General features: G+C 39.9%; 1 protein-coding gene across 1 annotated transcript; it reads right to left on the bottom strand.

Annotated features, from left to right (window-relative positions):
- Nucleotides 1-411: 411 nt before the first annotated feature.
- On the bottom strand, nucleotides 412-108925 carry LOC306846501 (pinopsin-like; the record flags this gene model as incomplete). The annotated part of the gene is made up of 4 exons (XM_079379935.1): nucleotides 412-657; nucleotides 20692-20925; nucleotides 104128-104456; nucleotides 108577-108925. The coding sequence occupies 4 exons, from the start codon at nucleotides 108923-108925 to the stop codon at nucleotides 412-414; spliced, it is 1158 nt and encodes a 385-aa protein (XP_079236061.1).
- Between the last annotated feature and the right edge of the window lie 12971 nt (nucleotides 108926-121896).

Below are 121896 nucleotides of genomic sequence, written 5' to 3'. Positions count from 1 at the left end.
CTGTTTCTCATCAGGTCTATTACAAAAAAGAGAGTTTTTCAAACACTTGACAGCTGTTGTTTATTGTACTGAGAATAGTATTTTTCTCTCAGCAGACCTTTTGGACAGGTCTACAAAAATAGTCATCTTAACATCAGCAGAATCTGAGAACATTTCTAAAAAAAATTAGGAACTGCTAGCTACAGATTATTGCAAGAATATAACACCCTGTTGTTGGATAGCAGACGCATATACAGTATAGCATAAAAATAAACTCCACAAAATCAGCCTCCCTTGGGATTCTTTAATTTTCCCGTTTGTTAAAGTACTTATACGCAATATTCTTGTGAAATCCTCCAAATCTCACACTGCATTTCCCTCATTTTGTGTGAAAAGTTTCAAGTGTCACCATTTTTTGAAGCAGAATAACTCTCAACCATTATAATGGGCCACGAGGCAGACCACTGCAGGTTTGGCATTATCTGTTGATAGAGGGGCGTCCTCTGCGAGGTTTGTCTGGTTGGGCAGCACTGTGGGTCCCAATGAAGCAACCACAAAAGTGAGGTTGTCTGTGCGCCGTCCAGGACGAACAGGTTTTGTTACTTTTGAAGAACTTTTCAGACTGAAACCTCGCTGGGGTTTGTCACAGTTGATAAGAGCTCTGAAACACCTGTAGAACTAACACAGATAAACCCAGACAAACAAGTAAAAGGCATTAGATGAACAACGCTAAAATATTCAACACATGCACTTATCAGTTTGCAGGAAATATGCATCTGGTGCTTTACGCTTTAATTTACTTTTTGACATGCATTCTACATTGTGATTGCACATCAAATGTGTCAAACTGAAGACAAAAAGTACTGTATATGCAGTAAGCCTCTATAGTGTTGCTGATATTATTATTTAAATTTAATACAAAGTTTTTCATTTTGCACTTTATAATAACTCAATACTTCAGAGAGCTAAGCATCATAGGTTTGAAAAATTGCATTAAATACTACAATAAGTTTGTGGTCTGTTAGTTTCTCTCAATGCTTTGATTTTATATGACCTTGCAAATGAAAACATCCACATTTCAGTACCTGCACTTCATAAGTGCTGCATGCCACTAATGAATCATTCCCCCCCTGCTAGCAACTACAAAATAAGCCCATCAGCCATGGCTGGGCAATTACAGCTCATTTAGGAATTCTGATTAGAAAAGGGCCCTTCTCTTATCCAAACATCCCCATTTTCAGTCCGTCCATTTGCAAAGAGACAGCTATCCTTTTCACATTCATCAACAGTGCCATTTCTAAACGGTATCAAATTCTCAGTTAATGACATTTTACTTTTACCTCTAAACAGAACAATTATGCAATTTGAAATTGAATAATTGCTGATAATGTACACTGGCGCAATATTTTCCATGGCTGTAATTAAATGTCTGAGAGTAATCTGAAGTAATTGTGCCCATTCCATTCAGAGTAGAGAAAAAAAAGAAGGGGGGGGGGGGGGGGGGGGGGGGTTCACTGGTAATGGTAACACAGGTAAGTGATGCAAATAAGCAGTGACATGACATAGTAATAAACAGGCATAAAAAAGCACAAAGACAGACTTGTCATTTAATGGTACTGTATCAATTAATGGGCCTGTTTTTATGTAACACAAAGTTGAAGACTGAGGACATTAAAACAAACATACAGTATAACATTTTAAGAAAGAACATTATAACAAAGACAATTCATTTATCAACTTTGCACAATGAAAAGGACCGAAGTTAAAAAATCTGAAAATTTGAAGTGTGGTACAAAAAGGGAAAAACAAAGCTTTAAATGTTCTCAATAAAACTGCTCCTCAGACAAGAGTGAAACATTATCATTTAAAAGATTAGGGGTTTTTCATGTAAAGATCCTGCACCTGCCACACTACAAACTTGTTATTAGTGGTTTTGACTACCATTGTGATTTTTCAAATGAACACAGCCAGGTTTGTGATGTCACTTCCCTTAAGAAAATGTAATGTACTTAGTATACGCATTCTGCTAAGTATACTTATAGTCAACTACATTTCCTCAAGAAAATGGAAAGATGCAACATTTACACAATGATACATGATACATGATAGGGGTATGGGAAGTTATAACCATCTAGAATTGCAATTCATTAGTAAGAAGAGCATGCGCTTCATTTCATGTACAAAAGCAAAACAGTGTAAAGTGCAAAAGTATATATATACACATATTTAAAAAAAAAAAAAATTCAAATGAAAATACTCTACACAAAAATTCAGAGAGCTTATATCACCTTTCCAGGATCTGACCCAGACATTTTTAAAGTGGAATGGGACATGACTGAACATCACGGATTCATAACCCTTCTGACTGTGTCATAGACTTTCACATTTATCTTGCTCTGGTCAGAAAAGCCTGAGGCCTTTTCACACCACATCCGTAAGCAACAGCAGGCCTGTGATGTCTTTTCACACTGACAATGTTCCTGCTGTGGAACAAAAGTATAGAAGCCCCTTTCTTCTAGAAATAAAAAAAGGTTAATTGTGATTTTATATCTCACAATTGCAAATTAGTTTCTTCCAATTGTGACTTTAAATATGGTAACAAATTAATTTCTTACATTATACTTCTCTCATTTTTTTCCTTTTTTTAACTTTGTGGCAGAGATGCTGTATACAGAGTCGAATTGGGATGTAGAAATTGCAATGTAGGGCGGGACCTGATTGTCTCCAAGAACTGATTAATTCATTGGATTATTGCTATTTGCTAATTGCTGCAATATGATATGAGTGACAGGTTGCTCATATCATATTGCACACATATATGTACATACACATATGTCTACACAAAATCAGAGAAGAGACAACATTGTGAGAGGGAGGAGAAGTTAATTATTTTGATTAAAGTCTTCAAGGGCATATGAATTTTGTAAGTGCAAATAAATACAAAATAAAGCTGTTATTGGAAATGTTACAAAGTTGATTGTTATCCAAATCATAACACAGAACAGAACACAAACACCAAACATGTAGCTATCAACTAAGTGCTTGACATTCAGTCAGATTAACTGAAAAGAAACTGATATTTGCTTCGGTCTAATGAAACTACTGCTAACACCGCTCAGCTTACACATACAATATAAATGGTGTAGCTTATTATGGTCAGTGAAATAAATATGCATAGTTTTTTGCTGCTTATTGAAGTGGTGTGAGATAGACTTATTTAATTACTTCCATTTTTCTTGACTGTGACTACTGAGAATTTGAGACAAAACTTAAAACCACAAAACAACTTATGGCGTGCTTTCTAATTCATGACATTTAAGAGTGGAGTAGATACATAAAGAGTACACTACATAACGAGTAGTTAACAGTCCCAAAGAAAATAAATATTGTTCACATAATACTACTTTTTTTCATCAGATTTATATGGCAAGAAAACATTCAGGTGGAAATAATATCATGCTTCAGTAGTAGTGGAAGTTTCAGAAAAAAAGATAATTTATACATGCAATTTTCTCTGTGTGCTCAGATGAGTTATTAAATCTTCAATTTGCAATTTAATATCACTTGCATTACTTCATAAAATGAGTTAAGAGGAAATAATTTAGCATTCCTCTCCAGCAACAGCTCTCGTCCACCATTTAATATGACAGCAATGCTATTTAATTTGGTCTAGTAAAATTTCAGTTAAGAACTATTTCAAAGCTGCGCTAAATTGATATTAAATATAGAATATTAAATATCTATATTAAATATCACTTCTAAGTGTCATAAATGGGGTGCAAATATTTTGTCAAGAGCAAAGTTTGGCTACATCAGACATTAACCCTTGTGCGACCTTTTGCCTATAAAGCAAATACTTGCTTTATTCTTGCTGTTTTCTGCTTCTGCATATTATAGAGCCAACTGGATAAATAATGCAGCTATAATTGTGTGGGTGTGTTGGTACAGATGTCAGAGTGTGGTTTTTATGGGAGTCATAAAAAAAAGTGTGTGTGTGTGTGCTTGTAATATTTGACAGAGAACTACTGTAAATCACAAATCCAACCACTGTGTGCACCAGCAGAGTTTTGCTGGCATCTAATGAGGACTATTTGGTACTGCGCCCAAACAAAATCTTACTGAAAGCTAATTTTTTTGAGATATCAACCTCAAATTTGGAACACAACTTGGTTAGGTTTATGGCTTTGATTTTCTAGCAGGTTTCGAGTTCAATGCATTTCATAAAATATATATTTTATATAAAATATTGTTCATAAACTTTTTTTTTGTTTCAGTTTTTAAACTTTTTTTTTTTTTTACTTCAACGATAATCTGCCATAGGTCTTCTTTAAAATGAGACCAAACTTAAGTCTGTACTCCCAAACCTCAAATGTTTATGACAGTTTTTTGACAGACATTTTTGTCCACTATGGACCTATGTGTAACTTTTTTTTATTGATGCACAAGGGTTAATATTTGTAATATGCATGTTTCATTATTAAAATGCATGGTCTTCACTGGTCTGATACTAAAGATTACAGTAATTCAACAGATGAAAACTATGAAACAGTGAAAACTATGTGAATTCCATAGCTTAAGTCATATCCATACATTCAATGGATCAAGTTTGATATCTAACAGATATTCAGGTCACAGATATCAAACACAGGGCCGGACTCACCGGAGATGTTCCTGGAATCTTTGAAGGATGTTGCTGGCCAGGAAATGTTACTTGTATCTGTACAGCATTTTTAGTCTTCAACTCGCCTCAACTCACAGTTTCCATAGTTACGGGCTGGGAGGAATTGAAGACTGAAAATGACATACAGGAGAATCTTTCTTCATCGACTGGAGTGTGATGAATATCCAGAAACGTCACTCAGTCCTTCATGCAGTATACTGATAGATTTGCACCAATCAGAATTTGAGTGGCATGGAACACTGTGCATGACTAACCTTACATGACAAAAAACAAACATTCTAATTATTCTGTGACCTGAAAAACAACTTGTGTGAATAAATAATTGCTGGATAAGGGAATGCTATTTATTGTATTTTATTCAACTGTTAGTTCCGGTCTATAACTTCCACTTAGCCACTGATTTAAATAAATTGAGTTACACTCTTAGCTTCCACCTTCCCATATGTGGACTGCCTGCGGAGAACTCACAAAATGTACAAAATGACTGACAGGCAGAAAGCATCCTGAAAGCCTTCTGATTGACTCAAATCTGGGTTTGTGAGGACACACAGGGGCTGATGAAAAACTAAAAATGGATTACATTTAAAATTAAATCATTTTCAAATAAAAACAAAACATCTTTAATTCTTTACCTGCATGTGAACATTGAACATTGGCTTCAGATTAGCATCAGAGAACCACAAATGTGAATATGCTTTTAAATTAATAAATAAAACCTCTGTGGAGCTCTTAGGATCATATTACTCCCAGTTCTTGGCTCATATTCAGTTGGACAAGAACGATTTAGTCAATTGAGACTGAGGCTCACTCTGGTTGAATCACTTAATTAGAGTTCCTATCCAGTGTCAAATTCACAACTGAACCATTCAGTGTTATTTAAACAAATCAAAACAATAAGTTTACAAATCGCCTCTGCGTCGCCTTTGATACTAGGGTCTGAGGTGGGTCAGACCCGGGGTATTTTAGGTCTGCTTTTATGTGGCATTGCGTCTTTACCTTGAATTCTGAGCAGACACAGACCTGCTTTAGAGCAGCCTGAAATCGGCTGTGTAAAGATGTTTGGAGACAGATGTGTGTTAGATGAATAAGTGAATAAAGGCATCTTTACACCGCTGATTTAAGGCTGCTCTAAAGCATCAAAAAAATATCAAAGGTGACGCAATGCTGTTTTGATTCAGTGTAAATGAAACGCTCTAAACAGCATTGTTGTTATGACAACCCAAAGGACGCCTGTCAGTTCGAGCCAAAAACATGTAGCCTACAGCAAGCTAACTCCGCTATAATGTTAAAAATCCTTCAATTTATTCCAAACGCAGCGTCTACTTTTTTTCTGGGCTATGAGCGATGCCCGTTCGCGAATGATTTATTCTTTTGAGTCAATTCTGTTTGAAGGCTTGATCAAACCAGTTGGCAAACCAGTGAATTGGTTCATGAATCAGATTGAATGATTCATTCAGTTTCCTGCCGCACGCGTTGAGTTGTCTGAAGCGGTTCTCAGAGTTGCAATCAAGAGCGCTGAAGACGTGGCTTTGGATCTACAGTCAGTTGAAAGCAAATCTGCAAAGGCTATGGTTTGCTCGCTATAAAAATCTTTATTAGATGAACACCATGTGTGCTGTCGGTTCCACAGGTATAGATTCGATTACAGTATCTATTTTCACTCTTCTCCGTGTAAGAGGTTCTATTAAACATATACAGGGGCGCATTAAGATAATCAGAGGCCCCTGGGCTACGGCATTATGATAGGCCCCCTACCCTAGAAAACTTTTAAGCTTCCTGACAATTATTTACGTATATGTATATATATATATTCTTTTCTTGTTAATATGCCAGTCAACATTCAATACTGTTCTGCATAAATGTGAATATAAATATGCAATTTCACTCTTTTGCCAGAAGGTGGCGCTTGTGGAACACCAGAATTATAGCCGTTACATAATGTGACGAGCGTCCCGAGGACTCATCAGCGTTGCCCTGGAGACGAAGGAGGAACACCTGCACCCGCTCATCACGGCAGGATCGGCCACACCTGAGGCTCATTCGCCCGCGGCCAGATAAGCCGTGCGAGGCTGAGAGACAGTGAGAGACATCTCCTAGAGAGCTGAGAACTAATGTGCGATCCTCTTCTCCTTTGCAGACCCCAGCGAGTGACCGATCCTGCCCGCCACGCACCGACGCACTGCCCTGGGAAGGAACTGCACCAAGAAGAGCACCACTGCACCTCAGCCACCTGCTTTCAGCCAACACCACACTTTGTTAATAAATCCACCATCCGGGGTATTTATTTTGAGCTCTCCTTGTTGCGTGATTCTTCCACAATAAAGTAAACATTAAGTTATAACAGGCATTAGGTAATATGAAAAGAAAATGCCTCCAAAACCTTTCTGGCCGAAATGTGAATTTACAGGTATGATTTAAACACCATAAATCACACTAAATATTAATTATTCATCATCAGTATATCCAAACAACACTTGGCATGTCGGCATAAATGTGGGCTATTTGGTGATTGCTAACTGCGTTTTTTTAAACATGCCATGCTCGCGTCAAATTATCATAGCCGCTTAAATTTTAATGATCACATTTAAGCAATAGGACAATTCCTTTTTTTTTTTTTTTTTTTTTTCACCCACGGATTTAAAATTGAGACTTTGAAGCACCCACAAGTTACTGAACTTGCACTTTAGGACGTTACAGAAAGTTATCTGGTCCAGTTCCTTTCACACGGCAGTGTTGTGTTTCTTGTTAATGCGCCCCTGTACATATTACATAATTAATATACTATAAAATATAATTTAGTGATGCAAATCAGAATTATCAGCTGTTACTCCAGTTTTCATAGTCATATGATCCTTGAGAAACCATTTAAATATATTGATTTATTACCAGTGTTGAAAAAAACAGCATATGCTGGTTAGGTATGTTTTGAAGCTGGGATGCTGGTTTATGCTGGTCCTTTGCTGGTTTAAGCTGGTCAGACCAGCACATGACCAGCTTAAACCAGCTAAGGACCAGCATAAACCAGCAAAGGACCATCTTAAATCAGCATCCCATGCTTCAAAACATACCCTCACACTGCATACCGAGGTAGGGAACACAATACGTTCTTTGATGGTTTCCCTGGTGATCACAGAGCGGGCAAACAATTCATAACCAGGTTCATAGACGGTCACTGGTCTGACAGATTGTTCGAAATCTGGTGCACCGACAGAAACTGACTCTGACAAAACAAACTATTCAAAGCAGACTCATTGAAGGAAACTGGACTGATAGATGTTTCAGTGACTGAACCTGGACTAGCAGACAGTTCAAAATCAGATACATTAGATGAGACTAGACAAATGGACAATTCAAAATCAGCCACCAAGGCTGATTCAGCACAGGACGAGAGTTCAGAGATGGCCTTCTCGGCTGGTTCAGAACAGGACAAACATTCATAAGTGGCCTCTGTAGCCACGACAAGACAGGACGAGAATTCAGGGACAGCCCTTTTGACTGCAACAAGACAGGCAAAGAGTTCACAGACAGCCTCCACAGCCTTGACAGGGCAGGACGCGGATTCACATATGGCCTCCATAGCCGTAACAGGGCAGGACGAGGATTCATAGGAGGGTACCACCGCCACCTCTGGAGAAGCTGCAGTGGGTGCCATCGCTTGGAGCAGTTCCGAGGTGGTGTACGCAGCCCAAACGCAACATAAAGCGATCCCCATCATGGGAAGTGCGTCGGACAGGGGAATTAGTGCAGGAACAGGAGGGTTAAAGTGAGCTGGTTTGGGGATACCAGCTGCACGTGCAGACACCAGTGGTGCATCCCACACACTGCATACCAGATTAAGATACTGAAGGACTGACCTTGAATATCTGGGTGTGACAGACAGGACGTGACAAGACTCTGGCTGCTCAGCTGTGATGTGACGTGGTTCTGGATGGTTAGCGGTGACGTGAAGAGACTCTGGCAGATCAGCGGAGACGTGGTGAGACTCTGGCAGATCAGCGAAGACGTGTTGAGACTCTGGCAGATCAGCGGAGACGTGGTGAGACTCTGGCAGATCAGCGGAGACGTAGCTTGATTCATGACGATCATCGGTGACTTGGCTTGACTCTTGTCCAAGAGAGGTGCAAACAGAGTCCGAATGGCAAGGCAAAGGGTTAATCCAGGAAACACGGGCAAGAATGAAAACACTAGAAAACACACAAGGCAAGACTATGACAACTAAGTGGGCTCCGTAGAGTAGCTATCGCTAGGAGAGTGATATATGCTATACAATACTCGGCAGAGAGGAAGAGGAAATCCATGGTTTATGTAGGGTGTGTTATCAGTGCAATCAGCTGTGTGTGTCATCAGTGCAATGGATAATGGGAATTGTAGTCTGAGGTGGCGTGCAACAGTTAGTGTGGTGCAAGAGTCCATGTGGTGAGCGAGTGACCTCTGGTGCTGAGTTAACGGAAGTTCATAGACCAGATTCATGTCACATACCAGCATATGCAGTTTTTTTCAACAGGGAGCAGTTTTGCTGCTTAATATTTTTTGGAACCTGTGACATTTTGTTCAGGATTCTTTTATGAATAGAAAGCTAAAAAAAGATCAGCATTAATAATAAAAAATGATAAACAAAATTGCTGATAAAAATTCAGATTTGCATCACCGAAATAAATTACATTTAAAAAATGTTTTAAAGTATTTTGATATTATATGTGTATATGTATGTATATATAAATTTTATCTAAATATCTATATATCTAAATAAAAATTATATTCAGTATATGATCCAAAGTAACTAGTAACTAACTACTTGAGTAGTTTTTTTTTTTATCCAATACTTTTTTACTCTTACTCAAATAACTATTCAGACTATTACTTTTACTTGAGTAAATATTTCTTCAAGTACTTTTACTTTTACTTAAGTACAGTTTTTGGGTACTCTACCCACCTCTGGTCTGTAATCATTTGGCTTCACCAGTTTGTAACCTGCTTTTGTAAAGCTGGTTTAAGTTCATAAGCCAAAGACTTAACAGTATGTTGACTCATCCTAAAATGCTTAACCCAGTTAGTGTCACTGTAATTTTGTACCGTTAAATTCCAAAAAACATCTTGCAGACGACATTTCATCCACACACGATGGTCTGGCAACATCTGCAGTCTCCCCTGGAAAGCTAACTCTAGAATCAATTTTTTGTTTTGTTGTGTCTGCGCCTGAGTGACGTCCTGGCTCTTTGAAACAAATTTCAGCCTCTTTTAATCAAGTGGCGATGTTCCCGATGTAGTAATTCATAATTTCTTTGAATTGTTTTTTGTCCAATTGGAACAATTTTAATAAAAATAAAAATAAAATAACTGTCAATACCACAGAAGCTAACATTGTGACAATTTTCCAGCGCAGGATACACTGTAGCACGTGCAGGAAATATACATTTGATCTCGTTACCTTTTAAAATGTCGTTTTTTTATTTATTCTGTGTTTTACATTATTTGTTCTTTTTATCTTTGTTATTTAATTGTATAGCATTTGTTTTTGTTAAAATGTTAATTTTGTTAAATGTTGTATTTTAAAAAGGTACGTTTCCCACAATTTTAATTCCTGTGTAAATGCATTTATGCCGCTTCAGAGCATCTTTGCACATGCCATAGGGAAGATCCATAGAGAAGTGTTTTGTGTTCCACAATTATTGTCAAGTGTTCATGAGATGGATTGTCTGAGGGAAGAAACTGGTTCTGTGTCTGGCCGTTCTGGTGCTCAGAGCTCTGTAGCGTCGACCAGATGGCAGCAGTTCAATGAGGGAGTGTGCTGGATGTGAGGGGTCCAGAGTGATTTTGCCAGCCCTTTTGCTCACTCTGAATAAGTACCAATGATTCACTCAGCAGTCCGGACTACCCTCTGTAGTTTTCTGAGGTCAGATTTGGTAGCTGAGCTGAACCAGACAGTTATTGAAGTGCAGATGACAGATTCAATGATAGAACAGTAAGGGTCCAGTAATGTCCTTCAGGTGGGCCAGCACCAGTTTTTCAAATTACTTCATGACCACAGATGTTAAAGCCTCAGGCCTGTAGTCATTTAGTCCTGTAATTTTGGATTTCTTTGGGATGGGGATGATGGTGGAGCGTTTGAAGCATGAAGGAACTTCACACAGCTCCAGTGATTTGTTCAAGATTCAAGATTCAAGAGTTTTATTTGTCACATACACAATTATACAGGGTATAACCAGCAGTGAAATGAAGGTCAGGTCCGCTCCAAGGACAGTGCAATTATAAAGAATACAAATATTAAGAAGAAGTACAAACATAAAATAAAAGATAAGATAAGATAAGATAAGATAAGATAAGATAAGATAAGATAAGATAAGATAGATAAGATAAAAAAAATATAAATATAAATGTGCAGGTCAGTATGTTGTTGACAAATAGTAATGAGAGGAATGTGCAAAAAGTTGTACAGGGTATTTGAATAGCAGCAATATGAGGTAGAGAATATTTATGAATAGCTTATTGATATATGATATTTACATGGAGAAAAATTATGAATAACGAATAACTTATTGATATGGTGATATTACATGGAGTCAGGTGATATTATGACACAGAGTTAGAGTTTAGGAGCCTGATGGCCTGGGGGAAGAAGCTCCTCCTAAGTCTCTCAGTTTTTGCCATCAGGCTACGGAAGCGCTTACCAGATGGAAGCAAAGTGAATAGACGGTTACCAGGGTGATCTCTGTGATTTGTTGAAGATCTCTGTGAAGATGGGGGCCAGCCGGTTAGCACAGGATTTCAGACAGGCTGGTGTAACACAATCTGGGCCTGGTGGTTTTTTCCTTTTATGCTTCCGGAAGACCTGGCGCACATCATCTTCGCTGATCTGAAGTGCAGGAGTGGGGGAGAGGGGGGTTGCAGGAGGTGATAATGGTTGTGTGGAGAGGTGTTCAGAGCAGGTGCCATGCCATCTGTCATCTTGTTAGTATACTACTTAAGAATATACTTAAGGTTACTGACAAAGTAAAATACTTTTTGTGTCCACTACTGCTCAGTATTAAATTGTTTAAGGAAATGGTGTATATTCAAGTGCTTATGGCCCTATCATTCTTATGTTCATTGCATCAGCACTCATTTTAAGTCAAATTGCTTAATAAACGCAGATGAGCCAATGGCAATTGAGTATCAACTGCACAGGGACCTGAACTCGGACATCTTGAGGTTTCTGCGCCATAGAGAAACATTGGAGGATCAGAAGCTTTCATCGGTTTGATGGTTTTTATGTTACAAAAATGGTAATAATGTGCCTGAGGTACTTGTAACACTGATTGTATGTATACTGAGAGGACGGGCAATGGAATTTATTTTATACTATTTCCTAAACCAAGCAAGATGAAGTTAGATAAACGTTCATTTTTCACATTTAGCATCTCTGTTTGTTTGTCCGAGTTAGCAACAGTACCTAGGGCGTCTGGCTTACCCATAGGTGATTTGCACACTGTTCTAGTCAGTTTTAAACCCACTACAAGCACACTGCTCAGTGAGACTAATCTATCAGAATATCCATTCCTTTAAACACCAGATAAAAGCTGCGCAACAAAGCAGGACAGAAGTTCTGATATGACATCACATCTGACAAGGGTGACTATGAACTGTCTTGAGAAATCTGTCTCAGTGACAGACATGACTTTACATGCTTCTCGGCAGTTTCTTTGCTGTTTGTGCCTTTGGTCCATCTATACGCATCTAGTATATGGCATCTTTTCTGAACTATTCTAAAGTTTGCTTAACTTGGATTAAAGCAGTTTGCAGTAGATCTGTACTTTCTACATAGACACATACAGCCAAAACACAAAACAAAGAGTTTTGTGTCCGCACTGGAGGAAACGTGCTGACAGTGTTGCATTATCATTTATTTAAAGCTGCAGTCCGTAACTTTTTTGTGTTCAAAATTTACAAAATGTATGTAATAAGTAAGTACACCATGAATCCATTTTCCAAACCGTGTTATTGGCTTGTCCTGAATCACTATGGTACACCAATAATAAGTGTTTATATCTGTGGAGATGATCGTGGACTTCAGACGAAACCCCCTTGCTCTCCCCCCACTCAACATCATGAAAAGCACTATGACTGCAGTGGAGTCATTCAGATTGCTGGGCACCACAATTTCTCAGGACCTGAAGTGGGATAATAACATTGAGTCTATTTTCAAAAAGGCGCAGCAGAGGTTATACTTCCTTCGCCAGATGGGGAAGTTGAACCTGCCACAGGACTTGCTGAAACAGTTCTACTCCGCCATCATTGAATCCATCCTCTGCACTTCAATAACTGTCTGGTTCAGCTCAGCTATCAAATCTGACCTCAAAAGACTACGGACGGTAGTCCGGACTGCTGAGCGAATTATTGGTACAACCCTCCCCACTCTCCAAGAACTGTACTTATCCAGAGTGAGCAAAAGGGCTGGTAAAATCACTCTGGACCCTTCACATCCAGCACACTCCCTCTTTGAACTGTTACCATCTGGTCGACGCTACAGAGCTCTGAGAAGTCAAGTCAAGTCACCTTTATTTATATAGCGCTTTTAACAATGTAAATTGTGTCAAAGCAACTGCACAATATCAAAAAAGGAAAATAGTGTGTCAATGTAAAATGAAAAGATTAAAAAAAGATTTTCAGTTAAAGGCATTTCATTATTGAATTCAGTGATGTCATCATCCAGCTCAGTTCAGTTTAAATAGTCTTTGCAATCAGGTCGACGATATCGCTGGAAATGAAGTGTCCCCAACTAAGCAAGCCAGAGGTGACAGCGGCAAGGAACCAAAGCTCCATCGGTGACAAAATGGAGAAAAAAAAACCTTGGGAGAAACCAGGCTCAGTCGGGGGGTCGGTTCTCCTCTAGCCAAACGAACCAGCAGTTCAATTCCAACTCCAGCAAAGTCAGATTGTAAGGGCTCAACTGGTTCCACTGGTCTTTCCCGATGGCTGTCTAAGTGGCGGGGTCCTCACTGGGGATCTGTCTCTGGCGCTCATCTCGGTGTCCTGGTCTGATCTGGATACGGACTGGATCTGGTGACTGGATTGACCATCTGGGCTGCATACGGACCGGATCGGGTGGCTACGGTGAACCAGAACGTCCAGACACATAAACAGTTTCTTCCCTCAGGCAATCCATCTCATGAACACTTGACAATAAATGCGGAACACACAACTCTATTATACATTATTTATTCACCACACAATTTTTTATTCATTTCAAATTTGCACATATCAGACCTGTACACACATAATTGTCTATATTATATATTGTGTTTTGGCTGTTTTGTACATTGCCTATTTGGATAATTATATATTATTCTTTTAATATCTGTGTCCTGTCCTGTTCCTGTCTTTCTGTTGCACTGTGGAGCTTCTGTCACTATAAAAAATTTCTCGTATGTGTAAACATACTTGGCCAATAAAGCTCATTCTGATTCTGACTCTGATTATATTCGGATTCTTTTAGACTGGTTTGGGTAGGTACCGCTGCAGAGTAGCCCTGTACCTGTGTGATTCATCATAGACATAAATAGAGAGAAGTATCTCCGGCTACAATGGTCTTCTGCAAGACACGCAGTTCTTCTGCAAGACCGCCAAAAGTTACTGACTGCAGCTTTAAATAACAACAGCACATTCAGATGTTGGATGAAGCATATCGAAACAAAGAGGTAATTTATCAAGCAGGATGAATCCTCTTGAAGCAGGGTGTTTCTCTTTTCCTCAGACATTGAAAGACTATAAAGAAGTGGGAGCAGGATGCTTAGAGCTGGACACATAATTAACTTCAGCTCAACAAAATGCACTGATATAGTGTCTAAACATAAGTCAAGGCATCTGCATTTTTGCTGATGACCATTTCAACAAGCATAAAGGATGGTTTTCTTGCTGATTCAGAATCTATATGAGACTTGTTAAAAGAAACTGTACAAAGAGACTGGGTCAAAACACAAACTACAATCAGTATATTCAAACCATTAGATTCAGGAGAGATAATAGTATGTTTTGAAGGGCATGGAGTTGTAGAGTTTAGAGTGGTGCTTGTCCATCCAAAATTCACACCTCCATGTTGGTTTGGTGGTGGCAACTGCCATGCAATTTCTAAGGTCTTATGATTATCATTTTAACATGTTGCTGTTGTGTGGTTTTCTAGGGTGTTTTGGATATTCACTAAACATTGCTAGGAGGTTGCTATATTCTGGATAGTGGTCAACATGTCCTTTGTTTCTTATATTTTATCTAAACACTCTCCTTTTCTAGGTTAATTCAGCTATTCAATGAAAGTGCTTAAACAGAGATCGGCATAAATACACGAAAAAAGAATTTAAAATACAAATACAAAATACTGTGTAGAAAAATATATTTAAATACAAATACAGTATTTTGTATTTTGAAAATACACAAAATAAATGTGAAATTGGCCATCCAGTGCAGGTATCCATATAGGCTGAAATTGATCTGGACCTTATTTAGAATCTTTAAAAGATTACTTTTTATATTTATTTCATGTAAAGTTTATTTTGTTGTTTTAAAAAAAAAATCAAATTAGAAAGTTTATCTTAAATGATAAAATTAGAATGAATTTAGATATTATTTACTCAAAGGCCAAAAGGTGATTAAAAAAAAAGAAGATTTTTTTGTGGTGTACCATTCATCAGTGTTTTAACAAATGCACACAATCAGTACAGTAAACTGATGGTGACAGACAATGATTAACCTTATTTTTTTGTCTCTAAATAAACATACATTTGAATAGATGGGTTGTAACGAACACAGGACAACTCAGGAAAACTTGGTCAAAAGACGTAACTAACTAACAGACACGTAACATGGGTGAACACAATCACCTGATTTTGTAAATGTGACTATTTTTTTCAGTAAGTACCAAGTTTCCACTTGTCTAAAATCTAAAATGCTTACATTTACAAAATGAGCCTGCAGTAGCAGAAATAATGAATAAATGGTCTGTATTTAATACTAACATTAATTAAAACAAAATGTTTAATGGCTTAAAAAAAGGTATGTAAGAGAGTACTATTCAATTTAGTGTTATACATGTGTTATCATATTCATGTTTTGCTCTAATGTCACAACATAATCTCATGTTTACTGGGTTTTACACAATTTTTTTATTCTTTTGTGTGGGTTTAAGAAGTGTCCTCAAAAACATTTTCACATGTTGTCCCCCAAAATGACCACAACCTAATTGGTTTATATGAGAAGAAATCCATTTATTCACAAACTTCTCACAAAATGATTGTTGAACAAGCTACTTGGCAAACTACTTCCTCTCACTGCTGTCAGCAGGTTCACAGCATAGAAGCAGGGTCAGAAAGCTCTCGGATTTCAGCAAAAATTTAAGTAAACAAGTATGTAATGGCACTCTAATATGATTATCTTAAGATATATCAAGTGTTATGTTGGGTTTGGACTCTACTACGGTTTACTAATGTTCTTGGCAGCGTTGGTCTTTACCTGAAACAGCTATGTTGTTGTATTCTGCTAGTTGAGACCTTTTCAACAAAACAAGAAGACTTATGTATAATCCTTACCGGTTCATACTTTCAAGTAAAGCAAAATTGTCTCGTATTTGGACTTTCTCTTTCAGCCAAAACCTGATAATGTCATTTTTAGATGTAGAAATTTGCATCCCTAATTGTATGGCATGTATTGTAAAGTTATGTAGTTTGAGAGTAGAAAATGAGGTGCAGCCTATTTTGCCAATGTCCACTCTAAAATTTCTGGCCTCGCCACTGACTGGATCTAAAATCTTCAGTTGAATCTACATTTCTGACTTGTGATGCAGCCTAGAATTAAGCCTGAGCCTGGTTTCGCCTAAGTTATTTTTTATTTTTATTTTTTTTGCCACAGTCACCTTTTGCCTTGCTTAGTTGGGGTTACTTTGGCAATATTATTAATATTTGTAAACATTATTGACTTGACTGCAAGAACGAGTGAACCCGTGATGAATCAAACATCAAATAAAGCAAAACAATGGGTCATAAAAATATTTACAGTAAGTAGTCCTCAGATTCCATGACAGCAGCATATTATGTTATGTAAGAAATTATGTTGTGGAGATAGCTGCTGACTAAACTGAATGTGATAGTCCAAATGATAGTCGGAAATTACATACTGAATGTAAGTAAATGGACATTCATTTCAATATTGAATTGATTAATTAGTGTGTGGTGGTGTAATTAACAACAGTCCTGTACTGTTAAACCAGTGTGGTCCCAATGCTGAAGGTGTGACCATGTAACTCTAGTTTTGGGGAAATAGTCGAGACTACTAGTTAATATCTCCAACAATGCATTGTCATATGGTTATGCAGTGGGTTAATTAGTAGTACAGGAAACACAGCCCAGTATTTTTGTGTGCAGCAGGAGTTCACAGAAACGAGTTGGTTAAGGAATACCTTAGCAACAGGGAGGTGCGGTCAGGGTAGGCAGGGTAGGCAGTGCCTCACCAATGTTGACATTACATTTATTAATTCCAAGAGCTTTATTAATTAACCTCAAACCACATTATTAATTGCATTTATTTTATTCCAAATATTATTTTTTGTAACAAAGTTTTTCAGGAATACACATAATATACTCATTTTGCCATTGTTTGCTCCTAAAAACCATTGTTTCATGCAGGAAATTCAAGGCCATGGCCATTGAGGCAGAGGTTAGCAGTGCCTCTTTGGTCCATAGAACGTAGTTTACGTAGATTTGCGCATGCGCAATCAGTTCTCATGCTGTCTTGAATTATCAACATTGAGGCAGAGACCGAGCTTGCTTCATGTCACGTGATCCACTCGCTCTCACTCAATCCGCGTTTCCCGATACTAGCATCTAGCGGCGCCTAGCGTTGGCTGTCAACTCATGAAATTGAGTAATACACCCAACAAAGAGGACTTTTACAACAAAGTAATTGACAGCTTTGTCCAGAGGGATAGACGTATGGACTTCGTCTACAAATAAAAGTAAGCACCCCCTTTAAAACGTAAACTATTCATTTATTTATATATTTTTTTAAAACCCGTATATTGGCTTTGTGTGTGTTGTCTGATGGTGGGCTATAGGCCTGCTGTGCGCTGACACCAAAATGTTCTCTCTTCCATCACCTCTGCCACATTTGTACTGTATGTCTATCTGTGCGATTATGGTGCATTTCGTAAGGGTTAAAATGCTGTTTTCTAGTTCTCTTTTTTTAATCCTGGTGCGCCGTCGCCAGATGCTCATTGCGTGTCGTTGTGTGCGCCTAGCGCGGTTTGTAGGAGCGAATAAGCTGTTTTTGTACTTTAAAGCTGTACTGCTGACACAATGTTTTCTGACTGTAGCCTATTCAAATCCTGGTGCGCCGTCACCAGACCAATAGCGTGTGTGGCTGTCTGTGCGCGTTTGCGCATTTTGAAGGAGTGACTAGGCTGCTTGTCGGTTCGCTGACACCGCGCCGCTTCCCTCTCTTACTGTGTCCCGCACAAAACATTTGTTTGTTGTATAAGTCATCATAAGATAGATGTGTCCATTAATTTGATTATTAGATTTTGATTGTGCATTAGCCTCACATATGACTGACTTTGCTGTATGCAGGCAGCGATGTGATGATGCCTGATATGAACTTGGGTTGCTACATTAACTGAATGAATATATGAACATATATGCCACATTGATAGGTCACAGCCTACCCATGACAAGATTTCACCGCACGTTACTGCTTAGCAAGAACCACTAATGAAAATAATGAGCATGTAAAGTTAGTCAGAATTATAATGGCTACACAAGAGATTTGAGGGAAGGAATCTTTTTGTCACAGTGTGGATGTACTAGCATCCCATTCTGTAGCTACATGGAATGTGAAACGTAATGTTGTGCTCTTTGGTTTGTAAATAACACTAGACAAGACAAATGACAAGCTCCATCAATCAAACCAGACACTGGTGCCTAGAGTGAAACATATCTGGGATTTAGAGTAAGTTAAGAATCTAACTTATATGGTTTTCAAACTGCAGGTCTGACAGGCCGTTTATGACCTTTTGCATGGTATTCCATCTTTCTCCAGTGAGACCTGCTTTCCTGCATCAAGGCAACACATTGGTACACTCTGCAAGAGGAAAAAAACACATTTGCCCTAAAAACCATCTCTTAGAGCCAAACAGAGTCAACTTTATTTGAGTTAGGGGATTGTTAACATAGTCTACGTCCTTCTCAGTTGCCAGAAGCTTGATTTGCCTGTATAAATAGTAGGTCCCTAATCACATGTGGAAGGGACAGGCTGCTATTTACCCTCTTCATCAGTGCCACATTGCACACAGCTGACACTTTGACGGATGGTGCAACAAGAACAATGAATTGGATTGTTTCACATGAGAGTACGCCAGTAAACCAGTCATATCACTTTTATCAAACTGACAGTGTAGACTGATTGGACCACAACATCTCTGGCACCCACTTTCTGGAGACTCGGAACATCACTGAATGGATCAGCACGCTCAGCTTTGATGGAGCTACTTTCTGTTCATGTGGTAAGCAAAACTAAGGCTACGTCTACACGAAGACGGGTTTCTCCGTATCCGATCTTTTTTTTGCCTCAAATTCCGTAATTCTCAGGAAATATCTGCATCCACACGGAATCACTGAAACCGACTGAAAACAATGTAGTACACATGCCAGACCAATATGTGGCGCTGTAATTCTGCCACAGAGATACACAAAAAACATAGAAGAAGACTTGGACCATGTGCGTAAACCTTGCGCGCTGAATACAAACTAACACACAAAGCAGAAGATTTTGCTTTAATAAAACTAATGAGCTCAGTAGGTTCTGCAGCACGAACACAGGCACGTAGTCTGACATTGTTGTTGTTGTTGTCGCTGTTATGTGACGTAGCGGTGTCTGATTAGGGGCGAGACGTGGGCTGATGACGTCATCGTTTCAGAAAATATACGGATTCGCCGTCCACACGAAAACATGAAACCGGCGTTTTCAAATGTATCCACCCTGGGACCTGGTTTCAAAAATGATCGGTTTCACTCTTCGAAAACGCCGGTTTCGTGTGGACGAAACGCCTATACGGTAAAAAAATTATGCGTATACAGAGAAACCCGTTTTCATGTGGACGGGGCCTAAGAGAATCAGTCAGTTTTGAGCAGGCCCACACGAAATGTGTACACCAAAAAAATTAATAAACACCAGATTCTACCAGAGCCTGGATTTTTATCTCTAGTGTTAAGTGCAACACATGCTTTTGCACAATTCATAAATGAATTGAGAAGGCTTTTTTCCTAAATTAGTAGCAAATAAGATGCTGAATTGTAAGTTGAATTAAATAAGCAGAATTGAAATTGAAGTAAATTTAAAGAAAGAAAGAAAGAAAGAAAGAAAGAAAGAAAGAAAGAAAGAAAGAAAGAAATATTTTTTTTTAATAACAAATCTTATTGGTAATGGGTGCATGGGGATACAAATGTATAGGGTCCACAGGTCCAGGTGGCTCACAACTATGCTGAAGATCATCTGTGTCTCCCATGTGCAACAGGAATCAGTCATGTACGCCAATATTTTATAGACATTTTGGCACCAATTTCTAGAACCTTGATGTCATTTTTCAAAAGTCTAAACTAGGACATAGCATCATTTTGAGCAGCTGTTTTAACTGATAAATCATTGTAATGAAATAAATAGACAGTCATCTAATTTTAGGTTTTATGATCTTGATACATGTCTATGCAATCATAAAAATTGTAAAAATTGGTGGTGTTTTGTGTCTAGAGAAGAAAAATTGCATCAAGTTTCTCAAATTGGTGCCAAATTGAACTGTAAAAACTGTTATGTGCTTTTTGAAAGCACATGATGTTCACCCATGCTACTTAATATAACTTGAAATGTCCTGTCTTAGTAGTAGATGTTGAAACTGAACATTGAACAGATGACATTTTGAGTGAAGAAACATGTTTAGATAAAAAATAAATTCAGTCTTCATCCATATCCTATAGCCAAGATTTGCCAAACCCTGGGACTACACCTTTCTTTATGCTCACCTGTTTATTCATGAAGATGTAGATGATGGGATTGATGACTGTGCTGGACTTCGCTAAGATGGAGGGCACTATGCTAGCCTCCACAGTCACCAGTCCTGGGGCTCCAAAAGTGGCCAGCAGAGCCATGATCCCATAAGGCAGCCAGCAAAGCAGATAGAAGATCACCATGGTGATCACCATGAGAAGAACCCGGTGCTCTCTTTTGCGGCTCATGGGCGTGTTCAGACCGCTGACCTTCATAGTCAAAGAATAGATGGAGATAATGGGATGGACCATCAGTAACACTGTTAAGTAATATTTGTAAAATCAGATTTAAAATGATCTACAGCATAACAGTATAGCATATTATACTGGCCAATAACTGTTAATATTACAGTGAATACCAAAACAGCATAAATTATTTAATCATCAAAATCATGTACAACAAGCATTGTGACTGAAAAGCATCTAGTAAGTTAAATAGACATGGTCAAGTGGTTAGGAGAATGTTAAGTCCATTAGCGTCTCGGTTATGTACATAGCCCTCGTTCCCTGATGGAGGAAACGGAGACGTTATGTTGTGATGACATTAGGGGATTCACTTGGGAGCCCCAATCACCTCTAACTTTAAGATAAAATGCCAATGAATATCGGCTAGTGGATTTTGCATACCTGTGCCACTCCCCGTGCTTACAGCTATAAATAGGCGACAGGTGCATCCACTCATCAGGTTTTCTGCTGAGGAGCCGAGAACATGTCCCTGGCACCCAGCAATGGTTTCAAGATTGTGGTATGGGGAGATAACGTCTCCGTTCCCTCCATTAGGGGACGAGGGTTATGTATGTAACTGAAACATTCCCTATCTGTCGCTCACTACGAGTTATGTCTTGATGACATTAGGGGACCATGGAAAGCTCCACAACCTGAACCCCGTCACAACCTTATGGCATTGCAAATGTTGACAAGCAAGCGTGTGACAGACAAATGCCATGTAAAGGTCGTAACCTTCCCATCGCCCTAGCGCAAATTCACTGACCTTGGTACTCGCAGGGAGCACAGGTGAGTACATAGCTGCTGGAAATAGCCAAGCCGCTGTTCCTTTCCCCACAGAAATGTCTTAACAGAAGGAATTTTGACCTTCAGAAAGATCTAGTCTTTCCTATTTGTTGTTAGAGCTTAGCTTTTTTTTTTTACAATGGGGAAGCGAGCCTTCTGAAGAAGGACGCTACGGAAGCCACATCCTACCTGAGGCAGGTCCTACCTGAGATTAGAGATGGAAAAACCACCAGTAGAGACTGACAGAATGGTCTGTAAAAGGGAAGACACAGGTTTGCCAAGAGGGAAACCTTACCATGGAAGAATACACATATGGGATTTCCCACAGGGAATCAAGCCATATGGACATCTAGCCCAGTACAGGGGCTGACTGGAGACCCAGGCAAGCTAACAACCAAAACTGGGCCTGGCATCAGACTACTCCGCCCAGTCTGACTGCTGGGGGTGCTGGATGAACTCCACCAGGGTTCGCTGCCCGGGGAACTGGAGGAGGAAAAAGGCGCTCGCATTCCCGGGTGAGGGGGAATGGCGCAGTAAGCGTGACACCGGCCAGCTCTTCCCGCCAATTACCTGTTACCCAACACATGGAAAGAAACTGGGGAGAAAATCTTGCGAAGGTGTTCAGTGTCGCCCAGCCCACAGCTCTACAGATTTCTGCCAGAGAGGCACCATGCTTCAACACATAGGTGGGGGCAGCATTCCATGTGGAGTGAGCCATCACCCCCAGGGGGCACGGCTCACCTTGAGATTGGTACGACAAAGCGATAGCATCCACTATCCAGTGGGCCAACCTCTGCTTGGAGACAGCCTTCCCTTTCTGATGACCTCCGTGGCAGACAAAGAGCTGCTCAGAGCTTCTAAAGCTCTGTGTGTGGTCCACGCATGTGCGCAGTGCTCTTACGGGACACAGCAACACCAAGGCTGGATCTGCCTTCTCCGAGGGCAGTGCTTGCAGGTTCACCATCTGATCGTGGAAGGGCGTGGTGAGAACCTTGGGGCGTGGTGAGAACCTTGGGGTCCTTGGGGGAACCTTGTCCTGAGACCTCCAAGCCGGGGTCTCAGGACAATGTGAGAGTAGGCTGGCCAGAATACAAGGCACTCTTTGCTCACCGAAAATGCTTGGAGGTCCCCGACCAACTGAGTCCAGCAGCTCAAAGGGACCCCTCTGAAGTACAGCCAGGCCACCAGGAGTGACCTAAGAGGATTTAACCCCCTGGCACCCCTCAGGAACCTCGCAATGAAATCTTGCTTTCCGAGGGACCGGCCGTCCACTGCATCGTGATGGGCCATGATAGCAGCCACATACACTTTCAAGGTGGAGGGTGACAGCCTACATTCCAACCTCTCTTGCATGAAAGAAAGCACTACTCCAATCGTGCATCTTCAGGGGTCTTCTCGATGAGCTCTGGAGGACTCAGGAGAGCACCCATGGTGATGAGCAGACTGAGGCCTGGCCCTCGGGGCAGCAGTGGCTGATGGAGCCAGTCACCGTGCGCAACTCCTGCATCAACCCCAGGTCGGTACTTCCCTTGTGCATTTGTTTTAGTGCCTTGGCTTGGTGTACCTGCAGGATAGCTATGGCATGCAAGGCAGAGGCGGCCTGGCCCGCAGCGCTGTAAGCTTTGGCCAAGAGAGCGGCCGTCACACACCAAATGAAATACTGGCAGCCCCGTGGGACGAACCAGAGAAATCACTCGGGAACCGGACAGGATGATCATTGCGCAAGGAGTAAAAGGTCCATGGGGACGTGCCCAGCAGAGAAGCTTACTGTCACCCTCAGATCTCCCAGAGCGCAAGCCGGCAGTCCTCTGCTCGAGCCAGAGAGACCGGGACGGGTGGCGGCAGAGGGTGCCAATCTTTTCAGAAAAGAAAGGAGAGATCGCAGCAACATCATGCTCATACGCCCCCAACAGGTGCATGAGTCATCCACGAATGCATCTTCAGCATGTTGGATGCCCAGACACTGAAGACAACGATTGTATCCATCATCTGCAGACAGATAAAGACTGCAACCAAGAGGACAAGGACGGAATGGCATCTTTAAAAAGACACAAGCCATCCGTGATTTGCTCTTTTAGGAAATTGCTCTTTCAGTTGAAGTGCCCAGGGGAATCACTGCTGAGAGGGACACCGCTGATTGCACCTTAACGCCAACCTGGAGCAATTGGAAGAAGTGAAAGGCTTTGTGGAGATCAGCACACTTCTCATCCACTCGGCTCCGCAGCAAAAATCTGATGAGTAGATGCACCTGTCGACTATTTATACCCGTATGCACGGGGAGTGGCTCAGGTATGCAAAATCCACTAGCCAATATTCATTGGCGTTTTCTCTTCAAGTCAGCTGTGATTGGAGCTCCCAAGAGAATCCCCTAATGTCGTCACGACATAACTCGTAGTGACTGACAGAACACTGCTTACTAAGAAATCTTCCTTTTTACTCATTTTTCCCAGGGGGATCAATAAAGTATTAATCAAGAGCAATTCAGTATCCTCCCATGAACTGCTCAACAACTGTAGATTGAATGCTAAAGATCCGGGGACTTTCAAGGCTATTCATGCACAAAGGCAATTACGAGTAATTTCAATATTCCATCTATAAATAATACACTTTTTAACGGAACAGTTGAACAATTTAACTTTTAGACAGTTTTATCACTATAGTATGACAGAAGAGTATGGAGCTCAAGGAGAAAAACAAAAAATTGTTTTTTTAGCAAAAATATGCGATTTGGTGTCAAACAGTAAGATGAAGTTCCGATCAATGAGATCTAGCAGACTACGTACATAAAATGCATATAAATATCAGCTGTCTCTCTGTGTCTTCCATGTCTTAGTAAGATGATATTTAAATATTTAGTTTTTATTTTTTTAATAATAAACATAAACATAATGTAATGTAACACGATGCTAATAAACATTCAAGTCTAATGTACTATATTTAATACATTTCAAGAAAACAGTCCAGTTTCAGTCCAGTAAGTGTTCTCTTGAAATAAATACTTATAATATGAAATTTATATTCAATATCAAAATGTATTCTTACATTTACTTTATAAAAATCTGTAAAGATTTCACAGAAAAAAAAAAAAGACACATGTACCATGACTTGAAGTGGGCGTTTTCACAATAACAGTAAAAGGCCTTTTACTTGCTAAAAAAGTATAAAATATCAATTAGATGACAGAAGGCATGTAGTAGATTATATACAAAATATTTTTTTAACAAAGTTTTTATCATGTTGATAAATTAGAGGCCTTTAAAATTTGTATATCAAATATGGTACTGGGAGAGTGAGGCACAACCTAAAAATTATTGACTTTCTCAGTTTGTGTAAATCCACTTGGGTTCAGAAGTATTTTTTTTTTCAATATTAATTTCACATGTCTTGTACAAATATGTGGTCTTGTTTCGTTAATACAGTGTATACATTTTCTTTATTTACCCTAAAAGAACGGAAATGAAATGTGACATCATACCCCATCGGTGGGGCACGTTGTAACATAACCAGCTTGTAACATTTGACAGCTTAAAATGTTATCAGATCTAATAATATTATATACATACACAAGCCAAACTAAAATGCTTTGTAAATAAAATAAAATATAAATTGACTATTTCATATAAAATAATGTTATTTTGTGATAATTCAAATATACTAATTTATTTTACAAAGATCACACCACAAAACACAGAACTGATCACAACCCCTCTCCTCCTCTCCCAGAACACAAGACAAATAGACAAGCCAGTACGAATGCTTTCAATTTCTTGAAATAATAATATCTAATTTCTAATTAAGACCTCTTTATGGAGGGTACTTACATTAATCACCATTTTTGTGATTGAGCACAAAAGGAAGGAAGGAAGGAAAGTACTGTAGACAGACTGACATGCAAATGAATGGAAGGAAGGCTAATTAGACATCTGAAGCACTGTGAGAAAGACATAAATTAATTGTATGCACCATAGGTCATGTATTGATCATTGTATCATAATTACCAACCCCCATGTGTTAATGAGTAGACAATAAAGAAATTTAAAATGTGCATGCCACCCCCTCCATTGTTAGTTTACACAAAGAAGAGCCACTTATAGTTCACTATTGTGATACACCCTCCTATCACTGTCCCAGATCCAGATGCACAACGGGAGTGGGGGATTTAGTAAAGGGGCGTGGCTTCAGTGTTTCTCTGGCAGCGTGTGATAAGATGTAACTACAGTATGTCATCATTGCTGCAATAAAGTTAATGAAAGCCCAACGCAGACCAACCCCCTTCTAGACTTCACTTCCCCAGCACTACAGCATGTGAGTAGAGTGGTAATATTTCTAACAGAACAGAAAGATTCCACTCTGCTCAGGGTCACTCACTCAACCCAGATTGCGCTTTGTAATGTGCTGGTTCGAGAATTTGTGAAATAAGAAATAGGTCTAAGGTTATTTAATTTCATTTATTTTATTTATAAAGCACAATAAAACAACAATGGTTGACCATTGTGCTGAACACTATAGTTTAAAACGAATCAAAATACATACTATTGTAAAAACAAGACAAACAAATAATAATCTGAAATAATAAACTCTTGGCTCATACACTAAAAGCCCTCTCAAAGAGGTAGGCTTTAAGCCTTATTTTAAAAAGTGATTCTGTTGCAATTGTTCTAAAAGAGAATGGAAGGCTGTTCCATAGTTTAGGGCCGGCTATGGCAAAAGCCTGGTCACCTTTTTTCTTCAGCCTAGATCTAGGGACCAATAAAAGTTTCTGATTCGATGACCTTAAACATCTAGCTGGACTGTGTAAGCTCAAAAGGTCAGAAAGACACAAAGGTGCCAGTCCATTAAAAACCTTAAAAACAAAAAGTAAAATTTTAAACTCTATTTTAAAATGGACTGGCAACCAGTGCAAAGAGAGTAGGACAGGGGTAATATGCTCATATTTGCGAGTGCCAGTCAAAAGTCTGGCAGCTGCATTTTGTACTGTTTGAAGACGATTCATATATGATTGGTTAATATCAATATACATTGAATTGCAGTAGTCTAGTCGAGATGAGATAAAAGCATGTATAGCTCTCTCGAACTCAGTACAAGTTAAAAAATCCTTCACCTTAGCAAGGAGTCTGAGCTGAAAAAAAATTGATTTAACTACTGCATTTACTTGCTTATCAAAAGTCAAAGCAGAATCAAACACAACACCCACTTTTTTTTACAGAGGGCTTGACATATGCAGCCAGATTACCCAGCACTTGCTGTATATTTCCTCTTCCGGCTTTGCTACTGTTCGGACGCTCTTGCTTATTGCTCTCCGCTTTGCTCCCTATTTTTGCATTTTTCTCATATCTCTCCAAGATTTTAACTTCAGCAGATCAGCACAGTGCTCAGACAACACATTTTTTTGGGGGGGGAAACTTAAGACTTTCTCCCAGCAGTTTACATTCCAAAGACGGAAAAATACAGCTGTCTACATTCAAACAGACTAGAGAAAATGCCTCTCGTGGAATCTACTTGCTGCATGAACTGCCACAAACTTCTGCAAAGGATTGCGGTTCTTGAAACAAAGTTACTTACTGGACATCCAAAACAAGTGGAACACACAGCAGACGGTCATCACGGACCCCCTCAGCATACAGCTGGTGAGTCCTCTGAATCTCAAAAGTTTATACAAAGTGTAGAGGAAAAAGCCGAAACAGATCGACAGACAAATCGATGGCACAAACAGGGAGTGAGACCCAAAGGCAATCGAGACATCAGATTATCACGAGTATCTTGTATTGCTGCCGTAGCATCCTCTACCCCAGATACGGCTATGACAAGACTTGTAAACACTGGCATTCTACCACCCCCAATACATCTTGAGAACAGATTTGAACCATTAATGAATGTGGGTGAGGAATCCGCAAATGTGACTAAACACGGATCGAATCAACCAGCAGCTAACATCGCTACTAACAGGCGCTCAAGGTCGAGCAGACAGCGGCTTTCAGCTCAGAGCGCAGCCGAGCCCAGGACTCTGATAGTGGGCGACTCTATTATCAGAAACATCAGTTGCAGGACTACAACTACATACTGCCGTCCTCAAGCAAATGTCTCTGATGTGAACAAAGAACTTCGGAACATTCTGATGAAGCACAAGACTGCAAATCGAGTCATCATCCATGTGGGGAAGAATGATATTCGGAAGGAGCAGTCAGAACTCCTTAAGAAGGATTTCAGTGAACTCTTTGAAACGCTTCAAAGTCTTGAAGTTCAGTCGTTCATCAGTGGACCACTCCCAGCAAGGGGAACTAACATGTTTTCACGGTTGCTTGGGCTGAATACATGGCTACAAAGAACCTGCAGTATAAAAGGAGTCAACTTCATCGACAACTTCAATCTTTTCTGGGGCCACAGACAACTGTTTAAACTAGATGGCCTCCACCCAAACAGACTCGGTGCAAGAGTGCTTAAGGACAATATCTATTTCTCCCTCCGTCATCCGTCAGCGGTGTGTGCCAATCTACTCGGCCTGAATGGCACACACACACCTGGACAGTATATGAGTGACCACAGGACTACATGTCAGCTTCTGAGTCAACATGTGGTTGACACATCCCACAAGGACACTGATAACACCACGCAGCCACAACAAGCACTGCTCATGGACATCCCAGCTGAGCCCTGCCCACAGAGCTCATCACATGCAGACTGTGACATACTACAACAGCTCCAAGACTCAGCACCCAAGGACGACTTTCTGGAAAACAGCCAGGGAAGCCAGAACGACATCTCACAGCCAGCGGAAACACCAGAGCCAGAGCCCTGCTCACCAGATACACTATCACTCTCCCCAGAATCTCCACTTCTAAGCTTCTCACAGAAAATGGAGGAACTGGTGTATGCTGGGACCAAACTCTCCCACTCTTTCGCTTCAAGTCCCCAGATATCAACTAAAAAACGGCGGGCCCCACAACCACCAAAGACTGCAGGCCCAGCTCACCCTCCTCCTCCTGCGAGAGCTCTCCGGCCGCTGCCACAACGTCAGGGCCCAAACCCCTCTCCATCTGGTGTAGGTGAACCAAAAACAACTGATAACAGCTCTCAGTGATGTGTGTCGGGTCCCCGCTATATTAGCAGCAACATTCACAAATGTTTACAGAACAAGCGGGAACCCAGTGTGCCTGTAGCCTCCTCTATTTCTGTTTTATTAAGCAATAGAAAGTCTAAGGCCTTCTCAAGCCGTACGGCTGACCCATCTAACCTGCGGCCTATAATGCATCAATCTAAGATTGCTGTAGAGACAAAATGTAATTCCATCAAGTTAGCATTTTTAAACATTCGCTCACTTAAAAATAAATCATTTCTGATCAACGATTTAATAACCACAAACAACCTGGATTTTATGTTTTTAAATGAAACATGGTTAGAAGACTGCTGCAGTTCAACAGTCCTCACTGAAACAGCCCCTCCTAACTTTAATTTTATAAGTGTCTGCAGGACTGTTAGGAGAGGTGTAGCTGCTCTGTTTAAAGATGTTTATCAGTGCAAGCAAATGTCATTTGGTCAATATTCATCTTTTGAATACCTAGGTATTGTGCTGAAAGGTGCTCCACACACCCTGTTTATCATTATTTACAGGCCTCCAAAATATTCTCCAGCCTTTGTTGATGATTTCACTGAACTGTTATCAATGATTTCCTCAGAGTTTGACTGTTTTGCTATTGCAGGGGATTTTAATATTCACATAGATAATGCAGAAATCAAAACTACAAAAGAAATTATAACTGTTTTAAACACTTTTGACCTGAGTCAGCATGTGCACGGACCAACACACAATCGTGGACACACTCTAGATTTACTCATCAGTAGAGGTCTAAACATCTCATCCATTGTAATTAAGGATGTAGCACTATCTGATCACTTCTGTATTTTCTTTGATATATTGATCTCGGTCACCACTGAATCTAGATCTGTCTCTATCAGAAAGAGATGCATTAACGACAGCACTAGTGCGCTATTTATGAAGGCAATATCATTAACACCAAGCATTTCTGCAGACTCTGTTGATCTTCTCCTGGAGTCTTTTAACTCAAAAATTAAGAATGTTATTGATGATATTGCCCCGATAAAGGTCAGCAAGAAGACGGGGAAACAGAAATCAATTTGGAGAAAATCAACAGCAGTTCAGAGCATGAAAAGACAATGCAGAAAAGCTGAGCGGATGTGGCGGAAGACGAAACTCGAAATTCACTATAGCATCTATAAAGACAGCCTTCATGCTTTCAATGTGGAACTAGCCACAGCTAGACAGACTTTCTTTTCAAACCTTATAAACAGTAACTTAAACAACACCCGCACTCTTTTTGCGACTGTTGAGAGACTGACAAACCCCCCAAGTCAGATTCCCAGTGAAATGCTCTCCGACAGCAAATGCAATGAGTTTGCTTCCTTCTTTTCTGAGAAGATCAATAATATCAGAAAGGAGATTGGCACATCCTCAAGTTATGCAGAGGTCACACAGATTCGACCGCAATTTCAAAAAGAAGTGACTATGTGTGTTTTTAAAGAAATTGATAACAAAATTTTGGAAGAAATAGTACAGCACCTTAAATCTTCAACCTGCTATCTTGACACACTTCCCACATCCTTTTTCAAAAATGTGCTTAACTGTTTAGAAGCTGATCTCTTAGAAGTGGTGAACGCCTCACTTCTTTCTGGGACTTTTCCAAACTCCTTTAAAACTGCAGTTGTTAAGCCCCTTCTGAAAAAGCGCAATCTTGATAACACCATGTTGAGCAACTATAGACCCATATCAAATCTTCCTTTCATAGGTAAGATAATTGAAAAGGTAGTTTCTAATCAGCTGAACAACTACTTAAAGTCAAATGGATACCTGGACAATTTTCAATCTGGTTTCCGAGCACATCACAGCACAGAGACAGCACTCGTTAAGATAATAAATGATATTCGCGTCAATTCTGATTCTGGCAAAATATCAGTGCTGGTACTACTAGATTTTAGTGCTGCGTTTGACACTGTCGATCATAACATACTTTTAGAGAGACTGGAAAACTGGGTCGGGCTTTCTGGGATGGCACTCAAATGGTTCAGATCATACTTAGAAGGGAGAGGTTATTATGTGAGTATAGGAGAGCATAAGTCTAAGTGGACGGCCATGACATGTGGAGTCCCACAAGGCTCAATTCTTGCACCGCTCTTGTTTAACCTGTATATGCTCCCACTAAGTCAGATAATGAGGAAGAACCAAATTGCCTATCACAGCTATGCTGATGATACCCAGATTTACCTAGCCTTATCTCCAAATGACTACAGCCCCATTGACTCCCTCTGCCAATGCATTGATGAAATTAACAGTTGGATGTGCCAGAACTTTCTTCAGTTAAACAAGGAGAAAACTGAAATCATTGCATTTGGAAACAAAGATGAAGTTGAATGCATACCTTGACTCTAGGGGTCAAACAACTAAAAATCAAGTCAGAAATCTTGGGGTGATTCTGGAGACAGACCTTAGTTTCAGTAGTCATGTCAAAGCAGTAACTAAATCAGCATACTATCACCTCAAAAATATTGCACGAATTAGATGTTTTGTTTCCAATCAAGACTTGGAGAAACTTGTTCATGCCTTTATCACCAGCAGGGTGGATTACTGTAATGGTCTCCTCACCGGCCTTCCCAAGAAGACCATTAGACAACTGCAGCTCATCCAGAACGCTGCTGCCAGGATTCTGACTAGAACCAGAAAATCTGAGCATATCACACCAGTCCTCAAGTCCTTACACTGGCTTCCAGTTACATTTAGGATTGATTTTAAAGTACTTTTACTCGTTTATAAGTCACTCAATGGCCTAGGACCTAAATATATTGCTGATATGCTCACTGAATATAAACCAAATAGACCACTCAGATCATTAGGATCGAGTCAGTTAGAAATACCAAGGGTTCACACAAAACAAGGGGAGTCTGCTTTTAGCTATTATGCGGCCCGCAGTTGGAACCAGCTTCCAGAAGAGATCAGATGTGCTAAAACATTAGCCACATTTAAATCAAGACTCAAAACTCATCTGTTTAACTGTGCATTTGTTGAATGAGCACTGTGCTATATGTCCGAACTGACTGCAATACATTTTATGTATAATCATTTTCTTTAAATTTATTTTAAATCATTTTCTATATCATTTTAAAATTCTTTGTTTTTATTATTTTTATTTCCATGTTTTTATTGATTTTAATGTCTATTTCACTTTCTTTTATGTAAAGCACTTTGAATTACCACTGTGTATGAAATGTGCTATATAAATAAACTTGCCTTGCCTTGCCTTGCCTATATTGTAGCACGGCCACATAAGAGGGAGAGATTTATAAGCTGTTGACAATATGGTAAATTGATTATTGATGCATCACAGCTGTTATCGTTGTCCCTTTGTTTGTATTGCCCTGTCGAGTGTTGTGTACTCTGTTTTCTTCTCGCGAGAGTTCGCTCGTGACGTGCTGGGGGAATCCCGTGACGTCATCCTAATCAGATGGCTTTGCACTTCCAATAAAAGAAGCCGGTTTAGTGTCGTTCGAGAGCAACGTTCTTCATGCTCAAGGTGAATTATAGCGATCGATCGTCTCTGCATCCTGCTGTTGTTGACTGTGACTCTGAATTTCGTCCTTGTGGAAATAATCGATTTTGTGGGATTGTTTTGCCTCGGACGTCTTCACAGAACAGCGCTGTTCCTTAACTGGAAACCAACAATAAATATTTTTTTTCTACCTATTAGATTGTGTTTTATTAACGTCTACACCTACCCCAACCCTAAACCTACCCCTTACAGTAATGCAGAGGCATTAAATATTGTTGTTCAGCGTGAGAAAAAGAACGAAATATTGATGATCTCAGTCTTACTCTCATTGAGATTAAAAAAATTAAGAGACATCCAAGCCTTAATATCAGACAGACAAGCCATTAACGCACTCAAATTCTGCCAATGGTCAATAGTAGAGGATGAATTAGGACCCAGCTCTCCTTCTCTGTACTTTTGTATTTGGTGTTGTTTGACAGACATCTGTAGGGACTCCTAAAATATACCTTGTTTAATATGCTTTGTGTCAAATTATTCAAAGTATTAAAATGTATTTTATTTTATTTTTCTTTATTTTGAAATATGATGCAACAACTATATGTTTGCTTATATCCAATGAGAAAGTGTGTTCAATACAGGTGTACTATTGCAAGCCAGTGACTGTTGAGCTTGAGGTTGCATCATAACGTGAGTCACGTAATGAGGAAAAAGGGGGAGGAGCATCGCACATGGCGAACCGAAGCTGCATGTGAATTCGGTGTGTGTAAAAATCTGAGTCGTCATCATTTTGGAGACCGTGTATATTTTGTAATATAAGGCCCAAAGTGAAAGGGAACACCCCTTGTTTATTTTGGTTTATTTGCTTGGAGAGTTTTTGTTTTTTCTATTGTTTTATTCGCCATCGTTTGAGTCACCCGTGTGAGCTGAAAGCTAGAGACATTCGCCTTCGTGAAAAGTAACTTGAAGTTCGTGGTGGACTTGTGCTGAGTTCGTTCGGGACTGGACGCATCCTGTTTCTCCAGGGGACTTCGCTGGACTGGACTTGTTGTGTGCGAGGGACTCTTCGAGACTAGAAGTGGTGAGGTTGTGCCGTGAGTGATTTCAATATTGCCTCATTATCATCGGAAGACCGTAAGTGGATTCATTTTCGTGACTCGTTGACTGTCAGCGATTACTTTTACTTCATCATCTGATTAATGTGCACCAACGAACTGGGCCCCAACGATAACGACTCTCGAACAATTGAACTGTTTGACTGACTCACCTATATTTGAGCTATGTGCGTACAGTACTGAAAGACCGTGTATGATGTGAACTTCAAGTTTTTGTCTAGTGTATAACTGAGCTGGAAAGAGGGATTGTTGTTTTTTTTCATTGTATTACGTGGTTCTAGAAGAAATTGAGTGTTTTACCAGAACGGGGTTCTAAATTTACAATGTATATCTTAATTGAGTTATAATATTCTAAAAATAGGAACAAAGCTAAGGTTAACAATGAGAGTGTAATAAGTGTGAAAGAAAAAGAACCATTCTGACACTGTAAAAGAGGTTTATTTATTTTACTTAAGAAAAGAAGCAACTTGCATATCATCAGGGGGAATTGTTTACTTGTTTTTCTTTAAAAAGAAGGTTGTTATTGATTTCTTCATTTACTGTTTTATTTAAGAAAAAAGGAGTTATTACATTAATGTAAAAATAAATATTTATTCTTTTTCTCCTTTAACATTTGTGCTATGGTATTTCATTGAGTTTGGTAAGTTAAATCATTTACAAATTTACTGAATTCCTGTGAATAGCGAATAAGAATTGTTTAATTGATCTTTAGTAAAGGGATTGGGTAAAATTGGTACAGGAGAAAATATTCATCTACAATTTAGTTTTTTTTTGTAAACACTAAAAGAAAAATACCAGCCTAATTCACCATCTAACTGCCGGGGATCCAGGATTTTTGTTCGAGAAATAAATTAACCCCTAGGGTTAAGAAAAGGGTTACATTTTTGGAGGCACCGCTGGGATCGTTTTTTCTTTTCCCCTGTTTACCAGCGTTTTCTTTATCTTTGTATTTATAATTTAGTATAGCGGTGATAGTTGATTTTGAAAACCCCAAATTCTATTTCACCCCAGTACTAGTTACTTGCCTTGAGTTTAAAAATTATGGAGCTGGCAAAGACTGTTGAGTGGAGCAGAGAAGAGAATGCAAATCTCTCACGTGCCATTGTATTGAGCAATGTTCCTTTAGACACTAGTGATGACACTATTGAAAAAGTGTTAAACACAGTGAAAGTTTTTGGCCGCACTAAAATACGTGGTCGCCGAGGTGACATGACTGGCAGATGGTTGTTTATTTTAGTGGAGGCCAGTGCTGATTTAGAACCTGATGTTATACCTCCCGAGATAGGTATAGAAAATGAAGCTGGACCTTGGAGTGTCAACTTAGTAGGCAGTCTAGTAGCTCCTAGTCCTGCCTCTGAGGGTGATACTTTCCAGCTCAAGCTGCAAGCATTGTTGCAGCAGGAGGGTAAGTCTATGGATGAAGTGAAGGCCCTGATTATGGGAAAGCAGTCTCCCAAATCTGATGTCAGTGTGGACCTTGTTGATGCCATAGGCAAATTAGTAGATCGGTGCAACCAAGTTTCCAGTGATAGTCCTGGCTACAGGAAGTTGAGGTTGTTTTCAGGGCTGAAACCTGTCCCTCCAGGTGAAGAAGAGTATGAAATCTGGATGGAGCAGGCCGCTCAAATGATAAGTGAATGGCAGTGCACCGAAGCTGCAAAGAAACAACGCATCGTCGAGAGTTTGCGAGGTCCTGCTGCTGATATTGTCAGGTTTTTAAAAGTGAGTAGTCCATCTGCGACTGCAAATGAGTATTTAGCTGCCCTTGAGACTGCATATGGAACTACTGAGAGTGGGCCTGACCTCATGGCTAGATTTCGTCACACCTACCAGGAAAGTGGAGAGAAACTTTCAGCTTTCTTGTACCGCCTAGACAAACTTCTCCACAGAGCCTTGTTGAAGGGTGGGATTGATGCAGTCGGCATAAATAGAGCCAGAATGGAGCAGCTAATTAAGGGAGCACTCACCAATGATATGGTTGCTTTGAGAATCAGAATGACTCACACTTTGCAGAGCCCTCCATCTTTTTCACAGTTAATGAAGGAAATACGTGAAGAAGAACACTGGGTAGCTGCAAGAGAAAATGTTAAAGCTTCTGTTGCCACTGTTGCCTCTCCCCAGGCATCTGTGCCATCTGAATTACAAAACCTGAAGAAGGAGGTTAAAGAGCTATCTACCCAAGTGAGTCAATTGTTGAACGTGGCTACTGTGCCTTGTGCTTTTGATTGTGCTCCTCAGAAAACACCCAGTAAAAACTCTGAGAGTGTAAACCAAGATAACTCCCATAAAGCTAAACCTACTCAGCCACCAGTGCCTGTGATTTTCTGCTACAAATGCGGTGAAGACGGACATAAGAAATGGGAGTGCAAAGCACCTGAGGACCTCAGAAAAGTGAATCAGAAGCTGATAAAGATGCAGCGCCTGCAGGGAAACTGGGCAGGAGTTCAGTGAAGGAAAGGCACAGAGCTCCTGAGATAACACGTTCCACTTGTGGTTCATTCATGTTTGATGCCGATAAGCCAAAATTGCCTGAGGGGTTAGTAGGACCTGTCTCCGAAGTGCCTGTCCAGATAGAAGGTATCTACGCCAAAGCTCTTCTTGACAGCGGTTCGCAGGTTACTCTATTATATCGCAGTTTTTATGACACTTATCTGAAACATTTGGATCTTCAGCCTGTGGAAAACCTTGAGATATGGGGTCTAAGCTCTCATAAATACCCCTATGATGGATACTTGCCCCTTAGACTTGAGTTTACGGAAAGTGTAGCTGGAGTGCATCAAGTGATTGACACGCTTGCCATTGTATGCCCTGACCCTGTGAAACGGGAAGGAATAGCTTTTTTGCTTGGGACCAACACTAGCTTAGTGAAGAAGCTGCTTGAGACTTGTCGTGAACAAGCTGGTGAGAAATTCTTGAATGTGCTGACCATACATCCTGTAATCAGAGAGGTGTATGAGACTATTCAACAAACAGATGTTTCACAGGATGACCCAGACAAGTATGGAACAGTTTGGTTCGTAAAGTCTAATCCTGTTGTCCTGACACCAAATCAAGTTCTGCAACTTCCCGGTCTGCTTAAGTTTCCTGGTCAAATGACTGAATCTCTAGTGTTAGTAGACAGAGCAGCAGTTGGTGATACAAGCTCTGATGATCTAGAGGTGAGGCCTGAACTTCATTCAGCGTCCGTTGTATCCAGTCGCCGGGTCACAGTGACCATCAGGAACATGTCTACAAAAGAAGTATGGGTGAAGCGAGGAACTCCTCTTGCCCATGTTTTTCCAGTATCTTTGGTGCCACAACTTACCGCTAAACAGCCACCGGAGCAAAATACTTTGACACCTGCATCTTTTGATTTTGGAGATTCTCCAATGCCTGAGGAAGCAAAACAAAGATTGTGTGAGAAAATGATGCAGAGAAAGGAAGTTTTTTCTCTACATGAGTGGGATGTGGGATGTTCAAAAAGCACCACTCATGAGATAAGACTGAATGATTCACGCCCTTTCAGAGAAAGATCTCGCCGTCTTGCCCCCGCTGACTTCGAAGATGTGCGACTGCACCTACAAGAACTGCAGAGTAGTGGCATTATATCAGAGTCCCGCAGCCCCTATGCTTCGCCAATTGTCGTGGTGCGGAAAAAGTCTGGGAAGGTTAGAATGTGTGTGGACTATCGGACCCTCAACCAACGGACTATACCAGACCAGTATACTGTGCCCCGCATTGAGGATGCCCTCCATAGCCTTTCAGGAAGTAGATGGTTCACTGTTCTCGACTTGAGGAGTGGGTATGAGAAGACTGCGTTCATCTGCCCGGTGGGGTTCTATGAATTTGAGCGTATGCCTCAGGGCATCTGTGGAGCACCTGCCACTTTCCAAAGAATTATGGAACGCACTGTGGGGGATATGAACTTTTTGGAAGTGCTAGTATACTTGGATGATTTAATAATTTTTGGACGAACCATTGACGAGCACGAAGAGCGCCTTTTGAAAGTCCTTGATAGGTTGAGGGATGAGGGATTAAAGATCTCCCTTGACAAGTGTCAATTCGGCAGGACTTCTGTGAACTACGTAGGGCATATTGTGTCAGAGGATGGAATATCCACTGATCCTTCCAAAATCGAGGCTGTAGTATCCTGGCCTCAGCCCCAGACAGTGACAGAGCTCAGATCTTTTCTAGGGTTCTGTGGATATTACCGGCGTTTCGTGAAAGATTTCTCAAAGTTGTGCCGACCTCTAAATGAACTGCTGCAGGGGTATTCTTCTGCTGGTACTGCAAAGAAGAGAAACAAAAATTCACCTGAGAGTAACACCAAACCCTGCTACAAGTCGTCTGAACCATTCGGATCCCGATGGACTGCTCAGTGTGATATAGCCTTCCAAACACTGAAAAACTGTCTAACTCAAGCTCCAGTGCTAGCCTTTGCAGACGCACAAAAGCCATATGTTTTGCACGTGGACGCGAGCATGGATGGACTTGGAGGAGTTCTGTATCAAGAACATGAGGAAGGATTACGCCCAGTCGCTTTCATCAGTCGCAGCCTTTCTCCTTCAGAGAGAAACTATCCAGCCCATAAACTGGAATTTTTAGCTCTGAAGTGGGGTGTTGTGGATAGACTGCACGATTATCTTTACGGTGTTCCATTTGAGGTTAGAACTGACAATAATCCTCTAACCTATATAATGAAGTCAGCGAAACTCGATGCGACAGGTCACCGTTGGTTGTCTGCATTGACCACCTACAATTTTAGCTTGAAATACAGACCAGGCCGCAAGAATGTCGATGCAGATGCATTATCTAGGCGTCCACATACTCACTCAAGTGATGATGACGAGTGGCAGGAAATTCCAGCTGCAGGCGTAAGGGCTCTTTGTCAGGCTTTGTCTGCAGAGAGGAGAACGGGGAACGTCTCTTGTCTCTGCGTGGTGCAACAGGCAGGGGCACATATGTCTGCTGTTCCCAAAGCTTACTCTCATGCTACTGACATGGATGCAGATCACTTACCCGTGCTTAGTCCAAGTGAGCTTCAAACAGCCCAGAGAAATGATTCGTTCCTCGGAGAAGTATGGAGGGCAGTTTGTGATAAAAAACGTGCCAGTAACATCCAGAGCAGCCACCCTAAGATGAAGATTCTGAAGCGAGAGTGGGAAAAGTTGTCAGTAGACAAGGGATTGCTTTACAGAACAGTTCGACAGAGTAATCACAGGGTGAAACGACAGCTTGTACTGCCAAAACAATTCCACAACAGAGTGTTAAAGTCATTGCATGATGAGATTGGACATTTAGGTTTCGAAAAGTCCTATGGCCTAGTTCGTGACCGATTTTACTGGCCACAAATGAAGCGTGATGTAGAGACTTACTGTAAGACATGTGAACGCTGCATTAAAAGGAAGACGTTACCTCAAAGAGCTGCTCCATTGTCTCACATGCAGAGTTCAGGACCTATGGACCTTGTATGTATCGATTTTCTTTCCATCGAAGCTGATTCCCGGAATGTGTGTAATGTTTTGGTGGTCACTGACCATTACACGCGTTACGCTCAAGCTTTTCCCACGAGGGACCAAAAAGCTTCTACAGTGGCAAAGACTTTGTGGGAAAAGTATTTCATACATTATGGTCTTCCTACTCGAATACACTCGGACCAAGGCAGGGATTTTGAGAGCCAGTTGTTGGCTGACATGCTAACTATGCTAGGGGTGAAGAAGTCTAGAACCTCCCCTTATCACCCACAAGGTGATCCCCAGCCTGAAAGATTTAACAGGACCTTGTTGAATATGCTGGGTACCCTTGAGCCTAGTCAGAAAAGTAAATGGAGTCAGCACATAGCGCATTTGGTGCATGCATATAACTGTACCTCCAACGAGGCTACTGGTTTTCCCCCCTATTTCTTGATGTTCGGCAGAGAGGCTAGGTTAGGTTGCCTGTCGATATTTGCTTTGGCGTCTCGGCTGATAATACATCACCTGTGTCATACTCCAAGTATGTGTCCAAAATGAAGCAGGAATTACAGGCAGCCTATCAGTTAGCTCAAGCTACCTCTGAGAAGATGAATCAGAGTAATAAAGCAAGGTATGATCAGAAAGTTCGCTATCATAGCTTGAATGTGGGTGACAGAGTTCTGATTCGAAACCTTGGCCTCAAGGGAAAACAAAAGCTTGCAGATAGGTGGAGCGCTAATCCCTATGTGGTGGAGAGTCAATTGTCAAGTATTCCAGTGTATCGTTTGAAGCCTGTTGATGGTAATGGACCAGTCAAAGTCATGCACCGCAATCATCTCTTGCCTTTAGGACAGGAAGTGAGGTTAAGTCCTCAGGTTGATCTTAATCCTACTCCTTCACCTAGAGCTTTGAGGCGTAGGAAAGCAAAAGAGAAGCGTAAAACTGCTGAGTCAGAAAACTCACCACTTGTAGTTGATGCCTTTTCAAGAGAATGTAATTCTTCAGATTCAGGGTCTGAGTTTGGGTTTTATGCTGAGGATGTGGTAAACATTCCTTCTCACGTGACAGATGAGATTCAGAGTGAAAACCCTGTACAAGATTTAGAAGGCTCAGAGTCTAGTGATGCTCACAATGTTTCAGAAATACCAGTAATTCCATGTCAGAGTGAAATTTCTGATGTTCAGCGAGTAGCTGACGATGGCGATACTGAAGTAGTTGATGTAATGACTGAAGCTCATGACAGTACCTTACAGGCTACTGCTCCTACTAATAATGAAACTCAGCCAGAGGTTGTACCTCCTGAAGTACGTAGATCAAGTAGGGAGAGGAGGCCTAATACCAGATTTACCTATGATAAGCTGGGTGTGCCATTCCTACGGTCTGTATCATCTCAGCTGTGGTATTAATGTAGCAGCTACAGAAAAACTGAATGTTTCTGGGGGTTACAGCGGTTCACATGCTTGGTGGTGTAATCCTAATGCCTTGTGTGAAATATGTAACAACCAACCGGTACTTGTGCCCTGTAAACAGATGGTTACCATTTAAATGGATGCATCGTAATTTTGTAACCAGCATGGGGACATACTGGATTTTTGGTGGGGGGAGTGTGTAGGGACTCCTAAAATATACCTTGTTTAATATGCTTTGTGTCAAATTATTCAAAGTATTAAAATGTATTTTATTTTATTTTTCTTTATTTTGAAATATGATGCAACAACTATATGTTTGCTTATATCCAATGAGAAAGTGTGTTCAATACAGGTGTACTATTGCAAGCCAGTGACTGTTGAGCTTGAGGTTGCATCATAACGTGAGTCACGTAATGAGGAAAAAGGGGGAGGAGCATCGCACATGGCGAACCGAAGCTGCATGTTAATTCGGTGTGTGTAAAAATCTGAGTCGTCATCATTTTGGAGACCGTGTATATTTTGTAATATAAGGCCCAAAGTGAAAGGGAACACCCCTTGTTTATTTTGGTTTATTTGCTTGGAGAGTTTTTGTTTTTTCTATTGTTTTATTCGCCATCGTTTGAGTCACCCGTGTGAGCTGAAAGCTAGAGACATTCGCCTTCGTGAAAAGTAACTTGAAGTTCGTGGTGGACTTGTGCTGAGTTCGTTCGGGACTGGACGCATCCTGTTTCTCCAGGGGACTTCGCTGGACTGGACTTGTTGTGTGCGAGGGACTCTTCGAGACTAGAAGTGGTGAGGTTGTGCCGTGAGTGATTTCAATATTGCCTCATTATTATCGGAAGACCGTAAGTGGATTCATTTTCGTGACTCGTTGACTGTCAGCGATTACTTTTACTTCATCATCTGATTAATGTGCACCAACGAACTGGGCCCCAATGATAACGACTCTCGAACAATTGAACTGTTTGACTGACTCACCTATATTTGAGCTATGTGCGTACAGTACTGAAAGACCGTGTATGATGTGAACTTCAAGTTTTTGTCTAGTGTATAACTGAGCTGGAAAGAGGGATTGTTGTTTTTTTTCATTGTATTACGTGGTTCTAGAAGAAACTGAGTGTTTTACCAGAACGGGGTTCTAAATTTACAATGTATATCTTAATTGAGTTATAATATTCTAAAAATAGGAACAAAGCTAAGGTTAACAAGGAGAGTGTAATAAGTGTCAAAGAAAAAGAACCATTCTGACACTGTAAAAGAGGTTTATTTATTTTACTTAAGAAAAGAAGCAACTTGCATATCATCAGGGGGAATTGTTTACTTGTTTTTCTTTAAAAAGAAGGTTGTTATTGATTTCTTCATTTACTGTTTTATTTAAGAAAAAAGGAGTTATTACATTAATGTAAAAATAAATCTTTATTCTTTTTCTCCTTTAACATTTGTGCTATGGTATTTCATTGAGTTTGGTAAGTTAAATCATTTACAAATTTACTTAATTCCTGTGAATAGCGAATAAGAATTGTTTAATTGATCTTTAGTAAAGGGATTGGGTAAAATTGGTACAGGAGAAAATATTCATCTACAATTTAGGTTTTTTTTGTAAACACTAAAAGAAAAATACCGGCCTAATTCACCATCTAACTGCCGGGGATCCAGGATTTTTGTTCGAGAAATAAATTAACCCCTAGGGTTAAGAAAAGGGTTACACATCTTAACGAATAAAAATCAGGTAAGTGCTGTTTGACGTCATCATGGCAAGATCCTGTGTGTGTGTTTATTGTAACACATATTATGACCAATATAAGTCATAGCAAATGAAATACTGAGACTAACATACGAATATTAAAAAAAGAAGAAAAAATACAGATAGATATATCAGCATCTTGATAAGCAAATACCATAACATACTGCTACATTTCTGCTTTTATATATGTACCACCTACTGACAGAGAGTGAAAAAAAATAATAATTCAGCTCCTTTTTTTTCCCCACACTGGTCTGGATTGACAAATTCAAACATTCATGGAGGTGTGAACAGGCCTTTATGCATGTCCAACCAACTGTATCTATGTTCACTGCCTGTAATACTGTGGACATTTCAAGCCAGCAGTCTCTGTAAAAATAAAGTAAAAATCAATCCCTTTCCTTTTAATTCAGTTTTGTTTTAGACTTTGCAGGGAAAAAAATCAAAAATTGTTTCCTACATCATCTACTCTATAGTAATGTAATGTTTGTATGGAATCCTAAAGTGTTTTGTTGTTAACACTGGAAGTGCACTGGGTTTTAGGAAAGATTAGTGCCTTATCAGCAGAACCAGGTGGAATTTGCAGATGGTTTTGCACATAAGATTTTGGGGAAATTTAATAGATTGTAAACATGGTGCTATGTTTTACAATGAGCTGAGTGTACCATGTCCTTATTGGTATCTGAAAACATAATTAAATTAGCCAAAATATGTAATAAACTAAATTCAAGGGTCACGTGTAGCATGTAGTAACTACTGTTACTGTGAGGCTATTTGCACTTTAACTTTAGTGGTGTTGAACCACATAAAAAACATGGTAAAATGGTAGAGCATATGGACTGGTATTTTTAAACAGGCAACTTGAGTCTGATCCCAACTTGCTCAATTTTTATGCCACTATATACTCTGTTGTATAAACAGCATTTCTTCACACTTAAATAACTTCTGCTAATAAAAAAATGCTGTAATGCTAGCTAGCTAGCTATAGCTAAAAAAAACACTGTTGATTGAATTATGATTGAGCATTGGCAATACTCATACTCCGCATACTCAGCTCTTGAATACAACCTGAATCACATTTATAAAAATCAATATAGGCTAGTGGTTTCATCAGTTAGTGTGCTATTGGCAATCAGTAAAATAACTGATGGTCAAGAGCACAACCTTGTCAAACACATTTTATCCTCTAGCCGTCAGTGGTCAGAAGATGAAGAGAGGCAATATATGGTGTTGAAAGAATATTTAGCATGCACTGGGTATGCTGAACTTGCCGGACAGTAGTTGATTTAAGATGCAAAATGCAACAGCTGCATGTTTGAGGTTATTTTAAATAAACTGAAAAATTAAACAAGGTTAACCCCTGTTTTTGAAGCCATGCAGAGAAGTGACATAATGCAAGTCTTCCCAGCAGCACCATATATGCTATACCCTGTTATACCCTGTATAATTGTGTATGTGACAAATAAAAATCTTGAATCTTGAATCTTGAATTTACTTAAGGGCACAATAGGGACTTATCAGAAATGACCACCTATGTGTTTAGAACCTAAAACTTTTGGTTACCAGTGATTAAGTTGTAGCCGCTACCAAGAGCCGCTACCAAGCTGTGCCTGCGGAAAGACACTGAAGTTTGCATAACATTATTTGTTACGGTCCCGGGCGCGGAGCACGCAAGCAGATTAAAAGTACCTGAATTATCAGGAGAAACAAAAGCACACGCAAACTTCAGTGTCTCTTTATTAACCTTTGTCAATTGTTATGATGAGACGTATTGTGTATGGTCTCTCTCTCGCTCTCTCTCTCTCTATCTCTCTATCTCTCTCTTTGCCTCTCTCTCTCTAGCTCTGTCACTCATGCAGGTTGCACCACCCTAATTGAACGTGTTGAGAATGTGCCCCGTGATTGGTCAACCTGGAACTGTGCGTCTTTCAAAAAAGAGGAAGAGACGTGGATCTGGCAGAGAGAGAAAGGGGACTGTTGTTGATTCATACGCTGTTGTTGAAACTGTTGTTGTGTTGTTGGAAAGATAAAAATCTCAGTGACTTAGACACTGTGTTATTCATTGTCCTTTTACTTTATCCCCGTTTGTTGTTCTTTTTTTTCCTATTTTTTTAAGCGTTCTGTGAACGGTTTTTCTTGTAACACTCAACGTGTCTGAGTGTTTCGTTCCTTATTATAATTGTAGTAAATGTCACTGCTTCAGCACGTAAGCCGTCGGAGTTGGGGTGCCACTTTTGCTTTACTGTGATTGTACGTTTTCTCCTGTTTTTTGGCTAGTTAGGGAGTCAGTTCAGTCTGTATGTTTGTTTTCTTTGATAGGATAATAAGTTTTCTCTAAAAAACAGGGTAGATTGAATTTTGTTTGTTATTTTGGCTTTCCCAACCCTGAAGTTAACTTGTTTCTTTTTGACGTCTTGTGCTACTGTTTTCCAATTTGAACAACTTGCTTCAAAGTAATAAAAGAGAAAGAAACAAGAAGTCAGTTGTAGCGGGAGTTATTTATGTTATTCTCCTGGACCCTAGACCTGGTACGTAACACAATCATGGTAACAGTATAATACTGGAATCTTTTGCAATGATTTCACAGTTAGCTCATATAGTTGTAATCACAAATCATGTTTCATATAATCAGAAATGCAGTTTTGCACCATTTGGTATTTGTTTACAGCAATAAAATCTTCCGGTATTTGTTTCCTGTATGTACACTTGTTTTATAAAACACATTTCATCATAACTCCTTTAATAAGCCCTTATGTCTTCTGTGGAAGCAGTATCTGCCCATATGAAATGACACTCTGTACCTCCTTCAAATCATCATGCAGCGGTTACAAATGTATCATTCAAATTGTAACGGTTACACTTGACACAAATTGTCAGTCACTCTCATAAACTATATACATACTCTAAACAAATATACATTGTTCAACTATCACATACTGAAATAAATGTATTCCAGCGATATCGTCGACCTGATTGCAAAGACACTATTTAAACTGAACTGAGCTGGATGATGACATCACTGAATTCAATAATGAAATGCCTTTAACTGAAAATCTTTTTTTAATCTTTTCATTTTACATTATTGACACACTATTTTCCTTTTTTGATATTGTGCAGTTGCTTTGACACAATTTACATTGTTAAAAGCGCTATATAAATAAAGGTGACTTGACTTGACTATTATTATTTACAGGAGAATTGAAACTGTCATTTTACCGGTACATTCATCTGGATCAATCTACTCAATTAATCACCGTAAATAAGCCGTTCGCATTCAAACACATTGGAAATGTGTACCCGCATGTTTTTTTACAATCATTATAACACATTTTCATCTTTTTAATGATAACATACCTGAATTATCAGGAGAAACAAAAGCACACACAAACTTCAGTGTCTTTCCGTAGGCGCAGCTTGGTAGAGTCTGAGGTAACTACAACCCGCATCACCATGGTAACCCACAGCGCGTGCTTTCTCTGGTGGCTAGAACTGTATTGATTTAAACTCAGTCTTTAGCGGTGATACTTGATAGATGACTATGTGCACAAACTCTTCTTCTCATAAATAAATAAATTAATAAATAAATCTTAATAACAAAACAAACATTCTAATTGTGAATACACAATGGTGTATCTCCCCAACAGAGGAAAGATGCTCCCGCCAACATATTCTTTCATTATAACACCTCTTTTATCTTTACTTTTCTAGTACCCGATTGCCATAGGGGGTACCCAAAATGGAAATGTGACTTGTGGTGTAAGGATAGAATAAGGTGTAATGTGGTAAGATGATAACCCCCAATATGGTGTATGATTTATCTCGTAAGTCTGTTTAGTGTTTACTGTCGGATATGACTGAATTGCTGGCTGACCTAGTGTTTCATAAGTTAACCTAGGTGTGGGTCTTCTGTCACGTGTGTATCTTCGGACTTGGCTTGTTTTGTCAATTTCATCTGAACTCAAGGTAGATATTTTGAGAACTTCTTGCTTAGGTATATCACCTTCATCTATCTGACTACATTCTCCCTCAACCTGTTCCTCATCTTCTTCAGATCGTGCCCATGTCACTTGTCTTTCACGGGTAAGTTCATTCTCATCAGGAAAATTATAGGTAAGTCTCTCATTTTCTGTAGGTTGTTCTCGCCAAATCTCTGTCTGCTTTCTTCGTCTTTCTCTTTCAGGTTGTTCACAGGATCGTCATGGCAGAGTATCACAGGTAAGTTTCTTGTTCTCTCTAGGTTGTGCTCTCAGGGTCTCTCTCCACTGTCTTTGTCTTTGGTTGTTCTCTCAGCTGTCTCGTACCCTTAGCCAATAGTAATTCTCGTCATCCTGCTCCTCATCACTATCAGAGTCACAGGGTGATCCTGGCTCATCTTGTGGTCTTGTTTGGTTTCTCTTGGTCCTCTGGCTATATGGTCCCTCTGGCATCTCTAAAGGTAAATCAATAACCTGATGCAGCAGATTCCTGTGTAGAACTATTGATTTTGAGCTTTCCATCTCTGCAACCACTCGGTAGACTGGTCCATCATTTATCCGCTCCTTAACAACGTACAGAGTTTGCTCCCAATATGATCTCAATTTTCCTGGTTCACCTCTCTCACTTAGGGTTTTCATGAGTACTCTGTCACCAGGCTGAAGAACAACTCCTTTGGACTTCCTGTCATAGTACAGTTTTCCTCGGGCACTTGAGTCCTTACTATTCTCTGAGGCAATTCGGTAACAGATGCAGGTAGTCTATGAATACTAATTTGAATGGAGAGGTAGTACTTATACTACCCATTGGAGCTCTCTTGTGTATCGCTGGCTTCTGTTTGATGCAAGAACATTTTCGTGTAACATATGTCTCAATGTATTTCTTCATGAATGGCCAATAGAATCATTCCCTGGCAAGGTGTACTACTCTCTCCACTCCCACATGGCCCATATCATCATGTAATTGTTGGAATATTATCTGCTTGTATTGAGCTGGTAGGACGAATTGATGTCGTTGCTCAATTCTTCTGTACAATAATCCTCCCTCCAGGTGTAGTCTTGACCATTCGTGCATTAGTTTCTTTACAGGTCCACTAGCTCTGTGCCTCATGTCATTCGTGATGCTTGCATTGGACTCTTTCATCCTAATAATCTCACCAATAGCTGGGTCCCGTCTCTGTGCCTTCCGCAGTTCATCATGACTTAACTTTCCTAAGACTTCACCAGGATCACTCTCCAGTTGATCTTCCTGGGCCTGGTTAAGAGCAGCAACCCAAGAAACATCCTTTTGTTCTGCAACCCTAGTGCCCTCCCATGTGGATTTGAAGATCTCACTAGACAACTCTTTTGTACACTCTGTGATGTATTGGTTGATGTCTAGTGGGCACCGGGAAAGAATGTTCACATCCACATTCACCGTTCCAGGTCTGTACTTGATATCAAACCTGAAGTCTGAGAGTTCTCCAACCCATCTATACCCCACAGCATTGAGTTTGGCAGTGCACATTATGTGGGTCAGAGGGTTATTGTCTGTATAAACTGTGAAGTGCTGGGCATAAAATAGATAGTCCCGAAACGTTTCACAGATTGCCCACTTCAATGCAAGGAATTCGAGTTTCCCTGAATGGAGTCTGTAATTCCGCTCTGTCGGTGTCAGTGTTCTTGACCCATATCCGATGACTCTCATTTTCCCAGCCCGCCGTTGATAAAGTAGAGTAAACGTACCTATTAAGCTCACGTACCCATTAAGCACACTTCCATTTTTTAGATCAGATTATAAAACAAAAAATAATTTATTATCCTACTTAAAGTCTTAACCAATTGATGTGTTTGTTACTATATACCTCCTATAATTTCAAGTCAATCAGATCATTGCACACTGAGATATGGTTTTCCATGTGTTCACACTATCTGGTGGCCATTTTGAAAGCTGTCTAAAAACTTTCACCAAAAGAGTAGCCCCTTAAATGTGTGTTTTTTTAGATGTTTACACCTTTATTTTAGATAAGTTTCACTACTTATTGTAAAATTAAGAGATTAATGTTCAGACTTTTGCATATTATTACCTGGAACTCGGATGTGGGAAATAATTACATTAGTTCCAAAAGATAGTTTTAGCAACACAGTGCAGATGCTACAGAACACAGTTAGCTGACTAGCTGTATAAGATTGTGTGCTACACTAACATATTACTTCACAGGCATTACTGGCTTGTACTTTTACATCCATAATATTATAAATTGACAGTTTATTGCTGGTCTGTTGTTTGACAGTGCTGTAATTTTTAAAGATTTCATTTTATTTTAAGGTGAGCTTAAAGGGTGCCCTACTATGAAAATCACAGAGCTTCAGTATGACATCAATAAGAAAAAGTATAATTTCATGGATATTGTTAATTGGATAATAGTTGTTCATATTAAAATATGTATGAATTTAACACATGACCTAGACTATTTATTTAGCAAAATCCTGTCATTTTAATAAATATTACATGAAATATATTAAACATTGTTGCTGCTCCAATTAAGCTGACTGTGCTCTCTTTAAGCTCTTCCACATTGAACATCTATGTAAATACTTCACAAACAGACTTTAAAAATTAACTGGTGGTTGTTACTTTAAGTTAATCGGTTTTCTGTGGATTCTGTTGACTCAGACTGGCTCTTATATTTGGTAACTAGCATCAACTTCTCCAGACTGTAAATTTGTGGGAAATTGGGGCAAAAATCATGTAGTGTATTCCAGTCTTAAGAGACTTTAGATAAGTTAACAACCATTTAAAAAGAGGTTTCACAATGAGGCTAGTTTCTGTGTTCATCCACAATGAATTAAATGTTTTATTGGTTTGTTTTATTTGTTTTTTGAATGTTACTTAGCTGAAAGTGGACTAGTATAGATGTTGATATGTGCTTAGATGACACTTCACTATGAATATATAGCTGATCGAATTGAATGCCTTGTTGATTGATTTTAGTGTTCTGTTTTTTTGTGATTGTCTTTGTACCTTCAAAAAATATATATTACATTTATTCTTAAAACAAATTTCCTTAAAATAAACAAGAATTTTTAATAAAACATGATGTGAGCTTAATCGGAACAGGGGTGTGCTTAAAGGGTACAAAAATTTACCCATTAAGCACAGCCAGACTTTTTAAATTTAATGATGTATATCTTAATTGAAATGCTTTTGTCATTTAAAATAAAATTCAATATTTTTGTGTGAGAGATTAATATTTTATTTTAATTTAACTTTTTGTACTGAAACCAATATCTTGTGCACTAGAAATGTCTCAATGTAGATTTTGGTGAGCTTAATAGGTACGTTTACCCTACAGCTCCAAGTCCTTGTTCTGAGGCATCTGTATGAAGTGTGAAAGGCAAATCGAAATCAGGATATGCAAGGACACGTGGAGTAGTCAAAGCTTCAACTAATCTGCACAGTATCCTTTGTTCTTCCTTCCACTCAATGGGTGTTCGTGATGGTAGCTGAACATTCTTCTTTTCATCTGCCTTAGGTTTTGTTTGGACAGACCCTGCAGCTTGTTTCACTTGCAAGAGATCATATATCAGCTTGGCAATGCGAGAGAAATCCTGGACATATGATCGATAGTAACTAAGAAATCCAAGCATCCTCCGGACTTCTCCAACTGTGATAGGCTTCTTTGCTTTCCAGGCTCGTACAGCATCCAAATCTTCAGGGTCTATCCTGACTCCTTCAGCACTGACCAGTCGCCCAACATACTCCACTTCTTTCCTGAACATCTCACACTTGTGTCGCTGTAAAGCTTGCAACACCTTCCGTAGTACTTCCACATGTTCTTCAAAAGTTTTTGCATAACACAAGATATCGTCAAGGTAAGGGATACAGCATTCATCCCGCAGGGAGTCCAGCATCTCTTCCATATTTCGTTGAAAGGCAGCAGGTGCATTAGTTAACCCAAATGGAATTCGTACCCACTCTTAAAGGCCCCAAGGAGTAATGAAAGCAGTCAGGTGCCATGATCCCTCTGCAATAAAGCCTTGGTGATAAGCTTTCCCTCGATCCAAAATTGAGAACCAGCTATACCCTCCCAACGTGTCAGTGAGATCTTGAATCCGAGGGAGGGGATGCCTATCAGGGACGGTTTGCTTGTTAAGTAGTCTTTAGTCAACACAGAGTAGAAGTGTTCCATCCTTCTTTCTGACGCATATCACTGGCTCAGAGTAAGGGGACTTTGACTTCACAATCCAACCTCTGGCCAAGAGGTCTTGTATGTACTTTCTCGTTTCTTTATGTAGTGGCTTGGGAACTGAGGAGTATGCTCTCTGAACAGGAATGTTGTCAATCAAGTTGATGGACATCTGCAAACTTGGGACACAACCCACGTCCTCGTCAGTGCGTGCAAATGCCCTAGACTCTTCATACAACATTCTCTTTGCAATCCTTTGCTGCTCCTCAGTCAAGTAACTCAGGCAGGTCCCACAGGCAGGTCCCACTGTGCTCTGACACTGTAATCCTGTTGCTGATGGCTCCTTCTTGTGTTTCTGCACTGTTAACTTCAACAGAAATTGGTTCTGTTATTTGGTCTGTCTCCACAATTTTCTTAATGGCCTGTATACTCCCGATTGTCATTCGTCATGGTGAGGTAATGTCATGACTGATATGGTTTCCTATTGGAATGCTAATGAACGGCCTTTATCTCCCACAGACTTACAGCAGTCCATCTGCAAGGTCAAGTTGTTCAAACTGTGGGTTGTCTACATTAGACTCAAACAAGATGGCTCTGACAAGTCTAAATCTACAGGTATTGGACATTTGATGTGTGCCAGTTGACCCGAAGGAATAACAACATCCTGATGTCCAACTTTGGCAATGGTCTCAGTGTCACGGGATGGTTTTTGTGTCTGTATAAAGTTTACAATCACTTCAGTCTGATCATCTCCAATTTCCATGGCTCAATTTAGCAGCGTAGTGATTGTTGAAAGAACACTTACACCACTTGTCTGTCCTTTGACCAACTGTTCAATAATGTTAAATCCCAGGAGGGGTCGCTCAAGGCCCATTTTACCCACCAGGAAAGGAATCACTTTCCACAAGCATTTACTTCCAATTAGCTCTGCTACTCTGTTCTGTGTTGAGTTTGTCTTTCTAGACATGGAGGAGCATCCTGCACTGTTTGCACTGGCTTCACGCGTTCTGTTCTCTGAAGAACTTCCTCTAGTTGATGATCTCAGCTCAGCAGTGTGGTGGGTATTCCTTGTACCCCTTGTTATTTTACCACATCCAATGGCCCGGTGTCCTTCTTCTCCACAGATAAAGCAATGGTTGCATGAGCTGTTATTCTCCTCTATACACCTTGGACACCCATATAGCCCTCCTCTTCTCACTGACGTTGGTCTATGTACAACATGGGAACCAGCTCCCATCTGTGTAGAGCAGTGACATGGCTCTTTAGCTTGTTTCAAAGTATCAATTGTACTTTTTAAAGCTTCTACTTGAGCGCTTAGTTCTTGTATGGTCTTTGTCTTGCTGTATGGTCTTTGTCTTGCTCTTTTTCTGCATTTTGGAGTTTGATTCACTCTCATCGAACCCTGAGTCAATTTGTGCACTATGAGCTTGAGTCTGTCTTCACTGTATGGCTTGGCCTAATCTTCGTTGGCGTTCACTTGAGATCTTTGTTACTTGTTTCAGCAGTGCTTCATCAGTTACTGTGTGATCTGTGAGCAAAGGTTTCAGTTCACTTCTGATGTCACTGTACTTGGGAAGGAAACCTTGGTAAATGGTATGCAGGAACACATTCTGAACTGTTTGTGGCTCATATTCAATGTTAGTGTTGCTCTGCTTAGAAGTGAAAATTACTTTCTGTTTCAGTCCAATCACACAATATAAAAACTGCTGTGGAAATTCATGTTCCCGTTGTCTTGTACTCATTAATTCCTGGAAAAGCTCACTACTGCCTCTATCACTTAGATGTGACTGTAGAAAACTTTTGAGCTCTGGCACAGTCAGATCGTCTTTATTGATGAGCATTTCCTTGAACTGTCCTGGTTTAGCTATACGTAGGACAGCCTGAATGATCTCACTCTCTGAGTAATTCATGTTGATGCCTTCATCAATTTGTCTACATAGGTTATTATAGCCAATGTCTGAAGCACTATTGCCTATCTGGCCACCATGTATCTTGAACTCTTTATGCGGTAGATATGGAAAGCCTCTTGGACACATCATGCTTTCTCTCTGTTTTCGTGGTAAGTATTCAGGTTAAGAAGACTGTCTTGTAATTGGTATCGTTTTATCATCTGCCTTTGTGATCTTTTTCCCTTACTCCTCATAACTAGTGATCAGTTTCTGATACTCATTTAACTGTGTGTGTGTGAGTGTGGCAGTAGAATCTGTGTCTGTGTATATGGGATGCCTGTGTGTGTGTATGTGCATCTAATTCATTTTCAATAGAGACAGATGGATCACTCACAGTATTGTTTACACGATCCTCAATCAATTCATTAATCAAGTTTCTTAAAGTTAGTAATTGTGCGAATCCTTCATCTTCCAGTTTAAGTAAACTGTCACTCTGCATAAGAAATTATGAAATTCAAACAGCTTTCCTCATCAATCTTGGAGATGGTGGTTGGAATCAAACCCGCAACTGGAGTGATGCTGTCAGCAATATGCCCCAGTCCGTGCACAGTCAACATGTGTAGGCTCTTCTTTATGTTCCAGTCGAGTCTTTTCCTCTCGTCTGCCATCTTGTCCAGCTTCAGACCCTCTCACGTCAATTTAGCGATGCGTTGCCTTCCTCAGCTCCGTCCCTTTTGGCCCTCTGAACGTCAGCAGCTGTCACAAGTCACATGCAACCCTCCTAGTCGTTGTCTCGTCGCCGTGAAGTCTGGATCCCAGCACTAGCCTCACACTCTGGATGTAAATCTTGGTGGAACCTCCATGAGTCTGTTACGGTCCCGGGCGCAGAACACGCAAGCAGATTAAAAGTACCTGAATTATCAGGATAAACAAAAGCTCATGCAAACTTCAGTGTCTTTCCGCAGGCAAAGCTTTGTAGCGTCTCTTTATTAACCTTTGTCAATCATGGTAACAGTATAATAATGGAATCTTTTTCAATGCTTTCACAGTTAGCCCATATAGCTGTCTTCTGTGGAAGCAGTATCTATCCATATGAAATGACACTCTGTACCTCCTTCAAATCATCACACAGTGGTTACAAATGTATAATTCAAATTGTTACACTTGACACAAATAAGCTGTTTGCATTCAAACACATAGGAAATGTGTACCTGCATGTTTTTTACAATCATTATAACACATTTTCACCTTTTTAATGAGAACATAGCTGAATTATCAGGAGAAACAAAAGCACACGCAAACATCAGTGTCTTTCCGCAGGCGCAGCCAAAGACTATAGAATACCCAAGACACGTCACTCGTATAGTTTTGAATGGGGAAAAATGCAACGCTAAATATCGCAGGAAACCCCGCCTTCTTAATGAAAGAGCCAATCGCTAATCGGTAAAGTCAACGCGTCACTGCAGCTGCAGTTAGAAATCCCGGTTGCTATAGAAACAGTCAGCGCTCTGAGACGCGCACTCAGGACTGCGCATGCGCTCTGGCTGATCTAGCCTGAGAAATATGATTTTTATAACGCTCTCTTCTTCACATAAATAAATAAATATTAATAACAAAAAACAAACATTCCAATTGTGAATAGACAATGGTGTATCACATAATTGCAAAGTTACTTATAGTCATTACATTGTCTTTTGGGAGACCATCAACAAGTGTTAGCAGTCTACTAATACTGTAATGACTTAGTTGACTTGTAGTTGCAAAGTTACTTATAGCTAGTAGAATGTCTAAAGTGGACTATCAAAAAGTGTTACCACTAGCTCTGTCAGGTCTGGGTTCGGGTTGATAGCTTCGGGTTCAGGTCGGACTCAGGTTTGTAGCTAAAATAAAACTTTATGCAGTAGGCTACACTTTCATTGATACATGCACACACATTATTTGCACACAGATACTGAAGATCGTGCAGAGCAAACACAGAAACACTGTGTTGTGCACACAGAAACTTTTATTAATAAAATAGCTTCAATACTGACTTGCTGCATTATATTTCTCAGCAACAAGTTGGTAAAATCACTGTAACTTCATCATTGTTGATAGAAGGACACACAGATGCAGGTAATTCACATATGCAACTTTCATCACACTTTCTCTCCCTAATTAATTAAAATAAATGTTAAAAATAATTCATTATGATCTTACTACACTACTTCATCTCTGTGTCTGATTAAAGCCAGGCAGAAAGCTAGAACAAGCCATAACTGACTTTTCCTCCAAGTTGTGCATTAAATTCTTTTAAGTCACATGCTAGCTGATTTATCCCGTGCATATAAGGTGTGCCTGCCATTTGTTGTATAGGCTATATGTAAAACATGTGTAAAACTTGCCTTGTGTGTTGAACTGGCCATGAGCCTTGATGAATCTGTTTCTTTGTATTCGTTTACTGACTGTTGCATGCAATTGTGAAATACAGCATATTTTAAAAGTTTGGCTATTCGTTGTGAAAACTGATTTCATATTCGCACTCTACATTTACCAGTATCAGGTCAGGTCGGGTCAGGTCAGATGATCTCGGGTAATGGCTTCAGTTTAACCCTGTGCAGACCTTTAATACTGATATCTTTTGCAGCTTTCACGATCACACCAGGCTTTTCCTTACTCACCCAGCCATCTGAGACACAAAGTACATTGCCCAGCATTCTTCATGTATCTCATGTATTTCTTACTTAGCTATTAAGCACAACTGTCACTCCGTCACCAGCTCATTACCAGCTCTATATAACATGCACACACCATCAGTAGTTGTCTGACCTTGCCTAGAGCTCACAGATTGAGCTACTGGGCAACTGAGAATTACCTACCGTAATTACCTCATCTCCTCATCAAAGTCATCCAAGTCATTGTCTTGTCTGCCTCCTTGTGCATGTGTGCCCATCCAGTTAATATCAAAGTTATCTGCGTATTTATTTACCCTGCTCTTCAGTGCTCACCTGCCTTCCATTGTGTTTCCCTGTCTGTTTAAATAGACTTACCTGTTGTTCATTCATCCACCTCTATCATCATCAATGTGTTCAAGCCTAATTGTGACAGCAGTAGTATATTAATGCCAAAGGTTTCTCAAACAGGCACAGTTGGATACCTCTGTCATCTGTGTAGTGATTCACAGAACTCTTGGTCAAGAGATATCAGATTTCTTTGTGATTAAAAGCTGCTTGAAGATTACAGAACCTTGTGACAGATATATTAAAGAAATCCTGTTTCCGTAAAAACAAATAAATAAATATCTAAATACAGCATCACATCTGTTAAGATTACCAGTATAATATTTTTACAGCCTGGGTCCCTCTTTATTCAATATAATTAAAATAATAATATTTTTGGTTGAATTTTCATTAACTAAATGTCGTTAAATGTCATTGCATACTGTATATTTGTCATTGCAAATATGACAAATATACTGAAAATTTACTGCATTAGGCGCACTCAAATTTACTGCAGTCAAATTGTAATTGTCTAGTCTTTAAAAAGGCATGTCCTATCTTTAGCAATTGATTGAATTTCAACTGATTTTTAAAATACTTGTCTTTTACAAACTGAAGCTGGCAACATTACAGCCGGTTTGGACCAGTGCTCATATGGACAACCACCAGCTGAAGTTCTTATGGAACCACTTTCCTGCCCATCCACATCATCTAAGGCAAACAGTAGTTGTAAAAGTAAAGCTGCTCCCATTCTCAAACTGAGCCAGGTTGTATCAAAAGCATACAGAAAGTCTGTCTTAGGACCTGTAAGTAGCTCAGTGTAGTTTGTAGTCAATATGAAGACAGATGGTATCTGAGAAAGCAAGAGAGAGTCTTCAGCAAAGGACAGGCAAATAGTCGTCCTCAGGGTTCTCATTAGCCTTGAGCTATAAAACAGATACTGCTATGCAGACAGTAACCCATAGAGTGGACAATTATGCTCTAAGGTCCATGTAATAAGTCAAAATTAGGGTTCTGGACTGCAGAAGTAGATCAGAGGAAAAGAAATTAACTCGAACAGGGGACAAATGGACTTATGCAATCTGTGCTAGCGGCCTGAGCTTGTATCATCAGGGAGATACGACTCCAAGTGGTTATTATATTGGACTGAAGGGGGCCATGTATAGGTTTACCTGCTGAATACACTCAGAAACAGAACATAAGCCCTGAGACATCAAGCCTATACACATGTAATTATATAGTATGGCAGCAGACATCTGTACAGCCTTGTCACTGGCTCTAGAATTTCTTGAAAACGACCTTCCTAACAAATTATCTGATCTCTCAGCCTCAGTCAGACATTGCTTATTGCTTGAGTTGACTTTCATATTCGTGTCATTAATATTGTGGCTTTGTTGGACTCGTAAAAACAAACTAAGCAAAACAACACACTGCTGTTTGCTCAAGGAAAGGCAAATAGGTTGATACCATCTAGTGTTGTTTTTGGCGGCCTGTTTTCATTTTAGTTTTAGTCTAGTCTTTGTGTGAAGCTGTCATTTTAGTTTTTATTAGTTTTAGTCACGTTCATACTCTTTTTAGTCTAGTCAAGTGTCAGTCAACTAAAAGTCTAACCATTTTAGTCTTATTTTAGTCAGAATTATCCATGACTATTTTCGTCTAGTTTTTGTCAACGAAAACGGATGACATTTTCGTCTAGTTTTAGTCGACGAAAATTGCATTTTAGTCTCTTTTTAGTAAGGCAATTCTATTTAACCCAGTCAATATAGTATAAGTACCTAGTAGCAGTGGCAGACCGTGGGGTTTTAGTCAGGGCCTTCAGTAAGCAACTGTAAACTACATGTACACATCTTACACATCTCTGTTACAGCTAACGCAGCTATATGCATATAATGCACATATTATGCCGCACACAGGCTCTCAACAACAATGATGGCTGATCAACTATTTTAATAGTAGGCTAGATAGGGGTGGGTTAAATGCAGAGTAAATTTCCCTACATGGTCAGTAAAAGTAATCCGCCAATACACAGGTCACTATGCACATTCACTCTAAAATGACGATGCGCCCAAAGCAGCACTGTACAAATGCTGGACATCCACACACCACACCACAGTATTATCAACGCACCATGTACACCTCCATAACAATGTGCATGAGACAATACTCATCAAATTATAAAGCACTCACCTGTCACTTCTAAATAAAGTCCATAGGTCTGTCGTTCCATGCCCCTTTACTCGGATTTAAAAGTAAACACAGCCAACAAAATAACTTGTGCTCGGTGCTAGCTGTTAGCCATTGATAGCACTCATAGTTGCAATCTTTGAAATGGCGCATAAAACCTTTGCTGGCCTTTGTTAGCGAATTCGGTTTGGGTGTAGGTCTTCTTTCTCAATTATTCTCTTTTGTCTGCAAAAGAGCGCCTTGAAAAAGGCCATTTTAGTAGATCGGCAACAAGATCTGGTGTAGGCACCGATGACTGCAGCTGTCAGTTTCTTTTCGTTTACTTTCATGTTCGTACCTTGGAAATCCCTGACTAAACGGGCGGTCTAACGCTGGGGGTAGCACTGGGCACGTAGCTGGACCCAGAGGGCGGGCTGTCATTGAAAGTCAAAATTTGATTAGCTGATGATTCTGTCACTAATGCTTGTAACAAATCAGATGTCTTTCAACAAAAGGGTAGCACTATCTGTAGTGATGGCCTCAGACTTTTTTATGTAGGATATTCCAGTTCAACCTCAACTAAACTAATCATAGGCAATTTAGTGGACATTACACAAATGAAAAGGATAGCTAAATAATCAATAAAAACATTTTTCACACAATTTTATTTTTTATAGGGCCAGCAGAGAAGGCCCTGCTTCCCCTGACGGCCCACCACTGCGCTAGTAGTATAGACGAAACCAAAATTTTCTTTTAGCCAAACCCATTTCAAACAAGGATATCTTATTATATTATTGTTACCTTATAGACTCAAGAATACATCCATTCCAGACACGGAAGACGCTCTAATTTGAATTTACAACATTTATTTTACCAACCAAGCATGTTAACATGTTTGTTGTCGTCTTCTAAATAATGCCGCGAGTGGGGCTTGAGGAAGTGACGTCGCTTACTTCTGCGCAGTGCAACCTGATGCAGCCCCAGAAGTGAGACACTGGAAACAGAAATACTACAAAATAATAATAATAACGCGACTAAATGAGACGAAATAATGTTATAACATTTTGTTTCATCTCGTTTTAGTCAACGAAAATGAAGAGACATTTTGGCATAGTTTTTATTTTGTAAACCACATTTAGTCTCGTTTTTATTCGTCAACAATATTGCATTATATATTTAATTATAGTCATCGTCACATGACCAACATTTACGTTGCGTCTCGTCTCGTCTTGTTTTCGTCATGTGATAAAGGTTCGTTGACGACGATATTTAGTCATAATTTTCGTTGACGAATGCAACACTAATACATCATCTGGGATTTGCCCTTTTGAACTGCAAAGCCAGCATAGTCAAACAAAAGGCAAATTCCAAGTGCCATTTTTACTCCCTTGAAGGGGACTGCGGGAAGAGAACACCATACAAAGGATCATTCCAGATAAAAAATAATTTGGTTTTTCATTGATCCAAGTGTCAAAACAGCCACATTATGAGACCCTATTGCCCTGCTCCCTCCAGAGTTAAATTAAATTAAATGCAAGCCAGAGTAGGCAATAACCTAATGAAAAAGAGTATAAAAAAAGAAAAAAAAAGAGTAGTCAAGTGTGCTATTAGTATAATACTTTTAAACTAAAAATAGGAGTTTACTTTTAGACTACTGTTTATGTACTTCTCAGAAATATACTTACAATGACATTTAAGTATACTTGACATAATTAGAAAAAGTCTAAATATTGGTGCTGTCAAATGATTAATCGCATGCTAAATAAAAGTTTTTGTTTACATAATATATGTATGAGTACTGTGTATATTTATTATGTATATATAAATACACACAAATACAGTATATACTTTGAAAATATTTACATGTATATACATTTGTATATTTATATTCTTATATTTTATATTATATATAAATATATTTAATGTATAAACATAACATATTTTTCTTAAATATATACATGCATGTGTTTGTATTTATATATACATAATAAATATACACAGTATACACATATATTATCTAAACAAAAACTTGTATTTTGGATGTGATTAATCGTTTGACAGCATTACTAAATATATTTGAGCTATACTTGTGCTCCTAGAATCCGTGTTTTCATTGTTATACGGTACAGGCTCTAGTACACATCTTCTGCACAGAATTTAAAAAAAAAACACAAGTGAAGAAGAAACTCAAAACCAAATTATGCTTCCACATGTAATCTAAAACCATCATCAGACATAAAACGGCATCAAAACTGTGTAACGTTATGGAATAAAATGTTGACCAATGAAGAGGTAATAATGACTGTTAAGCTTTGGGGTGCTGATCGAATCCATCTACGTTTTGATTATATCATTCTGAATCCAATTCATAGCCTTTTTTTCAGCTTTTTGTTCAAAATGTTATTTCTTTATTTTTTATTTATGAAACTTACCCATATTCAAGTGTTTTAAAAAAAGAATGCATGAAGCTAGAATAAAATGTTTTTTTTTTTTTTACAAGCAGATACCCTGTTCTTTCTTTTGATGTTTTGTATGTTTAGATATTCATATAACAAAATATATACAAATTAATACCTAAATAGGCAGTATACTTAAAATATGATGTAAAGTTCACTTAAAGAAAATTACGAGTATACTTGCAGTACAAAACTACTAAACCAGTAGTTTACTGAGACTATACTTCAATACTATACTTCAATGTGCACTAAAATCCTATTACAAGTATTTGATTAGTAAACTATCAGTATACCTATGTTCACTTTTAGTATAGTTGAAGTACAAGCTAAAAACATTGATGTAAACTACTTGTGTACTCAAAGTTTACTACTGTTATACTTAAAATATACTTAATACTTTTATATAGTAGAACGTATACAGTATAGGAGTACTGAAATAGTACATTTACAAGTATACTACTAGTAAACTTACATAAAGTATAAAGTATAATAAAAAATATACTTGAACTTTACTTAAGTATACTTCATAAAATTTAGTATACTACTTTTTGGTAAAGGTAGGAATGCTCAGTTTTACATGTATGCATTCGGCAGACACTTTTAACCAAAGTGACTTGCATTGCATTCTTGGTACACTTTTTATTGATTCTTGCTTTCCCAGGAAATCGAACCCATGACCTTGACATTGCTTTACTTTTTGATCTATAGAAAGACTTCACCCAAAGCCTTACCACACTCCACAAAGAAGTACAGGCTAAATAAATCCATAAGACCCTCTGTCGAACAAACAAAGAAATGAGGCTGCTACCAAACAGAGGAGCGAGAATACAAAGAAACAACCATATCAAATCCGCCTAATTCAATCAATCAGGTAACTCTACTGCAATGAGTGATGTTGTGCTCAGTTAATGTTTTTGACTAGCTATCTGAGGATAGCTGTGCTCTTAACTTGGGTGGGATGTTCCCCTTGATCTATTCAGGTTCCCCCGTTTCTGCCAAGCTGTGTGAGCGGCCCGTGGCATCAGTAGCGTGGCCCCTTTCTAAGGCTAGGCTTAGGTGTATGTATGTCACTTCTTTGGTGCTCTCCCATCAGGACAGGCATGCGCCTCGGCACGGCGTGGTTGGATTTCGTTCCCCATAGTGCCCCCTATGGGGCACAGTGTGGGGTTCCCTAGAAGGGGAACATCTCAGATTAAGCATGTAACCATGGTTCCCCGAGAGGGAACGAGACACTGAGCCCCCTTGCCATGCCTTCAGCCTGCCTGTCTACATCTCCTTCAGACTGCAAAGTGGATGACGTATTCAGCAGGTGCACTCTTATACTTCCAGGCCCCCCGCCTACGACGTCATGGGCCATGTGGGCCAATAGATTGCAATGTTTCATATGTGCTTCAGACACAGGTCATGCAGGCTGCATTCCCCATAGTGGTATAATAACCTTTTTTATACCTATCTAACAAATCACTACTTGAATTCAGCTGGACCCACTTTCCTGTTTATCACAAAAATGGCCAAGCAAGTGCAGACACTGACAAGTTACGCGATACAGTATGAGACCAAAAGGGATTTCAGCAAGTCTCAACACAGTCAACAAAATAAGCGTTTACTAGCAACGGCAACTGCGCTAAACAGTAATGAGACAAGTAAATACACTTAAGAGCTGATTTTAACTTCCGCTGTTAGACTGCTTCTCTTAAAGACTATTTCATTACACTGCCTTTTGCTGGCGCTTGAACCCACTTTCCTGTTTATCACAAAAATTGGCCAAGCAAGTGCAGACACTGACAAGATACGCGATACAGTATGAGACCAAACGCGATTTCAGCAAGTCTCAACAACCATTCGTGCTGGATATATAGGTCCGGGTTGCTAAAGACCCGAATATGTAATAATGATTGGCGAAACATTCATGCATTTAAGGGTTAAAGGGAGTGCTCCTAATCTCAGCTTGTTACCTGTATACAAGACACCTGTCCACAGAAGCAATCAATCAATCAGATTCCAAACTCTCCACCATGGCCAAGACCAAAGGATGTCAGGGACATGATTGTAGACCTACACAAGGCTGGAATGGGCTACAAGACCACTGCCAACAAGCTTGGTGAGAAGGTGACAACAGTTGGTGCAATTACTCGCAGATGGAAGAAACACAATATAACATCAAATTAACTCGCCATGTTTGGAGGAGGAGAACACCATCCCCACTGTCAAGCATGGAGGTGGAAAAACGCACCCCCTGGCATGTAGCCCAATAAAAAATGGGGGGGCTGGGGGTGTGGTGTTAAAAATAAATAAATTAAATGTAATTATTGTTATTTATTATTACTCATTTTGTTGATTTGTATATTCATTAAAATTAATAGAAAAAAGAAGCCTAAGCCTACAATGACAATAAGTAACAGTAAAACATGAATTAAGTTTAATCAAAATGATTGTGAAAGTCGTTTCAACTTAAACTGACTTAGGAAGTCGTTTGTTGCCATGACTTTTTGATCATATTATTACCTGTAACATGCCTGTGCTGTACCCAAATCAACAATTAACGACCATTTCTACAGCCATTGCAAAGATACAGCAGAGAAAGTATGAGAGCATCTATTTACCTCAGCAACAACCAATCTCGCATTCTTGCATCTGCAGCGCTTATTTTGATCTTTAACATTAGATCTTTCCTATTCTTGGAACAAAATTAATGCTTAAGGTTGATTCAGTATTACTCTTAATGGAAAAAAAAAATCCCACACACAACATCAGCAATACTACAATGACAAAGTAGCTTATTAAACATAACACTTTTATTAACAGAACGAATAAGACCTGCGTTGTAACAAATAAATAAAGGTTTTGGGATCTCCAGTCTCCAGAGCTTAATCCCATATAAAATCTGTGGAGGAAGCTGAAGGTTTGAGTTGCCCAACGTCAGCCTCGAACCCTTAATGACTTGGAGAGGATCTGCAAAAAGGAGTGGGACAAAATCCCTCCTGAGATGTGTGCAAACCTGGTGGCCAACTACAAGAAACATCTGACCTCTGTGATTGCCAACAAGAGTTTTGCCACCAAGTACTAAGTCATGTTTTGTGAAGGGGTCAAATACTTATTTCACTCATTAAAATGCAAATAAATGTATAACTTTTTTTGAGAGACGTTTTTTTTCTGGATTTTGTTGTTGTTGTTCTGTCTCTCACTGTTAAAATAAACCTACCATTAAAATTATAGACTGATCATTCCTTTGTCAGTGGGCAAACGTACAAAATCAGCAGGGGATCAAATTATTTTTTCCCCACTGTACTTTTATGGCTTTGGATTGTGGGGGAAACCAATGCCTACAATGGGAGAAAGCCAATGTGTGTTGTATTTTTGTCCAATTTTCAAATGTTTTTTTCTTTCTAATCACAGTTTGTTTTGATTCACTTCAGAAATGGTTCATGTTTTAAAACTCTTTAATGATATGTATTTTTTCTGTTTAAATAATGGAAATTAACAAACAAACAAAAATGTTCTCAAAGCATGTGGCAAGAACTGTGGACTTGTGGTGTTAGCTGTACATTTGTGCAGGAAGTAGTGGAAAGGACTCCATTTGTGTTTTGTGTTTTTGTTGTTAGCACTTTAGTTTAGTTGGAGTTGAGTTTAGTAACGACTTCTTTAGAGGATTTACTGAAGGAAACTTCAGATGAGTTGCTTGAGCTTTTTACAAAAGATCAACTCTTGCAATTAACCTCTCATTATGATATGATCATTACCAGTAGTGAAAAGCGTTTAAAGGATAGTGTAACCTTATCACTGATTATGATGAGGTTAAAGCTGCTATACTGAAGGCATATGAGCTAGTTCCCGCCAGTGCTTTAAAAGTTGTGTCAAACTTGCTCATCACACTTATGTTGAGTTTGCAAAGCAGAAGGAGAATATGTTTGATTGGTGGTGTACATCTCAGAGGGTGGAAAGTAAGGAGCAACTTAGACAACTTATTTTGCTTGAAGAATTTAAAAACTGTCTGCCTGAGGTTGTGCCTGTTTATTTGAATGAGCAGAAGGCAGTAACTTTACAGCAACTAGCAATCTTGGCAGATGAGCTTGTTTTAACTCATAAGGTAAATTTTGGTGACAAGCAGGCAGAGTCTCAGAATAAGGGCCAGTATAATAGGCCCAGATTTGGAAAGTTTTCTGATTCCTCTCCTGATAAGAAGTTGGCTAGTGATAGTTCAACCTCAGAAAGGTTCTGATTTTATTGTAAAGGCCAGGTCACCATATTGCAGACTGCCCTGTTCTGAGTAGGAACCAGAATTCAACGAAAACTGTAACGTTTGTAAGTTCTCCAGTGCCAAACCTACCTTTGTTATCCTCACTTGCAGAAAAGTTCCATCTGAGAAAGTGCAATTGTGAGTTAGCTGGCTCATCATCATTTTTGATGGATGGTTTTGTATGGCTGTCTTCTGACCCTGAACATAGACAAGCTATCAAGATCTGGAGAGATACTGGAGCTTTCCAATATGTGATTCTTTATGATGTCTTGTCTTTTAATGAAAAGTCAGCTCTAGGTTTGGAGGTAATTGTTAAAGGCTTTGGTGGAGGATTTTTGTTTATGCCTTTGCATAACATTCATTTACAATCCAATTTAGTCTCTGGCAATGTTGTAGTTGCACTTTGTTCTCATATACCTATAGATGGGGTGTCCTTTATTCTGGAGAACGATTTAGCTGGTGGTAGAGTGCAAGCTTTTCCTGAAGTAACTTCCACTCCCTGCAATCCAGATAGCCCAGATGAGCTTGAATTTGCATGTCCAGAGACATTTCCTGTTTGTGTTACAACTTGTGCCATGTCGGCTAAGAGGAATGTTGAAAGCAAGCCTCCTTCAAATCAGTCAGAGATTCCACTTTATGATACTTTTATGGCTCAAGGTGTGAACTTCACAGGGTTTGGAAAGATGTTTCCATCTCGTGAACAGTTAAGACTTGAGCAAAAGCAAGATCCCACTTTGTCACCTATGTTTGAGGATGTGGTACCAGATGAAGCATTATCAAATGTAGCTTCTGGCTATTTTGTTAGTAATGGTGTTTTGAGGAGAAAGTGGACAGATCCAAAAATGTCAAGTCAGTATGACTGTAGTAGTGTGTTTCAAGTAGTGGTACCAGAAGTTTATCGATCTGATATTTTGTATCTTGCTCATGATCATTATTGTATCTCTTGTTCAACTCACTGTTTAAAATAATACACGCACAACAGTGTTCGCACATGGACTTCTTTTTACTTGTCACATGAACTCAACTCATGCAGGTATAGAGGACACATGCACAGTACACTTACAGGCATAACCACTACACAAAATGTGTGGGTGTATCCTGGGCTAAACCATTCACTGCATGTACTACATCCCCCTTCTTAAGCTTTGAACAATATGTTACTCAAATCTGAAACAAAAGCAGTATGTTATAAACACTAGGACTGTGTAAATAATAATTTGCTATGAACAGGCAACATAAACACTAGTCAAGCATATTTAAGTAAGAACATAATCTTTGAAACGTGCAGGTTGTCTGATGGTACGTCCAGCTCTTATGCGTTGAGAACCTGGGACAGTACTTCCTTCTACACGTTGGGGCAACTCAGTGTGAACAGGCTCAGGAGCCGCATTGTCACACAGGTCATCATCACTGTACATGGGGAAACGAGTTGTGTATCATGTATGACTGACCTGTCAGGTCTGAGGTGACACCTGTTTCTGCTGTAGATTGTGCCCGATGATGTGTTTACATCGTATTGGTTGTCAGTATCACAACCACAGCTGGTTTCCATGTATTTTTGATTCTCATATATACTCTCTGTTCCCTCCTGAGGGCTGGAAGTGGAGCTGCCGTTCTGTCATACCAACTTTTCTGCTTCGACTGACGATGCTGCAGCGCTATCTGAATGTGCTTAGGTGTGGAAGGCTGCAGAACAGCTTTGCTTGTCGGTAGGGTGGAACGTAGGACTCTCCCCATCGGGATCTGGGCAGGAGAGTGCTTGAGACCCGTGACAGGAGTATTGCGAAGAGTCAATAAGGCTAGATGAGAGTCAGTGCCAGACTGAGCAGCTGCTTTCAGCATAGTGTTGACAGTTTTTATGGCTCGCTCAGCCATGCCGTTGGACTGAGTGTAATTTGGACTGGAATGGGTGATGTTGAAACCCCAATCATGAGTGAATCGAGCCATTTCAGCACTGGCAAAGGGTACATGATCTGCAATCAGGGTATCAGGCACACCGTGTCTTGTAAACACTGCCTTGAATTGCGCTATGAGTGAGCCTGATGTTTTGTCTGACAGCTGTAGGACTTCTGGATATTTAGAGAAATAGTCCACTATCAGAAGAAATGCTCATCCCTGAAAGTAAAAAATGTCAGCAGCTATCTTCTGCCATGGCCCCTCTGGAACCGATGGGAGCTCAATGGCTCCTTCTGATTTTCAGGAAGACTCTGTTGACAGGAACTACAGGCCTCCACCATGCGATGTATAGCTTCAGTGAGACCTGGCCAGTAAAAGCATGATCTGGTGTGTGCCAAAGAGTGCTGTATACCCTGGTGTGCCACATGAAGTTGTTTCAGCACTTCTGATCGTAATGCATGAGGGATTATAATGCGATCATCTTTCATGAGTAGACCATCATCTATGCTAATTGCGTGTCTGATTGGCCAGTAAGTTTGCATGGCCAACGGGACCTTTTTCTTTCTGTCTGACCAACAGACAGTTTCTTTCTCCCTGCTCATGTAGCTGCCGTACCAGGCCAAGCTCGGGATCTGACTGTGTAGCTGGTTGGATGTTGTGCATGATGTTACCACAAAGCGATTCTCCATTCACTGCGTAGATGATTTTTTCTTCACTCAGGTCTAAATTCTCAGTTCCGTCAGATGGAATATACGTTCTGGACAGCATGTCTGCGATTAGCATTTGATTGCCTGGAGTGAAGACGATGTTAATGTCATACCTTTGTAACTGGAGCAGCATTCTTTGAAGACGTGCTGGTGCTGCTCCAATGGGTTTGGAGAATATTGCCTCAAGCGGTTTATGATCCGACTGGACTCTGACAGGAACGCCATAAACATACTGGTGAAATTTCCTCAAAGCAAACACTACGGCCAGCAGTTCTTTTTCTATCTGGGCATAGTTCTTTTCAGCCGCAGATAAGGCTCTTGACGCATATGCTATCGACTGTTGTTTCTGTATCAGTGTGGCTCCCAGGCCGTCTTTTGAGGCATCTGCCTGCACCTCTATGGGCTCTTTTTCAAAATGTCTGAGGACTGGAGCCGTGGTTATGGCTGTTTTCAGCCGTTCTAGAGCTGCCTGCTGTTCTGGATGCCATTGCCAGTCTATAAATTTCCTTAGCAACAGCCTGAGTGGTGCAGTGAGGGTGGCTTCGTTAGGTATGAATTGCGACAGATAGCGTGTCATACCAAGAAGACGCTGAAGTGCTTTTCTGTCCATGGGAGGGGGAAGCTGTGATATTGCTGATACCTTTGATTCATCAGGTTTCACTCCATCTGATGTAATGGCGTGGCCTAGGTAAGTCACCTCGTTGACCATATATTGCAGCTTGTCTTTGTTGAACTTAACGTTGAGACTTTCTGCTCTGTTCATCACCTTTTCTAGGATGGCATCGTGCTCTGCTTTGGTGGCTGACACTATGATCATGTCATCGGCCACCATGAAGACACCCTCTATGTCCCCAAAACTCTCTGAGTTTAAGCACTGAAAGACTTCGCTCGCTGACTTCATGCCAAAAGGCATACGATGAAAGCGATACCTGCCCCATGGCATGTTGAAAGCACACAAGTCTGCTGACTCCTCGTCCAGTTTAATCTGCCAATAGCCGTCCTTCTCATCCAGAATGGTAAACAGCTTTTTGCCAGCTAACTTACACCGTATGTCCTCCAGAGTGGGTATGTTGTAGTGCTGACGGAGTATGTCCCTGTTTAAGTCTCTAGGGTCCAAGCAGACTCTCAGCGTTCCGTTTTTCTTTTCTGTGATGCACAGACTGCTCACCCATGAAGTAGGCTTTGAAACTTTGCTTATCATACCCCTGTGTCACATCCAGTTCTTCCAACATCTCATGGAGTCGGTCATGGACTGCATATGGGATCTTCCTGCAGCGATGTATGACAGGAGGAACATTAGGATCAGTGTGGATATGATGCAATCCCGGAAACTGGCCTAATCCTTGAAACACTGACGCATAGCGGCTGAAGAGCTCAGTTTTTGTGGTGGGAGGTGAAGGTATGAGTGTCCAACTGCATGCATGCCTATCTCCCCAGCAATCTGAAAGCAATCAATGATTTTCTTTGGAATGACATTCGCTTCAGCACCCATGTCAAGCTTGAAGGTAACAATTGTGCCTGCGATACGCAGATTTGTGTGCCAGCCTGTGTCAGCAGTACCAATAAACAGTGTGTCTACTTCTGACAGTTCAGTGTCTATATCAAACGCATTCATTTTAGCTTTTGATTTGCACACAACGGCAAAATGGTTATTTTTGCGTCATTTTTTGCATACTTCATTAAAGGCAGGGCACTGCCTTGGGAGTTGAATTTACTTGATCTGTATGCGGGCTGTGACCCTTTTTTTGTAACAACGTACACAAATTGTGCTTCTGATGATGCTGCCATTGCTGTGACTTGTGCTTTTGTGACTTCTTTAGCTCTGCATATGTCAATAGCTTTTGAAAGTGTCAAATCGGGTATGGACAGCAGTCGTTCAAGAAGCCCAGAGTCAGTTGTGCTGAATAATATCTTGTCTTGTATCATGAGATCTTCAATTTCCCCGAATTCACATGTGCGTGCTTTGGTTCTTCTCTGACAAATTTGTCTATGCCTGCTTGCTCAGAAAACATAAATCCCACAGCTCGGGTTCAGCGCGAACTAACATGAACAAACAATGTACAATGCATTTATTACACTATTTATTCATCTTTTTTTAATGTTAGTAATGAAAATACGGTTGTTCATTGCTTATTCATGGTAGTTCACAGTGCAACAAACACAACATTTTAATAATGCATTAGTAAATGCTGAAATTAACATTATCTAAGATTAATAAATGCTGTAGAAGTGTTGTTCATTCTAAGTTCATGTTTACTAATGTTGTTAACTAATGTTAACTAATGAACCTTACTGTAAAGTGTTACCAGATCAACTAACACAGTCATTATAAAAGTGTTTAAACTACCAAATGTATTTACTTGCACATATTTCAGAATCGGAATATCAGATATTTCATAATATAGTGAGCATGTTTGTGAATATTTTGAATAAAAAAGGAAAAACGAAATAAAAGCGATCCATGTGTCATACGGAGCTATTGTGGCTGCATTGTGTCACATTACAAGCATGAAGCGTCGCCATGGAATCAATAAGGCTACATTCTAAAATAAAGGTTGCCTAAAGAAAACTCACGCTGGGGTCTCAGCTACAATATTTTAAACTCACGTGTGAAAGGGTTAAGGGTGGAAGTGTTATGTGGGAGTGTTCTAACTTGTGTTTTGTTGCAGTTACTCAGTAGCTCACCTGCAATCAACAGGTTAATTGATGTCACCTGAAAGAAGCCATTTAAAACTCCAGGACACATGCTCTCACTCTCTCTCGGGTCCTGCAGCCAGCTTGGCAGTAGCTGGGCTTGTTTTCATCACAGTCCCTTCTTTTTTCCTTTTCTGTTATTTAATAAACCTTATTTTATTTGGTAAACTTGTTTTGTGTCCTTAATGTTGCTTCCCCAGAGCCAGGGTTGTAACAGATTTTATGTATATTTTTTCTGTTTCAATAATGGAAACTAGCAAACAAAAAAAAAGGTTCTCGAATAATGTGGCAAGAACTAGTGTGCTCTGTCGTACAAAGGAATGTATTGTGAGTGCTCTGTAGTGAGGCAGAGGGCAGGACCTTTCAGGGCAGGAAATCAGAGTGCTTGCAACTCTTCTTGATGAATACTGAGAATTTAGAATGTTGTTCCTTTATGAACATTTACTTTATGCTCCCCGACATAGCCAGATGTTCACTTTCACTCAAAGAAAGAGAGCAAGAGAAACAGAGTAAAGAGAAATTTGTCTCAGCTTAACTATAAGTGTCCCCATGGACTAGCTGCCAATCTTCTCTCTTTCGGCCTTAATGTGATGGATTGCACGACCTGGATCATGTGTGTTAGCTGTCATGAGGACTATTCACCCTTTCTGGACTTCATATCACCAGCAAATACAGCTTCGGGCTTCTATACAGCAAGAAGCCTTGCTCTTTGTAGACATGTGCTCTACTTCATCACCCTACCCTATCATATCTGGCATGCCTCTCAGCATCTCAGATTGTGGAGGTGTTGCCCTATGCTTAGCCAACTGAGCAAAGGGAAGCATTACCCTTTAAAAAGTAAAAACGTCAATCAAAATGAAGCTTTTAAGTCGTTCTGAGAAACAGAAAAGCCATTCTGTTCAAAAACACTGAAATCTGTGATGGCTAAAGAGCCTGAAAGTGGTCAGGAAACAGTTATAGCATCTTTCATTCTATGTTTCAAAGGCTCTGTGGTATATAACCAAAGCCAAGTGTATCTAACAGCACTTATTTCAATTCTGTCATTTTGATGTCCATTTACCAAGAAGTCCAAAAGCAGAGCGATTTGTATCTATTGATACTTCAATGCACTTATTTTTTCAAGGAAAACTGCACTACTGAAAGGGGTAAATGCTTTACTCCTAGACTGTTGCATTATGTTTGCGCCTCCTAATTTAATGAAATCAGAGATTAGGTTTTGAGCATTTGGATGCAACTATTTTAAATGTGACAAACTGCAAGTCTTGTGATCAATCTAATAATTTTAAAGCCACTTTCATTATGAATTTGGCATATACAAGCTTTTTATTACTCTACATCTGCTGTCTCCCAATGAAAAACTGATTAAATACATATCAGGTAGTTCCTGATTCACTTGCATATGTTTTAAATAGGGCTGTCAAGTGATTAAACAAAAATCGAATTTATTACATAATGTGCTGATTAATTAATCAAATTAATCTCAAATTAACAAGATTAATTAATTAACATGCACATTATGTACTGATTAATTAAAAATAAAGTTAGATTAAAGATAATAGTTATCATTGTGTTAATTGAAAAAAAAACACTGAATAGACGTTACAAAAAAGTAGCTTTAGAAAGAAATATTTTAACTCAACATACAAAAATACAAATAAATAGTGAAATATGAAATTATTTTTAAAAATAAACAATACTCTAAATAAAAAACTAAAAGCACCAGTAGGTGGTGGCAAATCCGTCTTAATAAGTGAGTCATTCATAGATTTGTTCAAATGGTTGATTCCTTCAGAAAGGAAGCAAGAGACTGCCTTTATGAATGGCTGACTTAATCATTGATTCACTATTTGTTTAAAAATGTGGATTCATTAATGAATTGATCAGAGATGCACAACAGTTCTCCTAGGGTTTTATTTTCACTGGCTAATTACTGACAATGTGTCTAAAATGTAATTATTCACACCTTTACCTTATATTCATTTTTAGGCAAAAACCTATTTTTGTTTTTCTACCAGCCAATGATAATTCTGAAAGAAAACACAAACGTTTTGTTATAGTAACGCATGCTACTTTCACACACATCTGACTGACAGAACCGCACACTTATATATCACTGTTGCTGATTATGTTATTTCAGCAAATAGTTTGCTCTGTAAATTATGTTCAACAGCATTAAGTTGAAGATGGTAGCCTAAACTTTATCACTCGACTGAATCTACACATGCATTTTGCACTTTTACACATTTTGCATTTTTATACATGCTGCATGCAACGCTCAGGTATGTCAGTACGACCTTTTCAGGGGCTGCCAAAATTACATTTTAAAACCAGCTATAGAAATGCATCTTAATATTTACAAGTAAATCTCCATATTATACGTAGGCTAGCCTACTTTATATCTGACCCCAATCAAGTTTTGACGTCCATCAGGGGGAATCAAGCCTTCTTTACGGGGGGGTCAGACCCCCCCAAACCCCCCGTAATTCGCACCCTGCTCCAGATGACAGCAGGGTCATTCCGTGTTATCTCAACCAGAGGTCCCCGGCTCAAATTTTGGATTTTGCTAATTTTTTTCTGAAGAAAGACAAACATGTATAGTGATGAAAGCCAAAATATTAAATGTCATTGATGAATATTTATTTATCCACTGTTTTGTAGAGGGGGGTCAAAATGGCCATTTTCACCTGAGATTCAGAGCCAAATTACAGAGGGGTAAAAATGACTTCAGAAAGATGGCAGCATCATAATGCTATTTTTACACAAAGATTGGTAGGTATGTTCGTAAAATCTGTTGACTTTAGCAATCTTTGTTGCATTATGTGCCAATGGTGACCATTCAAAAATGAAGAAACAGCAAAAATTATTTTCTTTTGAAGAGGAATGTCTGAAAAACAAAATAATGTTGAAACTAGAGATGTATCTCGTTTACTTCTGTCAAAATAACTGCATTGTCATAAATTTTCTATTTCCAAAGTTTGCAGAAGTATTAAAGATATCGCTATATGATTTTAGATTATAGTTCTTAATAAACTTTTCTTTTGGAATCTTCATTTTCAAGGCCCTACATTGTTCAGTCCAAGAGATATGGGGATCTCAATGAGGCTCCATTTTCAAATTGTTGAATATTACCTATTTTCGGTGGTTGAAAACTAAATATTGATATTTGCTATATTTAAAGCAGACTGTCTGAAGAATAAGTAATGTTGAAACTAGAAATGCATCTTGTTTCCCTCTGCCAAAACAGTAGCATAGGACATACCTGTTTGAGTGTCATAAATATTCTTTTTTCCAAAATTTGTGTGCCTGTAACTCAAGATATAGATATAAAGTTCAAGATACAACGTTATGATTTTAGATTATGGTTCATAAGAAGCCTTTCTTTTGGAATTTTCATTTTTAAGGCCCTTTATGGTTTAATCCTTCAGCTCCATGTTCAAATTGTTGTAGCCTACCATTTTCACACCAGATGTGGTTTTATGTTTATCTAGTCATCACTGCTGACAATGAAAATATGCAAATAACAGGGGCGTAGCCATCATTTCAAAAGTGGGGGGGACGGAATGTCTAGTGTTATACCTGTTCTTTTTTTTCAGTTAACCCTTGTCTAATTGACAGGTTTTATTTTTAATCATACCTTTTTGCTTAATATGCTTTATGATTATATTGTTATATATGATTATAAAACAGAAGGAAATAAAGAGAGAAAAAAGAAAGAAATACAACAGTTTGTCACTGGGACAGTACCATTAAAAGGACATCTTTGTACCTTATTTACCCCAAAAAGTTTCATAGTTGTACGTTACAGTACATATTGGTACTCTATATGTGCACCTTTTTGAGTATAAGTTACAAAGATGTCCTTATAAGGGTACTATTGTTTACATATTTGAGATTGTATTTTGTGTGTGTTGTATGTAGAGTACATGGCACACAGTAATGGATACTTGCACATTCACATACTTCTTTATTCTGTTCTGTTCTATTATACATTCGTCTGATAAGTCTGTTAAAAGAAATAAGACAATTTCATAGACAATGCTGTAAATAATCTTTACCTCTGAAGCCTCGCTGAAACCTTCTGCCTCATTCACTCTCAGCTCTGAATTCACTTCTGCCTCTGTCTATAGCAAATAAAGCAGTGTTTGAAACATGTACACACAGGGAATAGTGACATACAGAAGAAAATAACTAATTAAGTACACTGCTGGACAATAACCAATCATTTGTATCCTAAATAATTTTTAACACTTTAGAATGATAAACACATATTCACTATTAACTATGCCTTTTACTTCAATAAACTCTTCATTTACTGCTTATTAATAGCTTGTAAGGTAGTCGGTGTAGTTGTTAAGTTTAGTATTATGGGATGCAGAATATGGTCATGAAGAATACAGAATGAATATGTGCTTAAGTGCTAATAAACAACCAATATGCAAGCTAATAATTACCTACTGTAGTTAAAAATGATAGCTGAAAAGTTGTTCATCATACTAATGTTATTTTTCATTTTTCTATATTTGACTAATTATGTGTTTTTTTATGATTGGTCCATATATAATCCTACAAACGCTTGTGTATTAATATATTTTATACAATATAAAAACAGCCAGGTGTTAAAAGCCACTCTATCAGTTCTTGTCAGCTGTGAAGTGTGTTTTTCTTGTGTGTCGTCCTGATTTTGCTAACAAACCTAGGCTGACTGTTTCTTGTTCATTCTTGACAACACATAAAAACGTAAAATTAGTGCACTAATGACAGAGCAGCCCTAAATGAAGATCGATCCTGTATCAGATCAGTGCTTGCAGACTTGATTGAAATACATCATGTAGAATTGGCTGAGTGTCACAATGCTGCAAACGCTGTAAAATCTCAGTTCAACATTATCTTTATTCTTATTTGAAGGGTTCTGTTCTGATAACATACATACGTGTTAAAATAAAAGACGTTACAAAAGAGTTACGGAAAATACACTGAAAATAAATAAGTGCATGTTTGTCCAGGCAGCTTTTCTATTTCTCCATATAATGAACATCAAACTTACTAATTATTCAACAAGAGCAATAGGCAGAGTCACTCAACATTGTGCAACACTATTCGGATCCCACATGACAACTTACGCTGCTTGACTTCTTCGTAAAAAAGGAGTGAAGAGTTTTTTGCCGCTTTGAACTCATCTCGACCTCTAATGAATGATGGATACAGCGCGGGACCGCGGGCGCGAGCCTGGGCGTGTAGTTACGTGACAAACTGAGTGACTGATTGCCATGGAAACGTAAACGTCATGTATAAATGATCTTGTCTGTTTGAATTTTAAATAATTCTGCATTTATATACATTGCTCCATTAAAACCTCAACATGTCGAGAACACAACTGTCCAATGAAAAAGTGCGGGGGACGATTTTACTTTTTATAAAAAGTGGGGGGGGCATGTCCCCCGCGTCCCCCGCGTAATCTACGCCCCTGGCAAATAATAACAGTAACCTAGGGTTTAGGAATGTACAGTGTGACACAGCAGATTATGAATGACCAGGATTAATTGTTAAATCTATAAAGTATGAACAGTGTAAAATAAGATTACCCAAGATCCCATTTACCTGGGGTTTAGATTTACCCAGTGTTAATTACTTCAAGTGTGAGAGACCTTAAATGTTTGAGGTACTATCAGTGATTCTGCCAAATATGCCCTTTAGAAGTAGGTACTATTTGACCTTGTTATATGCAGAGACTGAAGGAAACAGGCTGAGTTGTGGATCTAAGTGCAGGTGGTTTAATAAAAACACTAAGTGAACAAAGAACAGGAAACACTGGGAAACAGACAACCAAAACATGGGCAGACAACTGCATAATAACGTTCAACAACTGGGACCTATACCATGATGGCAGATGAACAAATTCAGAGTTACAGGATTAGATTCGAGTTGACAAAACCAAGCTACATCAATCTGGCTTTGTTGGTACCATGATGCTGATCATCAACTTTCTTTGTCAACTCAGGCTTTGATCCTGAGTTTGTGGATCATGTGCACATGAATGTGTGACATCACTGGCGAACAGCCAATCATGAGCCTTGGTTAAAGGTAAAAGGTTAAAGGTTTTGCTAAAGGTTAAGAGACTGAAGAATATGATGAATTTAAATGCATTTACAATGGAAAAAGTACTTGTTCATGAAAGAGGACAAATAAAAGAAATTATCTTGCTTTATCAGAGTAGTCACAAGTGAAACTTGTTAAAATAGTTTATGTAGAGACTCGGACATGTAAGGTCACATTAAGTCTTTTTTAAAGCATTATCTATTGATTCTACAACTTATTACATATAATCTGTATATATTAACATTAATTTAAAATAAATGAATTATAATAACTGTTAAACTAAAATTGCTTGTGTGTAATGGATTAATAATAATATAAATCATATAATTGTATAAATCATATAAAATAACTCCAAGTAATTATCATTAAAGCCAGACAATTTTTTTAGTACTAGTTACCTTTAATTTGGAGCAAGAGAAACTGGGGGAGTGACATGTTTGTGTCAAACATGTGTCACTTTGCTCTCATCTGATTGGTCCAATTTCAGTTTGCGATCTCAGAACATAACCTGCCCCGGAGCAGGTTAGCCGTGGAGTGTAAGTTACTATGGCAATAAATGCAGCTAAAAGCCAGGCCACTTTCATGGTACCTAAAGCCCAGATTGGTGCAAACTAAACTGAAATTTACCTGGCTAGCCAGCTAATCCGGCTTCATGGTACAGGCCCCTGACAAAGCACAAGTGAAACACAAGGGCTACTTATACACAGGAGAACAAGCTAACAAGATAACAAGGGGGTAAATGGGAAACACCTGGGGAACCTAATCACAGGGAACCAATATGCAAACAGACTACAAACAAGGCACAGGAAACACTTTAACATGAAAGTCCAGACAGAGCACAGAGAACATGTAACATAGCCCCCCACCTAAGGAGCAGTTTCCAGACGTTCCAAAAACACAAGACAGAACATACGCTAGTATGTAAGGTGTACATAAGTCCAGGAGGGTAGTGGAGCATAGGTGGAACAGGGGGAGGGATGGTTGGCCAGGCCCATGGAGTGGAGAAGGGTGTGGAGACTGAGGTGGAGGAAGTGACCAGGGTGGAGCAGGAAGAGCCGAAGTCCGGGGACGGAGCAGGCAGTTCAGGAGGCCAAGACAGAGCCGGAGGCCAGGGCGGAGCTGGCGGAGTAGGAGGCCAGCAGGGTGGAGCAAGCAGAGCAGAAGGCCAGGGCGGAGCCGGCAAATTGGGAGGCCAGAGCGGAGCAGAAGTCCACCAGGGTGGAGCAGGCGGCGCTGACGAGCACCAGGGCAGACCAGATGACCACCACAGCACAGCAAATGGGAGCAGAGATCCCTACGGTGGAGCAGATGACCACCACAGTAGAGCAATTGGGAGCAGAAATCCCCACGGTGGAGCAGATGACCACCAAGGTGGATCAGGTGGTACAGGAGCAGGGATCACAGAGGGGTTATCAATGGCCTTTTTGGCCATAACGGGACAGTCAGAGGGCTCACCGGCGACCTACTTGGCTGTGGCTGAACTGGCAGAGAGTTCGTAGATGGCTTTCTTGGATGAAACATGGCAGACAGAGAGTTCAGAAACAGTGTCAGCAGTCATAATGGGAGATTCAATGGACACCAAAACTTCTGAAACTGCATTCGCGGCCATAACAGCGTCAGGGGACACAGAGAGTTCAGAAACAGTGTCAACAGTCATATTGGGTAATTCAATAGACACAAAAATTTCAGAAATGGCATTCACTGCTGTATCAACGGCCTTAGGGAACACTGACAGTTCAGAAACAGATTCCAAATTCATAACAGAGGCCACAGGGAACTCAGAGAGCTCAGATGAGGAAGCTGCTACTGTCTCGGGAGAAACTGTCGAGGTGAGCACAGCCCAAATGCACAAAATGGGCATAGCCATTACAGGGAGCATGGAGAACAAAACGTCTACCTGCGAGACAGATGGCGCTGCGGCTGTCGAACTAAAGAGTGCAGCGACCTGCTTGAGGGTGGAGCGGCCGGCGGGCTTGAGAGCGCAGCGCCCGGTGAAGGCCTCTGGATGCCGGCTACTCGTGCAGTTGTCAGTGGCAGATCCGCCACACTGGACGCCAGTCTCGTCCGCCCCAAGACGAGTCCAGTAGGCGAGATGGTGCAGGGAGTTAATCTGCGACATGGCCCAAGACTCACGTCTGCCGGAGCTTGAGGAACGTAGCCCGCCCCCAAAACATGTTTCTGGGATTCTGGAGTGACCTTGTTGGAATCCTCCTCCACCTCCCCCACAGTGAAGGAAGAGCCACTTAGTCAAAGGGCTAGCTCCACATACTCACAAAATGTTCCTCGAGGACCAGCATGGGAAAGTTGCATTATAAGTGGTTCATTAAATCCAGTGCGAAAAAATGTCATGAGCGAATTGTCCGGAAATTGTGTATGGTACGCCAAGTCCAAAAACTCATGGGTGAGGTCCTCGAGGGAATGCTCCCCCTGGCGCAGGAGGAGGGGCCTGCAAGATCCATGCTTCATGGTCAGTTGTACTGTTATATGTGGAAGCTGAAGGAAACAGGCGTGGATCTAAGTGATCAAAGTGATCTAAGTGATCTAAGACTAAGTGATCAAAGAACAAGAAACACTGGAAAACACAGGCAGACAACGGCATAATAACGTTCAACAACCGACAAAGCACAAGTGAAACACAAGGGCTATTTATACACAGGAGAACAAGCTAACAAGATAACAAGGGGGCGTGGTAAATGGGAATAATCTGGGGAACCTATACGCAAACGGACTACAAACAGACTACAAACAAGGCACAGGAAACACTTCAACATAAAAGTCCAGACAGAGCACAGAGAACATGTAAAAGATCTATGATTATGCTCAAATTAAACAACAATAAAAACGACAAAGAAATTATAATAATTAATCCAGGTTAGGCAAATCTTAGTTTATTGATCTGAATGCAATGTGTGGCGAAAGCGACTCTTGAACTCTTGCTAGCTTCAGAAACTGTCAAAATGAACAAAATCCATTCTTCCAAATATCTCTGAAACTGATTCAAATATAGAATCTTATGAATAGACTACTGAGAGAAAGGTCATGTGCTTTAACTTGACCATTACAGGGTCATTTTTACATTTTTAGCATTCCAACAGGTATATTCTGTTCATATTGTTTTGATTGAGGGAAAAAAGATGCATTTCTACATTACTTATTCTTATAGACATTCTGCTTTAAATACAATAAGTATCAGCTGTATAGAAAGTGGCCAACATTTGCTTTTCAGCCACTAAAATAGGTAATATTCAACAATCTGAAAATGGAGCCTCATTGACGTCCCCATATCTCTGGGACTGAGCGATGTAGGGCTTTGAAAATGAAGATTCCAAAAGAAAAGTATGTTCAATGCAGTTGTTTTGACAGAAGTAAACGAGATACATCTCTAGTTTCACCATTATTTGTTCTTTAGACATTCCTCTTTAAAAGAAAAGAAGCATCATATTTTTGCAAATTGACCCCCATTTGGTTTTTGACCACTGATAATGTGTACATTTGAACAATTTACTCCTGGAGCCATTTTGAAATTCCAATATCTATGGAAATGAACCATATAGGGCCTTAAAAATGAAGATACTAAAAGGAAAGTTTGTTAAGACCAAATATCTAAAAGGGCATTAAGATATCTTTAATACTTATTGAGTTACAGGCCTGCAAACTTTGGAGAAAAAACTTGAAAATTGCTGTTTCCCCATTTTTTAATGGTAACATTGGCACACAATGCAACAACGATTGCTAAAGTCAACAGATTTTACTAACAGACCTACCAATCTCTGTGTAAAAATAACATTACGATGCTGTCATCTTTTTTAAGTCATTTTTTTACCCCCTTGTAATTTGATTCTGAATCTCAAGTGAAAATGGCCATTTTGACCCCCTCTACAAAATAGTGGATTACTCAGTAAATATTCAACCATGACATTTAATATTTTGGCTTTCATCATTATACATGTCTCTCTTTCTTCAGAAAAAAACATTTAGCAAAATCAAAAATTTGAGCTGGGGAATTATTTGGTTGATTTGACACGGGATGACCCAGCAATATTGGCTGTCAGTAAATTCTAGAAATGATTTGGTCTGATTTGGTAATACCAGTTAAGGTGTGGCTTTTCAAACTTAAAATTGAAGGCCAAAAACAATATAGTGATATTTTTATTGTATTTACCAAACAATTGTAATTGCCAATAATACTGCCCATAGGAATATACATTTTACAGTAAGGCACTGATTTTGTGTTAAGATGCACATAAGATTTATTGCTATTAATACCAATATAATCTGAAAAAGGAGTGACCCCTCATTTATATAGAGCAAAAAAACTTCAAGCATGCTTACTGAGTTGGGACACAATCTTATTGTTCAATTATTTTTGTTCAAGTTTTTTCAAATGTCCTTTTGAGTTTTTTAAGGAAAATGAAAACTAGAGACCATAACTGGACAAATGATTAATTTGTAATCAAGAAAAGTATGCTAAATAAATTTAGAAACTATAAATGCATCTCCCATAGCTGAAATAAAAATTTATTATAAAATTAACGGACTGAATGTAGGGTACAACGGGGCTAAAGCACCCCGGGTAAAAGGCACCTTTGATATTATTTTCATCTAAACCACTAGATGGCACAAAAACATGGCTTAGCACTTTCCAAAACATTGCCTTTTCAAGATGCGCATGCAGATTTGTCTGATCTTTGATGCGATCGCGTGCAACAGCGCAAAGTTGATTCTGTGCTTACTTGATCTAATATTTCATGTTTTTTAAAATGTTGTAGATTTAAGTAGCAAATGAGAATTGCTAAAATTAATGCATATATTTTGAGACAAATGTCTTCTTTATGATTTTCCGTTTTAAGATAATTAAAGTAACAGTTTTTAAATAACGAAAGAATATGTAAAAGTATGGTATTTGGGGTAAAAAGTGCCCCTGCTGTTGGGGCTAAAAGCACAATAATTAACATGATAATTAATAGATGGCTGACTTTTCCATTTGTTGACATGACATGGATAGATTCAGATGGTAAATATCATATATTATGTTGGGTGTCCATTTTAGAGATAATCATCATTTTTAGAATGAAACCATCATATTTAAAAACATGATATTAATCATATAATATAATAAAATATAATTTATTGTTACTACAAAAATATAAATACTGTAAATATATATTCAATCATTATTGGATCTCCTTCAATACTTTCAGAGTCTTTACTTATTAAAATGATTTTTGTTTCTGTATTTTAAAATATATTTTTTATATTAACATTTTAATAACAGTATATTTATTGAACAAAAATTATTTTATTTTTCAAAATAAGCAGAAAATAGTACAAACTTTGCCAAAGTGATTGTTTTGAACAAGTATTAACTTATAAATCATTTTAAAAAACATTATTTTAGCTGAAGTATTTGTATCAATACTGTGTGCCTTTTACTCCATGCTGGTGGGCCTTTTACCCTATGTGTGTCACGCTCCCTCTGGGAGCAGGGAAAGGCAGAGGCGAGCAACTTCTCTTGAACACAGGCTTTAATAAGGCAAACTTAGAATCACAGGAAACGTGCAGACAGCAACTGTAGACAAGGGTTTGACGGTCAGACTGGACACAGAGGCAGGGAAACACAGGGTTTAAGAACACTGGGAAATTAACGAGGAACAGGTGTGGACTAATCAAACACAGGGCTAGGGACTAATTAAACAATGATGGCAAACGAGGACAGGAACAGGAAGGCCAAATATGGGCACGAGAGGAGGGGAACCACAAGACAAGGACTGACATTACGCCCCCCTCCGGAAGGCGTGTCCTCACGCCTAACACCATCCAATGGGGAGGGGGGGTGGGCGCTCTGGAGGCCTCCAGGGCGGTGCCCGTTCCAGGGGCCATGGCGGGTCAGGAGACTCGGGAGGCCAGGGCGGATCTGGAGACTCGGGAGGCCAGGGCGGGTCAGGGGACTCGGGAGGCCAGGGCGGGTCAGGGGACTCGGGAGGCCAGGGCGGGTCAGGGGACTCGGGAAGCCAGGGCGGGTCAGGGGACTCGGGAAGCCACGGCCTATTTTTTTTTTCGGGTTGTGTGGCCTTGGCCCTTGGCCCGGCCACACAGGCTGTGACCCTCTTACCCCCCCCCAAAATTTTCTTGGGGAAGCTCCCCCCTGGGAGCCACAGAGGAGCGGGCTCTGTCGGACGCTCTTGCAGCGCGGACTCTGTCGGGCGCTCTTGCAGCGCGGACTCTGTCGGGCGCTCTTGCAGCGCGGACTCTGTCGGGCGCTCTTGCAGCGCGGACTCTGTCGGGCGCTCTTGCAGCGCGGGGCTGGACGGAACCAGCGGGAACTCAGGAGGGCACGTGCGTGGAGCGGGCACTGGAGGGCACGTGCGTGGAGCCGGCACTGGGGGGCGCTCGGGAAGCGCGGACACTTGGGGGCGCTCGGGAAGCGCGGACACTTGGGGGCGCTCGGGAAGCGCGGACACTTGGGGGCGCTCGGGAGGCGCGGACACTTGGGGGCGCTCGGGAGGCGCGGACACTTGGGGGCGCTCGGGAGGCGCGGACACTTGGGGGCGCTCGGGAGGCGCGGACACTTGGGGGCGCTCGGGAGGCGCGGGGCTGGATGGAACCAGCGGAGACTCAGGAGGGCTGGACGGAACCAGCGGGAACTCAGGAGGGCTGGACGGAACCAGCGGGAACTCAGGAGGGCTGGACGGAACCAGCGGGAACTCAGGAGGGCTGGACGGAACCAGCGGGAACTCAGGAGGGCTGGACGGAACCAGCGGGAACTCAGGAGGGCTGGACGGAACCAGCGGGAACTCAGGAGGGCGCTCTTGAAGCGCGGGGTTGCGGGGGTGCTCTGGGCTGAGGACAGCAGCAGTGCTGGGAAGAGTTGGGTGGCCGGAACATTTGGCAGGGCATGTGGAGGGTCCTGGCGAGCGGTGAGCTGGTGAGGCCGGGTTGTTCTCGGGTTGGGTTGGACGAAGATCGGTTTGACATTCTTCGACTTCGAAATCAATGCCATGTACATTGAGGACATAATTTATCAGCCCGATAAGGGAAAAACTGGACGTGGGGATATCGCAGCTGATGACATCTTTGTCCAACCCAAACCGAAAACACACACCGAGCGAGGCGCCAATCCAGCTCACCTCGTTGGAAAGCTCAAGAAACTCCTCAACATACCTTACCAAATCCCGACCATCCTGCCGCAGACACCAAAGCCTGTCTTCAGCCATAGTTGAGTTGTATAGGTCCAGTCTTCTGTCACGCTCCCTCTGGGAGCAGGGAAAGGCAGAGGCGAGCAACTTCTCTTGAACACAGGCTTTAATAAGGCAAACGTAGAATCACAGGAAACGTGCAGACAGCAACTGTAGACAAGGGTTTGACGGTCAGACTGGACACAGAGGCAGGGAAACACAGGGTTTAAGAACACTGGGAAATTAACGAGGAACAGGTGTGGACTAATCAAACACAGGGCTAGGGACTAATTAAACAATGATGGCAAACGAGGACAGGAACAGGAAGGCCAAATATGGGCACGAGAGGAGGGGAACCACAAGACAAGGACTGACAATGTGTGGGGTAAAAGGCCCCCCTTGCCGCCTCACACATTTATAAGATTTTTAAACAAAATAAACAACTTGAATGATTTATTTTCACACAAAATCTGTTTCTCCATTAATGTTCAAAACAACATATATATTTTTTCTGCAATTATACCTTTTAGGCGCAGTGAATAGCACATTTTTTCTTAAGGTGGGCCTTTAGCCCCATTGTACCCTACTGTATTTTTTGCTTTGGATCAAAACTGTCAAATGCATAAAATGTAAAACACATTTTAAAACGTTTCAATAGTGTTAGTTGTTGGCACTGTTTTCCTCCTCAATGCTGCTTAGAATGTTTAATATGGTTTTAACTAGTGCAAACATCTGCCATTTAGGGTTCTGAGACACAAATCTGTCACTTTCATACTAGTTCAAAACTTGTTGTTCAGGTATAGTTTGAACAACAGTGCAGTAATCGGGTAAAGCAAGTAATGTTTTATTTATTTTAGTATATTCAATATATTCATCATAACCAAACACAACCACCATGTCCAAACTAATGTAATTTTTGGTGATTCAGAAATGTTTAAAAATAACATTTTTAAGAGAAAAAAGTTACTAAATAAATTAAATAATTAACATTTTAATAAAGGTAAAACATTATTTTTCAGTGTACTTATTACTTGTTACATGCGCTTACTAAAATAAAAACAGAAAGCAGCATAATTACAATAACAAACCCTAAACCAAACCATAACCCTATAACTATATTTTGTATTGTATTACTTATTTGCGTAATTACACTGTAATAAGGACATGTTCTAATAAAGTGTAACCAAAATTACTATATGTCAACATTTATTCTTATAAAGTTATATGAAAACAATTTGATGGGATGTTTGTGATGCTAATATCTTGATGCTTTGATAGCTGTATATTATTTTGCCAATACAGAACACAACAGAGTTGTGTACAATTGAAAAAAGGTCTTCTGTCTATAATGAAAAATAGGGCATAATTTGTCACACTTTATCATATAATTATTAAGTAATCTTTTGTTACTAATCATTTTGTCGGACTAATAAAATTTGGTCAATATATTAACTATAACCAAACAAATAGTTTCACAAATCATTTTGTTGGACTGATAAAATTCCTCTGTCATGTGGTTAATTCATCATCCTGTAATTTCAGGGTCTTTGCAGAAATATACTCTGAATATAATCAGAATTTGGTCGACATATTCACCATAAACAAACAAGCCACCATGTCCAAATGTCAGTCCTTGTCTTGTGTTTCCCCTCCTCCCGTGCCCATATTTGGCCTTCCTGTTCCTGTCCTCGTTTGTCTTCATTAGTTTAATTAGTCCCTAGCCCTGTGTTTTGATTAGTCCACACCTGTTCCTTATTTCCCTGTGTTTATAAGCCCTGTGTTTCCTAGCCCCTGTGTCCGGTCTATCGTCAGAATCGTCATAGATGTTCGTCTCTCCCCATGCTCCCTGTCTGTCTGGATTCCAATAAAGAACCCTATTTGGAACTTCCACGTCTCTGCACCTCCTTGTATCCCGAGAGGGAACGTGACAGAAGACCGGACCGACAACAACACTATGGCTGAAGACAGGCTTTGGTGTCTGCGGCAGGATGGTCGGGAGTTGGTAGAGTATGTTGAGGAGTTCCTTGAGCTTTCCAACGAGGTGAGCTGGATTGACGCCTCACTCGGTGTGTGTTTTCGGTTTGGGTTGGACAAGGATGTCATCAGCTGCGATATCCCCACGTCCAGTTTTTCTCTTATCGGGCTGATAAATTATGTCCTCAATGTACATGGCATTGATTTCGAAGTCGAAGAATGTCAAACTGATCTTCGTCCAACCCAACCCGAGAACAACCCGGCCTCACCAGCTCACCGCTCGCCAGGACCCTCCACATGCCCTGCCAAATGTTCCGGCCACCCAACTCTTCCCAGCACTGCTGCTGTCCTCAGCCCAGAGCACCCGCGCAACCCGGCGCTTCAAGAGCGCCCTCCTGAGTTCCCGCTGGTTCCGTCCAGCCCTCCTGAGTTCCCGCTGGTTCCGTCCAGCCCTCCTGAGTTCCCGCTGGTTCCGTCCAGCCCTCCTGAGTTCCCGCTGGTTCCGTCCAGCCCTCCTGAGTTCCCGCTGGTTCCGTCCAGCCCCGCGCTTCCAGAGCGCCCCCAAGTGTCCGCGCTTCCCGAGCGCCCTCCAGTGCCGGCTCCACGCACGTGCCCTCCCGTGCCGGCTCCACGCACGTGCCCTCCCGTGCCGGCTCCTCGCACGTGCCCTCCCGTGCCGGCTCCACGCACGTGCCCTCCTGCGTTTCCGCTGGTTCCATCCAGCCCCGCGCTTCCAGAGCGCCTCGCACGTGCCCTCCAGTGCCGGCTCCACGCACGTGCCCTCCCGTGCCGGCTCCTCGCACGTGCCCTCCCGTGCCGGCTCCACGCACGTGCCCTCCTGCGTTTCCGCTGGTTCCATCCAGCCCCGCGCTGCAAGAGCGCCCGACAGAGTCCGCGCTTCCCGAGCGCCCCCCAGTGCCGGCTCCACGCACGTGCCCTCCAGTGCCGGCTCCACGCACGTGCCCTCCCGTGCCGGCTCCTCGCACGTGCCCTCCCGTGCCGGCTCCACGCACGTGCCCTCCTGCGTTTCCGCTGGTTCCATCCAGCCCCGCGCTTCCAGAGCGCCCCCAAGTGTCCGCGCTTCCCGAGCGCCCCCCAGTGCCGGCTCCTCACACGTGCCCTCCAGTGCCGGCTCCTCGCACGTGCCCTCCCGTGCCGGCTCCTCGCACGTGCCCTCCCGTGCCGGCTCCACGCACGTGCCCTCCTGCGTTTCCGCTGGTTCCATCCAGCCCCGCGCTTCCAGAGCGCCCCCAAGTGTCCGCGCTTCCCGAGCGCCCCCCAGTGCCGGCTCCTCACACGTGCCCTCCCGTGCCGGCTCCTCGCACGTGCCCTCCCGTGCCGGCTCCTCGCACGTGCCCTCCCGTGCCGGCTCCACGCACGTGCCCTCCTGCGTTTCCGCTGGTTCCATCCAGCTCCGCGCTGCAAGAGCGCCCGACAGAGTCCGCGCTGCAAGAGCGCCCGACAGAGTCCGCGCTGCAAGAGCGCCCGACAGAGTCCGCGCTGCAAGAGCGCCCGACAGAGTCCGCGCTGCAAGAGCGCCCGACAGAGTCCGCGCTGCAAGAGCGCCCGACAGAGTCCGCGCTGCAAGAGCGCCCGACAGAGTCCGCGCTGCAAGAGCGCCCGACAGAGTCCGCGCTGCAAGAGCGCCCGACAGAGTCCGCTCCTCTGTGGCTCCCAGGGGGGAGCTTCCCCAAGAAAATTTTGGGGGGGGTAAGAGGGTCACAGCCTGTGTGGCCGGGCCAAGGGCCAAGGCCACACGACCCGAAAAAAATAGGCCGTGGCTTCCCGAGTCTCCAGATCCGCCATGGCCTCCCGAATCCCCTGACCCGCCCTGGCCTCCCGAGTCTCCTGACCCGCCCTGGCCTCCCGAGTCTCCTGACCCGCCCTGGCCTCCCGAGTCTCCTGACCCGCCCTGGCCTCCCGAGTCTCCTGACCCGCCATGGCCTCCCGAGTCTCCTGACCCGCCATGGCCCCTGGAACGGGCACCGCCCTGGAGGCCTCCAGAGCGCCCACCCCCCCTCCCCATTGGATGGTGTTAGGCGTGAGGACACGCCTTCCGGAGGGGGGCGTAATGTCAGTCCTTGTCTTGTGTTTCCCCTCCTCCCGTGCCCATATTTGGCCTTCCTGTTCCTGTCCTCGTTTGTCTTCATTAGTTTAATTAGTCCCTAGCCCTGTGTTTTGATTAGTCCACACCTGTTCCTTATTTCCCTGTGTTTATAAGCCCTGTGTTTCCTAGCCCCTGTGTCCGGTCTATCGTCAGAATCGTCATAGATGTTCGTCTCTCCCCATGCTCCCTGTCTGTCTGGATTCCAATAAAGAACCCTATTTGGAACTTCCACGTCTCTGCACCTCCTTGTATCCCGAGAGGGAACGTGACACCAAACTAATGTAGATTTGTTATTCAGGAATATTTGAGAGGCACATTTTTAAAAGGGAGGGACAATTTTTACTTATTTATTGATTTAAGCTTAATAGACATTAAAATAAATGTCACGGCCTGTAATGGTTTTATTTAATTAATAAAATGTAGCAAAATAAATGATGAAAAGTATTTCCAGAATGGAATAGCACCTTGCATGTCTGGACTATTTGGGTCACATATATACTGTACAGGAATATTCCAAAAGATGTGAAGCATCTCAACACAATGTTCAGAGTATATAGACTTTAATTGGAAAATAATGAGAATGTAAATACAGTTGGTGGGTCCATAAAGATACACTCTAAAAAAATGCTGTGTTAAATATAACCCAGCACTGGGTAAAATATGGACAAACCCAGCGAATGGGTTGCTTTTGACACCGCGGTTGGGTTACTGCCCAGACGGTTGGGTTAAACATTTAAATAACTTAAAAAGTTAAATAAATAAAGTGTTGGTTGAAAACAACCCAATCGCTGGGTTTGTCCATATTATGCCCAGAATTATTTTAGAGTGTATAGACAATCATACCAAGAACTCAACAGTCTGTACCCTGAAATTAATAACTACCTATTTATACAAGCATTAAAAATGCATATGTGAAAAGTGGGTCGGATGGAACATTTGATAATCAGCTCGAGTCGCTGCCCTTATTCCTTCGTGCAGCTCCCAAAGGAATTGGGATTGATACTCCTTGCAGGAGATTCAAGGGAAATTAAATCCCAGTCTTACGGCAAAATTTACAAGGACCACTTGTCATCAGCCGTCCCTTCTTACAAATGCCAGACTGTTCTGTAGTTTCTCTGTTCACTTCATTTTAAAACTGTGGTTGTGTGAGAAAGGGTTGTATGTTTTTAAGTCATCAAAGCCACAGTAGGCAGACACCCTAAATGAATTAGCAAGGCCTCAGTGACTAATTTCACAAATTTTTGGCAAAAGGCCAAGGACCCACATGATGATCAGATGCAAGATTAACATCAAATTACAATCAGAGGCTCAGTTCAGTCCCTCTGCACAAAGGATCTTGCGATGTGAAGTTTTGTCTGATTGCTGCAAATTAAAGGAATTATAGAACCTGGAAGCTGACTGGAAGCTGGAAGTGGACTTTCTGTAATGTGCAGAGAGTTAAACTTGACTCACCCTAATGAGCAAGAGTTGCTTCTTTTGCCCACTATTGTCTCAAATATCCACAGTATTCTACACAAAAGATCTTGTCACCTAAGGCTGGTTCACACCAAGTACAATAACAAAAAGGATAAAGATATAGTTTTAAAAGTCATTCTAAATTAAGTACACACCACAATAACAATAACGGCAACAAAAAAAACAGTATAGTTTAAATTACTTTAACAAAGATTTTTTTTCCAGCTGATGAGCAATATAAACATTGACAGCCAATCAGAATCCATTCAGCTTTAAAGAGCTCAAGAATTTAATGCAGAATATAACAGAAATGCGGTACGTGCTTATTATAAACAGAATGTTATCATGCATTGTAGATGCATAGTTATTGTTCTTGGTACGAACAGACATTATTCTAGAGGTACAGACTGCATGTTTTAGCCTTAACCCCTTGAGACCAGTGACCCAGGATTTCATCACACATCAATCACAACAAACCAACTGCATTGACTGAATTAATTTGTCACTACAGTAGTCATGTCATGTTTCTCACCATGTAGGAATTTACAAATGTGTCACAACTTCATTTGGGGGTTGGATGAGAGATAGAAACGCAGATGGTGTGCACTGCTTGACATGATCATCTGGCTCTCTGCTCTCGTGAAAAAGTGTTCACACTCAACACACAGCATCACAATTTCAGCCTTGGACATTGCCTCAGTCTTCTCCAGATGAAGGATTTTATTAGAAAATTGACTTAACCCAATTAACCATCATATAAGCTGCTTTTGATGGATGTAGAGATAGATTAATCGACTTATCCTGCATCTGAGAACATGAAGTATTCTCTTTTTAGTTATGGTTAATTATACAAATCTTATACATGGAATGCAGTTTTAAATGCATGTTCATCTAATTCTTATCTCTGCTCATAACAACCAGGCTACTAAATTGAATTAGAACATTTTTGAGTTATTTCTATCTTTTACATTAGTGTGTCATTAGGAAATATGCATGTTATATTCACAAAAAATCATGCAAACATTTTAATAGTCGTGATTTTTGCATGAACAAAGAGTCCCACAACATATGGTAAGGCCTACACAGAGATTTGATCTCACCATCATCGAGTCAGTCTGGAATTACACTAGGAGACAGAAAACCTAAATCCATAGTAGAGCTGTGGCAACTTAATATTTACTGTAATATCCATTGCCTATCATGTTTGGCCCCTTGCAGCTGAGGAGACTCATTCTGTGAATACAGAAGTGTGATGAGGCACCCTGACACAAATCATTTTCAATGAGAGTGGTAGGTGGAATTTAGAGCAGGCATGATCTCATAAAACTGCAACAGATAAGTGGAATGTCTGAGAGCTGCAACGCTGCCTATAGATATTGTCCATCATCAGGGTTCGCAGCCTAATTGGGCTGTCCCGATGATGGTTGAATTATTTTTTTTTTCTCTAAATAAGTTGGTACATTTACAGTGCACTGCATGTAAAATAGTCTTTGCATTGTTGGATTTTTATGGAGTTCTATGATAGATAGATAGATAGATAGATAGATAGATAGATAGATAGATAGATAGATAGATAGATAGATAGATAGATAGATAGATAGATAGATAGATAGATAGATAGATAGATAGATAGATAGATAGATAGATAGATGGATGATGGGACATAGTGCACACTGTCAGCAATTGAAAACGTTCCTCAAATTGATTACAATGAGTCAAGTTCCTGACACAACCAGTACTTCAAATGTCACTCACTCTCAAAAGAAACCATGCACTAAAGGATCTCTCACAGGTGAATAATTTATCTTTGCCTCAGTGTGTCAGTCAAAGCAGCTCACACCATATGAGATTTTAATTAAATAAAATGACAGTGAATGAATAGGAAATATGCTTTCAAGAGAATAATTTCTTCCTAAGTGCTCAAAGATTGCATGCTGTTATTTCCCATGAACTTTAGTTATGATTAGTCCAGGTCTTGCGTATAATGAAATGCAAATTGCTGAGGTATTTGATAATGCCTGAAAGTAGCAAAAATGGGCTTTGGGTAAAAGTTTTGGGCAAAAATGGGCTTTTTAGGTTATTACATTCACATGAATCACTGCTCAAACATATAGGCTTGTATTCAATTTGAGCAAAGTTATAAATGCATGGCAATTTTAACCCTCATGAATGCATTCAGCTCCTTTTTCAAGTTGGAATCAAAAATTCAATGTTTTGAAACGTGTCCAGACTATAATAATAATCATTTTGCCATGCCATAATTAACATGATTTGAAAACATGATTTTGAAATGTGAACAAATGTCTGACATGACATGAGGGTTAAAAAACCTTTGACAACATTCTGAAAGTACTCTAATGGTTGAACACGTATTCAAGGAGTAAGAAACAAATGCTATTACTTTTTACTTTACGGTTTCACCACATACACATTACACAATAAATTGAAGCATTTCTTGGAAACCGTATAAAACCATATGAAATCAATAAAACCAAGGAATACAAAGATTTAAAAAGATTTGTCCTGTTTTATTTATTGTGGACACTCTTATTTGTCACTGATTCGATTATGTTGTATGAATCTTTATTCAACTAAAAAAAAAAAAAAATATATATATATATATATATATATATATATATATATATATATATAACTATACAAATACCGGTAATGAGTCCTCCATTATTGTCACTGTAATTAACACAATTATTATTGTTTAATTATCTCCTAAAATAAAATTGGGTAACATTTTATTTTAAGGTGTCATAATACATAGTAATTACCTAATTAAGTACTTGTAATAGGCAGCTACTGTTACTCATATGTAACAGACCAAGTCTACTTGTACACTAAAGTACAATCTTGATACACTTTATTTTAAGTAGCTTATGCCTGTGTAATATTCTGTGATTTTAATGTAATTAGAAAGGTATTACATGTATTTAAGCTTTGTACTGGTGTGTTAAATCAAACTAAGGTGCAGCTGGATAAGGTGTACAGTATTGATACACATGAAGTACACTTAAGTACAATCTAGAAACACTTTATTTTAAGTAGCTTATGTCTCTGTACTTACATTTATAATTATGTTGTATAAAGTCTGCAACACATATGTAACAATCTTTTGGTTACATAAGTAGCTGTGTAACAGACCCAAACAGCTACTACTAAGTACTTAACTAGGTAATTAATCTGTATTATGGACACCTTAAAATAAAATGTTACCAACAATTGTAAATTGGTAATAAGGAGTGAAGAGTTCTCACTTTACATTAGGTTACAGAAAATGTGAAAATGTTATTAAGTGCTTTAAACCAACCTTTATTGAACATTAACTGCATTCATATTTAGTGTTCCTTAAAATGTTTACAAATACATTTATGATTAGTAAGGATTTAATTAGTGCATACTTATTATAAAGTGTTACCAAATTGTGTATAAAGTGTGTTTATACATATCTAATATGCAGACTATTCAACAAACTATGACATAATATACAGTATAACAGCCAGGGGTGCGTTTTCCAAAAGCATTGTTATCCATCTACAGTCGCAAGTTCCACTGAACTCTATTGGTAACTATGAAACTTGCGACCATAGTTGCTTTTGGAAATGCACTCCAAGATGGGAAAAAAAGGTGGGCCAGATACTCATGGCTTCCTAATAACTCCAGGTATAGGCATTTTGCCAGGTACATTGTTTATTAATACAAGAATAATAATGTTCCCCAAGCATGAATAATACACACAGACATAGGGTAAACGTACCTATTAAGCTCACGTACCCATTAAGCATACTTCCATTTTTGAGATCAGATTATAAAAATAAAAAATAATTTATTATCCTACTTAATGTCTTAACCAATTGATGTGTTTGTTGCTATATACCTCCTATAATTTCAAGTCAATCAGATCATTGCACACTGAGATATGGGTCATATCGGCCATTTTGAAAGTGGTCAAAAAACATTCACCAAAAGAGTAGCCCCTTAAATGTGTGTTTTTTAGATGTTTAAGCCTTTATTTTAGGTAAGTTTCACTACTTATTGTAAAATTAGAGATTAATGTTCAGCCTTTTGCACATTATAACCTGGAACTTGGATGTGGGAAATAATGACATTAGATCCAAAAGTGTCACGTTCCCTCTCGGGATACAAGGAGGTGCGGAGACGTGGAAGTTTCAATAATCCCTTTTATTGAACAAACACAGAGACGAGGAGCTTGGGGAGAGACGAACATCACTGACGATAAGACCGGACACAGGGGCTAGGAAACACAGGGCTTATAAACACAGGGAAATTAACGAGGAAGTACAGAAACAGGTGTGGGGCAATCATATGCAGGGCTGGGGACACATTAACTACTAATTAAAGGAACGAGGATGGCCAAATAGGGACACGAGAGGAGGGGAAACACAAGACAAGGACTGACAAAAAGATAGTTTTAGCAACATAGCACAGATGCTACAGAACACAGTTAACTGACTAGCTGTATAAGATTGTGTAGTACGCTAACATATTACTTCACATGCATTACTGGCTTGTACTTTTACATCCATAATATTATAAATTGACATTTTATTGCTGGTCTGTCATTTTACAGTGCTGTAATTTTGAAAGATTTCATTTTATTTTAAGGTGAGTTTAAAGGGTGCACTACTATGAAAATCACACAGCTTCAGTGTGACATCAATAAGAAAAAATAGAATTCCATATATTGTTAATAACAGTTGTTCATATTAAAATGTGTATGAACTTAATACATGACCTAGACTATTTATTTAGCAAAATCCTGTGATTTTAATAAATATTACATGAAATATATTAAAAATTGTTGCTGCTCAAATTAAGCTCACTGTGCTCTCTTTAAGCTCTTCCACATTGAACGTCAATGTAAATACTTCATAAACAGACTTTACATACAAACTGAATCACGGAATCAGTCAACTCAAATCTGCAGACTGGCTCTGATCTTTGGCAACTAGCATCAGCTTCTCCAGACTGTAAATCTATTGAAAATCGGGGCAGAAATCGTGTAGTGTATTCCAGAATCAGAATGAGCTTTATTGCCAGGTATGTTTACACATACGAGGAATTTGTTTTCGTGACAGAAGCTTCCGCAGTGCAACAGGATGACAGTGACAAAAACAAAAAACACAGATAATAAAAGAGTAAAAATAGAACAAGTAAATAGGGAATAACAATATACAGATTGACGGTTGTATGTACAGGTGTAATACAATAGACAGTTTTATATGTATATTATGTGCAAATTCAAAATGTAAACTAAGTGTGTATTAGATAAGTGTATAAGTGTATAATAGTGTTGTGTGTTCCACAATTATTGTCAAGTGTTCATGAGATGGATAGCCTGAAGGAAGAAACTGTTCCTTTGTCTGGCCGTTCTGGTGCTCAGAGCTCTGTAGCGTCGACCAGATGGCAACAGTTCAAATAGAGAGTGTGTTGGATGTGAGTCCAGAGTGATTTTGCCAGCCCTTTTGCTCACTCTGGATGAGTACAGTTCTTGGAGAGTGGGGAGGGTTGTACCAATGATTCGCTCAGCAGTCCGGACTACCCTCTGTAGTCTTCTGAGGTCAGATTTGGTAGCTGAGCTGAACCAGACAGTTATTGAAGTGCAGAGGATGGATTCAATGACGGCAGAGTAGAACTGTTTCAGCAGCTCCTGTGGTGGGTTGAACTTCCTTAGCTGGCGAAGGAAGTACAACCTCTGCTGGGCCTTTTTCACAATTGAGTGTGAATATCCCACTTCAGGTCTTGGGAGATGGTGGTGCACAGGAATCTGAATGACTCCACTGTCATTACAGTGCTGTCCATGATGGTGAGTGGGGGGAGTGCAGGGGGGTTTCTCCTGAAGTCCACCATCATCTCCACTGTTTTGAGTGTGTTCAGCTCCAGGTTGTTTAGACTGCACCAGATAGCCATCTCCTTAACCTCCTGTCTGTAAGCAGACTCGTTACCGTCCTAAATGAGTCCGATGACTGTGGTGCCATCTGCAAACTTTAGGCACTTGACAGAGGGGTATTTAGTTGTGCAGTCGTTGGTGTAGAGGAAGAAGAGCAGTGGGGAGAGAACACAGCCCTGAGGAGCTCCAGTGCTGATAGTACGGGTGTTGGATGTGTATTTTCCCAACCTCACTAGCTGCTGCCGTCTGTCAGGAAGCTGGTGATCCACTGACAGATGGAGGTGGGCACGGAGAGTTAGTTTGGGCAGGAGGAGGTCTGGAATGATAGTGTTAAAGGCTGAGCTGAATTCCACAAACAGGATCCTCACATAAGTCCCTGGTCTGTCTAGATGTTGCAGAACATAATGCAGTCCCATGTTGACTGTATTGTCCACAGACCTGTTTGCTCTGTAGGCAAACTGAAGAGGATTCAGCAAGGGTCCAGTAATGTCCTTCAGGTGGACCAGCACCAGTTTTTCAAATGACTTCATGACCACAGACGTTAGAGCCACAGGTCTGTAGTCATTTAGTCCAGTAATTTTGGATTTCTTTGGGATTGGGATGATGGTGAAGCATGAAGGGACTTTGCACAGCTCCAGTGATCTGTTGAAGATCTGTGTGAAAATGGGGGCTAGCTACTCAGCACAGGTTTTCAGACGGCTGGTGTGATACCGTCTGGGCCTGGTGCTTTCTTCCTCTTATGCCTCCGGAAGACCTGGCGCACATTGTATTTGCTGATCTGAATTGCAGGTGTGGGGGAGAGGGGGGTTACTGGAGGTGGTAATGGTTGTGTGGAGGGGTGTTCAGGGCGGGTGTGGGGTGTTTTTTCAAACCTGCAGTTTCAAACTCATTCAGATCGTCTACCAGTTGTTGATTCTCCACAGTGCCGGGGGATGGTGTCTTGTAGTTGGTGACCTCTTTCCGACCTTTTCACATTGATGCTGAGTCACTGGAAGTGAAATGAATCCTTAGTTTTTCAGAATAATTCCTCTTTGCCACTCTGATCTCCTTTTCCAGTGTGTATTTGGCCTGACGGAACTGTCTGAGTTTTGCAGTGAACCACGGTTTGTCGTTGTTGTAGGTTAAATAAGTCCTGGTAGGAATGCACATGTCCTCACAGAAACTGATATAAGATGTTACAGTGTCTGTGAGCTCGTCCAGATCAGTGGCAGCAGCTTCAAAAACACTCCAATCAGTAAGGTCCATCTCTTGGTCCATCTCTTTATAGTCTTTACTACAGGTTTAGCAGATTTAAGTTTTTGCCTGTAGGTTGGTATAAGATGAACCAGGCAGTGATCAGAGAGCCCCAAAGCTGCCCGTGGAACAGAGTGATATGCATTCTTTATTGTGGTGTAACAGTGATCCAAAATATTACTGTCTCTGGTGGGACATGTAACATGCTGTCTGTATTTTGGCAGTTCACGGGAGAGATTTGCTTTATTAAAGTCCCCGTGAATGATTAAAACAGAGTCAAGGTGTTGTTGTTCAGTCTCTGTAAAGCTGAGCTCACGTGCGCTTGCGGAGGAATGTAGACACTCACGAGAATGAACGAGCAAAACTCCCGTGGCGAGTAGAAAGGCCTACAGTTAACGAATAGCACTTCAAGACCTGAACAACACATCTTCTTTAACACTGTTATATCTCTACACCACCTCTCATTGATGTAGAAGCATGTCCCGCCGCCGCGCGATTTCCACGTTGATTCTGCGTCGCGATCTGCTCTGATCAGCTGAAAGCTCAGCAGATGAAGTGCGCTGTCAGCAAGGGCATTGTTCAGCCAGGTTTCCGTGAAACACAGAGCAGCAGAGTTTGAGAAATCCTTATTTGTCTGGGAGAGCAGAAGGAGTCTGTCCGTTTTGTTGGGTAGAGAGCGGAGATTCGCCAGATGGATGATAACGGCAATGCAACGGCATTCGAAGTCCGTGCTGTCTGAGCTTCACAAGCGCTGGCTCGCTTCCCCCGTCTGCGTGTCCTGCGTTTGATCAGCGTCGCCACTCCGCCAACTACTATGTCCAGCAAAACATCCGAATAATTGAAAACTGGTGAAACATTGGGTGGTGTGTACTGCAGAATGTCCAGCAATTTGTCTCTGGTGAAACTGATTGCAGGGATATAACTAAAAACAGGACAAACTAACAAAAACATAAAAACAACTGCAGACAACGGCATGGCTGCCATGAGTGGTGGCATCTTGCATAATAAGAGAATATAGAGACCATCTTAAGAGACTATAGATAAGTTGGCATCTATTTAAAAAGAGGTTTCATAATGAGGCTAGTTTCTATGTTCATCCCCATGAATTAAATGTTTTATTGGTTTGTTTTATTTGAGTTTTGAATGTTACTTAGCTGAACCTGGACTAGTATAGATGTTGCAATGTGCTTAGATGACACTTCACTATGAATATATAACTGATCGACTTGAATGCCTTGTTGCTTGATTTTAGTGTTCTGTTTTTTTTTTTTTTGTGATTGATATTGTACCTTCAAAAAATATATATTTTTATAATTATTCTTTAAAACTTTTCCCTTAAAATAAACAAAAACTTTAATAAAAAATGATGTGAGCTTAATGGGAACAGGGGTGTGCTTAGAGGGTACAAAAATGTATCCATTAAGCACAGCCAGACTTTTTTAATTTAATTATGAATATCTTAATTGAAATGCTTATGTCATTTAAAATAAAATTAAATATTTTTGTGTGAGAGATTGATATTTAATTTTAACATAACTGTTTGTACTGAAACCAATATCTTGTGCACTAAAAATGTCTCAATGTAGATTTTGGTGAGCTTAATAGGCACATTTACCCTACACACACACACATCTCCATACTGCACTTCACTGCAAATAATAGTAGGCTTAATCTCAGCCTACAATCCACAAGGTGCTAAGTAATCATGAGAAACAATGCATTGAGCTCTGGAGGAGGCTAATTACGTTTCTTTCACCAATCAGAGTTAACGTAACCTTATGCAAGAGAAGCCTGAGAATGCCACTTACTGAGTTTACAAGCATCTATTACATGGTCACACTGAAATCTGCTGTAATATTAGCTCATACCTAATTAAATCCAATCAAAGCTACATCATAAAAAAACACGTAGAGTTATGGTTTTCAGCATAGAATTACCAATAAGAGCACTTGTTTCCTTTTCTCTTTGCACACAGCTTTCTTCTCCCCCTGTAGGTTGGAGTGTTAGTCCTCAGGCTGTAAAAAGCATGTGTGGTTTTGTATCTGTGTGCGAGAAGTCTGAGCCCAAGGCAATGAGCTGCCCAGACTGTAACCTCCACACAGCTGCAGCAGGACTGATAATGTCCAAACTGGTCCATCCAATGTCTCTGTAGGCCCATGAACACGTCCAGCACCTGAGGCCAAACTCTGAGCTCTGTCATGTCCTACACTGAGCTGTCTCTCAAAGTACAGCTGAATCACATCAACGCAGGCCGTGTTGGCTATGCTCCCCAAACTGATGTGAAACATGCACCAGTACAATCGTTTTTTAAATTAGAAATTATATCTACACATCCCCAGCCTCTTCTGACAAGCACGTGTCTCTAGACCCCCGTGTTCTGATACATGCCTTCAGTCTTGCTGTTTTGGTACTGTGACACAAGTGAGATATAGTGATATTGGTAGTGGGTTTATTGAGCATGTTTCTGTCACATTATGGTGTACATAGGACATTCTGTGGTTGCATTCTAAATATCTTGTTGTACAACTTATACAGTGACCATTGTGAATCAAACAATGATCATCAAACTCACTTTGACAACTGTCACACCATGATCATGTTGGCAGAAATCAATCATCTATCAACGGTGTTGGCATGGTTACTTTGGAAGTGTAATGGGTTACAGATTACAGGTTACCTCAATTAAAATGTAATAAGTTGTGTAACTTTCAATTACTTTATTAATGTAACTGATTACATTTGATTACTTTTTGATTACTTTCTAAATTTAAATTTCAGATTTTTTTCTAAATATTTCTAAACTGTTAATCATAAAATATTTAAAGCAGGCAGGGTTAACCTTACAGTAGTACTCAATGCTGATTAATCCTTCATCACTTGAATTAAGATTATAATAATTTAATTGTAATGCACAGCCACCACAAAATCAGACTTTAGCAGCTCTTTTTTTCACTTTGAAATCATTCTGAGGTTAAATACATATTTAAAATCATAACAAGATATAGCTTAATAGCTATGATACTGTTTTTGAAATCAAATCTTTGCTTAGCTATGACAGGAAACTCTGGCATCTAACAATGCCTTTGACAAAAACAGTTAATTTAAAAATAAAGCATATACATAAACCCAAATAGAAAATAAAACAGTTATCAAATAAACATGTGTCCAGTTCTGTGTCCTAAACTCCTGGAACATTGGTGTCTCATATTTTAGAGCAGTCAATGCAACATTGGAAAAAAATAATAATAATAAAATCTCTACAAAACCCCCTTTGTAATTGTTAACATTTTTATAACTTTAATTTAATTACACATTTTTTGAGAAACTGTAACAGATTACAGTATCTAGTTACTCCCCAACACTGTCTATCAATAGCTTTTTGTTGATATTAAAAATGCTTTAGGTGATTTCAGTCATTTTGCTAACTTTAAACGCACACTGCAAAACCCCACTTTTTGAAAACAAACTGCTGTCAGCAAATCCAAAGACATCTCTATTTTTCTGTTTACAGGGCCACGTTGCAGAAACAGATATCACTGAAATTGGTGTACATTTCAGTTTTATCTGTTTCTGCAACAGTATCAAATCTGCCAAGTGGTAGAGACATTTTTGTGCAATATTCTAAAACAAAACAAAACAAAATTGCCTACAGCACCTTTAAACTATTCCAAACAATAAAGGAATTATCTTTTATATTTGTAAGTCTATTTGGAATGCAGCACATTAGGCATTAGTCAGTTGTTATTGTAAACACAAGCATACTGTCACGGTGCACACACGAGGGAGGAACAGGAACACGCAGACGAGGGTGTAACTCAAACAATAAACTTTACTTCAGACATCAGGACAGGACATGGCAGGACAAGGCAAGGCAGACACGGACATCACACACCGGGGTTAACGAGTAGACCAGACCAAGTTTAACTGAACAGACAGGACTAATATACACAGGTAAATCATAGATAACGAGATGAACACGGCTAGACAAGAATTAACTAATGATTACGCTTAACAAGGACAGGAAACAAACCAAATATGGGCACAAGAGGCAGGAACACATGACACACACACAACAGTTCCCTTACACATACAGCATTGAAGATTATTTTAAAAGATTATTTCAAATGCTGTAGAAAATGTCAAGTTGATGGTTTAGAAAGCATACTTAAACAGCTACCAGATCTCTGTGGTTATAATCATAGTAAAATATGTATGAAAACAGTGATTGAGGTGATGTCAAAACAAGAGTCAACACAGAGAACATAAGCCAGAACCAAAATAATAAAACTTTGTTAAAATATTAAATATGTTAAATATTACACAGTACAAGATACAAACTTGTATTCATCATAGACATCCAACTTCTCCAGGAAACACATTAATAAAAAGATTTTCCCTGAGCCTGATTTTTACTATAAAAAAAATTGTAGATCTGATCTCAAAAATAACAATTTTATTTTATTATTATTACACTGTAATGTATAAACTACATAACCAAATAACAGACATCAAGAACAACAGCATATGCCCTTGCCAACAGGTATTAAATGCATCTTGATGGGCAAGTTCAGGGTGTAAAAGACAATAAAACATCTCAAATATTTCCTTTATAAACTATATAAAACTAGAAAGGCATATCAGAAGGCACATTCCTACCAGTCAGCGGTCGTGGGTCCATATCCCTCGCTTCACTTGTAGTAACTGCAGTGACAACATTGAAGTCAGCATGAACCAGAAATTTCAACAAACTTTTCTTCCCAAATGGGACCGTGACTTTTTTTTGTTGGAAAATGATTGGATTATTTAATTTGATTGGAGTTTGCTAATCACATTTCATGTGAGTTACTGGAGTTGAGGGATTGAAACTCATCTGGCTGTTGGACAACCTTATTTACCAGATCTTGCACTGGTATATCATAGGAAAAGATGTCATTACGAGGGGGATGTAACATTAATGATGTAGCAAAAATTATGTACATAGATAAATCACAAAAACTGCTATATTACATTAAAAGAAAGAAAGAAAGAAAGAAAGAAAGAAAGAAAGAAAGAAAGAAAGAATCTGCTAAACATAAATATTTTAAAATGTAAAAAGCTATAAAATATATAAAGCTGAAGAGAATCCACTATTGCCACTTGAGATGAAAAAAAGAGAAAGAGATCAAGAAAGAGAAAAACCACACAATTTGTCTACTCTGCTTTCTGCAGCAGCCAACTGACCATGCTAATTAAAGAACGTAATTTGTTTTCACATATCTCTCACACATATACCACAATGTTCTGAGTGTATGTCAACACTTTGTGTGAACTTAACATCAACAGCCAACATGCGAACAAAACAAGTAGTGTTTAAACTTATATAATAATCAACCAGCTCCTCCAATGAATTTACCAATAACAAGATTTTCCATGGGTTTGGCAAATGGTCTTGTTTTGAGGCTATAAAAAACTGTCATTCAAAGATAGCCATATTCCCAAAGGTAACATTTACAATGTGTTATGCTGAAAAAGAGGCTCAGTAGTCCTGAACTCATCATCAAGACTTCTTCCACCTCCAACTTCTTTCATAATTGATTACTTATCTATGAAAAGCCAGAGTATTAGAGAGAAGGCCACAAGGTGGCTTTGGATTAAGAGGGCTGATCCGTGGACTGCTATTGGGACGCAAGTCGGGATTTGATCAACCTTGATCAATCGCCTGGGCGAGGGCGTATGATGTTGTGAGACCCGAAACACCCAGTGACCCCAGGATACATCACTGAGGATGCGTCCCCAGTGCATGCATGAGATGTTTCTTGCACACACACACACACACACATATATATATATATATATATATATATGCAGCCTACCTACATCTGTCCTACGATAGTTTTCCGGCAGCCCTCCTCCACCCCAACTCCTCACTCCCAATCTATTTTTATCCCATATTAGGGATTGGGGGAGTTCTCTGGGTTCGGGCTATAGTCCGGGCTCGGAGCCCTACCCCAGGGGCCTGCACCATGAAGCCGGATTAGCTGGCTAGCCAGGTAAGTTTCAGTTTAGTTTGCACCAATCCTGGGTTTTAGGTACAATGAAAGTGGCTTGGCTTTTAGCTGCATTCATTGCCATAGTAACTTACACTCCACGGCTAACCTGCTCCGGGGCAGGTTATGTTCTGGGTTAGAGATCTCAAACTGAAATTGGATGTGTGCAAAGTGACACATGTCTGACACAAAAAAGTCACTCCCCCAGTTTCTCTTGCTCCAATAGTCTGGCCAAAACTAAAAATGTAGTTATTTTATTTGATTTATATAATTATATGATTTATATTATTATTAATCAATTACACACAAGCAATTTTAGCTTAACGGTTATTATAAATTATTTATTTTAAATTAATGTTAATATATACAGATTGTATATAATATAAATAAGCTGTAGAACCAATAGATAACACTTTAAAAATTATTATGTGACCTTACATGTTTGAGTCTCTATCGCTGTATATTTCCAACTATATAAACTAACTAACAAGTTTCACTTGTGACTGCACTGATAAAGCCAGATAATTTCTTTTATTTGTCCTCTTTCATGAACAAGTACTTTTTTCATTGTAAATGCATTTAAATTCATCATATTGTTCAATCTCTTAACCTTTAGCAAAACCTTTAACCAAGGCTCGTGTTCGCCAGTGATGTCACACATTCATGTGCACGTGCTCCACAAACTCAGGATCAAAGCCTGAGTTGACAAAGAAAGTTGATGATCAGCATCATGGTACCAACAAAGCCAGATTGGAGTGGTTTGGTTTTGTCAACTCGAAACTAATCCTGTAACTCTAAATTTGTTCATCTACCATCATGGTACAGGCCCCAGGACAGCACGCCAAAATATGCTTACTATTTGCCATCAGATTAGATGTAAGGGTGAACTCATGAAATGCAACCAAATATGAAGCCATTACTGATATGCAATACATCATAAGACAAGCACTGCCATGTATTATTCATTTAAAATAAACAATTGTCAGGCAAACAGTATTCGAAATTGAAAGCTTTCAAACACAATAAACACAAATACACTCCTTTGAGGAGTGTATATATAAGGTGATTATCCTGTGGGGCCAGCAATATTCCAAGTTGAAGCAAGTTATTTTACTGTTTCCAGGCATGAAACAATGAAACCACTATGTAAAGAAACTAATTTTATTCACATGGTCATTTAATAAAAATCTTCCCATCTGCTGCAGTTCTCAAATGTCCTTTTTTTATTTGGTATATTCAAACTGGTCCATGTTCAGTTAAGAGACATGTGACAGCCAAAGCAATTTGCGGAATTGTTAAATCCATTTTTGATTTGAATTGTTGAGAATCGATGCAAAAAAAAGAATCTAATGTCTTCTAGCCATATTAAAAGACTTTGAATATAGTGCATTTCATATGGATCATTCAGAGGTGTAAAGAGTACCCGAAAACCATACTTGAGTAAAGTACAGATATTTTACAACAAAAATTACTCCACTACAAGTCACCAATTGCAGAACAACTTGAATAAAACTTTTAAAGTATGTGATTTTAACAGTACTTAAGCATTTGACTTATACTAAATAAAGGGTCGAAGAAGCACTCGTCAAAGAGACATGCCTGTGAAAAATCGTGACATTGTGGAGAAGCTGGGGAAAACAGGCAGAGGAATTTAAATGGAAAAACTAGAACAAACAATAAACCAAAAACCACAGCGAACAAAGAACAGAATGACAAGCCAACAGACAACCATTACATTCAACAACTCACAAAGAACTAAACAAACACTAGGGCTATATATATATATACAAAGGGGGCTAACAGTCTTAACAAGAAAACAAGACACACCTGGGGAGACTAATCAAGGGGAACCAATAAACAAACAGACGAAAAACTGACTACAAACACCACGGAAGACAGGAAGTCACATAAAAGTCCAAGACAATGCACAGAAAACATGTAACAAAAACAAGAAAGAGTTGATTTGTGAAGAGAGCAATCATGTTCATTTTCTAAAACCAAAATAAAACTGAACAACTCAAAACTAAAAAAAAACAAAAAAACAATATCCTTCAAAAAGGTCTCTTCAGTGTAACGGATAAATAAAACAATGTTAAGTAAAATTAAAAATTCAAAGCCTTCTTGCACTGGATGTGCTGGTTTCGGCCTCATTTCCAGCTGCACTCATGTCCTTATCTCATATACAAAGACCCGGTCTCATATAAAACTTTGTATATACGCCAAATAAAAACAGAAAGTTGTGGTATTCATACGTGAAAATTGACTTTGGTGTGCATATGATACGAAATTTGTTGGCGTGCATATGATTGATTCACAACTACTCGCATTCTCATAAAGTAACCTTGTAGACAAGTTTCGGTGATTAAGATCAAAATGTACAAGATATAATACTTTCAGTGCCCTGTAGTTGGCAATATCACTTTTGTAGCCGAAATAAACTGCTGCAGAAAAAGCTCGGTGCCATGCAAAATGTAATGTGCAATAAAAAACCCTCACTACAAATGTATTGGAGTTAAGAGTACAGATGCTTATTCTAAAATGTAGTGAAGTAGAGAGTAAAAGTTACTAATATGTTTGAATCCAAAAAAATACTCAAGTACAGTAATTCATTACATTTACTCAAACCTCTGGGACCATTTTATGGTGTTCAGTTATTTTTTGGTTTTGTAGCTTAGATGCAAAAAGAGATGTGTATTCTACTAAATATACATGTTCGAAACAACATGAAAGGTGATTGAAAAATAAGTTTTTCCTTTAGAGATGCTGGCTGGCAACTAGAACTATAAAGTTTTTGAGATTCCCTTCCAGCACTGTGCCCTTGAAGAAGGAAAATAACCCCAGGATGCTCCCTGCAGCGAAAAGGACTATAAGCAGCTGTTAAATATCAGATATCCTAACCTTAATCAAATACTGAACTACCAAGGGCACATGCAAAATTTTTAGTTGAAAAACTGATTTCACATGACTGATTTTTCAGTGACACTGGACAGTGTTTCACTCACCTGTTTAATGGCATTCAGCAGCTTACCATAGCAGAAGACAATGACCAGGAAGGGGACAATCAGGCAAAAAATAAAGAGGCAAATGATGTAAGAGATGTTATTGGCTGTCTTGGTTGTCCAGTCTACAGAGCAAGTGGTCCCAGGGCCTTCTGGGCCATAGCGGCTCCAACCAAATAGAGGGGGCAGAGTCCAGATTAAAGAGTAGACCCAGGACATCACCACCCCACCGGCAACCTTCCTATAGTTGGTGGCATCAGCTTCCGTGGAGCCCATCATTGTACAGTAGCGTTCGTATGATAGCACGGCCAGAGAGATAAGTGACACAATGCCTGCAGAAAATATAAAGACATATTTTGATAATGTAATAATGTGATTTAAGTGTAAATAGTCAAATGTGTTATTCCATTATGGAATGACTGCTCACATGGAGTTCAATTATTTTTTAAACAGGCATACAGTAGAAAAGTCATTCAGAAGGGCAGAACTCCATGTCCTACTATTAATTCAAGACTGGCACTGACTGATAAACAGCAGCTCTGATGCACATAAGAAAGTACTTTTGCAGAGTTCAGCTGAGTTTCCTGATTAGTAAGGCTTTGATTCTTTATTCAAACTCTTTATTTGTTGTGCAGTTTTAGGAGCAAGAGATCCACAAATCAGCTCTTAATGCTAAACTGTGTAATTTATGTATCACTTGCCTTATCTTCTGTCTTCCATTGACAGAAGTAGTGTGTTATTTGAACCTTGAAGACTGGCAAATGTCTTGGGATTAGCTAAAATTCCATAACATCTTGTGCAATTTTTTCCATTTTCCTTTATTAATCAAGTTAATGGACAAAAATGTGTACATAACTAATACACTGTATTTTGAAATCAGATTATGTAAATCCTAAATATTTCCATTAGGTGAACTAAAACCTTTAAGTTTCTTTTAAGTTTCTTGGTCAGGTAAAGGTAGTTAGAGCTTTTATTTGATTTGGAGCAACACACAGTTACGTATACATTTTAATTAGCAAAGATCCTACAGTTAATGAAGTAATCAAGGTACATCCCTATGTGCACATCTGTTAGTGTCGAACAGTTTAATTTCTAGGTCCGTCAACCCAGATCAGAGATACTTTGATGTCTTCACAACAATTAAATCTCAATTTTCAATTGTTTATTATTTTTCAGCATCAAGTCCCCCACAATATCACCCTTACTTCTTGTGAGTATTAGGGGAGGCCAACATTTAGACCTGTGGACACTGAGTTCAGCTGATTGTGTGATGGTTTGATAGGGAGGGCATGTGACATAAACTGGAGTACCCAGTTCAAGGGCATGACCGCAATGAAGCTCACCCGAAATCTAATCCTTCTACAGCTCGATTGCTGATCCATTAACTAAACCACTAGACCATGTCGTATATACCAAATACCCCAGCTTTGAGAATCAAGGAAAACATCTTGGTCTTTAGGTCTCTTGATGCACTTGTCAGATGGCTAGCAAGGTTATTTGTCACCTTAAGGGGATAGTTCACCCAAATATTAAAGTTCTGTCATAATACACTCCAGGCCCACTAGGGGTGCTTCTTAAATTATTGAGGGTGACCTCTAACATTAAAATATATATACAGTATGAAGGTTTTAGTGACATCCATTGCTATGGTGCATAGAGCGCTCCGTTTATAATCACTGAAAGCTGTCACTCATCTTAGTTCATAGCGATCTCACATAGTTATACGTTATAATCAATGAAGTTTCTACGCTGCACAATGAATCTCTTACATACATTATGTTGACACCTTGTTATAATGAGATGATTAGCGCTGAACACAACACCTGCACAAAATCTCCAGCGATTCTAGTGCTGAGTGAATTAACTTAAAAGCCTCTGACTGGCTGTTGGGTCCAAGGATATGTCTGTGATTGGCAACACTGCTCAACGCTGCAAAAACACATTAAAATAGAAACCAATCTCCAAAGCGCAAATGCACTGGATAGTTTGCCAAATGAGGGTGCTATTGATTTCATTTGAGCATTTCATTTTGGCACCATCTAGCACCCCCGTAGAACTGGACCTGATACACTTAGCCTTTCCAAACTCTTTGGATTTTTTGTTCTTCTGTGAAATATTAAAGATGTTTTGAACAATAAATTTGTTATGCATATAATGAAAGTCAGTGATGTCCAAAGACAATGGGGAAAAAAGAAAGAAAAAAAAATATTACAAATTTTAAACAACTTTTATTAACATATTATATACACAAACATGATTGATTGGTATACATGTGTAATGCATTACTTTTTATATTACTATTGTAATATTTATCATGCTCAGCAACCACAGCGTTATTAACAATATTAATAACACATTTAATACACATTAATTTAATTTCTGAGAAATGCATCTCACTTTTTGATGCACTACAAGGTCAGACTTTTTAAAGTGTTCCTCTGGGATCAGTGCTCAAGAACACAGCCCTGCAGTATGAAATGACTTTTTGATTACTTTCTTCAAATTGAATCCAGATGAAACCAACAGTCATAAACATTTTATGAGACATGAGGACTTTTTGCTTATTCTAATGATAAATTGTCCACATAACATCTCAGAGGACATCAATCAGATATAGTAAGTATCGGAAAAATTGCATAAGATCTCAAGCCATACTGAGGTGGATCCAAAATCTAATATTCTGGCTATGTAAAGCTGCCAAGAGGTGATTTTCCCACAAACAAAGCAACCAAATGTGATTTGTCTTGCTCTGCTGCATTCACTGGCAGCCTTGTGATGCCAAAAAATAAAAACATTCTCTGCTCAAAAGAAACTTACTGGAGAATATAGCTATAGTGATCCTTCTCTAGACATACTGTAAAACAAAGCACTCTGAGGTTCTAGCATGGTTAGGTTATCTCTATCTGATCTGATAAAAAAAAAAACTACATATTCAAATTGTTATGTCCCTCCAACATTTTACAGCTAAACTTATTTATAGAGTATTAATATTTATAGGGCTTTCACATTTTAAATAATTAACCCTGGGTCAGTCTACACCCAGGAAAATGCAATCCTGGATTATCTTGCTTCATGTTCCATACTGTTTATACTTAACCCAGGGTTAAAAGTTAATCTTGGGTATGCATAAACTGCTGTTTTACACCGTACATCGCTAAACTCCAGGTTAATGTTCTTATTTGAATATTTGCGGTGTCACTGACATTTATTTGACGAATGCAGCGCGCAATGTGCCAAATCATATGAATTGTGATACAATAATATTCGTACCATATTAAGTCTAAAACATTGCATAAGAAAACAATGAACTTCATTAGTCATACACACAAACGCTTTTGGCAATAGTGACAAATACTAAGTGAATTGATTGTAGTGGATTGATGTACTGTATGTGGCTGCATGTTAATGACATTACTATCAGTTTAGGAGTGTTCCTGATTGAACGACAGATCCTTTCTTTAAGAGCAAAATAGTGGTACATCTTCACCATCAATGTTTATTATCTTTAAAGTTGTATGTCCTTCTAATGTAATGAATGTTTATGAGTTCTGAATACACAGTGGTGACTGTTGTGATTCGAAGTGATGAATTAATCTAAGACACTATGCAGTTCTGAAAATTCACAGAGAAATGTATTTCTCTATTACAACCTCACTTTCTAACCAAAAAGGTATTTTTGCATCACTAAGAATCACATCAGCTGAAGGTACTAAATTTACTTGGGCATAAGATTTGCTGCCTCCAGCAAGAACCTTCAGACTCATTTGCAGTTATAAGCTGCAATTCTGTCTGTGTACTGAAACTGGTGTGGACTGTCTTTATTTGTTTTTGTTTGGTTGGTTGTTTCCTAGATGTAAGAAGTTATTTAAAACTGCAATTCATTAAAACATTAAGAGCTTAAACACATCTGTGCTACGACTAGCCTAACACGTTTTCACTTTCTTGACAAATTAAATGTTTATAGGTGCTGGTATACACTTTTATTATTATTGTTATTTGTTTTAAATATTACTAATATTTAAAAACATTTTGGCACTAATTCAAAGCCACTGAATGTTAGGCCTAAAATGTTTTGCAGAAAGCAGTTTTTTTTTATTATATTTAAACAGTTTTCAAAAATGTATGAAACTAGCACGAATAGAAAAATAACATATTTTAAGAACTTGGCACTTGTCTTTTAAACTAGAGTTTAAAAAGAGTCTCATATGCGGTTTATGCACAAGCTGCTGCAGCACAAAGATGCCATATGAGTTTAGTTATCGCTACACGTTAAGCTAAACTTGCAAATGAAGACACAACTGGATACTTTAGGTAGGCTACTTGTGATTAATAGGGGTTTTGATCATTTGAATGATTCATTCCAGTTGAGAACTTTACTGCATGCAAAAACATAACAACTGATCAACTGAATAACGCATAGCCTACAGTAGGAGTATTCTGCAAAACACTCACCTAACAACGAGTTGGCAAAGCCGTACCACACACATCCACTCTCGCCGATGAGCCATCGCCCTTGAGTGCTCGCCGCGAAGCTGAACGGCGTGCCCAACACGCAAACCAGGAGATCACTCAAGCAAATATTCACCAGCAAAAAGTTGATGGGGGACCGCAGAATCTTGTAGCGGCAGAAGAGCACGAGAACCAGAAGGTTGTTGAGGAATCCTAAAGTGCCGATGAAGCCCAAGGTCACCGCCACGAGCAGGTGGCCGGTGGGACTGAGGTTGCGATAGGAGGAGGACGCCTCCAAATGTTCCTCCACTGCACTGAGGCACAGCGCGCTGTTCAAGTTGGACGCAATCATTGCAATCCGTTCTGAGTGCACATTGAACAAAAGTCACTGCATTGTTTTCTGGGGGAAAGCAAAACATTTAATGTGCTGTGGCGTTTTGACAACAGACTGCGATCCATAGAGAGGATAGTTATTTGCTGTTGAGTTTAAGTGTTGGATGAGATGCACGACGATTTTTCTTTTCTTTTCTTTTTTTTCAATTGCTGAACTTTGTTGCGCGGTTCATCGGTTCAAAAGTGGGAATAAAGTTTGGCGTCCCTTTGCTCCACCGTGTGGTGATTACAATCCTCATATGCGGTGGAACTGTACTGTGTTGATGTTAGTGTACCTCCTTCTTCAGCTGACGTCTAAGTCCGTCTGCTCTGCTGAGGATACTGGGCGCAGCTGCTCCGTCTCTGTTCTGTCGCACGACATATTAAACGGTTGGTAAAATGTTTATCTCGTGGAGAATGCTCACTGGAGAAAGTCTGAAATACCCTTTTTTATTATTCGAATTACTCGAATCATTGTTCAAACGTTTTAACGCTGTCCATGGTTCTCAGTGTTTATGTAAGCGTCGACTTGTTTGAAGAAGTTTTAAACGAAAAAAGTTTTAATTCGCACCCTAATTCTATACCAGTGGTTTTCAGCTCGAGAGTCCATCATTGTCCAAGACAATAATTGAATAATCCTGTGAAATTTTCATCTGATAACAGCATTAAAATAAACATAAAAAAAATTGCTCATAGCCAGCCTGTAGCTTGTTGGTGTTGAATAGCCTATGCATTATAGGCTGTTGAAATTACTTACAAGGGGTGAGAACCAGAAAGGTGTAAGTGGCACTTTTGGTGAAATGGAGATATATATATATATATATATATATATATATATCAAATGAAAGCTCTTTCTGCAGGCAAAAATACTGTCATCCATGAGTGTACAAATTTTTATTATAAACAATTGAAATCAGTACACAAATTCAGATCAGAAACTATGGTAAAAGTTTTGCTTTGGCTCTCCTGTAAAGTTGGTGAAATGTCACTTACTCCATGGTTCTCACCCCTCACTTTGTAGTCTAGAGCCAAATTTGCACATAACCTCGTCACGTTCCGTTTCAACACCATTGTCTAACCACTGTGATTTTCTGGGTTGCTTAAAATTCTGTTTATTTCTGTTTATTATTAATATCTGGATATCAGAGAAATTTATGAATGGTTGTAAATTTGCCCTGAGTTGTGCTCTTGCATAACACAATGACTTGAAAGACAAGGGGGGGTCAACCTTTTGTATTGATCTTAGGAAAAGAGCTAGTTGAGGGCTTTGTTTGATTTCAGAGTGATGTGGGAGAAAGCAAAGAAACTCTGAGAAAATCAGAACATTGTCATTTTTTTATTATTTAACATTTTAATTTGATTGTTTCACAATGCAAAATTCAACAGTAAGTAAACATGGACTGTGAAGTGTAATTTATATATGCGGAGGTGAATATATCTCAGGGGAACACATGGGGAAATGGAGCTATTAACTGAGTGTAACTTCGGATGCGTTGGATGTTTAATTAATTAATGATCCTCAGGTTGTTAGGACAACACTTATTGGGCTAGTAAAAGTTTTTTTTTTTTACATAAAGAAAAATTTTATGACATTCTGCATAGAAATTGCAGAATCACTCCATCTCAGCAAGGTATAGAAGTGAATTGTCCTTTTCCAATTAATTTGGAGTGTTTTTTTTGTTTTAATTTTTTTTGGGAGATCTAATTAGTTCTCCTGCACTGTCTGCTACCCAAGGCAACGAGCCACTGCAACTCTAGCACCCACTGTTATAGTCCCATAGAGAATAATCATTTATCAATACACACCTCATAAAATAAGTTTGTGCTAGTTAAAGGGATTTACAGTTAATACACAAGGCAATTGAAAATGCTGTGCAAGTATTACTTTTGTTTTTTGTTTTTTTGCAACTTTGCATATGCACATCAAGAGGAAAATGTGCTCTATTGTTTGGCTTGTTAAACCCCATTTCTTGCTGTAATCTTCTAGTTAAATTGGATGAAACATAAGAGCAGTTACACGGATCTGCAACTGCACAATGTCCTATACTGTAGCTAATTGGACCAATGTTCTGTTTCACTCAGGGTGCAGTTCAATTTGTATACTTTAAAAATGTGGATATGGTGGCTGAATTAATAATGCTGTAGCCAAAAATGAAAGTTAGTTTAAGTTCATGTCTCCGGCAAATGCAGGAGCTGCACCTGAGAGCATTAAACTAATTAATAACTTGCAGAACACAGAAAATGCAAATAGTACAAGTAAACTGTAACAAATATACTTTTTCACACACACACAAAAGAATTACAAAGTGAAAAATCAAATCTAGTGTAACAGTAAAGGGACTTCATTGAAGGGCACCACCAACTTTACGATGACATCCACTATTCAATATTGAAATTAATAATCAATTAATAATCATAAATAAAATGTGTTTGTTACTTAAATAACATCAAACCCCTGAATGCGTCAATTGATACATCAGTCTATTGAGCATATAGAATGAATGTGCTGATCTGCAGAATTACAAATGCTTTTGCATACAGCATGTTGTTCTGAGATTAAATTTAGCCTATGTGCTTTCTCACTCACTGGAAGTAGCATGAGGGTCCTCACTGATCATCCTTATACTGTTATGCTACAAATCTTACATTTCAGTCTCTACTTAAGTCAGACTGTTTACCTTCAAGTCAACAACATCTCTCATCTTGAAGGATTCATGATGTCCAAGAATGCTAGAGGCTGAGACAGATATAGAGTTGTTCTGTGTTGCAATGTGTGGGCTATATATATATATATATTAGTTGCTTTTGTCATATTAACAATAACAAATAAGCAAATTACAAATCATAAGATAAATACGATAATTATTGTAACCATAGTTGGAATTGATAGGCTGAAAAGCAGTCCAAAAAAGCATATTCCATCATTGCATACATTTAACATTTGAAGTACACTACAAGTGCACATTCAAGTCTTATGGGTTTGGGACAATATAAGGATAAGTAAATGAATTATCCTTTTTTTGTGAATTATTTCTTTATGTCTATTATACAATGATAGAGATACTAAAGGGAGATTAACCATAAAATTGAAGAGATTGTGAGCCATTCACGGTTTGTTGTGCCTGCAATTAGAGTACTGCAACGTGTGGAAATAGTAGTTCAACTAATTAACCAGGCGGGGAAGGTACTGCAGAAATTAACTAGAGCTGTGTTCTTTTGTTCCCTGATCAATGTCAGTCAGTTTATTTTCAAATGGTATGGTGTTTCCAAGTATGTGTATGTGTATATGTACTACATAATGGTTTTTGTATGCTATTAGTATAATATCAAAACCAAAAGGCTCATCTTAGACCCTTTTTTTATTTTTATTACTCCACAGTGTAACCTGGCAGTATACTTCATAAATGGAGGTGGAGCACACAACATTAACACCCTCATGCTGTGTCTCACCAACCTTCTCACCTCTCTCCCCATAGGGAGCCAGCATATCTTTTACTCCTGACAACGGCCCTGAGTTGCCCACCCTGGTGACTAAATTTAATATGCTACTAGTAGAGTACACAAACCAGCTGCCACAAAGGCATACATTTTGTGTGTCTCAACACATCTGTACACTAAGTTGTCAGTTTTATGTGTAGTTTGTTTGTTTATAAACAGATGGCCAGAACGTTTTTTTCTATGCAAATTTTAAGTCACCATCAGAAATTCAGAAATAATGAAATCCTAAGAGATGCACATTGAAACTGCAAAGGAGTTTTTTTGTTGTTGTTGTTCTTTTGTTTTTTAATGCCGGAATTTGAGTCCATCGCTGTCTCCACTACATTTGGACGAATATGCAAAATGAAACATTGTCTGCATACTCGTCGTTACTTATCATCAAAGAAATTACTGTCAAGGTAACACATCATTTTTAGGACTTGATAACTACAGTACAGTATGAAGAATTTATGGGTTGTCAATACAGAGTAGTGTTTCCTGTGAATGAACTTAAAACCTGAGACCTGATTTTTTTTAAATGTTCGTCTATAAAACTATATTTTATATTATATTTGTCAGTCCTGTGTCTTGTTTCCCCCTCCTCTCGTGCCCATATTTGGCCTTCCTGATCCTGTCCTCGTTTGTCATTAGTTCATTTGTTTCCAGCCCTGTTTGATTTGTCCACACCTGTTCCTTGTTGATTTCCTAGTGTTTATAAGCCCTGTGTTTCCCTGCCCCTGTGTCCGGTATTAAACGTCATATGTGTTCGTCTTACCCCGATCTCCTCGTTATGTGTTTTGGATTGAAATAAACCTGACGATTGGGTTTCTCCGTGTCTCCTCGCTCCTTGCCCCGAGTGCAACATGACAGAATACCGGACCTACCAACAGTGAGCGGCGTCCAACATTTTTGTTTTTGTTTTTGAAAGTGTTTTATTTTGTTCCAGTTTTTTCTCTCCGTGGCATGGACGCCGCCTCCCGCTTCGCTGCCCTGATCCTTGAGGGTTACCCCTTCTACGAGTTCGCAGAGAAGTTCTGCAGGATCGCCGCGGCGACGGCATTAGATGATACAACTCTGAACAAGCTGTTCTGGCTCGGGGCAAACTACCACCGTCCCGTGGACCTCCCAGACACCACCGGCCTGAGTTGGAGAGAGGGAGTCTAACGGTGTCTGGGAAGCGTCCGGTCCCGAGTCAGCTCGCCGTAGTCCGCGGCTCTCCCGAGCCTTCCGCCGTTCGCGCTGCCAGAGCGCCCCCGCGAACCCGCGCTTTAAGAGCGCCCTCTTGTGCCTGCTCCTCGCAGGTGCACTCCTACGTCTCCGCTGGTCCCGCCCAGCTCTCCTGCATCTCCGCTGGTCCCGTCCAACTCTCCTGCGTCTCCGCTGGTCCCGTCCAGCTCTCCTGCGTCTCCGCTGGTCCCGTCCAGCTCTCCTGCGTCTCCGCTGGTCCCGTCCAGCTCAGCTCCTCCAGAGCCCCCCCAAGTGTCTGCGCTTCCAGAGCGCCCCCAAGTGTCTGCGCTTCTAGAGCACCCCCCCCGTGCCGGCCCCTCACACGTGCCCTCCTGCGTCTCCGCTGGTTCCGTCCAGCTCCGCGCTGCAAGAGCGCCCGACAGAGTCCGCGCTGCAAGAGCGCCCCACAAGGCCCGCTTCTCAGTGGCTCCCAGGGGGGAGCTTCCCCAAGAACATTTTTGGGGGGGGGGGGGGGGGGTAAGAGGGTCACAGCCTGTGTGGCCTGGCCTAACCCTAACCCCTTGGGTGGTCCGAAAAAATAGGGCCGTGGCCTCCCGAGTCCCCTGACCCGCCCTGGCCTCCCGAGTCCCCTGACCCGCCATGGCCTACCGTGTCTCCCGTCCCGCCATGGCTCCCGGAACAGGCCCCGCTCTGGAGGCAGGTAGACCTGCCCCCTGATCCCTGGAGGCCTCCAGAGCGCCCCCCCCATTGGATGGTGTAGGGCGTGAGGACACGCCTTCCGAAATATTCACACTTTGACAAATGGGGCAACATCTCTGCTGTTTTTCTGAGCTGTGTTGTGTCATCTGGCATGAGTGAGCGACTAATGACTGTGATTGAATTTTGACACCATCTCCCCTGTCATTTCAGTTTAGCTTAGCACTACATCCTCATTGCTTTTCCAAGAAAAGCTTGTCATGTTCATCAGAGAATAGTCATGGAAATGACACGTCTGCACACAGAAGTACTCAGACGTTACTTGGCTACTAAGACTATTGTTGGCACAGCACATACTGTATCTGAAGGAACTCAAATCGCTGTTTCAGCAGAAGAACATTGGCACAGTTAAACTCTTATGACCGGTACAAAAGACACTAAAAACAAAACAGAATGTGTTCTTTCTCTCAGTTATCTCTACAAAAGAATCCATGTTTTTTGAGAGTATTAAGCTGTATCTTAGAGGAAAAAGACAAGCTAGTCTTGGAATCAGCCAATAAACTACAACTGTCTGGACCATCTAAATGATTAATGACTTAATCTTTTAAGCATTACCATTCTAACATGCCTCACAAAGTTGAATTAAATGTAAAAATTTTACATTGCTTTCACTCATGGGTAGCAGGTGTATTACATTCTTTTTGCTGAATGGAGATGCCGCCATGAATTTTTTTTCCTTCTAATTGGCCAGAATTCCAGGCACGGAGCTCAAGCCATAAATGTTTAACAGGTGGTTCCTCTCGTATGATATAAAAGGCATCTGTCGGATGACATCTCCCAGACCGACCAGAATGATCACAGGCCCACTAGAGCCACTGCATGAATTTTCATGGGAATATGAAGCCGCAGACAAGTATTGTGAGAGTGTGTGCACATGTGTGTGGAATATAAATAAGTATGTATTGAAGCTCACAGCTCTGGGCATGTGTGGAGGAGATAGGAAAGATATGGTTAGCTATATGGTTAGCTTGTCTTTTGCTTGTCAGACATGCTTAGGGTGATTTTATTGTATTGCCCCAGCGCGTTAAGTACAATTTCTGTCATCTAATCTTTTTTCACTATAAGCTTCATGAACTGGAGGTAATGCCACAAGCAGAGCACCAAAAGTGTACACACACCATGTGACATTATGCAAATGTGTGCAGCTTAACTAAAAGCGAGAAAGATGATTCTTAGAAATGGAACATGAACGTAGCCACTTATCCAAATAACCTGAATAATGCAACATAATGAAGAGGTGGAGCTGTGAAAAATAAATAAATAAATAAGATAAACTTTTGAAAAAAGAAAATAGGGCACTTTCTAAATGATCTCACTGGTTTAGGGAGAAGTTTTGACTTTCACTTATTTCCCAGCACTGTGGGTGCCTCATCTCCCGGGAGTGCAGATCTAGACATGTAGCACTCTCCTTTAAATATAATAGGGCTGCATATCATCAGGCCACCACACAGTCATTTATCAAACTGCTGCTTATTTAAATGCAACAGCGCAGCATGGAACAGTATAGTATCTGTATTCTGAGGGCCAGTTATTCATGCTGAAAAGGTCTGATGCTCTACAAAATCATTGACAAGAAATGATCTGCCCATTGTCATCCCGGCACACATCCTCATGATAAATTGAAGGTTACTCTGATAGTGTTTCTAGGGCGAGGGAAGTATAAATCATAATCCATTAGCCTAGGCATACACAGCTAATAGTTGTGTCTGCCAAATCAATACGCAAAGTTATGTTTTCAAAATGCAATTTCACAATCAATTGCCACTGGGCGTTGATGGGACTTGTTATGCTGCACGCAAAAGCAATCATCCAGGGAGTGTGGTATTATTACCCCTCTGGTTCTTATATATCTTGTTCACCTGGACCTGGTTGTGGATCTCCAGGGGAAAGTGATTTTAAAATAATTTACATCCAAAGCTTCTGCAGAGCCATAAAATTCCTACGAATCCTACGAATTTAGAACAATGCCATAGTTTTCTATTTCATGGATTGGTAAATGGGATTCTCACATCAATACCGCCTACATCCTCTGCATGACAAGACAAAGACACTAATATTCAGTATTGATTATTTCATTTCAGAAATATGAATTTCAATATGTTAAATGTTCTGCATTATGATATCCAATGAAACGGGTTTATGTTTCAGTGAAACAATATATTTTATTCATTTAAGAATCAAATTGCACAGGTGGATAAGACCATTAAGCCTAAAAATCAGAAGTTACAAAGGACACTTATCAAAAGGTTATATGCTATATCAAAAGGTTATATGCTATATGCACTTGGAAAGTATGGGTGTTTCCTCAGGTGAGGCAGTGCCATGTGTATATTCTGTTTTGTTCTGTTGTAGTTTTATGTTCCTGTTTGCCTGTGTTTATGAGCCTTGTTTGTTTCCAAAGTTACCCATTAGTTCCCACACCTTTTCTTTTTTACTTTGATTAAATACCTTCGTTATTTAAACCCTGTCTTTCCTTCTGTTCCTGGTCTTGAATCGTTTATATTTCATTTGTTGTGTTGCATTATCTCCTGTATTTCTGTTGGATTTATTATTAAAGATTATTATTTTTGTTTCTCCCGTGTTGTGCACTTACTACAGCCACCACATCATGACAGAATACTGGACCAAAAAAACAGAACTCTCCAGCAGTGCATGTCCTCCTACTCCCTGAACAGAGGAGTTTGCTGGAGTATGTGGGTTGGGCACTTCGGCATGGGGCATTTCCATCACAGCCTGTGACCTAGAGCCCGGCCAGGATGCCAGAGCCCACTCCAGATGGAGAGCTCGAGCATGCCACGATGCAAGAGCCAATGCCTATAAAGAGGACTGAAGAAACCATTGCCCTGAAGCCCGAGAATCACAAAAACTCTGATCAGGTGTGTGAGCCAGCAACATCGTCTATCATTGAGGAAGTACTCGAGGAGTTTGAGGGCATGGAGGGTAGCCCTGCCTACAATTCACAAACCACTGAGGCTGAGCTGAACTGACCTCTGAAATTATATGTGTTCAGGAGGAGGTTATTTCTCCCATCCCCGCTGGTTCTGCCCAGCTCCTGTTCTCCTGCATCTCTCCTGGTTCACCCAGCTCCTGTTCTCCTGAGTTCCCACCTGGCCTCCTTCTCCCACCTCCTCTTCCAATCTCTATCTTTTCCTTGGCCCTGCCTCTGCTGGCTCCTGTCAGTTCCTTGTCTTATCCTCAGCCTGCTACACCCTGTTGTGCAAATCCACCTCAGGCCTTCCAGTCCTCAGCTCTGCCTTGGCATAAGGATCCCCTGTCTCAGCCACCAGCCTATGAGCCCTGGACTCCAGCTCGTCCCTCTGAATTATCAACTCCACCTCCCTCATCTCCACCATGGCCCATCATCCCAAAGGCTCCACCGAGCTCCACTCTGTCTTGGTCAGTTGTCGACTGGAAATCCAGTCCTCCGGCTTTGTCCATGAAAAGGTAACATTAACATGTTGATGTGTTTTACTAGAATAATTAACAGCACATTCATATAAGGGTTGGTGCACAGTCTAATTGTGATTTTATTTAATTTCTTATTTAATTACAGATATCTAATGTTTAGCTCACAAATTGATTTTGACAGTTCTTGTTCTGAAAAAAGAAAAATCAAGACAATTATTTTAATATATCATTTTATATATATTTATAGTAATATATTGTTTTCTGCAACTTCCAAGAGCAACCACTGCCAGCATGTTAGCTGCAACACTCAACACAAATATTTTCAAACACAATTCACTGACGAAAGAGCGGAAATCTATCGATCATCTAAACATGTGCCTCTGCCCTGAGTGCCAGAAAGAGAGAGAGAGAGACTCATCAAAGTCACTGAGTGATAATAATTCAGACTGGCACTGGGCTGTGCTTCCAAAAAGAGATGAAGCATGTGAGGACAGATGGATGGCTTTTTTTGCAGACACAACCAAGGCTGTTAATCAAAAGACAAGAGGTCCCTACGGAACACAAGGGATTAAAGAACTCCTCCCTGAGTTGAGCCAGTCAAAGATATAGCAGCTGATGGCTAAACTGAGAAATATAGATTGCCAAACTGTCAGAGTGCCAGATAGTCTGGTTTGAGTACTGTGGATTTGATTCAAATATTAAATTGGCCAGAGTAGAGAGAAAACAATCATGTTCACTTTGTTTCAATGAGTACTCATTCACTGTGGTCCACTACAGTTTCCCTTTTTTAATTCACAAAAACAAAAAGAGATAAAAGAAATGAGTAAAGACAAGAATGTGAGTAAAGAATATGAGCAAAGACAAAGTTGCTGTAACTGCATTTCTCAGTAGTGAGGTGGCAGTGCCAGACTGTAGCTCTTTAGTAGGGAAGTTATTTTATTGACCTAACCTAACAAAGGCAAAAAATTAACATGGGGCCATTACTTCTTTCACCTAAATATAGCCACAGGCATGATTTTCCAATGAGCCTGGGTTACAAAAAAGTATACATTATATATATACACATATACATATATTGTAACGGGGTGAACGAGACCTGAGAGTGCAAACTTTTATTTATAAACATAGTCAATACACAGGCAGGGCCAAACAAAGGCAAACAGATATGGCACGGGCAAGACACAAGAGTGATCCTAGGGCAAGTGTGGGTCGACGATCGCCGAACAATATCCAACAGGGCAAGGCAGAGAGATAATCCAGGTACACGAGCAGTGATCCAAATGAGGGGCAAACAAAGTCCGAACGGCAAGGCAAAGGGTTCATCCAGGAAACATGGGCAGGAATCAAAACACAAGAAAACTAGCAAGGAAAGACTAACAACTGAGTGTGCTCCGTAGAGTAGCTATCGCTAAGATATACTCTAAACAATACTCGGCAGAGAGGAAGAGGAAGTCCATGGTTTATGTAGGGTGTGTGATCAGTGCAATCAGCTGTGTGATCAGTGCAATCAGCTGTGTGTGTCGTCAGTGCAATGGATGATGGTAATTGTAGCCTGAGGTGGCGTGCAACATTTAGTGTAGTGCTAAAGTCCCTGTGGTGAGTGAGTGACCTCTGGTGGTGAGCGAATGGAAGTTCATGGCCAGGATTCGTGACATATATATATACATATACATATACATATATATATATATATATATATATATATATATATATATACAGTGCCCTCCAAAAGTATTGGAACAGTAAAGACAAAATTGCTCTGTTGGCTGTGGAGTCAAGACATTTACAAATATGATTAAAAGATGAATATGAGACAAAACTACAGAATGTCACATTTTATTATTGGGTAATTCAACTCATAGATGTTTTATCAGCTAAGAAGTTCAGCACTTGTAGAGTTTCATCCCCCTATCTGATGTGAGCATTGGAACAGTTGCCTCACAGGTCTTTCTAAGTCATCAGCTGTGTCCTGTTGCATTAATTCTTCAGATATTAAAAGCAGGGAATGTGTCATATCAGTTATATCCATTACTTCTGAATTTTGAATCTTGCATGCGATGATGACACACACAAACCAGGATGAAGACGAGGGAGCTGACTTTTTACAGACATGTCATAAAAGACGTGTCTGTAAAATCACCAACAACTTCCAGAAAGCTGACAATCTACTGTCCTCAGGAGAATTTGACACAGAATTACAGATCCTACACAGCAGGATGCAAACCTCTGACCAGCACCAAAAATAGAAAGGCAAGATTAGAGTTTGCAAAAAAGCACAAGGGTGAACCAGAAGAGTTTTGGAACTGTGTTTATGGACCGATGAGACAAAGATGAACCTTTATCTAAGTGATGGGAAAGCAAAAATGTGGAGAACTGCAAATGATCCCGAGCATACACCCTCATCTGTAAAGCATAGTGGAGGTGGTGTCATGGCATGGGCATGTATGGCTGCCTCTGGAACAGACCCTCTCAACTGTACCGATGACTTAATGTATGATAACAGTAGCAGAATTAATTTGGAAGGGTACAAAACCATCTTGCCTACCAATATTCAAGAAAATGCCACCAGATTCATTGGGAAGTGCTTCATATTGCATCAGGACAATGACCCAAAACACCCTGCCAGTTCAGTCGAGGAATGTATAAGGGCAAAGAAAGGAAAGTCTTAGATTGCCCAAATCAATCTCCAGATTTAAATCCGATTGAACATGAATTTCACCAGCTGAAGAGGAGAGTAAAGGCAGAAACTCCCCAAAACAAGCAAAAATTGGAATTGGCTGCATTAAAGGATGGGAAACGTATTTCAAAGGATGAGACCAAGAGTCTGGTGATGTCTATGGGTCACAGACTCACTGCTGTGATTGTGCGCAAGGGATCTGCAACTAAATAATAGCTTTTCATCTTTTATATCTGTATTATGTCCCAATACTTATGCTCACATCAATGAGTGGGATGAACTCTAAAAGTGCTGTTCTTTTTATTTGGTAAAACATATATGTGTTGAAATGGCTAATAATAAAATGTGACATTCTGTAGTTTTGTCTCATATTAATCTTTTAATTAACCCTCTGGCCCTCTTCGTTTAGGAGTCACACTTGCCTTCTTCACGGTCAAAAGTGACCGAAGCCTTGAAATGTAACTTTTTTTTTTTTTCAGGAAAATCAATGTAATATATTTTTGTTCAATAATATTTTTTTATTATTATTTATGATTTTGAGGGAATTTTATGATACTATGCAATATTTATACAATTTTAATGAGCTATTTTCTCCATTGGAATTCATATGTATTTTTTACATTTTTTAATTTCTTTATTTTTTTAGTATTTTTTAATAAATGCAATATATTATTTTTAATAAATGCAAGGCATTTAAAATCTATTTTTTTGAAGTGAGAATTGGGCCATCTGAAGGCATTAAAAACTAAAAACTTATGTAATGTTGTAATGTTGTACGCAACTGTAATATTGCGTAACCTTCTTGTATTTGCACCCTATATAGATATATACAGAGGCTTTTGGATTCCTGTTGTTTATTAGACATAATTTTCTTAATTTTTTTAGGTTTTGCATTTAGATATATATCTAGACATTCTAAAAGATTAGATGAGGTGACGCACAAGCAGCGGAGGGACCAGCCGTTGAGGCACGAGCCACGCAGGGACCAGCTCTGCAGTCACCAACCCTAAAATTGTCTTACCAGCTAATCTCTCTGTGTATGTGTGTGCATGTGTGCGCATGTGTGGGTGTCTATGTTGCACTCCTGATATTCCAGACAGTCACCCCTTGATTGCTGCACACTTTTTTCTGACCAGTGACTGATTTGTAGTTTGTACCACCAAAAGATTCACTGACTTTTCACATTTTTTCGTATTTCCCATTCATTTCCTATGTCGGTCATTTTTGACCGCGAAGAAGTCAAGTGTGACTATTTTTTTTGACTCTTTAACATATCCGAATCATGTCCATGATTTTTGTGTGTGTTCATATTGCTAATGTGACAGAAGTCACCAAGTGTCATCTCATTCTGATGAAGCTAAGATTTTAAAAATTTCAAAATATAACATTTTTCGGTCAAAAATGACCGAAGAGGGCCAAAATTTGCAAATGTCTTGACTCCACAG

This window comes from Barbus barbus (assembly GCF_936440315.1).
Source record: "Barbus barbus genome assembly, chromosome: 26".
Lineage (NCBI taxonomy): Eukaryota > Metazoa > Chordata > Actinopteri > Cypriniformes > Cyprinidae > Barbus > Barbus barbus.
The sequence above is the reverse complement of the archived record's forward strand: the minus strand, read 5'-3'. Positions and strand labels throughout refer to the sequence as shown.